Genomic DNA, 140,037 nt, shown 5'->3' with positions numbered 1-140,037 from the left:
GAAGCATCATCTAAAAAACCTCCCCCTCCTACACTCGATATATGTTGGAGTTCTTCCTCAACTTCTCTGATCTCCAAATCTTCAACTTGCCTTTTCCTAAAGGCCCAATATTTTCTGATCCACTTGATAAGTTTCTGGTTTTTTCAAATTGTTTACTATGTCAAAAGGCCCAGAGTAGGATCAAAGGCTTTCTAATGGTTTTAACTAGAGCTATAAATTATGCATCTTTTAGCCAAGAGGAGTTCAAGAGTTTGGTAGGTTTAGATTTAGCACCTTTATTCTCTAGCAAAATAAGAGAATGATTAGACTCCCCTCTAGAACCGACCCATTTCCTTAGAAAAATGAAACAAGACACTAAAGCTTATGAAATAAGAAATTGGTACAACCTCTTTGCAACCTAGTTTTCACTAGTCCAATGATTTCGATTGGTCACTTCTAACTTTGCCAGATCTATATCTACTTTTTTAGATGATTCCAATTGTTGACAAAAGTAGTCTTCCAAAGGGTCATGAATGGCTCAAGGCTCCCAAACTTCATTAGAACCCAATGAAAAATTCATATCTGCCCCAATGATGAGGGAATTTGAAGCAATCAAAGATTTGGCAAAGAATATGTCCCAAAACTCAGTATGGTTCTGATAGAGGCCATATTTATGAGTGTTATATCGGAACCCAAATCCTCTGAAAATATATCTAAACTCAGTGTTGAGTCTGTGTTGTAAGAGTTTAGGGATTGTATAGTTATAGAATTGTATCTGAAAGAAAGACCTCAAAATGCCCATAGACATCTAATCCAAAAAATTTCCATCCTCCTAACATTGATTCTAGTAGATCGGAGATATATGAACCATACACCAGATTTTCTTGTAAAAATAAAAATATCAGTTTTTTCAAGGTCAATCAACCTTCTGGGAGTGTTCCTTTTGGAGGGGTACACTAGCCTTCTATAGTTAAAGGAAAGCACTTTCATTGTATAAACATTCCTAGGGTTGACATCGCTCTAAGTGCCCCATTAATTGATCTTTGTTTTCTAGCTGCCATCTCTTCACATGCCTTTTCTTTGGCTTTTGAAAAATTGGATTTACGACCACATATTTTATTGGATTACGAGGAGAGAGATAGTTTCTGCAAACCACCTACTAAACCATCAGAGACAAGGAAATTTTTTTTGGACCAGTGTATAATATATTACCCTCTTCCATGTCTTCAGAAGGATCTTTAGAAATAAAAACCATTAGGGAAGTGTTGAAGCCTCAGATTTCTACTACTTCAACATGGGGGATAACCACCCGGTTCGGACCTTAAGACAACTCCTTTTCAGTTTAAAGTTGTGGCTTCGACTGGGGATGATGGGACCAGTTTCCCAATGTGGGTTTTAAAATGAGAATGGGTGGTTTTATTGCAATAGAATAATGATAACTAAATGACGTATTCTATCATGCAAATCTATAGCTAACTTAATATAATATAAACTCAGGTATTTATGTGTGATATGCAATCTAAAAATATATATGTTTTACATGTGGTAATAAAGATAAATCACACATAAAACAAAGGTGATAACATATAAATATAATTTCGTTGACTAAATAGTTAGTCAAAGAAATGTATAAACTATATCGCATGTATCTGATGATTTATATATGAAAATAAACAATTTCAGCTACGCATCATACAGTAGTGCAACTAACGCTTAACAGAAAAAACATATCTCATATACAATTCATGAAAATAAAGTGTTATCACCAATTAAACATAAACATAACTAATCATACAAGATAGAAGTACCATATATGTGAATTTCTGCTCATTTAACTAATGACATAGATCAACTCCTTTTTTCAGATCAAATTATCTTCCAAGTATACAATAGTGCATCAACAAAGGAAAGTAGTCTGATATTTAAAAGAAACGATCATGTTGCATAATTTCACCAAAGCATTCAAAAACTTACAAAAGTGCATTCTTTGCAAATGTCTTTGATAAAATTCTGGACCCTTCTCTAAATGCATGAGAAGGGTATAAATACTATTCTAACTAATGTTCAAAGATAGATTATACAAAAATTTGAGGAGGTTTCAAACAACCTTCCTTCTGACTAGTTAACTAACTCTAAAAATAAAAGTGACTTTATGAGCAGAGGCTATGACAATCATTTGATGTTTGTCAACTTGTCTTTTAAATCATGTATATCAACCATCAGTTTGACTTGAGGAGGTGCCACAAACTGTGTTCTGACCTGTGCTACAAAAATAGCATATGTGAAAGGTGGCAGCATCCACTGAGTTGAATGGAGTGAGCAATTACGGATCATGATTTGGCTGTGTCGCTTGACAAGGTATTGCCAATACACCTCCCAGTCAGTCTTTTCTATCTTTGTGATTGCTTCCCTTTGGATTTCTACTCTTTCCTTCTAGCTTTTATGCAAGTCATTTAAATCGGGCAATTCTTTCGGGTTGCCTTCCTTCACCAGGTTGGTGGCATAAAAAGTGTGGTTTACTGTCTTTACTATGTTCTTCGACACCTTGACTGCTCTTACCATTGCTAATTCAGCTTGTTTGATCCTCGCATCCCAATCCGTGAATAGGATGTCCTTATGTGTCTCTTCAATCTCAGGCAGATTAGCTCTTCTTCTGTCTTTTGTTTCTTGCCACTCGATGAATTCTGAGATTCTTGTGTTTAGATCAATAAATTCAGTTCTTTGGTCAATCACCTTATAGCTGGTTAGTGGCGATCAGATAAGGAGTGATATGTGACACCTTTTGGTAAACTTGTTCTTGTTGTTTTAATTGGAGAGAATTTAGCTCTAACGCCTCTTTGATGAATTCCTCAACCGTAGGAATATCCTTATATTTTTCCATGGCTTGTTGCAAGTCTTGGAGTTGCATGTTTTTGGTTGATATGTCTACTTCATGGCTTATCTTCAGCACCTCCATGTTCTGTTGCAATTGGGCTAGCCGCTCAGTGGCCTACCTGTTCACACTTTCCCTCTCTGTTTTGAGATGTTTCTCGAGCTGTGCAATCTTCTCTTCCTTTTCCTTCAACAAAATAGATATCCCAGTAGCTTTATCCATGGTGGCAGTTGCATATGCCCATGTAAACTGTGACAGTCTGGTCAAGTTTTCGACTGGATTAGAAGGAATTTCCTTCCAGACTATGTCCATCGGTTCATTCCTAAGTGGGATTTCGGGTGTCTCTACCCTCCTTCTTTTCCTCTGTCTTCTTACTATAGCCTTGTGAAACAGGCTGTATAACACATCTAAAGGAGGGATTTCAGTCACCTTTAAGACAATTTCCAATGTGGGCAAAGTGGGAATGACTTCAGTCTGTTGAGACGTTGTCGCTTGCCCATCCATCGGTTCAGACTCTGTATAATTCTGAATATGCAGAGGAGTTTGATACTCCATGGTTTCCTTGGTATCTGTCGTCTTGGGAGTGTTTTGTAGTTTTTTATTGAATTGATCCCACTCATGTTCCAAACTGCTGCTTTTGATTTCAGGACCGATATCTCTAGGTGGGTTGTTCATACCCTACTTTTCGGCTAACCTCCTGCTGGATTCAGTTGTATTCTCGGTGTCTTGGACCCTCCCTGTATCAAGTGTTTTCTCTGTATCCACTTGAGACTCTATGTGAGAATTAGGTCCCTCGTTGTTGACAGTCACACTTGGTGTAGGCTTGTCCTCGATTTTTAGCAAATGCAATGGAATTATTTCGAGCCTTTTGTTTTTGAACTCTTGAAAGATTTCAAAATATTCAGGACTCAGATTTGCCCTTGCCCACTCGAACGCTTGTTCGAAGGATTCAACTAACTGCAAAAGGTCTTCAGAATTATTAGCCTCATGATTATAAGGCTTGATCTTTACTGTAGTATTAATGTTATGTGATATTTTTTCTGGATCAAATTTCCTTTTTAAAAAAGTATAGAGCCTGAGGCTTTCTAGGCTTACTAACCCTTTGGTTGCATGGTTAAAATTTGCTAATGAAAAGGAACCGCACCGAATAGGAAAAGATGGCCATAATGACTTCTTGCTTTCTTTTAGGACTTTGGTCAAGCCTTTTCCCACATTGTGGTGGGTTATTTCTCTTGCTAATTATTTATTAGAGACATACAAAGGGAGGACATGCAGGTCCGCTGTACTGCCAAAAACCCTGATGTATGTAAACCATTCTTCAACAAAATACTTGCCCACTAGTAGAAGTTTTGTAGCAACTTCTTTGGAAAACCTGGGGGTTTTCTTATTAAAATTAATTGATGCAATGGCAAAATAACGACATGGCATATTTTATAGAAATGAGGTATGTAATGGGATTCCCAAATCTATTTATGGCTTAGATGGATAGGGTGGGGGTCCTACAAGGTCCATTTCCAACCCATGATTTCCATTTCCAACCCATGTAGGAGTCCCATCTGGTACGATGGCCTGGTTGCCATTATCTTAGAGATTTTCCTTAGCTCTTGTTGTTCAACACAAGAGAATTTTATTCTTGTAACTTCAAAAAGCGAGGTGAGTATGCCTGGTGAGTGTGTAATGTAACTTGTGTCTAGGTTCTCTTACTGTAAAAGGAGAGAGTAAAGTGAGCCTCTAGATGAGAAATAGTAGTACCACCCAGAAAGAGTCACACGCGAACCAACAAGGGTTTGTCCAGCATCCAGTGGAGTAGTCCACAACAGATGCAGCAGTCGTTAAAAATGAGGTGAAGGGGACAACATGTACACCACCCAATGGAGTAGTCCACATGGATGTGACGGTCGTTATAACCAGAAAACAAAGATGGTTTGTCGAGTATCCCGCAGAGTAGTCCACAAGGATGTGACAACAGTGATAGCCAATACACAAAGGTGGTCTGTCTAGTATCCCACAGAGTAGTCCACAGGGATGAGACAACGGTGATAAAAAATACAACACATCTTCAACAATGTAAGTATTAAAATAACAAAAGTAGTTCAAATATCTTAGTACAGGTTAAGAAAACATGCATTACAAATGTTTAAAGAGTAGTCTTACAAACATCTACAAAGCATGTGTGAAAATGAGTTGGCCTTTACAGGCTTCTGAATCAAGAAAATGTCCCAAGACACATATGTACACCATACATCACTAGTCCCAGTAGTGGGATGTTGGAGCCATTGCTCACTCCTCAAAGAATATACTATAGACTCTCAAGGCTATGTGGGAGGAGCCAAGGTGAAAAATCCCTGCTCATACAATGAGGGGTGTATATATAGCCAAGGGTGATGCTTGACCCTTATGGCTCTTGGACTACCCCCATGATCATTCAAGTTCTTATGACTTTTCAACTGACATGACTCTTCAACTTCTTGTGTGCGTCCATTGGACTCTCACTTTACATTACATTCAATTACAACATATATGGCCGATAGTGGTGATGTGGCCAAGACAACTCATGACACAACTCAACATGATACCGCTAACATGTACTGGTTGACGGTGGTGTCCATGTCAAGTTACTACATTGCTAAGTGATGGATGTACTCTTGGTGTGTTGTGTCTTCTCCTCTGCATGACATAGTGCTACAGGGTCTTCGATGGTCTTGGTCTTGCATGATGGTTATATGCATGTGTTTCTCTAGCTTGTTTCTTGATGTGCTTGGTATGTCCGTCCTGCTGTAGGCAAGTCTTTGAGCATGAGCACTCCTTCTTCATCATGTTCATCGTCTCACCATGATCTATCAATGTACCTGTTCCTACAATTCACTCATGACGGGATGAAATCAAATCCAAAAACTCCTAGTAAATCATGATGCATTTTTCTAGTGTTTCATGAGATAAGGAGGGAGGAAAAATCACTGAGGCAATGCAAGACGCAACTCAAGTTGGAATGAGGAACTCCATGAGGATAGCCTTCACTGTTAGGAAAAACTGCATAGTGACCACTCAGAGGAAGAATTGCGTAGTGAAGGACACCAATGGAAACTGCAAGGTGGGACCCTGAGGGGCATTTCTGCACAGTTCCTAGAGGGAAGGCAAGACAGGGTTGTAGGGGACTTGTTGGGCAATTCTACATAGTTTTCTGGAGCAAGGTATGACAGGACTGCAAGGGACCTGTTGAGAATGACTGCAAAGTTTTCGAGAACAGTGCAGGACTAGCAGCAAAGGGCCTACTAGACAGGTCTACACAATTTTTGGAGGGAAGGAAAGACAAGGTTGCAGGGGACCTGTTGGGTAGGTCTACACAATTTTGGAGAACATTGCAGGACAGGCAGTAGAGGGATCAACTAAGCATGTCTACACAATTTTGGAGAGCAGTGCATACCTAGGTCTCGGTGCAGTGCAGGGTTCCGACAGACCAAAAGGGGGCTTGATGACTGTGCTTGAGAAATGCACAGTTTAGTTTGGACATGAAGGAAATTTTTGCGTAGTTCTAAGAGGCAAACAGGTTGCTCACCTCCGGGATTATGCAATACAACTTACCTGCAGGGCAATGTCAAGCACTGCACAGTGCAACTCAGTTGGGGTCTGGTGGAAGAGGGTTGTCCGGTCAGACAGATTTTCAGGAAAATGGCTAAGTGTTGAAAGCAAGTGAACTTATGCAAACTTGACATTGTGATCATACACTTAGCATACTTCACTAGTACAACAAGACAAAACATGCCCTCGGTGAGACTGTCTTAGAGCTGAAAGTGACAAGCACAACATTTGAGATAAATCTTCAGGCGACTGTGATGACACTTGTGTGACAATGCTTACAACTTTGGGTGTGAGTATGACGGATGTTTACATAGCCAAGACAACCCAAACACACAAAGACAAACCTTCAAACTCACCAGAACAAGATCACAAGAACGACAAAGCAATAAATATGCCAAAAGACGATTGTTGGTCAAACAAGCAAAAGGATGAAAAGACTTCACAAGATCTCATGGGGTGAGCTCGAGCGTTTGCAACCTTCAAAGGAGAAACTAAGGAAGGCTCTGAAATTTGGATGCAAGCTAGAATTTTGGAGGGCGTTGCATCCACTATAACACTTGGCGACACACTTATTGAATACCAACTTCTATGTTTTGGTTCGGTTACAGTGCAGGGCCTTGTCCTTTCGGGAAGTACTGATTCGTTGTGCGGATCATTTCGGCTTCCCCACTTACCCCATGGACAAACACGGTTCACCTTGTACCGGCTTAGTTGAACATAACACAAAATTCAACTAGATCACAATGTTTCAAATTGCGAAGGTTATTTGGCTCGTGAGCTTAAAATTTTCAAAGTATAGATTTTCATCTCTGGTGTTGCTCCACTACCAGCAAGCCTTGATAGTACTCCAACAGAGTCACGAAAGAACATAGGCATTGCTCCACTACCAATGAGCCTGGACAGTACCCCGGTGGATTTTCCCACTTCACCTCTCTGCGCAGGAAGCCTTTCTCTTCTTTTGCCTTTGTTATTTTTTTTTAAAGAGAATTTTGCATAGGCACTTATTTATTTTTGGGGCAGGAGAGGTTGTTCCTTTAGAGAAGCATATAAATACCTCTGATTCAGGTTTTCTTGTTTAGATTTTCCCCTTCTCCATTTCTACTAGTTAGATAAGCTTGAACTCACCAGAGCAGACAACCGAGTATAGGCATGAGGTTTCCCAGATTGGACACGAGTTCATGGTTTGACCAATACTTTCCTTATAGATGACTCATATTTTCCATCAATACTTCATCTACCAGAAGTTACAACCAAACAAAAACAAGACGGACACAAGACTGACCAAATGTTGCAATGTCACAAGACTCTTTGAACTTCAGCCACATACCCATTCAGAAACCAGAACACAGTACATGCACAACACTTATTCACATAGTGAAAACAAATGGAAAAATCAACATGAAAGGAAAAAAAAGATGAGAGGAAAGGCGTACACAACAAGGAAACAAAACCATAAGATAAGAAATAAAAATGACTAAAGCAAATAGGATGTAACACCAGAATAAGAAAATTGTGATGGAGTACAGTGCAAGATCAGTGCAAGCAAGGGAAAACTAAGATGAAGCTAATCCTACTACTATCCTAACAGCTAAATGGTTGGGGTTACGTGAAATGAAATTTCCATTGAATCCACCGTAGTCACTCCCAACTTGCATTCACAAATATACAAATGATTAAAACAGATAAACAATAGTGTGCAACAAAAAATCCAAAAACTTGAACAAGCTTCACATGGAAAGAAAGGTATTTCCTGTGGGCAGAAGGATGTGTCACAATGGCCCAATACACATGCTTACCTCTATGATGGATACCATTTCTAAACAAACTTTGAAGCTTCTTGTGAGTGTGTCCTTATATGCACTGAACTTCGTAGCAAGCGCAAGGAAGGATTGAACCTTATTACCTACAACATGGCTTTCCAAGTAAGATTGTTCCAGCCATTCAACAATTGGGTCGTGAAATTCATAATGATTGTTTGAACAGCCTTGTGATCTATGAAAGGGTGGATTTTTGATTTGACAAACGGGATCATGACGGGAATCTTGTATGGAAAAATAAATATGATCATCCTAAAAATTCATACCAAGACAATGAGGACCTGCCATAACAATCAGTGCAGGCTGAAGTGCCTCATCTACTTGATGGGCATCTAAAGGGAGAGATGTTAAGCAATGAAGATCAAAAGGTGTGAAGCAAATGTCATCGGATGTGCTGATGGGAAATTGATAAGTCGAATGACAGTCACGCAAGATAGAGAAATGATCAGATGAGCTAGTTGAGACGTCAAATTCCCAGTTTGCAATCAATAAAGACAAATTCATTTGAAAAATATTGCGAATGCTTTGAACAATGGAACCATGTTTGTTGTGAGCTAGACATGATGGGCCACCTTCCTACAAGTGGTGAAAATTTGCGCAGGCACCATGATCATCACAGGAATGGAAAAAGGATTCTAGCACTGTGAATGTGTGAAACCATTTAGGGCATGGTGAATGAAGAGGAACTTGATTCGTGTGATAGCTTGTGCATCCATCATCACCCAAAGATATTTCTGGTGTGATGAGCGGACAAATTTGCAATACAACGATTGCAAGAAGACCAAGAAGATGATCATGAGAGGGAAAATTTGATAGGTATGATTTTGGGCAAAGACAGGCTTTGAGATAATCAACTTCACAATTCCATGATTGCATGTGAGACGAACACTTCCAACCCGAGTTTGATGTAAGATATTTGCATTCGGTCATGAGTGAAAATTTGAAAGATCACACTTGGAATACCAAACATTTGTTACACAGGGATCCACACCGAATGAAACCATGCAGACAGACAAATTGTGCATGAGAAACTAGATCTGATTGGGTTCAGGGGGCTTACCAGAGTCGCGAGGTCCTGGCATAACCATCAACAAATGTTGAAGTGCCTCGACTCCCTGGCACTTCCTGGAACTTTCCAAAATTATAGAATCACATTTTGAAGCATGAATCAGATGATGCATGGCTTGAGGGTGGTTGTTGTTGTTGATTTCAAAACTGCTCTCAGGATGGCAGCTATCTCTGTCACAGGTTGCATCAAACTTTTCAGCTTCAGCAAGCTGTTTTGAAGAGTTGTCCTCATGCAACATAAAAGATGATGACGGGTGGGAAGGGTCCTGTGCGATTAGATTATTTTCATCATGGACAACCTCATTGCCTTGTGTCAATCGAGGAGATAACTCATCAGATAAAGAAACAAGAGAACATAGAGTATCGTCACCACATGTATATGCATTTCGAATGGTAGGACACACGAGAAAGTGAGGTGAAGAGGAAGTTTCTATATGGACGTCTGCTTTGACTAGTGCACATTATAGATCTGAGTTAGATTCTACATGAGAAAATGGAAGATCACATGATGTGCTTGGGTCTTTTGTCGCGACATATGGAAATGTGGGAGTGATGACTTCCCAAGACTAGGGGTTTATCAAAAGAATTAATTGTATAGGATGTTCCACCGAGATTAGCATATTGAGGATCGTTTAAGAATGGAAGCTCATTGTTTTGATGTGAACAATTTTGAAATAGAGAGGAATAATTGAGAGTGTCCTCACCTTTCTGCTCCTCTGCCTATGTAATGTGACTACCTTGCACTTGATCGCAATTTGAGCTAGCAACTTGAGAATCAAGGGAATGCCCACAACTGGTTGATGGAGCAGATTAATCAAGCGAGTCATGGTACAAGGAGTCATGGCTTGTAGATGATGGAGGTTGGCAGAGGCACAAATCAGGTTCAAGACTTGAGTTATGAACGGTGATGTCCTCTTGTGGAATGGAGGGGTGGGTCTACGTTGTAGGCTTTCTGAGCCATTCTGGAATGTCATCCATTGAAGCGGGAGACGACTAAGAATATGGGCTAGGGAAATGTTGCGAAGATTTTTCAGCTTTGCAATCACCGTAAGGGGGCACCCACATCGGGACTAGAAAAGGAGGAGGACAAGGAACAAACATGGTGTTGGGCTCCTCCTTTGCAATATGAGGTGCCTCATGATCCGCAAGAGTTGGGGAGAAAGGGAAATCAAGAGGTTCACCGTATTGAAAAAAATGAACTAAGTGTTTAAACTCTTCTCTCAAGAAGTCAAATTTCACAAGTTGTTCACGAATTTCGTAACAGAGGTGAAGGAAGCAATTAGAAAAGTCCTCAACTGATTCATCAGGCCCCATACTTAAATGACATATTTTTTCACGAAAATCTTGGTGGTTATATTCATCGAACATTTTAGTCATCATTTCGGCAAGCTGACCAAATGAATCGATAGAGGCAAAGTGTAATGTGTGACACGACCGTTGAGCATGACCTTCTAATGTGAGGGTGAGTAATACATTCCATACATCTTCGTACTCTATTTTATGGCGTAGGAAAAAAATTATAACTTAGCGCACATGCGCATGAAAAGATGGTTCACCCTCACCACTGAACTTTAACTTGGACAGGTCATGGATAATTTTCGTGGGGATGGTACATTCAAACTTTGTAGAAAGACATCCAGGGATTATGATGTCAAGAAGAACCATTTTTAAAATAAGTGATTCAAACTAGACTTTACGGGCACATCCTGTCGTCTGGCCCTCCTTCTACCGCCATTTTGTTGATGGTGTTGGATGCGCCAAGAAAGGGGATCTCCCTGGTATGAAGTCCCAACTAGAGCTCACACCGTTTGGTGTAGGAGTCCCATCTGGTACGATGGCTCGATTTCCATTATCTTAGATATTTTCCTTAGCTCTTGTTGTTCAGCATGGGAGAGTGTTATGGTTGTAACTTCAAAAAGCAAGGTGAGTATGCTTGGTGAGTGTGTAATGTAACTTGTGTCTGGGTTCTCTTACTCTAAAGGGAGAGAGTAAAGTGAGCCTCTAGATGAGAGGTAGTAGTACCACCCAGGGAGAGACACATGCGAACCAACAAGGGTCTGTCCAACATCCAGTGGAGTAGTCCATAGCGAATGTGACAGTCGTTAAAACTGAGGTGAAGGGGACAACACATACACCACCCAACGGAGTAGTCGACATAGATGTGACAATCATTATAACCAGAAAACAAAGATGGTTTGTCAAGTATACTGCGGAGTATTCCACAAGGATATGACAATGGTGATAGCCAATACATAAAGGTGGTTTGTCTAGTATCCCGTGGAGTAGTCCATAGGGATGAGACTGCAGTGATAAACAATACAACACATCTTCAATAATATAGGTACTAAAATAACCAAAGTAGTTAAACTATTTTAGTACAGGTTAAGCAAACATGCATTACAAATGTTTAAAGAGTAGTCTTACAAACATCTACAAAACATGAGTAAAAACGTGATGGCCTTAACAAGCTTCTGAATTAAGCAAAATTTCCAAGACACATTTGTACACCATACATCACCAATCCCAGTAGTGGGACGTTGGAGCCACTGCTTGCTCCTCAAAGAACAGACTACAAACTCTCAAGGCTGTGTGGGAGGAGCCAAAGTGAAAAGTCCTTACTTATAAAATGGGGGGTGTAAATATAGCCAAGGGTGATGTTTGACCCTTGTGACTCTTGGACTACCCTCATGACTGTTCAACTTCCTATGACTTTTCAATTGACATGACTCGACATGACACTGTTGACATGTACTGGTTCACTGTGGTGTCCATGTAAAGTTGTTGTTATATTGAGTGATATATTTACTCTTGGTGTGTTGTTTCTTCTCCTCTGCATGACATAGTGTTGTGGGGTCTTTGATAGTCTTGGTCTTGCATGATGGTTCTATGCATGCGTTTCTCTCGCTTGTTGCTTGATGTGCTTGGTACGTCTATCTAACTGCAAGAAAGTCTTCGAGCATGAGCACTCCTTCTTCATCCCGTTCGTCGTCTCGCCATGATCTATCAGTGTACCTATTCCTATAATTCGCTCATGACAAGACGACATCAAATCCAAAACCTCTTGGTTTAGCATGATGCATTGTTCTCCTGTTCTGAGTGACAGGAGGGGAGGACAACTCACTGAGACAGCGCAGGGCGCAGCTCAAGCTGGAATGAGGAACTCTAGGAGGACAGCTTGCACTGTCAGGAAAAACTGCGCAGTGACCACTAGGCGGCAGAATTGCACAATGAAGGACACCAGTGGCAGCTGTAAGGTGGGACCCTGAGAGGAATTTCTACGCAATTCCTAGAGGGAAGACAAGACAGGGTTGCAAGGGACCTGCTGGGCAGTTCTGTGTAGTTTTCAAGAGAAAGGCATTACAGGGCTGCAAGGGACTTGCTGAGCCTGATTGCGCAATTTTGGAGAATAATGCAGGACAAGCAACAAAGGGCTTGCTAGACATGCCTGCGCAGTTTCTAGAGGGAAGGAAAGACAGGGTTGTAAGGGACTTGTTGGACAGGTCTATGCAGTTTTGGAGAACAGTGCAGGACAAGCAGCAGAGGGATCAGCTAGGCATGTCTACGTAGTTTTGGATAGCAGTACAGACCTAGTTCTCGGTGCAATCCAAGGTTCTGGTAGACCATAGGGGGGTTTAATGATTGTGCTTGAGAAATTCGCAATTCAATTTGGACATGAAGGCAATTTCTGCACAGTTCTGGGAGGAAAACAGGTTGCTCACCTCTGGGATTGTGTAGTGCAACTAACCTGGAGGAAAGCCTCAAGCACTGCGTAGTTCCAGGCAGCAGAGAAAGGTCACTGAGCGCTGAGACTGCGCAGTGCAACTCAATCGGGGTTTGGTGGAAGAGGGTTGTTTGGTCAAACAGATTTTCAGGTAAATGGCTAAGTGTTGAAAGCAAGTTAACTATGCAGACTTGACATTGTGATCATACACTTAGCATACTTCGACAAAGAGACAACACAAGCCACCAATACAACATGACAAAACATGCCCTCGGTGTGACTGTCTTAGAGCTAAAAGCGACAAGCGCAACACTTGAGATAGACCTTGGGATGATCGTGATGACACTTGCGCGAAAGTGCTTACAACTTTGTGTGTGAGTACGAAGGATGTTTACAGAGCGAAAACAACACAAACACACAAAGACAAGCCTTCAAACTCACCAGAACAAGATCGCAAGAACAATAAAGCAATAAATATGCCAAAAGACTACCAGTGGTCAAACAAGAAAAAGGGTGAAAAGACTACACAAGAGCTCATGGGATGAGCTCAAGTGTTTGCAACCATCAAAGGAGAAACCAAGGAAGGCTCCGAAATTTGGACGCAAGCCAAAATTTTGGAGGGTGTTGTAGCCGTTACAACAACTTATTAATATGGAGATGAATAATGTGGAGATGAATAATATGAAGTAGCAATGAGCCTCTAATGTACTAATAAGTTACCATACCATGTTTTGTCAGTCACATAGAGGGAATTAGTGCTACATATGGATACATGACATAATCAAACTAAGACACAACAATTCCAATGAACATGCTTCAGAGTATCACCACTTTATGCATCACTAAATTGATAAATTGGGAAAATAAAAAACTTTGTGAAAATGATGAATTGTGTGATTGAATTCATGTCATGTATGTGGCTGGAGAATGAGGCAAGTACCCTCTTTATCTAGCTGAGATATTTTGGCCAAAGAAAATGTCCCCACATCATATATGCATTTAATAAAGAGGGTCTAACTGTGACTGAGAAAGATCGATCTTCATCTAACTGTCCCGAACTTAAAGTTGGAAGCATTTCTTTTCATAGATGGTGAGAGTCGCATAGCCATTAGTCAAGCTAGAATTCAATATTGTTGTCAAATAAAAGAATAATTTAGAAACTAATATTCCTCATATAGGTACGGTGTGGCTATCTCAACTTTCTAAACCTTGTCGATGAAAATCACTTGGTGTAATTTCTTGGAGATGTTGAAATCGATTATTTTTTTTTTCAAATTTACCTTAAGCCCATAATATTACAAAAATATAGGTGGAACAGGTTTGCTGGAGGCATCTATTAGGTGCAATCCCATTACGATTGTCTGCCCCAATGCATCAAAATACATATCTTGGGATTCTTTCCATCCCACAGAACATGCTTACAATATCGTCGCCAGAGTAAAGACACGATCACAGGGACGGAAAGATGGATCCCTCAAGGAGCGATGGTGGAACCCTAGCTAGGGTTTTCTGCAGTTTTTCGAGCCATGGCGGTTAGCAGGCAGGGATCCCGGATTCTGTGTAACGGCAGTCATAGACGCGGCACCACTCACGTTTTTCTCGGGTCTTGGTTTCCTACTCGCGGTCCCCCCTGTGCATTCTCTGGCGCTCTGACCTATCCTACTTTCCAGCGAACGGTCCCCGTTTCGAACCCCGTCTCCGCGGCGCTACCGACAGTTTGGGATGGAGGACGAGGAGCTTGTCGATTATGAAGCGGACCCCATGCCGCATCAAGCCATCTGGGCACACTCAAGGTCGCCTCATATGCTGCCGCGAAGCGTTGCACTTGGTCTATCGACGGGTGCACAGACTCAGCTTCCACATCTGTCCGCTTCTGGAAAAGAAAAGGCGCCGGCTCTTCCCCTTGTGGATTCCTCGCCCCTCGACTACCCTCCCCTCTCCCCTGCGACGGCTCACCTCTTGGGCACCTGCTTCCTCAACTCCCCTATCCCTGATGTCCCTCCGCAATATCTCGCTCGACCTGTTACTGCTCCGCCCCCTCCGCTTTCGCTCCCTCCGCCCCCTCCCCCATCGAGCTCCCACTCTCCTTCCGTATCTTTTATGCCGCTGGCGCAGCATCATTCCACCTTTCCCCCCGCATTGCACATCCCTGGTACCAGCCACACCTCTCCACGCACTCCGATTCTCTCCGGGGCTTTCAACACCCCGTCTCTGCCGGTACGATCCGCAGCATCCGCCCAGCACAGCACCTCGGATCCGTGCCGAAATTCTCTAAGGGGATTTCCTTTTGGCAGACGCTCAGAGAAAATTCCACAGGGTCGCTGTCACCGTTCTATCGACCCGGATTATATCATCAACATCGGGCCGGAAGCTCCTCTTCCGGACGTTATGGACGCCGCCAACAAAGTCCTAGTTGGTAGAGTTCGTGGCCGAACATACTCTGCAGCGCGACTTAAACTTTGGGTGGAAGAAATTTGGGGACCCTACTTCAAAGAACTCCCAGAGGTAATGGTGCTCACTAGAGGCTGGTTCGCCCTCCATTTTCAAAAGCCGGCATACACTCAGTGGGTTCTATCCCAATTTTGGCACATTGAGCTCGCCCCGGTCTTACTCAAGCGATGGGATCCCCTATTCGATCCTGAACGTGAAAAATTGGGGGAAGGACCCATTTGGGTGCGTTTGCCGGGACTACCATGGCAATTCTGGAACCTGTACACCTTCAAACTTATTGGGGACACTCTGGGTACCTACCTAGAGCACGACAGGTCATATGAGAAGACTGGAAATAGGACTATGGCTAGAATTCTAGTCCATATGGATATCAGGCCCGGCTTGGTGGAAAAAATTACACTGCATCACAATCACGTCTCACGCAAGCAGCCTCTAGATTACGAAGGTGTTCCTTACCGCTGTCGTAGGTGCCACAAAGTTGGCCACCTCTACAAGGATTGCCCTTTGATCTCGAAGGTTAATACTGAGGAAGCTAAAGGAATTCGCCAGCCGGCCACTGATATACAACATGAGGGAAACAACATCCCTATGGAGCAAGCGCAGAACCATCAGGCGAACCCCTCCTTGAAGAAAGGGGACAGCGTATCAAAAGCGGCACGCAAGAAGGACCTGGCTGCTTCAGGACCGCCGAGGACACGCTCAAAGACTGCTGTCAATGCTTCTCAACCTGCGGCGACTGCACTCTCTCGACCGGGTAATGACTCCATTCCTACTTTCACACAGTCTTTTTCTATGAACATGCTTTCTCTCGTTCATTCTTCTGTTCATGATCCTCTTTCGGCAATTGCGTCTATTCCTTCCATACTGTGTACCATTGCCCCTCCGCCACCCACCTTCTCCACCACCCCTCCTTCTCATAATCCTATATTGGGTGGCATGGACACCCCATCCTCTCCGGGTGCATCCGGCTCACACCACTATCATCTTAGACCTCGCGCCCGCCCCTGCACCTTGGGTCTGGAATCTTCCCCTGGACGCCACTTTAAACTAAAGCGTGGTCGACCCTCTCATTTATCTTCGGCAAAGCTACACGCTGTTGCTGATGTCGCCAAGGGGCGCCAGGTTACTATTGAACGGGCACTTAGAGCTATCGAGCCCTTGACCTGTGGTGATCCATGATCTGGCTCTCCTTCACCTGCAGGGGATTAGCCAACCCCAAAAAGCGCGTGGCTCTGAAGAGACTTCTTCTAGTCTCTCGATGTGACATCATTTTCCTCCAAGAAACTCTTTGCTCGGCTGAGACGGCGGTGCGTTACTTGCAATCCTTGCTCCCTGGTTGGACCCTGCATGGACTCGATGCGTGTGGGAGATCTGGTGGACTTCTCATAGGTATCAACTCTCGGAACGTTAGACCCCTTTCGGCCTGGGGGGGCAGAGGTTTTCTTGGCATGGACATTATCCTAGGTGAACTGGGTTTACCAATCAGGATCATCAATATTTATGGGCCAAATCAGAATCGTCTTCCTTTCTGGCAAGATTTTCTCAATGGAGGCCACATTACACAGCATACTATATTGGGAGGGGACTTCAATTTTTCTCTGGGTGCTGGTGAGTCCTGGGGACATAATGCCCAGTGTGATCCCATTGTGGATCAAATGCAATTGCTCCTCGACTCACACCATATTGTGGACATCCCCATGAACAAGAAGCTACCTACTTGGCACAATCAGCGTACTGGTGTGGCTGCTCTGGGGCGGCGGCTGGACAGATTTATGATGCATCAGGAACTCATACAGATTTGCCCTCTATACAGACAATGGGTGGGATCTGGGGGGCTATCCGACCACCATCCGATATTCCTACAGATCAGTCAGCATAACTCGAAGCCTCGGTCTCCATTTAAATTCTTTGCCGGGCACCTAAAAGAACCGGATTATATCAAGATGGTCTCGGACTTCTGGTCAACTCAGCCCCCTTTACGAGAACGGAGAAAAGCCTCTGATTTTTGTGAGAGACTCAGAAAACTCACAGGCTTAACTGAGCACTGGGCGAAATCAAAGAGGCACAGGGATGATCAGACTCTGCTAGATACCGAAGCACAGATTGCCTCATTGACTGATGAGAAGGGGGAGGGATATCTCTCGGATGCCACAAAAACCTCCCTACAACAATTGCTTGAGGTCAAAGCAAAAATTCTACAAGAAAAGGAGGAGCAGTGGAGACTTAAAAGCAGAGCCATCTGGCTCAAAGAAGGGGACTGTAATACTAAATTCTTTCATAACATGGCTAATGGCAGAAAGGCTACAAATACCATCTGGAGACTTCCATTGGAAACAGGAGGTTGGGCCAACACACACCAACAACTGGCAGGTATAGGGGTCTCACATTTCAAGAGGCTCTTTACGGCTCCAAATGATATAATCCTTCCAGACATCATTAGAGTTGCAGAAAAATTCCCTCGGTTCGTTGAACAGGATGACATTGGAGACCTTACAAATCCTGTCTCTGCACAAGAACTGGAAGGTACCCTTAAATGGTTCAAGCGAGACAAGAGCCCGGGACTGGATGGCTGGCCTGTTGAATTCTACCTGGCATTCTATGATCTGCTGGGAGAGGATCTTTTAGCAGTTGTTGAGGAAAGCCGGATCTCGGGACACATACACCCTCCTATGAACCAGACCTTCATAGCCTTGATCCCCAAATCCGATGATCCAACATCCTTCAATGATTTTCGGCCTATATCCCTCTGTAATTGCCTCTATAAAATTATTGCCAAGATTATTGCAAATCGTATCAAGCCGATCCTCTCCTCCCATATATCTGCTGAACAATTCGCTTTTCTTCAAAACCGCCATATTCATGAGGCTATTGGTGCTGCCCAGGAAACATTACACTCTATCAAGTTGAAGAACCTTAAAGGAGTTTCCTTAAAAATTGACCTTTCAAAGGCATTTGATAAGGTCAGCTGGCTATATCTGAAAATGATACTCACCCATCTTGGCTTTCCTCATATGTTTATCAATTGGATCATGGGATGTGTATCCTCTGTCTCTTTCGCTATTCTAATAAATGGCGCTGCCTCTGATCGATTCTTCATCAACAGAGGTATCCGACAAGGATGTCCCCTATCTCCACTACTCTTTCTAATAGTTATGGAGGGACTGAGTAGGCTCATTGTGGATGCAAAGCGGAATGGGGAGCTGTGCGGTATCAAGATTACTGATCAATACACCATAACACACTTATTATTTGTAGACGACATTCTTATCTTCCTCAATGGCAGCATCAGAGATAGTATTGCCCTATATAATATTCTCCTTCTTTTCTGTAAAGCCACGGGCATGGAGATAAATAGGGACAAGTCCACCAGATCAGTGACGAGATGTACACAACAGGAATCCTTATTGGCTGAACAATTCTTCCCATATCTGGAAAATAACCTTTTAGAAGGCATTAAATATCTTGGCTTCAGACTAAGACCGGATGGATACAAAATGGAACACTGGGCTTGGCTAGTCAACAAAATTGAAAAAAGGATCACAGGCTGGCACCATCGTTTTCTATCCAAAGCAGGCAGACTACAGTTGATCAAGTCAGTTCTGGAGGCCACTCCGGTGTATTGGATGTCCCTCACTTGGATTCCAAAGGGCATCTTACAAAAAATTCAACAACTCTGCTACAGATTCCTATGGAATGGAAATAAAAAAGGTAGGGTTTTTGCTTGGACAAGTTGGTCTATTGTATCCATGCCAAAGAAATGGGGTGGATGGGGACTTAAATCCCTCACTGATTTTGCTCTTGCCTTAACAGCAAAACAGGGATGGTCTCTTCTTAAGATGGATAGTTTATGGGCTGAAGTCATTCACTATAAATACATCTGGCCATCCAACATCATTGATTGGTTCCGCAGACCCTCATGGAACCAGCAGAGTGTTTCAGCTATTTGGAGAGCTACCCTCAAAGCTCTGCCTCTCATTAAGGATAATCTGTTATGGAAAATTGGGAATGGTTCTCAAGTTCGAATTGGGCGTGATCCATGGACTGGGTCTGGGAACGCACACCTTTTGCCGGACGACCTTATCCGTCACCTCAATGATCGGGGCATCAAATATCTGGCTCAAGTTGGGGATCCACACAGATCCACCATTTTCTCTCAGGCATGGGTCACGGACCCACTGTGGCAGCTGACCGATGATTGGTCTGATAATTGGCAAAGATATACTCAGGCACTCACAGAATCTCATATCAAGTTACATGAGATGGATGATGAGCTTATATGGGCACCGGCCAAATCTGGCTCTTACGCTCCTAAGCTTGGATACATTAAGCTCATTGAAGACAGACAGCCTGAAACCCTCAATAGCTGGTGGTCGGATATCTGGAAGCTACATGCTCAGCCTAGGACCAGACTATTATTGTGGAATATTTTGGCAAATAAAATACCTACTGGGGAGAACCTGAAAAAAAGAGCATTCGCGGGTCCGAACTGGTGTGTTCTGTGCAGAAAGGCGGAGGAATCTACAATACATCTCTTTATGACTTGCGAGACCACTGGTATGATCTGGCAGCAGGTTACTCAGTCCCTCAATATCCCCACTGTCTGGCAGGCAAATGACTTACTAGCTGCCTGGAAACACTGGTGGTCTGTTGTGCCCTCGGAAAAGGCTAGGAACCTACCTCTTGTTGTGTCTTGGTATATTTGGATAAATCGCAACAATATTATATTCGAGCAGGGCAGGGTAAACTGGCAGCTCCTCTCGCCCACCATTTGCGCTGCCTACTCTGAAATCCCTTTTGAGTCAAAACCAAATCCTCCCCGGCATATTGTGCCCGAAATCATCAACAGAGAGATACCTTGGGCTTATTTCGATGGGGCCGCATCGGAACGAGGTTGTGGCGGGGGTATTCTTTTTCATGTTACAGACTCACATTTTTTCCACCTGAGATTGGGACTCGGGAGGGGCACCAATAATCATGCAGAGCTTATCACTCTGAGACATCTACTATACTTTGCACTATCTAAACATTATCGACAAATTCAAATTTTTGGAGACTCAAAGATAGAGATTGATTGGGCCAATAATATTTCTGTCTGTCATACTTATTCTTTGAAACATATCTTGGAAGAAATTGTTTTTCTCAAAACATTTTTTGACCGGATCACTGTTTCTCATATCTACAGGGAAAGAAATTCAACTGCTGACCGGCTCTCGAAAGAAGCGGCGGATCGGCCTTTAGGTGATTGGATGATTGAAGAATACAGTCCAGATGGGATGCACAGGTTTTATCATCGTCCGTATATTGATGGTCTCCAACTTGGGGGAGGCTTCCCCATCTAAAATTTTTTTTGGATATACAGAACATTTTGTACACATCGGCTTTACATGACAGTCACTGTTATTTTTGTTTCAGTACATGACCGGAGGTCATACCTCACTCTTTGCTTCTCTACTGAACTCTAAGTTATATATCTGTTTATATTGTATGGATACAGTCCTTTCGTATCCAAGAGACACCTACTGAATGTATTTTTTGTAACATTTCAGAACTGTGGTCAATACCACACATATGCATATGCCTTGGCATCTACAACATGTAATCTCTATTACTTCTTCATAATAGAAATTACGAACTCTATTTTCCCCGGAAAAAATTACAAAAATATATAGCTTCCTTTGAATAACCCTAACTAAGATATCAATATAATGTAATCCACAAATAAAAGAATGACAATATAAATACCAAAGATAAAGTATTCATTAGTGGCACCCAAGGTACCTAACATGATCTTTTCTATCTTGCCAGTATAAAGTCCAAAATGTGTAGAAGTGAGTGAGAAACCTTGCTTAACTACTATGATACTCTAAATTCCCTTACACACCCCCAACGCTCATACTTACCTTACCTATGATGAGCTCACAAAGCATCATTACATGTAATTCCATGAAGATTAAAAAACCCAACGTCTTAATCTTGTCAATTATAAAATATCAAAGAACTATTTTACATGCCCTAGTAAAGCCCACAAGACAACATTATATTTTTTCCTTGTTCTCTTATCCTCTTCTATGATAGAAAGTCAAAATGAAGATATGATTTTTTTCTTGTTTCCTTATCCTCTTCTATAATAGAAAGCCAAAATAAAGATATGATCACTCGTCCAGAATTTCTTAAATGTTATTTTGCCCTCGATCTATTACTCTTCACCCATTTGCAAAGATATATATTGAAAGTTTTGGCAATAATCTTATTCAAGATATGCACTAAATAAACTAAAATCATAAACCAACTTAATAAAAAAATCCATTAAATAAACTAAAATCATAAAAAAATGACACATTAAAAAAAAAACTAACATTAATTAATTAAAAAAAAAAAAATCTATAAAACATGAGAGCTACGCAGTAATTAAGAAGCTATTGTCTCTTTCTCTTCTTATGCATGTTTGTGTATTTTTAAAATTTATTTTAATTTCATGTTTGTGTATTTTAAAATTTATTTTAATTTTAAAGAGCTGTGTATTTTATTATGTTAGGAATGTTTTATTATTTGTATAAATATATATTTTACAAATACTTTCAAATTTTATTTTATATCAAACATCGTAGGATAATGTCCGGCCATGATAGGGTCAGAGGTATGAATGCAGTGGGGAAATGGCGAAATGGCGTCGGTGAGGTAAATGGAAAGAAATAAAGAAATAAATTATTTTAACGTCCACGAGGCTAAAGATAGCTTATAGGACATATTGCTTCTTCATCTGCTTGATGTATTCGGCCCTTTTTCTATGAAGCTTCAAAATAAATGCTCCCAGCTTCTCGACAAACCCCTCATCAAATAGAGTATCCCAAGAGCTAGATGCCAACATATCTACATAACTTTCCCTGTCGTCTTTGAAAGCCTCACATTCTAAAATGAAATGTTTTTTTGTTTTCACTTTTCCAGAAGAATAAAAAATGCATACTCTTTCCTCCCACACTTCCTTTGGCCTTTTCCAACGCCCTGTTTCACAACGGAGTTGATGAGAATTAGTCTTTAACTGAGCAATGAGAATTTTGGCTCTCCAAGAGATATTGGCCTTTATGTATGCTTTTGGTTGATGAATATGAGAGAGATTAAACACTTCAATATAGTAATTTTTCTTTCTTCCTAGCTCCTTATCCCAAGTACGCTTGTGGAAATTTTCCATAACAAAAGCTTTTATCTCTTTGTTGTTTATGGGACACACGTTCAAGCAAATACCCCATGTACTAAACCATTTGTTATTTTGTTGCATCCAATTTTTGTTCTTGCACAATTTATCATTAAAGACAACCTTAGACCATCTACGTTCTTCCATTTGCTCAATTTTTTTAAATACCTTCTGATTCGCACCATAGCAATTGCTTCAATAGGAGCAATCCCTGTTTCACTTAACAAAATATCATAAGGAACTTTAATCTTAATTTTGTTTGTAATCAAACGCTTCTGAATTTTCTCAATTTGTCTCCATTGCATGTCGGATGTACTGCGGGCCCATAGTTCACAACCATAGAGAATCACCGAAATCACTAGAAGCCCAAAAAGAGTTTGAGTGGTTTTCCAGTCTTATAACTCTGTCTCTCTACACCTATTTTGAAAAGCATAAAATGATTTCCAACCCCCCAAAGTTCTTTTCTTTCTACAACCATTCCAGCTTAGATTTTTGTTGAAGTCAATTCCGAGGTATTTGTAATCTACAACTTCTTCCAAAATATTGCTTTCAAAGTAGAACTTATGTTGGTTATGTTTTATTTTCTTAGAGAAGACCACTACTTTCGTTTTGCTGATATTGACTTGTATCCCCACACTTCTACAAAAATGCTCTAGGGATAGTAAGTGCTCTTGCAAACCAAGAGCCGATTTAGCAATCAGAATAAGGTCATCTGCATACCAAAGGAGCCTTATAACAAACTTTCCCAAATAGATACCATCACCCCCTTGCGAATTTAACTCCTCAAGCTTGTCGATATATAAACCAAAAAGGGTAGGAGACAGTGGGCAACCTTGTTTGACCCCGATATCGCTTCTAAAACTTTCAGAAATGCCTCCTGAAGTTCTAATTTTGACTTTCACCTTTTCATACAACCTATGCACCGTTGCTCTCAAATGTTTAGGAACCCCAAGTTCCTCTATTCTGTGCCAAAGCTTATCCCTAGGAACCGAGTCAAACGCTTTTCTGAAATCAACAAAGCAACAAAAGAATTCTTCCTTTTTCTCCCAAACGCTTTCAATGATGTGCCTTAAAGTTATACAATGATCAACTGTGGAATGTTTAGGTCTAAAATCTGCTTGCCCTTTAGAACGCTTATCTCTTTCTTCTGCCCACTTGCTAGTTTTGTTTTCTAGCATGCTTCCAAATAGCTTTGCAAACAAATGGTTTATCATGATGGTCCTATAATTGGATGGATTATTGACGTCACCGCTCTTGAAAATAGGTATTGCCAGACTGGTTGTCCAATCTGTGGGGAGCTCTTATCGTATGATGTTGTTGAAGATTTTTGTAATGTAAGGTGCAAGAACCTTTGAGCTACACTTTAGATATTCTGCTTGGAGTTGAACTAAGTCATTTGCTTTTCCAACACCCAACTTCTTGATACCCATCTCTACCTCTTGTACCGTGAAGAGTTCAGTATCAGTGTTGACCAAGGGGGAGGGTTAACCTTGGGAACTTGCTCATAGAGTTGACTGGCATAGTCAAACCATTTAGAAGCTGTAATGTTATTTCCAATTTGTATCTTTTTCAGTTGGAGCTCCTTCCAAAATAATTTGGGATTATTTTTCCCAAGGAAGATTAGTTTTTCTTGCTTAATAACTGCTTGTAAGCTTTGAGCTTTATGTTATCTTTGTTTGACTCTTTCCACATTTTCCTTACCTTTTTTCATTCCTCGTCAAACCAAGCATTAACTGGAAAGAATTTTGTTTTAGACTTCTTAATTTTTGCTCTTTTACACTTTGCAAGTGTGCATTGAATTAAATGTGTTAATTCATGACTATGAAGTTTGTGAATTGTAATTTTCTCCTTCTTGAAGAGCCTTTCTAGCGTCATTTTGAAGGTATTACAATTTTCTAGGGTGAAAAGAATTCTGTCGTGTGGGAAATTTTGTTGGACATGCTAAATTTTTTACTCTAATTGTTTATTTCCATCCAAGAGAAACATAAATAAATTGGCTTGTGATCTGATTTCAAGTCCCACAGCTGATCTCCAATCAAAACTTCCTCCATTTTCTCACACAAACCATGCGAGCAAATTACATAATCTACCACACTTGCTCCATTGTAAATATTGCAAGTGAAATTACCGAACTTTGCCCATCTAGTCAAGCCATTACAAATGACTAAATCAAAGGCCTCACATAGAGTAAGTAATTGTTCACCAAAGAGATTGCTGCCCTTGTCCTCTGAAATTCTTTCTCACTAATGATTACTTTCTTCTGTAAGCCAAATAGGGTCATAATCATCTTTACAACAAAGAATGCTAGCTTGCTCACTTGCAGTCCTAGCATTGAAATCACCCACTATAAGGACTTCACGTAGCTGCGAATATGATGCAATATCCGCTTTTAAGGCTGCAAATGGATCTTTGCGGTCAAGCCCTCTACCTTTGTATATTTTTTAAACCTGCGACGCAAAATAGCATGCTACAATTCTGATGTGGTTTCCATTTTTTGATATTTTAAACCAAATGAATTGCTTATTTGAGTCTTCTTTTTCTAATTGAATGAGATGACCTTTCTCCCTTACTAAAACCAGGATACCCCCATGCCCTTTGCCATTCCCTGCTGCCTTGTTCCACACTGTGATCTTCTAGTATCCTTCAAACAGAGGTGTCTTGCACCCTTCATGCTCATGTGTTTCTATGAGGTAAATTATGTATCTATCTTCCGCAATAGACCCTAACCCAGGTCCTCGTCTCCATGGGTAACCTTTGCAATTCCAACAAACTAATCTTAAGGAAACCTGGGCATGACTTGATTGCTATTTATTTTGACATGCAAGACTCACATTTGAGTCTTTGTCCATGCTTTCCCATACTGACCTTACTTTCTGATTTTTTGTTGAAGAATTTGTTGCCTCTTCTTTATTACTATCTTATTGCTTTGTTTTGGAAGAAGGTCCAAATCGCGCTATCAGAGCTTTGCCTTTATAAATCCATGCTCTCTTGCCTTCATCTCTCGCTGCCCTAACCTTTAAAATTTCCTCTCTTCTCTCTTCCTGTTGTTTTACAGTTAAATCTTCTTTTAGGAAAAAACGAAAACCCCTCAAAAGATGTTTCTTGTTTAGAATGATATATTTATCACGCAAACTAGGCATAACCGATGATGAAACGATTTATTTACTTTTATATTTAAATTACGTGGTAAAAAATTTATTAGATATATCTATTTATTCTTTATTTTCAAAATTATCAACGAAAAAGCATTAAAAATTTAAAATCACATATATCATATTATATATATTTTACACGATAAAAACACATTTTATGGAAAAGATATTTGAAAACATTTGTTAAAATAATTTAAGCGTCTCATGAGTGTATTGACATTACAATATTGCACTTTAGAAGCTTTCTACTCAATGACAATCTTGCAGTTTGGAAGCTTTCTAGGAAGGTTGTCAGTGACTAACATTGGATCACAAAGCCACAGCTCGAGATGCTTCAGATTTTTAAGTTCTCCCATTTGAGAAGGCACCGATTTTAACTTTTGACAGTGCCAAAGATGCAAAAACTGAAGATGTGAAAGATTCCCTATATCTTCGCATATCTCGTCAATCTCCTCCGGATACAACCGGAGCCACTCAAGTTGTGTCAACTGCCACAGTGATGTTGGCAATGATTTCATTGGTGTGCCAACAAGGTCCAATACCCTCAAAGAGGGACGTTGAGGAAAAATGCTTCCGGAATTTCTTTCAATGCGTACTTTCTGTCTAAGAATACAGAAACCAATTTCGGGTATTTTAACTCCTTTGCCGACAAAGACGTCAAATTATTTTCGGAAACTGATATTCTTTTGCAATTATGAGGGTCCTTGACGTCGGGGAAATGTTGAAGACTTTGACCTGCCCTCACTACACAATTCTCCTCATTCTCTCCAATATAGATTGCCATGTCGCGGACAACGTCATGGACACTCATAACACCGTTTCCCACATGGAATAAGCAACGATTTTCAAGTAACTTTACATAGCTCTCCGCCGTCTTCAATACATAGTCATACTCCGCATCTTCATTGGTCTTCACCACACCTTCTGCGATCCACAGCTGCAACATTCTCTCCACCGGAATGCGATCATCTTCCTGGAACATTGCACAGTAAAGAAAGCAGCTTTTCAAATGAGGATGGGGCAAACTATCGTAACTCCATCTCAATCGCTGATATAAATCTCGATCAATTCGAGGGTGAGTAAGTGGAAAATTCAAATCTACTTTCTGCATCTGCTTCAAAGCAAGCTCCCACTCCTCTACAGCTGTGTTGCCAATCATTGCTGCGGCAATTACCTTTATCGCCAACGGTAACCCTTTGCACTCCTCGGCCACTTGTCGCGCCGTATGCTCTAAATCCTCAGGAACAGAACCATCTTCGAAAGCTACTTTCCAAAACAACTCCCAAGCCTCCTCTCTTGGTAGGGGTTGTATTTGCATGGACTCTTTTGCCTTCATTTCTCGAATCAGATTTCTATTTCGAGTTGTGAATACAAGTTTGCTGCCTTTGTTTTCGCCAAATTCCACGCCCAATTCTTTCAGATCGACTGCGCTCCACATGTCGTCTAAAACCAAAAGGAATTTCCTGGGCTTCAGATACGCGGACAACTTCATCTTCCGCATATCAGCCGAACAGTTTGCTACATCTAAATGTATGGTAGAGGCAATATCATTTTGGATCTGCAGAATAGAAAACTGAGCAACTGTAACCCATATTACATCATCAAAATCGTTACTGATGAGCAACTGTAACCTTGAAGATGTTGTATACTCTTTTGAGCAGTGTTGTTTTTCCCACACTACCCATACCGTATATTCCGATTATGCGAACATGGGGAGCTTCTAAAACCCATCTCTGTATCTGTGTCTCGGCAGCTTTTATGTCCACCCCGACGAATCCGGTGTCGGGTTCATCCTGAAGTAGTGCGTCTGCCTGTTGTGGTGCCGTGGACGCAATCTGTTGAGCACTGCAAAACAAGGAGAAGTTGCTTCTAAGCTGATCGTGGAGACCAGGAATAGCTTTGTTCCACTCTTGGATTTGCTTAAAGACATTTGCCTTGCAAAGGAGGTAGTCAATACACTGCTGTAGCCAGGGGCGTTGTGAGCGATGGATCAAGTCTCTGGCCTCTCCAACTTTGCGTTGCATCCTTAGCAAGCAATTCTCTAAACAAGCCGGTGTCTCCCTCTGCTGATCTTGAAACTGAGAATTGATGTCAAGCAAGAGGCTCTTCATATGCCTCGACTGCTCTTCAAGAAGCTCACGGTTGTCTTCCAAGTGAATTACATCGTCTATATGTTGGATGAGTTGAACAAGAATAGCGCTGCTAATGGCGTTGCCTGCGGTTCCGGTTGCAACATCCACGAGTGCTTGCGCCATCAGTGAGGTTGCAACATCCACGAGTGCTTGCGCCATCAGTGAGATCCTCAATGAAATTAGAGCAGAATAGAAGAGAGTATGAATATAAAGAAACCAGAAGGTTAGAGTATTTATGTAACAGTAGGCAGCAAACAATAACGGGGAGAGATGACTATGCAGTATGCTCACTGAAACTGAAAGACAAGGGTAATTGAAGGAGAGGGGCTGTGAAATAGATATAGGCTCAGCTAAGTTTCAATTATCGTAGCGAAAAGTTTATTCCATCAGGAACAGCTTTTCGCCTAGCCACGCGTCCGTAGATCAATGGTCAGCTTCATTAGCTTTGATTTTCCATCATTCCGCGCCAGAGTTTATTCCAAATAGATTACTATACCACCAAGCTTTAGCGATTCCGCTCGCCAAGAGTAAAGTGACCACCATAATATCATATTGTACCAAACAGTTAACCGATTCTTCTCTGAAACCAGCTTTCCCGCTTTATTATGTCACATTATGATACCAAAAAAATTGTTTAGTCTCTAAGGGTCAAAAAAAAGTAAAAGACGAGCATTGTGTTATTATGTCACATTATGATACCAAAAAAATTGTTTAGTCTCTGAAGGTCAAAAAAGTAAAAGACGAGCATTGTGTTATTATGTCACATTATGATACAAAAAATTGTTTAGTCTCTAAAGGTAAAAAGGTAAAAGACGACCATTTCCACACTGTTGGCATTTTTACTTTCATTGGATACACTTTGCATGAGACCAAATTCTATATTCATCATCTAATCTCATCCATAGACTTTAATAAAGTTGAATCTACTATTAAAGTTCAAGATGATGATGTTGAAAACTTTGGAAGTATTATGTGATTTACCATATGAATGTATCAATAACCCTAATCCATGGTTTTGGTTAATTATCCATAGTTCTAGTTAATTATATTATCACCTGTATCAAATTACATTAGGAATGGACTTGATTTCCAGGGTTTTAGTTAATTACATCATCAGCAGTACCAAATCATATCGGAGATGGAACTGATTTCATCACATTCCTGAGTTTATTACATTATTGTAGCAACTATTTTAATGGATTATGTCAATGCTATATGTTTACATTTTTGTTATTTTATCAATGATGTTGTTATTATTATTATCCAATTTTAAAATCATGGCCTAGCTAGACACCACATTGGTGTATGAGCGCTCCTTGTTTGTGGGAGTCCAAGGGACCCATCTCTGCGCAGTGATTTAACTTCTAAGTCTTCGAAGGCATACATACTCTACCCGCGCTTTGGTTTTGAATCTGTGACCTCTTAGGAGGAAACACGTGCACTTAACCATTAGGCCCACTCAAGCTCTTAACCATTATTTTTTTATAATGTTATTGAATATCTTTCTTTTTATTATCTACTAAACAATAAAGAACACATGTGCTAAATATTGAGATGAAGTGATAAAAGCGGCTTGATTTTTTAACTTTCAAGAAAGGATAAGAATTTTTTTAAGGCATTTTACTTATTGGAATTGAAAGTGGATTGATAGGATAAAATTCCTTTCGCCTAGTGACTCAAGAAAAACTTAATTGATATAACTTGATTTTAATTGTAAAATTTAGGTATTAGTAATGAATTTACATGTCTATTAAGCATTTAAAGTAAAGATTATCTCATGGAAGTTTCCTTTCTTTTGCAAATTTAAGGAAAAAATACTACCAATAAATTAAGGAGAACACCAATTTTTTATCGTCAGGATCTTACTAGAAGTTGATAAAAGCACTAAGGAAGATACCAAATTGGCACTTGGTATTTATTGGAACAAAATTATGATAGGAGGGTATATGGGGTGTCAATTGTTCCCCACACTTTCAAAGCATAAGTTGGTTCAACCACTAATACGAGAGATTACCCCTTAGACCATAGTACATGGGGCAATGATGGCATTAAAAAAGAGTATGAAAGAATTATGGCCCATAGTTACCTATATTAATTAAAGACTATCAAATATTCAACTTAACCTGTGAGGAGTAATTAACTCTAGAGTCCAAGACTTATAATTTACACATAAATCATATCATGGTCCATGACCTTCATCATGTAATTGAGAATTTCTTCATATCTCAAGCCCTACTGTATAGATTTTGTACATAAGAATGAGTAAGAAGAATTGTATATAGAAATATTGATGTGGAGGTGGAAGAAAGAAGCACATATAAATGCTTGCATCACCACTTCTAGTAGATCCAGGGTCATCAATCGTGCCCTTAATGCACCATATTCCTTATAACCACTAAATAGTTGGAGAAAAAAATGAAAAAATGGAATAGTGTGAGGGGAAACTGAGCCAACTAACATTCATATTCTTGAATAATCTAGACACTTAATCTGAAAGGAGTGTTCAAGGGAGAATAAAATGATTCATAGTGATATTTTCCAATTATTTGATGGAAGAACACAACTAAGGGAAACATTAGTAAAAAAATGGATAAGAGCTCCAAAATAGAAGCAACAGGCAATGCAATGTGGTCGACATAGTGGTTCATTAAGTGATTAATGAACTCTCAACTAGATAAAGTAGTTGAATATAATTTGACACCTTTGATTTACAATTCATGCACAAAGATTCCATAAGGGTGTCATTTAAGAAGAATGAGAATGGAAAACAAAATATGGGTGTCCAAGTAGTTGAAGAATATATCTCAAACATGGAAAATGCATATCCTCTAGCCATAAGGGCATTAGGAGTCACCTTTGCATAATTTTCTGAGGTTAAATTACAAAAAATGCACTCCACCATCTTATCCATGAACACATGGCCTCCACTTAAGAAACTCATTTCATGGTAGCTACGTTCATGGGATATTAAAGAGTATATCTAATCTCACTAGATATTGATAAAAAAAAACCTCCCAAAATAATTTTTTTGAACCCTTGTCTAAGACATATTTTTAACAAAAATAACATCTATTTTTAATTGATATGTTATATTTTCACTGAATACCCTTTTTTATACACCCCACTGGATATAAACCCCCTATCCTAATATCTACTATATATTGAACCTATTTTTCACAATTTTAAAACGCCATTTATGAATGGATGTGGTAAGATATTGTTCAACAAGGTGAATACTCCATGGCCATGAGTAAAGGAATATGAAGTTGAAATAAGTCAAGAACCAAAGAGCTCAGATGGAAGGTAAATCAACAATTATAAGGAAAGTTGTGATGTTGTAAAATAGTCTTATTCCATTTGTAATTGAGTAATTCACCAAGCCCAATGGTATACACTACTTTTGGGACTTCTTATTATTTAGCCATCAAGTTTGTAAGATGCAGATTGAGGTCCACTAGTGAAAATATTACTTAGTACAATGTAATCAATGACAAGATTAATATGATTTAATGCCAACTTATATTCATGTACTACTTTCATCATATGTTTCCAAACTATGAGAATATATCATGGATTATGAGGATCAAAACACATAAGTTGAGTAAAGTGAAGCACTCAACCTCCTTAATCAAATGCTTATGTTTTAACAAACACTCAAGTCATAAGGAGTTTACTCTAGAATATTTGAGTTTAAGAGGTATTAAGAGTGTTCTTCTCTAGAACTATTAAATACAACAATTTTCCAAAATAAATTACAGAATTCAAATTCAACTATCTAAAATAAACCACATATAAATACCTAAATACATTATAAAGTTGGAAATACTTGGTACCTAAAGAAAAAATTCATAAAAGTAGTTCACTCCCAAAAACCAATAACAACTTTCCACCTCATTGATCCTTTATATTACATGATCTTCATATGGGTTGATGCAAGTGCATTGACCTCCATTTCATTAATTTTATACTTAGTATACTTTATGGCAATCTTGATTATAATCTCAATATAGAATTTGTAATTAGTTTGATAAAATATTTAGTTATTAGTTTATACCAATGAAGGACTCTAGCAATTGATTTGCGTATTGACCACTATTAGATTAACATTCATCAATCCAACTTATGATGTTTAACTTTGAAAAATAAGTATTTATTTTTCAATATTATTAAAAAAAAAGAATTTCAAACTATTGATTGGACCATAAATTGAAGGTCAGATTTTAGCCTTTGCACAATATAATGCCATGTGGATAATTGTCTCACATATTTTATGTCATAATTTATGAATATGGTTGCAATATTCATGCATGATTTTTAGATATTTATATAGTTATTTTTTATTCTTAAACTTCACAGGAAAAACATCAAAAAATAAAATCCTTGAAAATAGCTCATATTGCGATAAATAACATATTTACCATTAGTTACTTTTAACCATAATTTAAGCAAATATTTACATAAATATGAATAAGAATAAGGTGTAAATAAATATACTTACTAAGAGGTACTTCCCACGATTTTTTATGATTTTTTCAGCAGTTATCAAGGAGTACAATTGTAAATGTGCATACTTACTAATGGTTACTACCCAACAAAATTTATGCAAGTGCAAGCATTTAATTTATCCACTTTACATCTCAATTTATTAGTTCTTGCCAAATAAAGACTATCTAATTCGATTTCCTATTGTCCACTATTAATTTAACATTTACCAATGTAAGTTATAATATTTTATGCAACACTTGGTACTGCATGGGTACACTACTTGTTGATGTGATTACAACTCTAATATTCCACCTTCATGCCATACCTTATAGGTTCACAAATATGCCACCAATTTTTTCACGAGGATGTCAATAATATAACTCTCCTTGGATTGCCTATTGTCATATCTACTTGAGAAATCATCATTTTATTCCTTGCTCATTTCCTCCGACGATGGTGGTAAGAGATTCCTTTAATGTAGGACATGTATTTCTCCATTTTGTTCATGGGATTGGGAAGTAGGTTATTGATCCTAGATCTTTTTCCATAATCCCTTGTGTTGGACACCTAATCCCCTAAGGGTTTTGGGTGTGGAATGTGAATAGCCATTGGAGTCCAAGATACCACTGGGTATATGAAGACCAAGGGTCACAAACATTGTATAAATGTATATCCTTGTGAATATTAAATGCATTCAACACTTATCTTTCTTATCTATTGTCTATTATTTTATGTTATTTAACATGGTATCAGAGCTCAGAATCATCTGGGGCCCATCTATTTCATAGAATAGTAACATCCTAGCCCCTCTTTCATTTCTTCCTTCCATCTTGTGACCAACTTTGTCATCCCCGACCTACCCTTGCTCTATTCCACAACTAGAGAGCACATATGAATGCTCAGCCTATAGTGCCCTTAATCCACTCATTGTAATACTCGGCGTGTTCAACATGCATTGAAGAATATTCCACTCTGAACCTTTGAGATATCCCGAGCATTTAACTTACCCATGTTAATGCAGAAAAATGAGTTGAAGAGAATGATCAGTTCTCTAAATGGAAGTAACTGTCAATCTACCTCTTTCCATATCATTTGATATTGTTTTATGCCCACCTTAGGAATATTCTACTTGACTATAGATGTCTAGCAGCTTGGCCTATCATAATACCTCTATTTATTCCTATCCTTTTAAAAAATATGTCATTACACGTCTATCATACCAGGTTCCCTCGTTACTCCCTGACACATTGCACAATTTTGGCATTACCGCTATTTGTAGTCCATTCTTAGTGTTGTGCAAGGAGATTGATGGTTGTGAATTCTAAACAGGAAACTCTCTCCTCAATAATAGAAAGTGATCTCCAAACATTTTCTATGTTCTTCCTCCTTTTCCAGAGAGCCTTGGAGATTGTAATACTATGGACAAATTCATAGTACAAAGGAGCGAACTGCAAGGTGTTCGGAGGTGTTTAGAATGACCACGTTGGATGCTAAAGAGAATTTAAGTAAGGTTGAACCCCTAAGAATCGATCACATTACCATGAGAACCATCGACCCTGCGACTATCACCCTACAATCATTATGAGGCATTGCTCTGTGTATTACCTCAATGAACATTGCATGAACATTGAATGTTGCCTAAGGTGCTTGGCTAATTTAGAAGAAGAGATGAAATGGTGACATAAGGCTTTCAGCCTCCCATTCCAACACTAAAAAAAAGAGAGTTTAATTAATTGTTTGATGTGGATGTCCCATCCTTGCTAATTTGTACATGCATTAGTTGACTTGCATGCTTGATAAACTACAACATTTTCAATTTCAACAACATAATCTATCACCTCTTTCCCTTTTTAATAGGTTGAGTTTTAAATTTGCCCATTTTTTTATGAGCATGAAAGCCATCACCATTGAACCTGTTATTGAAATCTACAATTGTATTGAATTTTGAGCCTGATTTTGGAGGTTATTATATAGTTGGTTTATATTGAATGTTTGTGCATTAAATGAGCACATTGAGATGGGAATCATGTTGGTTATATGCATTTGATTTGTAATACGAATTATATTCATATATGTTGGTTCAATATATATGTGTTGGACTACAGTTGTGTATTTATTTGCATTGAATGCTTTATGTAAGGTGGTTGGGTGCTCTTGTGTTGTTATGCGGGACTACGACGAAGAAATTGTAAGCTTGAATGTTATTAAAGAATATGTAAAGACATACAAGAGGTCTCAGTTTTGTGGGTGCTTAAGTCTATGTTTTGGTTTCTTAATTTAAAATGTGTAGCTTGGAAGATTCAAAACACACCAAGTTCCGTGAAATAAAACAAGAACTTGTGTGCTTTGCATATCAAGGGATATTTGAAATTTTTGAATTTTCCCACAACTCATGGAATTCAGGCTTCCATTCACTTGGAATATTTTGTGAGCATTTATATGAGAAAAAGATAGTCATATTTTTGAAAAATACATAGTGGTTTATGTGCGTGTTGAGATCCTAGTTCACTCTAGGATTAATGGATATAAAATACTAGTATTGCAACATTTCCTCTTTCCCTACTTAGAACAAGGATACAAGTCTCTGGTTGTCCATTCATGATGATCATACTTGATGATGCATTAGAGATGTTGAATACCTTAATTCATTCCATTGTTGATGGAATGGTAAAAATAAGCAAGGGCACTCTCTTTGACATTCAAACCTATCTGCGAAATGCAGAAGACAAAATTGAGTTTTTGCAACTTGAGTCACAATTATAACAAGATGAGCTATAATAGCATAGTCATCATTATGAACTTTTTGTTGTTCAAAACAATCATCTCTTTGAGATTGAGATAGACTCCCATAAACTGCCAGAAACTAATCAAATCAGTGTAAGAGAAATTTTTCATACAAAAGCAAAAATTTAACCTGCACTTCCCAAGCCCATCATTAGACCTTGGGAAGAGCTTGTCAACAACAAGTACAAAACTGGTCTTGGATATGATAAGGAGGTGTCCTTTAATATTCCATACTACTCCAAGCCCATTAAGTTTTAGAGTGTTATATTTTTTTTCAAGATGGTACATATTCACTTATTCCAGATCATGTTCTTCATTCACATTCACGACAATAAAAAATTGTCAAATGCCAACATTGTAATCAAGTTGGCCATGTGAAAGATCATTGTTTTGATATTCACCATTGTTATCATTGTGGTAAGAATAGTCATAATTCAAACAGATTCTTTAGAAATAAGCCTCCTGCAAGAATTAAGACACCTTGGAGGGATCACTTCTTGGTAATGGGCTTCAACAACCAAGAAGTTATTTCACTCATACCACAAAATTTGTTCATGAGTATTGAAAAGTATTGCAGTTGATTTTTCTTCATATTCTCACATTGTATCTGACAAGGGGGGAATATATGGTCATCTACATGCTTGAAAGCCACATTAAGCAAGCTTGAGCCACAAATTGAACCTGCTACCCAAGCCTAGAGCTAGAGTCAGCCATACCCAGACTTAGAGTTATAATGAAAGAATCTCATGAGAATGCACTTTGGTTGGTGGCCTTCATTAAACCACTCCAAGTTGATACCTCAATGGTCTCCATTTTTAGAACACTTCCTCTAGCAGAAGACTTCAAATTCTAGCCAAATTTGGAAACGTTGTAGGTTGAGACCTCAATGGTATTCCTTTTCAAGAACATTAGGGAGAACTTCCTCTAGTAGAAGCCTTTAACTTCTAACCAGATTTGGAACTATTCCAACAACTTCACTAAGTGTTTCAATGTTTGTGTTCATCCTTAAAATACCACCAAATTGAGACCTCCAATTCTTCGACCTATACCATCATTTCAGAGAGCACAGTTAACAAATTGTTGCCATCCATTTTTGCATTTTTGTATTACAACTCCTCTATTTATTTGTGAAAATTTTAGTAGTGAGTTTATAATTATTTTCCAAATTAATTTCTAAATACAAATAAGGTACACAAATTAGAAGATAAAATTCCAGCTGCAACAATTAAGGGAATTTCACACACACCCATTGTCTCGCATGACACCTCTTTCTCACATGCATTAAAAAGACACTTCATTTAATATTGGATATTAAGCTTTTGCTTAAGGTTAAAATAATTTCATGTCTGTAAAAAAAAAATTCCCTCTGAACCCTTATTCTCCTGCACATGCACCTTCTTTTACACATTCTTCATTTTGCACACATCCCCGTCTCCATACATCTGTTCTTCTACATTGCTAAATATGTAAAAGTTTAAAATGAGGTAAATGCACTAGGAGTTCCTATATTAGTGTCAGTTTTAGAGCATTCAACGACATAATGCCCTCTCCCCTCCTTCCCCCCCACCTTCTCTTACGTAAACCACTTGTGTAGAGCACTATCTTAATGTTAGTGTCAAAGCACTCACCAATGGAATGGGCATTTACAAAATTAGTCCACTTTTTATTTTAAAACGATTTGTTAGGCACTGAAAAATACCGAAATTAAATCACCCTCCACTAGGGGAGTTATGTCACATCAAGGATCCCTCAACCAATGGAAAATTAGATATAAGATTTTTAAAAATTAGGAAAATATTTTTTATTTATGAGAAAATAAAAATATTCATCATTTTCTAAAAAAATTGGTTGAAGTCACTAAAAAATCATAGAAAATCGACAAACTAATCCAAAATTAATGGATTTAAAGTATGAAGCAATTTCTATAGTGATCCTGGAGGATTTAGAAATGGAAAAAAATTCAAAGTCTTCGGATTCGAGTGAGACCAGTGGAAAACTGAATCCAACACATCTTGAACAAGTGAAAATGGATTTGTATGAAAAATATATCTTAGTTCGAAGTTAAATAGGAACAAATTAAAATTCAAACGCTGACATCCAACAACACCAAGGAGTGTCACGTGGTACTATGGTGTTGACAGGTGGAACAATGAAAGGTTGACACTTGGTGCTAGTATTTGATATGGCATTGTGTTGGCAGTCGATTAGGGAGATTCGTGGAAACTGGTGAATAGCTTAGGTGGCATGACATGGCCCAATTGAATCTTGACACGTGGCCAAATAAGGGCTAGATACATGGCACCCTATTGACACTTGGTAAATAAGGGCTAGACACATGGCACCCTATTGACACTGGAAACTGGTGAATAGCTTAGGTGGCATGACATGGCCCAATTGAATCTTGACACGTGGCCAAATAAGGGCTAGATACATGGCACCCTATTGACACTTGGTAAATAAGGGCTAGACACATGGCACCCTATTGACACTTGGTGCTAGTATTTGATATGGCATTGTGTTGGCAATTGATTAGGGAGATTCGTGGAAACTGGTGAATAGCTTAGGTGGCATGACATGGCCCAATTGAATCTTGACACGTAGCCAAATAAGGGCTAGACACATGGCACCCTATTAGAGGAGCATGTGTCAGAAGATTGTTTGGGCACACCCAACGAGATTTGAAGCCATAATATCCAAGGTAACAATGGAAATATTTACCATTAGACCATGCCATTTGGTTGTGAAGTTAATGGCAAGAACGTATATTTAAATACGTTTTGTTTTAGTTTGGCAGAAAAGTGGGGACGAAGCATGCCATATATGGTGGCTCTGCCAAACATAGTCATGACTCCGCAAAATGAAGCTCATGCATTGGACCGTTGCACCATATAGTATAACAACTATGTTATGGGTGAATTATATTGCCATGGGCTTAATATATAGTGTGTCATTTGTTATATCGTTCAAAACTATATCATATCCACGTGCCTATGGATTTTATGGTTAGCCATGGATCATGTGTTTGTTATATAGTTTCTTGGGTTGTAGACATGACATAATTTTGACATATATGGAGTAAGTTTGTAATTCAATCGATGGTCAATTGTTGTAACAAGACATTGGAACACGGTTATATTTGTTCCAATGAGTTGCCACCCTTGACGGGTTTGACCACGGGTTGGTCAACCACCAAATTTTTTATATTACAAATATACCAGTGTGCTAGTACATTAAATGTTTATAATTAATACATCCAAGAACAATTTATGCAAAGTCAAAGTCTGTAACCAGCGAAATAGTGAAACTTTGGAGGCCATTATTGGAGGCTAGACTTCGTTTTTTTAAGTGTTGATTTTTACAATGGATTCCCGGGGTCGAGAATAATACATTGGAACCAACAAGCTAATTTTTTAAGTATTTTTTATGTATTTTAAATACTTGGACGATTAATAAAAGAGATCTCTCCACTAGAGACCAAAGTTCCTAGAGACATTAGAGAAATTTTGAGGTAAAAAATGAGTCTCAAAACAAAAATGTACAATCAAAAATCAACTTTATAAGAACCAGTATGATTCAAGATGACGATTTCAACCATGGGGATGATTCACCATTTTTGAAGTAAAAAAGTAAAAATGTTTAAAAATTAGGAAAATAAAAAAACTACTTTCTCAACTCGTGTTTTCAACTTATCTCCCCATGATTTTACTCAAATTTTGAGTGGGAGCACTCGTTGGATGCAGAATTTAATTCCCCATCCAAGGAGTATTGATGTTGCATACTTTCTATGTACCCTTCTACATGAAAAGCGAGAAATATATGAAAAACATGATTGCAATAAATAATAGAAATAACAAAGAAAGTGATGAAATTATTAAAACGATTGAACATTAAATAATAGAAACAATTTTTTTTTATAAAATGATTAACTCTTCATGATACACATGCAAAGGTCACCTCTCCCATATAGAGAATACATGCCAGATTTTGTAAATTTCTCAAATTTTCAGCAAATAATCTTGCAATTTAAAAAAAAATTAATGTTAATGGATATTAAGTTGAATATGTCATTAATATCGAGATACCTGAGATTTCTAATATTTCTCTTCCAAAAATTCCAAAAATTAAGGATCTTAAATATACACAATTAGAAAGAGACAAATTTTGAAGGTGGCCTAGATCACCTATTCCTTGAGAAATATTCTCAGTCTTAGTCTCACCCAAGTCCAGAAACTCAAGGTGTACCAAATGCCACAATGATGTTAACTATAGTCTGGGAAGGTCTAGTACCCTTGAGGATGTGAAGTTGAGGAAAAAATATTCCAGAATTCATGGCAATCACCTATTTCCTCCTAATAATAGAGAAACTAATTTTGGACATCTAAATTCCTTTGTGGGCGGAGTCATCATACTATTGTTGCGATTTGATATTTGCTTGTAATTAGCCAAGGCCTCCATGTCGGGGAAATGTCGAAGCCTATGACTTGCCCTAAATACATAATTTTCCTCCTTCTCTCCAATATAAATTCCCATTAAATGGATAACATCATGAACATACATATTCTTGAGGCCTCCAATCAACATGCAACGATCTAGAAGCAACCTCAAATACTTGTGCCTAGTGTCACTACTACACGAAGGGCACTTTTAAGACATTTTTTCAAGACAAAAGAAATATTTTGTCTTAAAAATGACTTTTTATTTTAGTTATTTTACATTAAAATTTAATATCAATTGAATTGTCTTGAATATAAAATTTAAGACAAAAACTAGTTTGAGGCAAAAATATCTTAAGACAAAAATTTATATTTACGACAAAAACAGTTTGAGACAAAAAATATTCTTAGACAAAACTTTATATTTAAGGCAAAATTATTTTAAGACAACCTTATATTTAAGAAAAAACAGTTTGAGACAAAAATATTTTAAGACAAAACTTTATATTTAAGACGATGGCAATAAGACAAAACTCATTTAAGACAATTAACAATTAAGACAAAACCATATCAATTTAAGTCAATATTATCTAATACTTGCAAAATTAACTCTAATAGTGTGTCCTAAGTCTGCTAGTTTGCAGCCTACAATCGTCTCGCGCATATACTGAGGCTGCTATTTCACTTACCATTCACATTATCTTATATAAAGACAACGATTTGTTGGGCTCTTTGTTTTGTGGGGGTAGCCGACTCTGAAGAACGCAACAACTTTTCCTCGCTAGATTCCCTGGATATCAATTTCTCTACTATTCCTTCGATCTCTACTAATACAATTAGAGACAACTTGTCTATCATTGCATCCATGAAGTTTGCACAGAAATTCCAAGAGTGGATATGGGATAATTATTTTTTTAATTTTTTGAAAATAGATATTCAAACCACATGAAATATAATTGTATCAATTTCTTTCTTTTACATTATATTTTCTTTTTTCATTAATCATTTTTAATTAAATATAAAATTAGAATATGCTAATTATATTAATTTTTAATTAATTATAAAATTAAAATATAATATTTTGAAAAGTTAGAATATTTGTAGCTAATTTTTAAGCATTTAATTTAATGTATTAAAAATTAAGTAATAAATTAAAGATCATTTGATTTCAAAACAATTACAATATACATACCAAATTTTATATATATATATATATATATATATATATATATATATATATATTATTTTTTGGTTGGCCTAACTCACGGGGATTTGAGCTTTGAATCTCATGCTTTACACAATACTTCATAACAAAGTGATTGTCAATTTAGTTACACCGTGTGTGTGTGTGTGTGTTAATTTCAAAACTATACATAAAGAAATCCAAAAAAAATAAGATACAAATTTATCAATATATGCATTTTAAACCTTCATTTCTTCTTTCTAAATGAAAAGTAAGAAATTTGATTATTGCACGTCTTATATCTTATACTCACACCTCAATTTTCTTTTCGCAATTGAACAAATATATCAAAGAGATAAATACAAATAATTTAATTATTTCTTAGGTAATATTTTATATTTAATTTTTTCTTATTGTAAAAAAACTTTCTACTAATATTGTAAAAATAAACAGATATAAAATGCAGTTTAGTATTTTGGATATTAATTTATTGTTAGGTATTAAGATTTTGGCAAACATTTTCATCTAGTAATTAGAAATTAAAGAGTATTAAAATACCCAAGGATCAGATTGGAAATATAAACAATCCTCCTACCAAGAGATCACAAGATGAAGAACGGAGAGAAACACACTTCATTGCTTAAGAGAATGAGCTATACATGAGCCTAATGTTGTGTTAATGTAAATAGAAATCCTCCATTATATAGCAATGGAGGAGACCTAGTGTCAGTTAAGGATAACTACAATAACTATATAGATGCAAGTCCCTATGTGAGAATACAACTCACCATACTTAACTCATAGGGAAATGAAGTGTTGGAAAAACCAACTCTAACACCCCCCTTAGGCCAAACATAGGGAGTAACTAAAGAAAAAGGAAATCAAATAATGGGTCTCGACAATGAGGCTTGTTTAGGTACCCATGTGCAAACTCTCATAATCGAAGAAAGAGAGAAAAACTCGTAGGAAAAAAACTCCCCCCAAAAGAGAGAAATATGTTAGTGCTCAAATTATCATGGAGCTAAAATTGTAAATCCCATAATGATCCACTGAATGGAAAGAACATATGTCTGCTCTAATCAAGAAGTACAGAATGTTGAAGTACTAAAATTATGAAGATGAGAGTTTTGATACCTCAATGAGTTTAGTCTATCTCTGAAGTAGGATTATTGCAGAGGCACAAATGTGGCAAACATTGTCATCTTCTCCCAAAAAAGCTGCAAAGAAAATAGCTGCCGTAAAAAAAACTAGGAAAAAGGCTCCAAATATAAGCAACACCATCAAGCAACAAATAAAAATGAAGCCTCTAACTATGGCAAATGTCGTATAAAAACACTCATAAAATTGTTTTAACACCATCACCATCACTCTGATCAAACAAAGAAGATGACAATTGTCAACAAAGAAATGAAAACAATATATGTCACCATCTAACTGCCCCCCCCCTAAAACACAAATGCGGAGGGAGTGAGAATCAATAGTGTCCATTGTCAACAAATTTCCCCCTTGAAGCACAACTGAGGGAACAATGGAAATCAATGATGAACAACTGATGCAACATGACAATATGAAGTCTTTAAGCATTGGTTCAATTGATGTCGTGACCATCCATCGATCCATCCACAGTCGATCCTAGTGGTTGGCCCTATTCCACAATTCATTCTTTGATGTCTCTTCTATAACGATCTAAATGTTAGACTACTAGTTGACCAATAATACTGATGCTTGGGTAATTTATTGTGATGAGGATGTGTAGATAGCTCAATTTTTGTCTCTACAGAGTCACTTGAGTGCAACAATACTATCATTTGAAATGGCATCAACAACCATGTCTTTGATTTATTTATCATAATCAATGGGAGAATTTTCTTCAAGATCCTCACAATTATATGTAGGTGATGAAGCAGTAAGAAGATTGTATCCAAGACCTTATTTTGATGTCTGCACTACAAGGTTAACAGGAGCAACAATTCCTTTCCCATTCTTCCCAAGTCATCCTTCGGTATATCCCATTTTTCTCAGCAATCAGGATCCAATACCAGTAGTATGTTTTCAAAACTGGGTGTGACAAAGTCATGTGATGCGTCATGATCATCTGCATCAACCATCTGAAAATCAATACCATCAAGTATGGAAGAAGGTGAGCTTGGAAGCTCAACATCAATTGTCTCCATCTTAGATTTTTGAAGACGACTAACCTCCAATTCAAGTTGTTGCTTAGACTCTTGCAACTTTTGAATGACTTCATCCTTCTCAATAAACTGTTTGTGACAAAATTTGATGTTGCTCCAACATTGTTTCTTTTAAACAATCAATCTCCATAATGTGTTCATTATTTTTCTCTTCTTGTTGCTTCTTCAAATTCGATAAAAAGACTTAACTTTCTCCTGCAAGTCATCAAGTAGATCAATCTTCTCTTGAAATTCATATGCAAGCATTTGGAAGAATTTTCCCATGGTTGATTCCAAATGTTCAACCTTGTCAGTTTTTTCAGTGATTGAAGTTTGCAACCTATTTTTAAGAGTTGCATTCTCTTCTTGCAATAAAGCTACAATTGACTGCAATTGAAGAAGCTCTTTATGAACTTCATCTGCTGCCTTCTTGTCTCAAAGCTCTTGCAATCCTTTAACCATATTGAAAAGATTTTTTTATGGCACAACAAGTTGGAAAATGTGTTTATAGAGGAAAGACTTTAGGCTAAAAAAATGTCAATAATATTTGTCGAAACTTTCCCTTTTTAATGCAGAAGAATTTTTTTGCCCAATTCTCCTCGTAAAAAATTTCAAAAGCTTTTTCCCAAAAAAATCCAAAGAAGAGGGAAAAATGAAATGGGAAAATTAAACCCTTTCATTTTAACACATGCTTTTCTCTCTTTTTTTGTGGCCAAAAAACTTTTTATAAAGTTCCTTCTCCCTTTTTATTTTTGGGCAAATTATAAAATGGGAAAATTAAAAAGGAAAAACTTCATACCAATGATGATGCTTCTCGATCATGCCAGTAAATTCTTTGTGTTGAAAGCAACAATAAGAAAGTAGATAAGAAGGCAAAAGTTTGTGAATCCACTGTAGATGAAGAAAAAAACAAGATTGATATCACAAAGGCTCTTTATTCCCACGAATATGAGAGGTTGAAGATCAAGTCTATGATTTGTTGCCACATTCCACGACACGTTCCATCGATATTCTACGATGGATCAATTTTCCTCTGAATTTTATGGGGCTCTACTCTTCAACTGCTCCAATATTTAAAACACAGTGGAGAAATTACAGCTAGTAGTACGATTTCTCAGGTGTTGAGGGAGAGCAGGGTATGTTGGAAATTATTCAGATGATGAGTGATGGATATGGGCCTCACAACAAGTGGGAACATGGTTATGAAGTGTTGTTCCAGAAAGGGTCGACCTAGTCAAGCTCTCTTACACATTCATGTTAGAGTTTTGGTGTTGTGTCAATCTTCAACGAACAAGCGATTTCGCAATTGACACATTGCGAAACAATCCAATACCATGAAATGAAACAGATAGGAAGTATATTTCTCGTCGAGGATCAATGAATTATGTTGTTGTGAATGCCTTGAAAAATTTGATCAAACTACGATAGTCAACCCATGACGCTGTAGAAATTCTCACTGTAGATCAATCTGATTATGCAATGTACTAAAGCAAAATACTTAATCTACTTCTACAATCAAATTTACGGAAGCTTAATCGATTTGAGCCAGATCAAACAGAGCACATATAATAGAGAAGAAGAATCAATCACACATGAAACATAGAAGAATACTTTGGGGAAAGCCTCAGCTAAAAACCCCGCTATTTGTATTATCATACAAGTGGAAATATCTCAGGATTACTTAAAGCTTTAGCTCTCACAGCTATCCAACTCTCAATACAATCCCTCTCTGCTGCTCATAGACAGAATAGACAACACATATGCCTTCTCCTCTATCCTCCAAGCCTCATATTTCCTTCGGCAGTTTCTCCTGGGTCCTCCAGCTGTAACCTATGTGATTCTCACCTCACACACTGCTCTGACCTCTATAGTAACTGCACAATCCTCAAGGAATGAATTCCTTCTGCATGCAATAGATATTTAGATGGGAATATTCTAGCAACTAATAGTACACTGTCCATGCCTTTAATCTCAACTGGGTTTTTGTCTAAACTGACATGCATGAGTTATTTATGAGATAATATTCAGTTATCTGGAAAACACTAGTTGCATGCATGCATGCATTAACTGACTGGACTCACAATTAGTTCCTCCAACTGTTTGAAACTAATTTAACTAGACTTAACTCAATTAACTGAGCTAACTAATTACAACTCATCCTTATCTCCTTAATTAAGGGATAACTTCCTCAATCAAAGGGATAATTGTTGCATGTCTTCGCAAAGACTTCATGTTTGAATTTCTCCAACTAATTAACTCAAGATGAATAAATTAATTATTTTTCAAACAACTAGTGAGACTAAATTCGAATTTTAATTCAAGGACAAATTAAAATTGGAATATATCTTGAAATGCTATCTATAGCAATGCTATTTTTAGCATTTCTTGTTGCTATTTTCAACAGATGCTTCGACTCGTTGGTCAAGATATGCCCTGATTTCTCAAACAACAAAAAACCCAACCCACACAACGTTGTTGGATATTTTCAGCTAATGATTTGGGGGTTTATTATACAATTTGGAGTGAAAAAACATGTCATATGAACATGGAGATAAAATTATAATCTTCGATATTTCGTTGTGGCTGGTCTCAGTAGATTAATTCTCCCAGCAAATACCCAACCACTTTAATAGTGCCTACTACAGATGAAATTTGGTGGCTTCACACTAAATGCTCTGATCCATACTAGCACTGGAAGGATCTTTTATACTATGCGTATATTGATAATGCAATGTTCCTCAAACTAGGAATGCTCATGCCTTGATTTATTCGCTTCAAGTGACTCAGATCTAAAAAATTAAACTCATCCCTCCGTCAGTTGCAGCCACTATGATACTCCTGCGATTGAAGACAATATTCTAGCAATTGCATTTCTTTTTGGAACTTACAGAATCACTGGAAAAATACTCTGAAACCCTTGATCTAGACCCTCAAATTAATCATGAAAGGTCGAAACCATTATTTCTCAAATAGATTTGGAATACAAAATTTGGATCATAAAAGAATAAAAAACTTAAAAAATTAATTCGATAGCGCAAGCATCACCCACTTTGATACCATTAAATAGTATTAAAATAACCAAGGATCGGACTGCAAAGCTAAAAAATCCTTCTACCAATAGATCACAAGATGAAGAATGAAGAGAAACACACTTCATTTATTGAGAAAATGAGCTATACATGATCCTAATGTTGTGTTAATGTAAATAGAAAGCCTCCATTATATAGCAATGGAGGAGACCCACTGTCGGTTAAGGATAACTACGACAATTAGACTTATGCAAGTCCCTATGTGAGTTTACAACTTATGATACTGTTGAGGGCCAAAAATGTCGACCTCAACATTAGGGGATAACCACCCGGTCTGGATCTTAAAGTAGCTCCTTTTCTGTTTGGGGTAGTGGCTCCGATTGATTTAACTAGGTCCAGTTACCTTCTCCCTATCGCTATTGGTTTATGATGTATCTTTAACTACCAATAGACAGGAATATCAGATCACTGAACTTCTTTCTGATTGGGCAAGAGAATGACCCTTAGGCTAATTTGGGTTCAGCTAAGCCATAACTAAAATTTTGGCTCTTTTGAGAAGATGACTTAAAAGAATGTAGAACTTAATCTAAATGCAAACTTATTCTATGATGCAAGTAGAAAAAACTGATCTTAATCCTATCTCAATTAGGTAGATATAGATCTAACCCAACTAAGAGCAACATAATTAAATGATAAGGATTTAAATATGTCTGGCTTTTAGTTAATGTCAAGCTAACGAAGTAGTTCAATTAACTGACATTTGTGAATACCGAAACACATCTTATTGAGACCTTTTAACTGAAATAATAAACCAACAGCACTCAGGAAATAATTCACAAAAATGATATTGATTGTCAAATTAGTAAATCCAATAATTAAACAATAATATGCAGAAATAGTTCGCAACACATCACTATTTAATAAATCAGTTTTATAAGACAAATTTCTGAGTAAATAGTTACTTAGAAATCAGAATTTAATCCATAAGATCAGAGATACATAATAACAACATTGAGACAAATTACCCATATTGACAAAAGTGCACAAACATGAACAAAATGACGCATTCCTGTTATCATAAAAATGAAACTAGTATTTGAAACAATAGTATTAAAAATACCAATTTATTGAATCCATTTCTCTGACCCTGGTCTCCAACAGTCCTTTACATTGCTTGAACTTTTGCTTTCAAAACTAGAGCCACAATAGTGAAAACTCTGCCCCTCATACATAATTCAAGATATAAAGGAAAAATCCTCACTAATCTTCAGATCTAAGATTTTCTCTTCTCCCTCGTACAACTCTAAATTCCTATTGCAGAGTGCTTTTAGAAGTCTAAAATTGCAGAGGAGAGTAGCCCCTTATTACATTCTGCAATCTATTATTTATAATATTTGCAAAGGAATTCTTGAGAGGAAAGTTTGTTGAAGAAAAAATCTGCCCAATCTAATTTTATTTGCTCAAAATTCCAATCTTTAATTGCTGGAACCTTCTCATTGATTGCGATCTTTTTCTCCATATCTCTTTTACTGTTTTCCTGCAAAAAAGAAATCAAAATAAATTAAGATACAAAAAATCAAAATATTATTTTTGGTATTAAAACAAATCCAATCAAATTCAATTTAAATAAATAATTAAAAATAAAATATAAGCTCTCTATTGATGTCTGGGATGGTTTAATTGGCCAAGGGTATCACCGACGAATGGATTTGCATTTAGAAGAGGCTCGGACAAATGAAAATGCAGAAAATAAAACTCAGAAAATTGATTTTGTTGAAAAAATCAGAGTTTGATCTTTTGTCTAATTTTCGACCCAATAAATGACCAAATATGTTAGTGAAACCTCCTTGGAAATGTTCTCCTTGATTTTATCTTTCCAATGAGCCATCCTGGGCCTCATTTGGCCAAGTAAAACTCAATCTATGAGCCTCCAAAGTTGATGAGTCAAATCTGGCATAGTTCTAGAATTTTTGTTGTTGGGCTAAAAAATCAAAATTCTAATTAAAAATCTAATCCTAAATTAAACTCTAATTATTTAATAATTAATTCTAATTTAATTGTTAATTATGAACTAAACTAATTATTTAATAAACTATTATTAATTAATATTAATCTAACTAACTAATATAATTAACTATGTATAAGTAATTAATATTAATCTAAATAATAATTAAATTTTAATTTAATTAAATTAATTAAATTTTATATATTAATTAATTAAATTAATTTAAAATTTATTATTTAAATATTTAAACTAATATTAAATTACCTCTACCTTATTTCACTCATTCGTATGAGTGAGTTTTGAAACTCAAACAAATGGATTTTTAAACTTTGGTTAATGCCTTTTGACTTTTATATTAGGAGATCGGCGTTGGGAGAATGAAGGTGCTGAGGTCTTTTAACATGTTGCGATTAAAAACTTCCGATTCAATCGATATATATATATATATATATATATATATATATATATATATATATATATATATTATTTTATATTGTTTTATTTTAATGAGGTTTATTTAAGTTATGAAATTTTTTAAACTACAGTCACTTTGAAAATAAGTAAAAAAACGTAAATAAACTATAGTCATTTAAACGTTTTGATTTTTCGAGATTAGTAATTTATTTGAAATATTGGAGTAAATTACTAAAATCCCATTGCTTCATGATTTGGTTGTATAAGTAAAAAAATTAGAAATGTTAGTAATAACTAACTAGGGGTTAATATTTAAAACTAGCAATTGTCCCAAAAGGTACAAAGAGAGGCCGATAGGATTATTAAATTGGAATTTTTGAATTCTTCTAGAAGAGTTAATTGGTTTGTGGAAAACTTTGTTTTCTTGCACTGGATCATTGTGCAATTACTTTTATTTAGATGTTTTACAATGAAACTCTCTTCAACTAAAATTGATATGTTGTCCATCAAATTTCTACAATCTACAAACAAGTGAACCTTTCACAAAATTTTGCAGTTGCATTCACAAGTACACCCTCTAGTTATCCACAGAAATTTCCTAGCTCCTGAGCTCTGGGTAGTTACTATATTCATGGATAATATTTAGCTTCAGAATAAGTGGCAGGACATACCTGAGTTTAATCTGGGCTCAATCATTTGGGATATCTAATTTCTTTTCTAGTTTATAACAAGGGAAACCTCAACACTTGCCATACGAGACAAGTAGTAGCCAAAAACAGTAGTCAGAGTTGCTAGAATGCCTTAGTGTTCCATTTAAAGAATTAAAGGCTCAGTGAAGGCATTTGAGGTCGTTGGTCTATGTGGGTTGGTCGATGTATGTATACAAATTAATCCCAATTCAACAAGTCCATTTTAACAAGTCGGGGTGCTATGCAAAAACACTGAAACCCAATAAAGAAATCCACAGAAGACCAAGCTAAATCACCACAATGAAATGTTAAAACTTCAAGCCTAGAAAAATACCAGAGTACTTTATTCAAATTCATAGCACCAGCATGCCTGATTCTATATATAAACCTAGCCCAGATGAACAGAGTCGTCCATAGTCTCAAGTAGTAGAAGAAAGTGCAAATTTTCCAAACCTAGAATCTCCCTACAAAACTCTTATTCCTAAACAAAAAACCAGACTTAACCAAAATCTACGCAAAAAATGTTAACCAAACACAATCAAATGTGTGAGCATGTAAAGTCAACACAACAACTAAGGTGAAAATTTTGCAAAACAGCCAAATCAAAACGTTGATAGTCATCATACACCCATACGGTAACGAATACAAGTGAATAACAACTCATTCCAGAAATCTTCAATCTAGAGCAACCCAACAAGTAAATTTTTGTTTCCATCACAACCCAATACATGAATAAGCATAATTTTGTGATTTTTTTCTTTCACGTTTTACTGAAATAAGTTCAAATCAATGTTTGCGATGAACAAGAAAGCTCAAGCCAGACTTGGAGTGCAAGCCAAGGAAGAGGCAAGGGAAGAGGAATGATGTGGCGTGGGACAATGTCAAAGGGTAGTCGGGGAATGGCAGGATCAAAGGCTTTGGGCTTTCATCCAGGTATGGTTTCTGGTGATACTTATGGCTTTGACAGGATTGGAATGGGCCCTGTGGATGGGTTTGCAATGCCAGATATGTTTACTGCTCCAGTGAGTCAAGGCAGAGGATTTCCTCCTTATGGCCAACCAGGCCCTAGATTTGGCCCAGCTTCAGGGATCAATAAGAATTATCAATTCCCTAAACCCTTGGAAAGCAAAGTGACGTACAAAAGCTCGTTCCATGTATCAAGGACGCCTGGTAAACACCAATGGATACAATCTGCAAACTGCTCAGGATGCTGCTTCTCATCACTAGTAACGGTACTATTGTAAATTGAAGCGTGACCATCTTTGCGAAATTGGGATAGTCATGTTATATCCAGTAGAGTAACAGGAAAAATCATAGTCCCTATAACTTCCTTCACTATGGGCACATGAGGAATCACTGGAGGCGAGTATCCTTCAAATTGCACTGGTTCAGTCTGACCATAGCATTTCTGCCCGTTCTTTTGATTCCAATAAATTGGGCTGCACATTTACATCAATTTTATGAGGAAAACCAGTTCGTATACCTAAAATAAGAGCCATAGCTACTTGAATAGATTTCATGGATATCTTGGAATTTGATCTATCATAAGAACAGTTATATTTTTTTAAAGCTTAAACTTCCAATTCCAAAATATTCATGAAAACTGCAATCCACATAAAAAATGCCCTATAACATATACAATGTGTGTTTGTATAAAGATTTACCTGTAATGTGTAGGGGACGAGGTGCTAAAGAAGACAAGTGATTTTTAGGGATCGATACTTGCAGGTATCCAGTTTGCCCACGTCGTCAATGCCCTCTTGTAAGCCACAAGTGGATCCATGTTTGTGTAAAGCTGATTGTTAGACATGATTAGGTCCCATCTGTCCAACCACATTCCAAACTATTACATTTTTAATATCAATTACAACACTAAATTTGGCTGCCCCTTGTTGAAAATTTTAATCAGAAAGTTCAGAGTTTTGATACTTCCCACCTTTGATCTTGCCACTTTTCTGCGGGGTCTACTCTATTGCCTGTGTCGAGCAATGGTAGTAATTAGCCTTGGCTACTGGTGAGAAGTCCTATAGGTTGACCCAATTAACTTACTGGTTACAAGTTATTATTATTATTTTTCCTCTTGAAGAGATTCTGGCGCTTCCTTCCATAATTTGCCTCACAAAGTTTACAAAAGTTTTTGGCCTTCCTTCGACTATGTCACAGGTAAAATTATTACCTTTTCCATTTGCAGCAAACCATTAACTTACTGGTTACAAGTTCTTATTATTTTTTTTCCTCTGGAAGAGATTCTGACGCTTCCTTCCATAATTTGCCTCACAGAGTTTACGAAATTTTTTGGCCTTGCTTCAGCTATTTCATAGGTAAAATTATTACCTTTTCTTTATTATGCATTGCTAAAAATGGATCTTACCCTTTTATCTACTATTGACTAACCCTATTTCCTCTGACATTTGCAAGTTCGCTGCAAATGAATTTTTCAACTCTCTTTTGTGAGTTTTCCAAGTTCTCTTGCTAACCCATCCCCTTTTGTCACAGGTCCTATTGGCCATCAAACCATTAATTGGGGATTTCAACCAATTCAGCCACGTTATACAACACTTTCTTTTGTCTGTAATGGGAGTATGAGGGTTAGAGACTAAACCATTTTGGCTTATTTATTTTTCACGAAATTCCTAATCTCAGAGTTCGGCATTTAAACAGTGACTTCTATATAAGTATCAACATTCTTTGATCACGGCGCTACAAACTTATAGGCAATTTATTTAATATTTTGTCACCCAACCATTAAACAATGAATATAACAGCTGGGGTCAAAACCCTCTTCAACTGAATGGATTTAAAAGTTCTCATTCGGTTCCTGGATTCAAGAATTATATCAATATCGTTTTCATTATTTATTCTGCACTTATATGGTTGGAAATGTACGCAACAACCACCAAGTCATTTACTTTCGGTTCTCTAGAGGGTTTTCACATATTTCTGCATCTGTAAATATTAACACCTGCTTATGCTAGTTTTTTGATTCAGTAGTTTTCTTTGTATAATGCAATTAGTAGACACCGACCATACACATATTTTATTGTCTGATCATTAACATTACAAATAGAAATTTTGTTTTAATGTTGTTACTCTCGTAAAGAACTATCCTGGTTTCCCTTTGATTTATAATTGGAAACCATTCTTAATTAAATTAGTGCAATTTGGTACAGGCTATTAATTCCTGCATACAAATTTCTTCTGTTTCCAGGTATTCTTGTTCTTAGAATAATGGATCTTTCCTTGCCACGTGAACTAATATTCACGTGGAGGTTATGGAATCTTCATTAAGGATAGATATTATTTCTGGTTTCATGATTTGTATTATGCAATTACAGAGTGTTAACACTGTTAATTGATTTAAAATTGGAAAGAATATAGTCCAGAGCCTAACTTCTTTTAATTAAATAATTAAATAAGATAAGGGCTGTCTCAGGCTCGCTGGCTTAAGTCGGCTCCGACCTGGGACTAAATCTCTGATATAGATTCATATGCATACACCAAAGACTGTATACCTCGATTTAATATTGAACTTGCTATAAGGTATTAACATTAATACAAGGATTCCTTCCTAGATCAATCAAACCTCTATAATCAGGCCTCTATCTGACTACTGGAACTAACCTTTCCTTCATTGTCTCAAACACATTCCAGATTACCAGGAAAGATATGAAGAGATACAGGGCAGACTCACAAATCTGTATAACCCTACTAACCTCAGCAAAGACTGCTGAGGCGAATTGATCAACTATGCTTAATACACCCATTATGGCGAATTGAGAACACTCTCATCTGGGTATATTTTATGAATATCATTTACCTTACAGTGTGATAACACGCTTTGTATGAGCTGATGCACGTCTTTTGCTGATGGGGGCAATGCAGCCATAATTTGACTCATCAGCAAAAGAAGTGCATCTTTATACTTGCCACCAAATCCTTTTATTCTCATATACAATATCACCCTGTTTTTTATCCATTTATTTTCATATGCAATATCACCCTGTTTTTTTGCATTTCATTTCCTTTTAGCATAAATGCAATGCAAAAGAGAACATACTTCTAGGGAGGCTAATTTGTTTGCATTTTTATTTGTGGGGTTTATTTTGATTTCTGAAATATTTTGGAATAGAAATGATTGAGGTAAAAAACTGATATTTTTTATTTTGGAATGGGATAAATAAGAGGAGATGAGAAATTGATGTCATAATATGTCACAAGGTTCGTCCAACTTTAACTTTTAGGTTCGAATTTTGGGGAACCTTAAAAAACTTTTGAGGTTCGGCGAACCTCATTGAACCTCATAGCCATTGACCAAGTCCGTAGATCAAAATTCATAACTTCATGTCACACCTCAAGATTGTAATTGATTCTTGCATTTTTTATGTTTATTGATGTTGATTTCTTACTATTTTATCTTATAATTCAATATATATAGATATATCTATATATATATATATATATATATATATATATATATATATATATATGGCCAACCTCATACAAACCTCATCAAAAATTCAAACTCAAACCAAACCTAATCATTGTTGAACCCGAACTCGAACCCGAACCATGTGACATACTCATTTTTGTTGATTTTATTCCAAAATTAATGTCATTCTCGTCCATCTTATTCCAAAATATTCTTGAAAGCCTAAAAATTGAAAAGAAAAGTCTTGTACATCTTATTCTAAAATATTTCTTGAAATTAAGAGTGAAATGAAAATTTTATCTCACTCCTATCCATATTATTCCAAAAAATTCTTGGAAATAGACTATCAAAATAAGGATGGCTATTTTTACCTCGGAATTGAACACCCGCTGGGCTGCCATCTCCATTTCTCATAATCGGAATCCGGTCTTCCATTACCCTTGCAGTTATATCTGTCATCATCATAAGGGCACTGGCCAGCCTGAAAAAGAGGATAGGAGTCATCTCAAACCCATGTCCCTATGAACAGATCACATGTCGTTGCACTTGTTTCGAGATTGAGGGGACACTGTCAATCATCTCTGCAGCTATTTCTCCATGTGGAGTATCTTCAACGCTTGACACAGTTTCCATAACGTTTCCTCTTATGTCCTCATCATTAACATTGGTATTAGGCATATCCATATTTTCGTCTAAAGTAGAGTAGGCATATCCATATTTTCGTCTAAAGTAGAGTAGGCATATCCATTTTTTACTACAAGTAGGAGGCCTGCAATACTGCTGAATATAAGTATGAATATGAAAGAAGAGGCCATGACCCAAATGGTCTCTTAAATCCACAACGGCAGGCAAAAACTACACCTTTTTTGTTCATGCCAAAATTGCCAACAACTACTTTTCTACTTGAATAATGCCCAAATTTAGTCTAACCACCTTTGCCATGTCAATGATGTTCATGGAAGAATTGACAAACAAGCATTAAAAACAACCAGAAAACATACCGAAATTCATGTTGATCTTCGCATCAACGCCACAATCGTGCATATCAGTAACAGCTATAGGGATGTCCTTATTGTAGGCAGCACAGAGATTACATTGAAAACATAAATTCTATTGTTGTAAAAAATGCTCCAAAACAATAGAAGAGAAACAGAAGACGCGTGAGAGTCTACAAAAATAACTGAAACTCGTTACCATCGCTAATAAAACCTCTGTCATCAGTAACCCTCTTCAAAGCAGAAAAATCGAAGTCTACCCTCTTCCGGGACCTTAGAGGTTTGCTTTTGCTTTTCACAGATATATATAGTTGTTCATGGAAACAAGATCAAAAGGAAGTCTTAAACGACAAAGTAAGAGGGACTTTGTAAACCCTCCTTATAACATTAAGAGATTTCTGTAAGCTCTCCAACATATCGAGCATAAAAAATCTGCAACAAAATGTCTAGGGCTTCATCAATGATCAATGCTTCAAAGTTATAAACGACTCTATGTAGAAGAATTATAAAAGAGCTAAATTACAGATGCAGGGTTTTTAGAACTCTCAAAGATGAAGGTGCAAATATTGTTAAATCCACTGGTAAGAATTCCTCAACCTGCAAAGAACACAACAATGATGAGAAAATGAAATTGCAAAAATAAATTGAGAGTAATTATCAAATGCCAAAGAAGAGGGGAATGGAGCAAATCAAAGGTCTGATTCCCTCAAAGAAAAACACTGCAACCCCATTTGCAAATGGTAAGGCCTTCGGACATTTCAATGCGCAAAAAACTGAACCCTTCTTTTTCCAGCTCATAATTCAGAAAAATACTCAACTTCCATTTTAATACACAAAATCTTCCATTTTAATACACAAAATCAAGACATATAACAGATGAACACGATATAGCCCTAACCTGTTGATTCGAAATCCACGAGTCTTCCAGATCGATGGTAGTCTTCCACTGAAATTATAAGTTCAAATCAATGTTTGAGGCATTAAATCTTCTACATAAACTCACAAACAAACCACACAAAAAGTTGAAATGTGAAGGATCTAAGATTTTTACCTTTCAGAGGACATTTTCACTTCAGGAACCTCTGATTAAACTTGAATTTATGCAAAATAGAACAGCTTGTAAAACCTTAACCGATACCAAATTTGACAATCAAACAAGCATTAAAAACAACCAGAAAACATACCAAAATTCATGTTGATCTTCGCATCAACGCCACAATCGTGCATATCAGTAAGAGCTATAGGGATGTCCTTATTGTAGGCAGCACAGAGATTACATTGAAAACACAAATTCTATCGTTGTAAAAAATGCTCCAAAACCATAAAAGAGAAACAGAAGCCGCGTGAGAGTCTACAAAAATAACTGGAAGTCGTTACCATCGCTAATAAAACCGCTGTCATCAGTAACCCTCTTCAAAGCAGAAAAATCGAAGTCTACCCTCTTCCGGGACCTTAGAGGTTTGCTTTTGCTTTTCACAGATATATATGGTTGTTCATGGAAACAAGATCAAAAGGAAGTCTTAAACGACAAAGTAAGAGGGACTTTGGAAACCCTCCTTATAACATTAAGAGATTTTTGTAAGCTCTCCAACATATCGAGCATAAAAAATCTGCAACAAAAGGTCTAGGGCTTCATCAATGATCAATGCTTCAAAGTTATAAACGACTCTATGTAGAAGAATTATAAAAGAGCTAAATTACATATGCAGGGTTTTTGGAACTCTCAAAGATGAAGATGCAAATATTGTTAAAGCCACTGGTAAGAATTCCTCAACCTGCAAAGAACACAACAATGATGAGAAAATGAAATTGCAAAAATAAATTAAGAGTAATTATCAAATGCCAAAGAAGAGGGAAATGGAGCAAATCAAAGGTCTGATTCCCTCAAAGAAAAACGTTGCAACCCCATTTGCAAATGGTAAGGCCTTCGGACATTTCAATGCGCAAAAAACCGAACCCTTCTTTTTCCAGCTCATAATTCAGAAAAATACTCAACTTCTTCCATTTTAATACACAAAATCTTTTAACACACAAAATCAAGCACGATATAGCCATAACCTGTTGATTCGAAATCCATGAGTCTTCCAGATCGATAGTAGTCTTCCACTGAAATTATTGTTCGATAAATCCACCCATGCAACTTGGTTATTTCCCAATAGATCCTCCGCCATGCCATGTATTGCAACCCTGCAAATAGGTTAGATTGGCGATACACTGTAGGATACCATACCACGGCGGTATACATCCATGTATTGCAGGTGTTATTTCGAACAATAATTTCAGTGGTAGAATACCATCCGGAAGAGGAGCAACCAAAAAGGAAAGACATTATTCGCTCACAGAACATACAAACATCAAGCAACCATTACTTTCTTTTACAAGTTCAGTGTCCTTCAAACCAAGTCCAGTGTCCTTCAAACCCTAAGTTGTGTTCCTCGCTATAGGGTTTGTGTTCCTCGCTACCTAGATATCTGCCAATAAAATATAAACAAGAATCCTAATTCGAATAGTCCACCATTAACTATCAAGAAAAAGCTATGAACTCTTAAGTGGGCTTCAGATCGTCAAACACCATGACCAAATCCCGCCACTATTAACAGGCGAAACTCGATCATTATGCTGAGGACTTTCAATCTCAAGGGACTTTTCTTCTTCTTGGCATCCCCGCGCCCAAAAACCACCGCCTCCCCATTCTTGAGAGCCAGAGTAGGCGGTAACCCGCCCAAGCGCCTACAGCGACGATTTCCTCTGCAAAATACCTTCGAAGCTGAGACATACAGAGTTGTCTCCGACGGCAGTGGTAGGCGGAGAAAATCGCGAACAAATCTCCGAACGCAGAACAGGCAGGCGGAGAAAACCGCGAACAAATCTCCGAACGCAAAACAGGCAGAGCAGAAAACGGACAGCATGACAAGTAATTGAAGAAGACGCTGAATTCGCTGAACGGCATAGATGCCAGGTGTCAACATCAGAAAGAAAAGGACGACGAAAGTCCCTTTCAAAGGAAGGCCTATCGGCCTAGTAAATACATTATTGAACTAATTTATTTACAAAAATGGAATATTGTACATTTTATACATTTTTAACCCAGGCGACATCAATGATTAGACTTCAAATGAGTGCCATTTACAAACCAGTTGACCAAATGAGGTGAAACAAGTATCAATGGGAAGCTTGCCAAAAATCGATTTCAACAAAGCAATCAAAACAAGAATCCAAAGAAAATGAAAAATTAACAAAAGCGTAGGATAATCAACTAAATAAAAATTCTAAAAGGTGTTTAGCCAAAAATTTTATAGAAAGGGTCCCCATTATTTGAAGTGAACAAGTCAAAAATGGGGGGGAGGGGGGTTGTATTTTACCACAACACATACTTAGCTCATAGGGAAATGAAGTGTTGGAAAAACCAACTCTAACAAGGAAACAATGAATGTATTATTAATAAACCAAGTAATATTAGTAATTGATATGATTTCAAACTAGGGAATAATGACTATGTGATTTATCTTCCTCACTTAATAGATATATATATAAATAAATTATTAAGGAAGTTGAAATAGTACCTCTGCATAAACTTTAATTTAATCTAAAAAGCCATTGTCATGTCCCTATAGTCACCGACATCAAAGGTTGACTTAGCACACCCAAATGGCCCATCACTATAGGTTTGTGGTGCATCGTGACTCATTTCATCTCATCAATTTTATCAATCTGAAACCACATGATTCCATACTACACACTTTTATATTTCATGATTATTAAAATTCATAATTTTAACACTTGTTGAAGTATGTACATAATCAATCCATACAATTTTGCCTTAACATAACCAATATGCAAATGATATGAATGAAAATAATCTTATAGAATCAACAACTCAACTGGCCTAATAGTTTTCAAATATTCAAATGTGTTGCAACCAAGTGAACTTTAGTCTCGTATAGAAATTTAAAAATTATAAGAGCACATAATTCATACAAACCTATCCCCAAATTTCATGTTTGATTTATTGCCATCGATCACAACTTTTTCATAGATCAAAATTATTTCACTTGATAGAAATAGTAAGTAATCTCGTGTGCATGCAATGTATGAAGAGTTAATTTAAGTGAAGGAAAGAAAGCTAAGTACAATATTAGAAGTCAAGTGAGTTAGAGTTAAAAAGTTAATGCCTTGTCAAAAAAAGCTAAGTTAAGGAAAAGAAAAATGTCGATTTATGTTAAAGTGAAGTTAGAAAAGTTTAGTTAAAGCGTCAAGTCATAGTTTTGATGAAGAAAAGAAAGTTAGAGTTTGCATGATTCCATATTTATACAGTTTAGTGCTTATATACTCATGGTTGGGTCATTGTAATGTGAAGTGAGAAGAGAGAATAAAAACAACTCGAAGGATGTATATGAGAGAATAATTAATGAATATAACTTATTTATTCAAGTAGAAGCTTGTGTACTTATTTGTCTTGTGTTTGCATGTTTATATCTACCTCTAAATAACAAGTGTTATCAAAGAAAGATTTAGCAAGGTTTCAAAAAACCAAAGGAGTTAAGAAGGTCATGAGATACTTCCATTAAGAGCCTTGTCTATTGTGAGTAGCTCGCAAATTGAAGTTTGCTCCATTGGTCCATAAGTAGAAACTAGAGCTCGTTGAGAGTTTGCAAACCCAACTAATAAATGATTAGGGTGAGTATCCTACGGAGCCACCACCATATCAAGAGGAAAGAGCCACCACCACTAACCAAAGAAGGAGTCTCCACCATAAGTTGTAGCCATGAGCCTCCATAAGAATCTGCGTAGAAGAGCTTAGCAAAGTTGCTAGTAGTTGTTGGGAGACATCATTAAAGTGAAGGTTAAAATGTTTAGTTTTAAAGATAATCAAGTGTATGCGACATTCATTTCTAGAAGGCTGACACAATAAGGAAAGAAGATAGAAGACAAAAGAAAGACAACGGCCATGGGTCACAAAGAAAGACTGAAGCAAACCGAGAAAATAAATCGAAAGGAAGAGCCAAATTATTTCAAATATCTCATAGAGGTTCTTGCCAAAGTCGGGGCATCTAAAAGACAAATAGATGAAGTAGAACAATTCTAGGATGAATGGATCATGATCGATTTGGTAACCCTTCCAAAATTTACTAGTAAAATTTTTATTTTTTGGGAACTATCAAAATGAAAAAATTTCTTTGATGTAAATAGTTGATTGAGTATCGGTATAATAACCCATATGATGAAGTATGTGATGCCTTAATATTGGATTTTATAAAACATGCATTGGATGAGAAGTCCTTGTGAAAGGTAGAAAAAGCTACATCTTCCTAGGAAGCATGGAAGACCCTGGAAGTAGAATTTGGTATAAAGGAAAGTGACATAAAGTAACAAATTTTGTTACAGTCTGTTGAAGAATCAATAGAAAGTCAACTACATGTCTGAGAGTAAATGAGCAAGACTCTAGGAGGAAAACAAAGCTTGGAGAATACCACTCAAATGTGGATGATGGTCATAAAGACTATAAAAGTGAAACTCATCATGCAGACATGTATATTGATGAAGAAGAAACAAAAAATATTGCAGAGTGAGAAGTTGAAGGCTCTACATGTGAAGTAGAGCAAGAGCATATAGATTCTCGAGAACCCCACTATAACATGGATGGTGAAGATGGTGGTGAATCCCACTACAATGAGATACACGTGGATGGTGAGTGCAAAGTGAGTTTTGAATTAGTGAATCCAACAATATACTTGTTGATCGTGGTGAATATTTCAATAAATAAGTGAATAACATGTGTGATTTAGTTGGTACGATTGTAGCTGATGATGACCTCTTTGCATCAGAGTTTGAGGCATTTAAGTTTTAGAATAACAAAGACAATTTTTCCATATGATGTAATGGTTTGTAGAGCTGAAAGTGTATCTCTCATGAATCCAACAACAAATGATGAATTTGGTGAAGTTGAAATTGTTAATGAGCACATGCATGCTCAGATATCCACTACAACAAAAAAAAAAACAATTTGTACTAGATTTAGCACCAGATTTTAGTGCATTTTTTTTCCAATTAGGATGAGCAGCCTAGTGCTAAACCTGGCTCTATTGTACATTTTTTAAAGCGTCCTTTTTTGTGCCAGATTTTTCATCCTTTTCTACACCATTTTTTGCATCCCTTTTTACATCAAATTTTGCATCAGGATTTGCATATGGTTCTATGACAAGTTTTTTTTTCTAGTTTTGCACCTTTTTTTGCATCTGTTTTTTCATCTTATTTGTGTCATTCTTTGCTTCCAATTTTATGGAATCATTTGCATCAAGTTTTACGCCATATTTTGCATGCAATTTTTTTCATCTAGTTTGTGCCATTTTTGCATCTAATCTTACACCAATTTTTGCTTCTAATTTTGTACCTATTTTTGCATTTGGTTTTGCTCCAATTTTTGTGCCTATTTTTGCATCATTTTTGGAATCCAAGTTTGCATCCTATTTGGTGTCTAATTTTTCATCCTTTTTAGCATCCAAATTTTCATCCTTTTTCCTTCAATTTTTTTATAATTTTATTAAAAATATAAATATTGAAAAAAAATTAATTACAATTTCTTAGGAGTGCATATATATTTTTATATTGAACATATAATATCAATGATCTAATCATTACAAAAAAGTGAATACAAAATCAATAATTAGATTATAATTTAATATATGAAAAATAATAATAATAACAATCTGAGGAAATGACTATTGAAAAAAAAGATAACCATCCTTCATTGAAAAAAATAAATTTGGCCATTGTGATAGACATATACATCACCATCTATCTTTTGTTCAATCATACAACACTTTATGTGTGACCATGGCCATGTTATGATAACATCCCATTCTTGTCTCCTTTATGATGGCTCTAGTGGAAAAAACCTCTATATGGCAACATTCTCTTTATTTTTAAATATCGATGGTCCTCCTCTGAATATTGTCTTGCCTGCCAAGGGTCTACAATGGAAGTCATCTGTCACAAGCTTTTAACATTTCACCCTCCTCCCATAAAAATAGATATGCATATTCGCTTCCATATCATGTGCGGTAAATACTTTGCATATGAACTCAGTGTTTTTGTGGAGCTGTCACAAACCTCCAGGTTCATTTGAAAATAAATATTGTTGAATCAGTGTTTTCAACCCTACTATGGAGGAAAAATCCCCCTGGGAACATCTCCATTGAGTAGCAGATGAAGATCTCATAAAAAAGTCATCGCAATTTAGGGGAATCTGAAAGCGAAAATGGGGGAGATGGGTAGCCGAAATTCGGACACCGAGATCTCGAGAGAATTTATGGCTCGGGTCATACACAATAACGTACCATGCTCCTAGATCCATCTTAACTCCAAATATATCAAGCTACGAGAGGGATCAAATTTCTCGAGGTGCAAACCTTTGCGCTCAAAAAATAGGTTTTCACCTTGAGAGATTTGATCTGTCTCAGCTCTTGATAGATCCAGAGTTAGGATGGATATAGGTTGGTCTCTATGCTTGGTAGATTCATAGGATAGATCTAGGTTGGTCTCTATGCTTGGTATTCATAGTAAAGACTAGCTTAGATCCATAGATCTGTCTTAACTCCAAATGTCGAGAGGGATCAGATCTCTCAAGGTACAACCCACTTTTCTGAGTGCAAAGGTTTGCACCTCGAGAAATTTGATCCCTCTCGGAGCTTGATAGATTTGGAGTAAAGATGGATCTAGGCTAGTTTAATTATTAATTTTATTTTTTAAACTTAATTTTTTTTTTATATATAATTTCATTAAATCAAAATGTTTTAATTAATAATTTTATTTTATTTTTATTTTTATGTAATTTGACGTGGTTAAACTATTTAGATAACATAATATCACTGGATATTATAACAACTCTTCCGGACTCTTGGCCCAAATATGTAATAAAATAAATTTAAATATATATATATATATATAATATTTTGATTGTGAAATGAGAGATGGATTTTGGATATGTGTTATTTATGAACCATGGTATTGGCCCATGGTATGGTATGGTTAATAATATCCATGGTAAAGTGGGGTGAGTATCCATGGTTAAAATTCTTGTTAATTGTAAGTATTATTTTGATTGTGAAATGAGGGATGGTTTTTGGGCATGTGGTATTGATGAGCCATCGTATTGGCCCATGGTATGGTATGGTTAATAATATCCATGGTAAAGTGGTGGTGAATATCCATGGTTAAAAATCTTGTTATATTGTAAGTATTAAGTGTTTTTTGTGCTTATTAATGAAATTTAAATATGGTTACAAAATTATTATTTTAATTTATATGGTGAAATAGATTTTAATCTATAGCTATTATTTATATCATATATATTTTCATGTGATAGAAGTATAGATATATCTCAAAAGTAATTATAATATTTTTTCTTTGAAGTTTAATAAAAAAATGTTATAAAATTAAATTCAAATAAAATATTTTCGCTCACTTTAAATACTATGGCTCGTCAATATAACATGCCCAAAAACCATCTCTTACTTCACAATCAAAATATTCTATATTAATAATATCCATAGTAAAGTGGAGTGAGTATCCATGGTTAAAAGTCTTGTTAATTGTAAGTATTATTTTGATTGTGAAATGAGGGATGGTTTTTGGGCATGTAGTGTTGATGAGTTATCGTATTGGTTAATAATATCCGAGGATATTATTAAAATATTTTGATCTAAGTTAGTTTAATTTCCCATTTATAAAATATTTTGAGTGTGAATGAGAGATGGTTTTTGGGAATGTTGTATTGATGATCCATGGTATTCGCAGATGGTATTGTAAGAAAGCCTTATAAGTTAGTAATATTTATGGCAAAGTGAACGTGAATATCCATGGTTAAACATATTGTTATATATTGTAAGTTTATGTGCTTATTAATTAAATTTAAATATAGTTACATAATCATTATTCTATTTTATAAGGTAAAATGGATCTTAACTTATTGTTGTTACTTATATATTTTAATGTAATATGTATATTATGATTTTTTTTAATCTAATTTTTTTTTCTTAATTTTATTGATAAAAACAAAATTACCATGTTACAAATTTGAATTCTATTATTTTTATTTCTTTTAACTTTTTACGAACACTACAACATGTCCCTTGGACTCTATATTAATTTTAACCAACATGTAAATGTTTACTAATGTAAATTGGACATGTTAATATAAATTCAACATATTAAATCGACATGTAAAAATGTTTACAAACTTTATTACATTACATCTACACATTACCCCTATACAAATATTTTCACCTTGAGAGATTTGATCCCTCTCGAAACTTGATAGATTTGAGAGATTTGATCCCTCTAGAAACTTGATAGATTTGGAATTAAGATAGATCTTTCTTGGCTTTATCAAATGCCGAGAAGAATCAAATCTTTCTTGGACATATCCTTGTTCTTTATAATACTATTTATATTATATATAAATTTCACATCTCTATCTATAAAATTTCTTATTATTGTTTTTATTATAATCCTCATAATACATATAACTACGTATATGTAAATGGAATTTGTTTAGACATGTTTTGTTATTGTTTAGTAATCTTCGGCAAAATCACATAATCAATCTTTTGTCGACGCGTTTCGAACCAACCAGTGTGGTTCATCATCAGGACAAGTTGAAGAACTAATCTGGCTTAGGTTGATTAAATAGAGTGTGCAGAGACTCCAACAGCTATATAGCAACGGCTAATTTTGACCTGATGATCAAAGTCAAACTAATAATTTTATTATTAATAGATACATATTATTAATAGTTAATTGAATAATACAATAAATTTATTGTTTTAAATATAATGGTCATTAAATCTACATATTTATTAAAAAACTATATTTATTATTATTTCTAAATTATTTAATTACAAATAAATAGTATTAAATTACTATCTGTGTATTTATTTAATAATAATTGTTTATATCTAGGGATCCAATGGTAAACTAGATATAATGGTCATTAATAAATTATGGTAAATTAATAATGGTAAACTAAATATAATGGTCATTAATCAATTATATCTTCATAAAACCTATATTTATTATTATTCCCAAATTATTTAAATACAATTAAATAGTATTAAATTACTATTGTTCTTAGAATTTAGTTATAATAGGTAATAGTTTAAATCCAATAAATCATTTTAATTTAATATTTAAATGTAAAGGCCCATTCGAAATTAAAATAATAAGTTCTATACAATAATCTATATTTTCTTAATAATTTATAGTTCTAATATTATTAAAAAACAATAAATAGTATTCTAGTTAAATCATTAATATTCCTAGAATATAGTTACATTAGGTAAATACCATAATTAAAGTACATGTTTATTAATAATAGTATATCCATTATCTCAATGTTATTGGTATATCATATATTTCTAATAATTCTTGTTTATCATTTAAACCTAAGGGTCATTTGGTAAAACTAGATTAATTTAATAATTTATATTCATTAATTAATCAATAATTATTTACTAAATTTTATTTATTAAAATTAACTATGTTATTAGTTAATTATCTTATTACTTATAAGGTTTAAAAAGGGGGGTCTTTATTAATTCGATATAAGGAAATCAGTTAAAGGTAAAATCAATGTAAAAAATCTAATCTAATTCTAAAATACCCCCTGGAATAAGGTTAATACAATAATTAGCCCGAAATTACTTAATAACATATTAATACCCTATGCACTCCATAATAATAAGACAAACCCGCCAAAACCAGAACTTGAGGAGAGGGAAGACAGAAACCCTAAGACTTAACAAAGGGGAAGGAGGAGGCTAGGAAGACAAGGCTGGGACCCAGCAACTGCTAATCTTCCAGCCATCATCCCTATTAAGATTGTTCGGCCTTTTCTCAATCTCCAGGGCCTCTCTAAATTTGCGATGGTGAAACTGCGCAACTTTGGCAATGACTTGAGCATCTTCTATACAAACATGATGCATAGTCTTCCCCGCATGCTCAGCCAGGGCTGAGGACTTGGTCCTACCATGTCTTAAGTCAGCCGAATGCTCGCTAATCCGTTGATTGATAGAGCGACCAGTCTCACCAATATAAGGGGTCCCACAGGAACAGGGAATGACATAGACGCCCTTCATGTCCTTAGGGTCAATAGGGTCTTTCACAGACCTGAGGGAGCTACGGATAGTGTGGAGAGGTCTAAAAGAAGCGGGCACATCGTACTTCCTCAGAACCCTCGCAATCCTATCTGTGGTCCCTTGGATGTAAGGAAGGTTCACACCCAAGATATGGTCTTTAGGAACCTTTCGGATTGAAGGCTCCTTCTTGGCCCTGAGGAAGGCTTTTTGACCTAGGTGCCTATTATAACCATTCTTCTCAAAGACATCAAGGAGATGAGCCTTCTCTGCTTCCAGGCTCTCCTCATCCGAAATTCTTACAGCACGTGTGGCAAGCGTGCTAAGGACCCCTAACTTCTGAGCGGGGAAATGATGCGAAGACGCATGCAAGTATTGTTCAGTATGCGTCTTCTTTCTAAACACCTGATGAGAAAAGGAACCATCCACCTTCTTAGAGATGAGAACATCTAAGAACGGAAGACAACCATTATCTTCTTTTTCCATCGTGAATTTAATGGCGGCGGACTGGTTATTGAGGTGACTGAAGAAACGATCCAGCTCGACAGGACCATGAGACCAGACAACACCAGTGTCATCAACGAATCTTTTCCAAAGCTTCGGTAAGAGACGAGAGGATGCCAAAGCCTTAGACTCAAACTCCTCCATGAAGAGATTAGCGACGACAGGGGACAAGGGGGAGCCCATGGCAACTCCGCAAGTCTACTCATAGAATTCTCCCTCGAAGCTGAAAAAGGTGGAGGTAAGGCAAAGTTCAACTAACTTAGCCGTATCTGGGTCAGTTAGCTTATTAATTACCTTCATGGCCTCATTGATAGGAATACAAGTATAAAGAGAGACCACGTCGAAACTTACCAGAATGTCCTCGGGCTCAAGTTTAATTTTCTTAAGATCCTCAATAAAAGAAGCTGAGTCTTTGACAAAGGACTCAGTCTGCCCAACCAAGGGTCTCAACTTAGCAGCGAGGAACTTGGCCAGGAGGTAAGTCGGACCACCAATGGTATTGACAATGGGTCTCAGGGGGACCCCATCCTTATGGATTTTAGGAAGACCATAAATCCTAGGAGTGATGGGGTTACCCTCAATAAGTTTCTGGGCAAGAGGAATCGTGGAATTGCACGACTTGATCGCAAGAGCGACCGCTCTGGAAACCTTTTTGAGGGGATTTTTCGAGAGATTCTTATAACTCCCACTATTACAGAGATGGTCAAGCATCTTAGTTCTGTAATCCTTTCTATCCAGGATAACGGCAGCCCCACCTTTATCCGCTTTTAAGACCACAACGTCCCGATTTTCGTTCAAGGTCTTCAGAGCCTCAAACTCAGCCTTGCTAATATTGCTACGGGGAGGCTTAGCCCTCCTCAGGGCAACGGCGCAATCCTGTCTAATCGTGTCTTTAATCTTATCAGGAAGGTTCTTAATGCCATATTCTACATCACAAATGATGTCTTCAACCGGGATTTTTCTGGGAGCTAAGGCAAAATTAAGACCCTTCCTTAAGAGACTAAAAACCGCGGGCGGAAAGGAAAAACTCGACAGATTCACCACCTTATTGTCCTGAGGGAAGGAACCTGACCTACCCACCGACATACCCTTAATATCAACTTTACGATTAAGGCTATCAATCCCATCTAACACTTTATTGTAACGACCACTATTATTATTGTATGCTTTATCACCACTCGGATTCTCGACTTTTTTATTTCTATTATTCCATTTATACATTGCAGTATTATTATCGTAATCGCCAATGTTAATAATATCATAATGCTTATTATTGATACTTAAATTAACGCTAACACCCAAATCATTCAACGGATTGGGGTCTCCATTGTTTATCGGGTTATTATTAATACTATTACATTTATATATTGCAGCTTCTCTATCGAAATCGCCATGCTTATTTTCGATAATCAAATGACCGCTAACACCAACATCATTAACGCTAACACCCATATCGTTAACCGGATTGGGGTCTCCATTACTTATCGGGTTATTATTAATATTATTACATTTATACATTGCAGCTTCTTTATCGTGATCGCCAAGCTTATTTTCGATATTTAATTGCTTATTTTCGATATTTAATTGCACGCTAACACCAAAATCATTATCACTGATCAGGTTACTATCAGAATCATTATTCACCGAATCGTTAAAGGACATACCTTTAATTCTCGAATCCAGCCCAAACACGGCCGAGCAACATCCATCAGAGTCTGCGCGCAAATTCGTATCCGCTGACCCAACAGCTGCAATGTCACGGGAGCAAACTAACTCATCAGAGCTTACTCGCGGTTCTTTAATCCCTGACGAGTCAGCCAGAGGACCGGCCACTGACCGCTGCGAATCGACCAGAGAGCGATCACCATAACCTGCAGCTTGGCTGACCAGACTTACCAGCCCACGGTCACCGAATACTGAATCACTGTTCGCTACCTTGTCGATGCTCAAACCGCCGCTTCCTTTCATCAAACCAGAGCCAGAGGGTGGCGTATCAACGGAAGAAGATCCGCTTAAAACCCAAGCCCTCAGGGAGGAGATCTGGTTAGAGGAGACCCGACTGACTGAACCCCGATCATAGACTAGACCAGACTCCAGATTCGAAAAGCCCGATAGTTTATTATACTTCGCGGACTGTCTGATCTTAAGGGCCTCTTCCAATCTCAGGGACTTCAACGCCGAACAGGCATCAATCCTGGACCAGATAGAAGCAGGGAAAAAATTCGCCAGCTCCAAATGAGCCGCCAGAAGAAGTCTGGAGCGATGATCCAGATCTCTCCTTATTCTGCCAATCTCAGATCTGACCAACCCTAAGCTAGCCTTCAGAAAAACGCCATGATTTTTTGGAACATTGAGGTTATGCTTAATCCGAGCAAAGTTAGGAATAACCGAGGAATCTCTGCAACGTTTAAGAAATACCAGATCAGATTTCAACTTAGTAACCTGCATGCGTGACCGCTCGAATTGATGAACCTTTATAGCAGCGGCTTCTCCGTGCAGGGAAATTATTAAGGAATTTAGACTTCTGTGATCCATAATATGTTGTTAAGGAATTTTGGGCTAATTATTGTATTAACCTTATTCCAGGGGGTATTTTAGAATTAGATTAGATTTTTTTTTTTACATTGATTTTACCTTTAATTGATTTCCTTATATCAAATTAATAAAGACCCCCCTTTTTAAACCTTATAAGTAATAAGATAATTAACTAATAACATAGTTAATTTTAATAAATAAAATTTAGTAAATAATTATTGATTAATTAATGAATATAAATTATTAAATTAATCTAGTTTTACCAAATGACCCTTAGGTTTAAATGTAAACAAGAATTATTAGAAATATATGATATACCAATAACATTGAGATAATGGATATACTATTATTAATAAACATGTACTTTAATTATGGTATTTACCTAATGTAACTATATTCTAGGAATATTAATGATTTAACTAGAATACTATTTATTGTTTTTTAATAATATTAGAACTATAAATTATTAAGAAAATATAGATTATTGTATAGAACTTATTATTTTAATTTCGAATGGGCCTTTACATTTAAATATTAAATTAAAATGATTTATTGGATTTAAACTATTACCTATTATAACTAAATTCTAAGAACAATAGTAATTTAATACTATTTAATTGTATTTAAATAATTTGGGAATAATAATAAATATAGGTTTTATGAAGATATAATTGATTAATGACCATTATATCCAGTTTACCATTGGATCCCTAGATATAAACAATTATTATTAAATAAATACACAGATAGTAATTTAATACTATTTGTAATTAAATAATTTAGGAATAATAATAAATATAGGTTTTTAATAAATATGTAGATTTAATGACCATTATATTTAAAACAATAAATTTATTGTATTATTCAATTAACTATTAATAATATGTCTCTATTAATAATAAAATTATTAGTTTGACTTTGATCATCAGGTCAAAATTAGCCGTTGCTATATAGCCGTTGGAGTCTCTGCACACTCTATTTAATCAAGCTAAGCCAGATTAGTTCTTCAACTTGTCCTGACGATGAACCACACTGGTTGGTTCGAAACGCGTCGACAAAAGATTGATTATGTGATTTTGCCGAAGATTACTAAACAATGTTATGGATCATAGAAGTCTAAATTCCTTAATGTTTTGTTATTATTTTTATTTTATTTTTTTTAATGTAATATGCATAGCATAGAGTATATATACAGAGAGAGTGTGCACATGCTTAGAAAAATAGTTTATTTTAAGTATTAGGTTATTATATGTTTATTTTTTTTTCTCGTTAAGACTATGCTATTCTATTATATACATAAACAGGAAAACAGTTACAGTCATGAGGTCATATTGCCAGAGGTCGAGAATGGCACTCTGGACTTACAGTGATAAAAAAAACGCCCACGCAGGGGCCACACCACCAAGACAAATCACCCGCGCAGGGGCCCTACCACAGAGACAAGTCACCCGCGCAGGGGCGTCACCACTGAGACAAATCACCCACGCAGGGGCACCACCACTGAGACAGATCACCCACTCAGGGGCATCACCACTGAGACAAATCACCCACGCAGGGGCACCACCACTGAGACAGATCACCCACGCAGGGGCGTTAAACCATTGAGGTGCAGTAAGAGCAAAAATTGACATCCCACGCAGGGGCACAGAAAAGAAAAAGATGACCTTCATAAGGATCCCTTGCAGGGGCATTGACAAACATTGAACAGTATATTTCTCGAACCAAACAGAAACAACCAAAACATACAGTAAGCCATTGTAGCAAACGTAGCAAGTCATAGGAAAACCTGAGCAGCGTCTGAAGGGGGGAAGCTGAGCGAACGGACAGCTATTCGTCCGGCTCCTCCTCGATGATCCAGCACATACCTTCCGGGAGAGAGTCCCAAGCGGCCTTGTCCTTCTCTGAAGAAGGTGCTGCCTGAGTCGAAGGTGGAACGACAGCCGGCTCTGGGCTACCCTCTGGCAAACCCTCAGCATCCCTGGAGCTTCCAGCCTGGTGCAACTTTGTGCTGGGTTGTTCCTCGTCCTCCTCCTTCGGTTCTTCAAGAAAAAGGACCGAGACATGGGCGTTGATACGGGAATTGCCCTGGGAACTGCTGAAGGAGAAGACCGCAGTTCCAAACGCAGGTAGCGGAGCCGAGCCCGAATCTGGATTGCTGGAGTCCATGAACTGGCTCGACTGGATGGGATGAGCCTCTGCAACTTGGTGGCATAGACATCGACAGCAGCGGGAGGGGGGAGTTGCGACTGAGGGGCGTGAGGACCCGCCTCTACTAGAGCCTCGACGGCTGAGAAGGCGCTGTCGAGGCCTGACCATGATTCCCCTGATAGCAGGAAAACGAAACAGAGCAGGATAAGAGGAGATGGAGAGATTGAAACACCCTTCACCCTCCCTTGCAGACCTGAAACCACCGCCAATTGCCAAAGGGGCAACGTGAGCATTAGCTCTGTGAGCCGTCGACCATAAACCCAATTCCGAGTTCTGAGCTCGACCCAACACATTACATTCCATTCCCTCACCATTCTTATGCTCCTCTGCTCTTCCTCGGACTTCGCATGCCATAACTGCACTCTGAATTCGCAGCTGAAACCCGGACAAGGCAATGAATTGCCGTCCCTTATCGCACCTGCACCCACGCTTAAGATCCATGGCGGCGGATCGCAGTAAATGCGAGTCTTATGCTTGGGGCCGCCCATGGTAACCATGTGGCACTTCATTCTCAGCTATCGTGTCACCCGCATCCGGGGAGGTTATTATATGTTTATTAACTAAATTTAAATATAATGTTTTGAAATGTCATACTTACAAATATGAATCTTCCCTCGATGGAATGACTAAGACATGTCAGGTGGGAGATTGCATGTCAAGTATCCCATCAAGCACTCAGATGAGGATTTGGACAGACACCCTTCCCATTGTCATTAAAAATCCATCATGAATTTGCATGGAGGATCGTTTTACATCACTCCAATTTGGTGTCAGATCGCTCTAGAGCTCGTATTGCTTTAATGGTTGCAATTGAGTTGAAATTAATGGTAGTTATAATATTGGGGTATGTATTTCTAGAGCCACCATTGGTTTCATTATTAACATACATGCCTATGTTGAACACTCATAATTTGTAGGTGTGGCTATGTGCTCCAAGAATCAATCATAATTTGCATAAGGCATATGTTAAGCCAGTATACGGGGCCTTTTAATGTGGTCATTTATTAGCATTCGTGGGCTATTTTTCTTCAAATATAATAATGCCATAGGAGGTTTCCTCTAGGGATACTACTTTAACTTTGTATAGCGGATAATTTGCTACCCTTTGTTGTTTCCTTTATTTTTGGTGTTCTCTCCCAATGCATCCCTTGGGAATTGGTTACATTGTTTTCTATTTTCTTTTTTGTTGTGTCAACTTTCAACCCCTCACTTAGACTATTATATTCGGGTTTGGATGGGTTTATCCTTCACTTTGGATATATTTTTCAAGTCAGGAACAATATTTCTCCTTTAAGTTCTTCTCTGAATCCATCCTTGAGAAAATCCCTCATCTCCCAAGTTCCTCTCCTCCTTGGCTTCCACTACCCTTCACTTCCATCTCTTGAGAAAATGTTCATATTTTAGGAAGTTTGTGTTATCATTGATTCAAGTTTACAATGCATTGTCGATGCACTCAAAGTTGATGAGGAGTGGCCCACTACATAAAACAAGGAGGATTTTGAGCCCAATAGAAAGCTTAAACTTCAACACCTTTGTATTGCATCCACACTCACTAAATATTCATGACAAAATAATGGCAGTGAAACATGACATTGTAGGAAAGCACATATGTTTGATAGATATCAAATTTGTTTGAGAGGTAGCATATTAGGTGCTTAACACAACACACACTAGAGGAAGATACAACTAATACATGTATATTGTTGATATCTACTAGCATTTGAAAATTCTATTGGGTAGTGTATTGTTGGATCACAATGAGGCCAAGGAGGAAGTCTTCCTCATGTTGGATGAGTTACAACTTTCCATGAAGAACCTAGAGAAACACTTGAATCAAATTGAACATCGTTTGGGCCTTCCTCCATATCCAAGCTACGCGTTGGGCACTAGTAAAGAGTTAATCATAGTGGAAGCACCAAACTATTCTAACTTAGAATAATGAGTTATTATATTTAATTGGCTGGGAGGTTAAACTAGTTAGTTATTTCTCATATTCCTGCATTGGCTGCACTTACAGCCAAGACCACTAAATTTTTTTCCCAAACTACCACCCATTAATTTGGTTAAGTCCATATGACTAGGTAGAAGATAACAACCAAGTGGTAAAAAGAAGAGGAATAAGAAAACTACTTGAAATGAGCGCAATAGTCGACACAATAATTGATGCAAAAGAGGATGCAAATGTGGGATGCAAAATAAGATGCAACATAAGTAGATTCAAAACTAGACACAAGCCTTGGCGCAAAAATTGGTGCAAAAGGGGATGCAAAAAATGATGCAAAAGAGGATGCAAAAGACGATGAAAAAAATGATGGAAAAGTTGATGCACTTGTAGGCACAAAAAAGTGGATGCAATAGGGGATACAAAAGTAGGTGAAACAAAAATTAGGTGCCAAACTTGACGCAAAACCTGGCACAAAACCTGGTGCAAAGGGTGGTGCAAGAATTGGTGCAAAACTTGGTGCAAAACCTCATGTAAAACTTGGTGCAATACCTGGTGCTAAAGTTGGTGCAAGACTTGGTGCAAAATCCAGTGTAATTTTGCATCAAAATTTGCACCATATTTGATAAATGGATGCAAATAGCACTGAAAATGGGCTCTAGATGCAAAAAGGGAAGCAAAAAGGGATGTTAATCACAGGGTTATTGTAGTGATCTTAGCACAAAGTGGATGAAAATTATGTTGATGAAATTTGTGGTGTCTTTTTTGAAACAAGGAGTGATTGTGGAAATATGGAAATTTTCCATGTTTGATGAAGAATTGAAGGTTGAAGCTACCATTGTAGCAACAATTTATGAAGTAATAGTTAGAATTTCTCATGAAGTAGTGCACGATCTAGTAACAATTGATGATTAAGAAGAGGATAAAGTGATTCATGAGTTTTTGATGAGAATATCCACTAACAACATAACAATGGAAGATAACCTCAATGTAGTTGAAGAGGAAGAGAAGAAAGAAGAAGCAGAGAAAGCTCTCATTGCAAAGCATAATGAAGATGTTTTTAACATTGATTTTGAGTGTGCAAGTAGATAGGACAACAGTCCAGTTACAGTTATAGCTTAAGAAGAAGATGAAGCAAAATATGTAGGAAAGGGAATGGAAGTGTCTGAAGAGGAAGAAGAAAGCATTGAAACAACCTTTCAATAATGGAGTGAAGAAGAGATAAAATTATACTATTAAGGAATAGGGCAGAAAGAAGATCAAGAATATGATTCATGAAAGAAGCACGACAAAGTTCATAGTTTGAATATCAAGAGTTATGGTAGTAGCCCATGAGTGAACAAATCTTTCAAGAGGAAGCTATAGAAGATAAGTTTTGAAAGCCTAAATTATTTTTTAGAAAAAATATAAGAGAAGTCAAGGAAAAATTACAATAGCAGTGAGTGAAGAAATATGGAGCTTACTTCAAGAAATCACAACTAAAAATGAAGCAATTTCAAGGGTTTAGAATATGGAATAAATAAAAAAGAAAAAATTGCATTGTAAAAAGTTTTTTGAGTCAATTTTTTATTGCAAGTGTAGCATGCATAGTTGAGTCATAATTACGTTAAGGTTGAGTCATATGATCGTAATTAATGGGGAGTTTTAGACATATTAATTACTCCCATATGCATGAAGAGTAGAGTTAAGTTAAGGAAAGCAATTCCAATCTAATATTAGAAGTCAAGTGAGCCAAAGTTAGAAGGTTAATTCTTTGTCTATAAAAGTTTAGTCAAGAAAAATAAAAATGTTGAGTTAAGATAAAGGAAAGAAAATTTTAGTTAAAGCGTGAAGTCTTTGTTTGCATGAGGAAAGGAAAGTTAGAGTTTGCATGATTCCATATTTAAAAAGTTTGGTGTTTATATACATGTGATTGGACCATTTTATTGATAATCAAGAAGAGAGAATAGTCGTAGCTCACTGGATGTATAAGAGAAAATAATTAATGAATATAAATTATTTATTCAAACAAAAGCTTGTGTATTTATTTGTCTTGTGTTTTCTTGCATATCTTTGCCTCTAACTAACAAGAAATTATCTCCCTTCACTTTGTCATGTAAGAAAATTGTGTCATGACTAATGCAAGGACCCACGCAATCATGCTAGACATTGGGTGATTAGATGTCTTCACCTCTACATACCACATGCCACTTCAAAATATTTTGGTACAATGCTTTGCTTGCTCATAGAGCCACTATATCTTCAAAGAAATTCCCTCATGAAACCATTGTAAATAATATACTAAATCTTAGGAATTGAACACTATCCTCAGCAATAATGCCAATTTATTACCTACCAAACTAAGACTTCAAATATTACAAAGTCCTTTAACCAAGTGCAACCCTATTAGAACTTAGAAAGGTTTCCCATCATAACGACAATGCTTCCTCACTTTAGACCAATTTTTTTTCAACACAAGGGAGGAAACTCTACCAACATTTAGTTTTATGGTATTATTCAAAATAAAAGAATGGTGGAATTTACAAATACCAATGCCTATCCAATTGGGTGATGGAGTCAAAATCAAAGAGAAAAGGATTTGAATATGACAAAGAAGACATAATTAAGCCATTCACTAATGTGGCATAATTAGTACAAAACAAAATTTGGAAAAACATAAGAGTAAAAGGGGAGATTTGATTGGGGCTATTGAGGTACTAGTGATGTCGTTATTGCTTCTTAAGAGTTGGAAGATGGGAGCATGACAACATGAAAAAAACAAGAATAACTAGGAACCCTTAAAGAAGATGCACCATCACAACCATGAAATTACCACCAAGTGACAACAAACAGCCATGAACAACAAAGGAATAACCAAAACAAGAACTATTAAATGGAGTAGAGAAACTAGTACACCGTTCTTATTAAACAAACAACCAACAACACACCATTTTTCGAATTTGATTTTGTAAGAAGGTCAAGATGAACAAACAAGTCTCACCTAAACTCATGGAAATTGTAAAAACCATAATAATCCATGGAAATATTAGAAAGAGGGAAAAAGCTTGCATAACCCCTCTTCCAATCCTCCCAAAGATATTCATATAATCTTGGATAGAACTCCCAATCTTCTAGCCATGAATTTGGAAAAAGTAACCTCTCCTCTATTTATATCTTCCAAATCAAACCCTAATTCATAAAATAATATTTTTTTTTGAAGGCCCTAATCCTCCTCAAGTGAAGCACTTCCTTTTGTCTTTTGAATAAATTAAAATGGGTCCATATTGCCACTTTCCACTTTTTATTTCATGAAATCCCTTTAAAGAATGAATTTAATATTCATCTGAGGATTTGACAACGTCAACAACCACATGGTGTCTCCTCATGCAAAATGTCTTCCAGATATGAAGAAAAGGTCTCGAACAATATGTACATTGAGAAATGTACTACAAGAAGGAACATGTACATGTTTCAGAAAAGCATAAATAAGACAAGATATAGAGGTATTATTCACATTGAACAACTAAGAGAAAGCAATGCACAATAAGGATGAACATACATGTTTTCAATAGGTTGAAAGGAAATTTTACAAAGAATCAATACAATCATATGGATCTGTATGGCCATATGGAGCAATACAACAATTGTAAAACTTCTGGATTTATTTACAAAGAATCAATACAATCATATGGATATGTATGGCCATATGGAGCAATACAACAGTTGTACAACTTCTGGCTTTCTTTTTTGTGCATATCGTATACCTCATTTTGAGATGATTCTGATGACCATGCAATTGTTATTTGAGTAGCTTGTAGAGGTTTCCTTGAGGTATGCAAAGCTGATTTTGAAGAAGAAATTACTTATGTATTTGCAAAACTCTTTTATTCTTCCACTACTTAAATTTTCAATTATTGTGTGATTGATGCTATTAGCTAAAAATAATTTCTACATTATATTAAATAGAGATTTATATATTTAACTAGGATCATATGGATAATCGTCAGTGAGGGTTGAATTTTTGTAATGTACTTAACCCCAAATACCTCAAAAGGTGAAATATGCCTATGTGAAAATGTGTCCTTACCCCCAAAAATTTCTACTTGAGGGGGAAACACACCTTCAAATAGATGGAAACTCTTCCATTAGAGTTATTTCTCACCCCTTCTTACTTGCAACATCCCCCAACCACCTCCTTGAAGAGGGTGTCCAACCTCAAGACTCAAGTGGGCCTTTGACCAAACCCATGTGTAACTTAGTGCTACATGGCATGATCTCAAGTTGGGTGTTCATCTTGTAAAGCTCCCTTTTTTCTCAGATCCTTCATCCACATGGTCTTAGGCCCTAGTTTTAACCTAGGAACAAGGATCTCCATCAATGACATAACAAAATAGAATGTAATCCATGTAACAATTCCTCCAATTACATGTAAAACATGCCCGAATGGATCCTCATAGTGAAATGCATCTCTGGAAGAACCTTCATCAAGCCAACCATACAACTTCTATATTCTTGTTCTTCCCTTCGATGATGAAGGGTTCTCAGGCTAGATAGAACAAGGTGCATGACCTCTAAGTCTCTCCCTACAAATTCTAACTGCCACTGAGCTATGGAGTGGAACTGAAACGAAGTGCCCTGAAATTGTTACCGTTGAGGATTTTTCCATTAAAAAGAGAGTTAGTTTGGAAGTGGGGCTTATCCAATAGGAATCCGTTCAGATTGTTGGAACAAATTTCAAATAGGGGAAAAATATGGCTGGTTGTCATACCGTTGGAAAGGTCTGGAGGGTCATGCCCTTATTTCATTCATATAGAACAAGGTTTCCATGGGATCCTTTGGGACTTTCCCCGTCAAAACTACTTTAAAGGAGGAATTTGTCAGTTACATTATGATAAGCACATATTCCACAGATTGAAAGAGTGTTCAAAGGACATTCATGTTTCTCATGCTTCTTGTTACATCTAGGGAAGAAAATGGCTAAGGATCTTTCAACTTCCTTTCCTGATTGGTTGAGTAGATGTTCTTCCTCTCTTTTCTTTTTTCATTGCATTGTGTCCATTTACATTGTAAGCAAATGAAGAATATTGATCTTCATATCCTCCAACACAATACCCAACTCAGATCTGGAGATTGATGGCATGGAAAGCTTGACTAGTTGAGGATTAGGGCTCCTTAGGTCATACCCTTCTTGCATGCAACTCAATACATGTAGCATACACTAATATCGAAGGAAGGATAGTTATGGAGCCTGAGCATATTTTTTCTCGGTCAGATTGGAGATAGAGAACCCACACCATTACAAGATGCCTACAACCATTGCACATAAATATCACCAATTCATGGGGGATTCTTATTGTAGCTAGCTACGTGATGACCCAAACCTTCATATGGCACGTAATGTCGAGAAGTTACTTTTCCTCCTGATGAATTTGTTAGCCTAGATGGTTCAGGGTTATGGTTACAACGCTGCATTAGAAGAGTTGAAACGTAAGTATCAAAGGTTTGCCTCCTATTTATCTTGCCTCAATTATGAATTTCCAATGATTTTTAGCTTTTTCAAAGAAGGGTTCGGTGTTATTAATGCATGAAGGGGGTGTTTAAAACTTTATTTAAGATGAAATTATTATTTTATTTTAAAAATATCATTTTGTCTTACAATTTTGCCTTAATTATTTCCGTTATATTAAATTATTTTAAAAGGTAGCTTGACTTCCTTGGAACACATGTGCATGGCTACAGCTGATCCAAAATGGATCCAAAACACCCACTAAGTCTTCAAACATTCAAAACTATCGCATGAGAAGAACTTTTGGAAAAGTCGGATAACACTATCGGGAGGCAAAAACATAGAGAAAACATTGAAAAACAGAGTATCGACAGGTTAAAACTATTTTGCATGAGAGTCGTTGGATCTGACCGATCAACGGTCCAGATTCGATCGGCATATCGCAATCGGCAGAGGCTACCGGAGGCTACCACAGACTTATTGCGACAGCAATCAGCGCAGTCAATGAGGACCGTCGATCAAGCGCGCAGATCAACGGCCCAAGTTGAATCATGATATCGCGTCGGCAAAACACAGAGGAGCGATTACAAACGGCCCGGGTTCTATGCGATTGCGATCAATCACATCGCAATATCGCGTCGAAGCATTTCAACGGAGCGAGGCCGATATAAATATGATTCGCAATAGCTGGACCCGATGGAAATATAGATGATATTATATATATTTTGAGATTTAGAAAACAGGGTTTTCCTTTGTAAATCACATTTTTGTTAAATAAACGAAAAACAAAAGGAAATGCATTGATGTGATGAAACCAGAACCGAAAGGGTTTGTTAATGCAAATATATATTATTTCAAGTCCGATATGAGCAGGATTTGCATGCTTTAATGTATTTTTAAATATAAAAGGAAACCACGAAATAAGTGGGATTTCGGGAGGACCGAAGGCAGTAAGAGGTTTTGGTCGGGCTCCGCCCGAGCCCATACATTGGCTGCCACGTGTCCAGGCCCTGGAGAGAGAAAACCACTCTTTTCGGGCGTTTAACCCCCGTACGAATGAGCCGCCCGAAATGAACCTCAGCTGTTGGATCAAGATCTCCTAAACCTCCTAGATCAACAGTGGAGATGTAATAAGCGACCTAAAGGAGGACCTAATAGGAGTTATAAGGCGGAATCTATAGTATTTCAAATCTGATAAACAACAGATTAGCGAATTTTCACAATATTATGTGTATTTCTCTGTGTAAACAGAGAACGACCATTTTTGGGATTTAAAAGGCATCGATGGTCCATTCTGTTATAAAACAGGTGGCCACCATCCCTGAAGGCGTTTAGCAATGATTGCTAACGCTCAGAAGGGGATTTGAGCGGACAGAGGCCGGGATCCAGAGAGCCCAAGAAGGGGAATGAACAGACAATGTCGATTGGCTTTAAAGCCACAGAAGACATAAGACAGAGACAAGCAGTGTTGAGACAGAGAGCAAACAGAGATAGAGAGTCAGTGAGGAGAGTCTGTGTACTCAGAAAGACTTGGGGGATCCAAGTGAAGCCTTTTTGTTTTGTATTTGTTGTGTGAGACTCAAATTAAACTCACTTTTGTAAAAACTCTGCTTTTGAAGACATAATAGAGAGGTCACCACTGAAGGCTGGACCAGGAGACGTAGCCCAGGAGTGTTGGGTGAACTACTTATTAAACTTGCTGTGTTTATGTGTGTTTGTCTATTATGTTTTTTAACTGCTTCATTGTCTATGTATTTCACAATCTTATCAATCCATTGCACAAAGTAACTTAGGCAAATCCATGCACATGAGTCTGTAATACCTTAATAATTGTCTAAGATCTCATTATCAGATCAAGTGGTATCAGATCTTTAGGTTTGCTAAGGTTAGACAAGCTTATGCTGGATTGTTGAATGCTAACCAGGTCAAAGCTCAAATTAGGAGAAGGAGGATTGGTTGAGGCTACCTAGAAATTGGAAGAGTCTATCCTAGGAGGAAAATGGCAGAAGAAATTCCCTTGGAATCAGACCCTCAGTTCATGGACAATTTCATGACCATGAGAGCCATGGTAGAAGAGATGTATCGAGAATTTAAGAAAGGCCAAGGTGAAAGTACTTCAACCTCCAAACAAGACAAAGGAACAAAGGAACCTCTTCTAGATGGCCATTCAGAAGGCAAAGGGAAAAGGGAAGAGCCTCCTCCATCAACACCTCCTTCTAGCGCTGAAAATAAAAAGAAGAAAACATCTTTGACAAAATTAGATGTAAAATTTGATTTGCCAATATATGATGGAGAATTAAATGCAGAAAAGCTACTAGATTAGACAGATTGATGTATATTGCAGGGTGCAGAACATCGATTCAGAAAGGAGAAAGATTCAGCTGGCCAACCTTCGCCTTGGAGGAACTGCCCTAGTGTGGTGGGAAGGCAGGTCACAAGCTGATTTGAAGAAGCATGGTAAAATTCTTTCTAGCTGGAGTGAATTTGTTTCTGCGATTAAAAAACAATTCTATCCACTAGCTTATATGCAGCAAGCGATGATGAGTTGGAAAACTCTTCGCCAACTAAAGGGGCAAAGGGTACAAAGCTATACCCGGGAATTTAGAAAAAGATCTTTAATTCTAGGCATTTCTCTAGACTCACTTGAAACTTTGTTGAAGTATATAGGTGGTCTACATAGCTATTTAAGGCACACCATTCTCATGTTTAACCCTACTAGCATAGATGAGGTATTAGTTCAGGGTCCACATCTAGAGGCTAGAGGCAAGAATGTGAATCCAAAGATTGGGGGATCATCAAAACCCACTGCAAGCAAGAACAAGGAAAAGAAGAAGCAAAAATGGAAGGAGAGAAAGACAAACATTGTACAGAAAGACAAACCTTCATGAACTCATTGCAAGAAGGATGGACATGATGATGCACATTGTTGGTCTTTGCATCCAGAGCTGAAACCCAAGAAGTTCGATGGAAAGAAGAAGAAGACTGCTGCTGCTATCCAGAAAGATTTAGGGTCAGACTCAGGTGATGAAACAACAGCCACAGCCACATGTATAAAAGGTAAAATTCTGAAGCATCTACTAGTAATTTTGCTCAATCTATTGATAATGAAGATAATGAGAGGAAAAGACATGAGATTTTTCATATTAGAGTTATTTCCAAGCATCAAAAGATTGATACTTTATTTGATAGTGGATCACAAGGAAACTTGATTTCTGAAGCAATTGTAAAGAAATTGGGACTACTAACCACACCTCACAAGAAGCCATATCCATTAGGTTGGGTATGTGATAAAGCAAAGCTACAAGTGACTAGACAATGTAAACTTAGGTTTTCTTTTGGGTCAACTTTTGTAGATGAGGTTGAGTTAGATATAGTTCCCTTGGATATATGTGGTATTGTTTTAGGAAGTCCTTACTTGTATGATAGAAAAGCCATTTTCTATAGAACTAAAAATAAGTATCAACTCACAAAAGATGGAATAGAATATATTGTAAGAGCTCATTAGCTCAAAAATAAGTACACTCTCATAAACTCAGGGTGGATGAAAAGAATTGTAAATTCATGCAAGCAATTTTTACTAATGGTTGTAAAGGAAAAGACCCCTGATAAAACCAATGCATTTGAAGGCTGTGATGCTAAACAAAAAGCTGATTTAGAAAAAGTTGTTTCAGAATATGATATCCTATTTCAAGAACCTAAAGGTCTGCCACCCAAAAGGGAAATAGTACATGATATTCATTTGCAGCAAGAAGCTCTATTGCCTAACATCAGAATGTACAAGTTATCCGCTTTAGAGAATGCAGAGATCCAGAAGCAGGTACATGAGCTGCTCGATAAAGGGTTCATAAGGCCAAGCACATCACCATGTGGATCTTCAATTGTGTTGGTGAGAAAGAAAGATGGTTCGTGGAGGATGTGCATTGATTACAAAGCACTAAATAAAATAAGAATCAAGAATCGTTATCCTCTTCCTCGCATAGATGATCTATTAGATCAGTTGAAAGAAGCTATTTACTTTTCCAAGTTCGATTTTCGAAGTGGCTATCATCAGGTCAGAGTAGCAGAACAAGATGCATGTAAGACTGCTTTCAAAACAAAGCAAGGGCTGTATGAATGGCTAGTTATGCCTTTTGACTTAACTAATGCTCCTCCCACTTTCATGAGAGCTATGAATGATGTACTCAGGCCTTTTATTGATGATTTTGTAATTGTATATTTAGATGACATTCTTGTTTTCAATAAAACATGGGAAGAACATTTGAAGCATGTAAATCAGACTCTAGATGTTTTGAAAAGAGAAAATCTCTATGTTAAATTATCAAAATGTGAATTTGGAAAAACATCTTTAAATTATTTGGGTCATATAGTAGGGGGTGGTGAATTGAAGATAGATCCCTCTAAGGTTGAAGTCATTGTGAACTAGCCTAAACCCAAATCTGCTACAGAAGTTAGGAGCTTCTTAAGAGCAACACAATATTGGGGAAAGTTCATTGCTAACTTTTCCTTGATTGCAGCTCCCTTACATGCTTTAATAGGATTGAACAAGGTGTTTCAGTGGGGAGGCAAACAACAGAAAGACTTCGACACCTTGAAAGAGAAAATTAGTACAGTACCAGTACTAGCATTGCCAGATCTTCAAAGACCATTCAAGATTGAAACAGATGCTAGTGACTATGCCATGGGAGCAGTGTTGATGCAACATGGTAAACCCATATGTTATCACTCTGAGACATTTAATTATGCAGTAGTTAATTATCTCACATATGATAAAGAATTGTATGCATTAGTACAGAGTGTGAAAAAGTGGAAACATTATCTAATGGGCAAAGAAACAGTTATACATATTGATCATCAACCCCTTCAGTATTTACACTCACAAACTAAATTGTAGCAATCAAGACACTATAGGTGGATGGGTTTTCTACAACAGTTTCATCTTGTCATCAGATATAAGAAAGGCATACACAATAAGGTTGCCGATATGTTATCCAGACCAATCATAAATGCATCTACTATACTTAAGCATAGTTCCGTATTGCACGAAAGCTACATTGAACAATATGCTCAAGATGTAGATTTTAAAGATGTATATGCAACTTTAAGTCATGGCAAATAAGTAGAAGAATTGGATTATCATGTTAAGGACCAACTCTTATATCATTTGGGAAAGTTATGCATTCCTCAAACTAAAAGAGTTAACATAATCCAAGAAGCACATACTTCTTTAATATCAGGTCATTTTGGTGTAAGTAAAACAGTGGCACAGCTGCAAAGGTTCTGTTATTGACCAAGAATGCATGAAACAGTTTCTAGATATATTAAAGGGTGTACCATGTGTGTTAAAAGCAAGCCCAACAATAGAAAACTAGGCTTGTACACTCTACTTCCAGTTCCTTCTCATCCTTGGGAAAGTGTTTCCATGGACTTCGTTGGGGATTTCCAAAGTCTAGAAAAGGTCATGATTATTTATATGTTATTGTGGATAGGTTCAGCAAAATGTGTATTTTAATACCTTGTAACAAGCATATTACAGCTGAACAAACAACAACATTGTTCTTTCAGCATGTATGGGTTCATTTTGGGTTACCTACTTCTATTGTATCTGATCGAGATTCTCGATTTGTTGGGAAGTTTTGGTCTAGTCTATGGGAGTTGATGGACACCAGATTGAAGAAGAGCATAACGTTTCATCCACAAATAGATGGCCAAACAGAGGTGGTCACCAAGCAGTGATCCAGTTGCTCAGGGGCTATTGTAGCAAGCATCCCAAGCTTTGGGATGAACATTTATGTTATGTGCAACATGCTTACAATCGTGCTAAACACTCTTCTACACAAAGATCTCCTTTTGAGACTTGTTTTGGTTTTATACCAAGGTCTCCCTTGGATTTTGTCTTTAGTAAAGACATGGTAGTTGATGGACATAGTGATGTGGACAAAGCAACCAATTTCATTGAACATATCCAAGAAATTCACTAGATAGTGCAGGAACATCTGGAAAGAAGCCAGGCTAAGTACAAGGCAAGACATGATAAGCATCGAATTGAGCATAGCTTCCAAGTTGGTGATCAAGTCTGGCTGTACACCAGCAAAGACAGAATGTGAAGTGAAGGTAAGAAGTTGAAGCCAATAAGGTATGGGCCTTTCAAGATACTTGAGAAAATTGGTGAGAACGCTTTTCGCCTTGATTTGCCAGCTTACATGCACATCTATTCAATAGTTAATGCAGAGAAATTGAGACTGTTTGAACCTTCATTGATTGAAGATCCCGAAGAGAAAAGTCAGTTGCCTTCTATTGATGATATGTTGTCTGAATATCTCAATGAGTTGCAGGAAGATATAGTTTTGGATAGGAAGGTGAGAACTACGCACAGAGGGGATGTTGAGTACCTCAGAATTGAACTCAAAGGTTTAACCAAGCAGTGCAAGATGGATAGAGATTGGACAAGTGGGGAAGTTGTATCCTCACTTGATTGAAGCTTAAAAAACCAACTTTTGGTGGTCCAAAAGCATTTTCAGTGGGAAGGCATGATCTAAAATGGATCCAAAACACCCTCTAAGTCTTCAAACATTCAAAACTATCGCATGAGAAGAACTTTTGGAAAAGTCGAATAACACTATCGGGAGGCAAAAACATAGAGAAAAAATTGAAAAACATAGTATCAACAGGTTAAAACTATTTTGCATGAGAGCCATTGGATTTGGCCGATCAACGGTCCAGATCCGATCGGCATATCGCAATCGCCAGAGGCTATTGGAGGCTACCACAGACTTATTGCGACAATGATCAGCGCGGTCAACGAGGACTGTCGATCAAGCGCGCAAATCGACAGCCCAAGTTGAATCGCGATATCGCGTCAGCAAAACACAGAGGAGCGATTACAAATGACCCAGGGTCTATGCGATATGCGATTGCGATCAATCGCATCGCAATATCGCTTCGGAGCATTTCAACGGAGCGGGGCCGATATAAATATGATTCGCGATAGCCGGAATTGATGGAAATATAGATGATATTATATATATTTTTAGATCCGGAAAACATGGTTTTCCTTTGTAAATCTCATTTTCGTTAAATAAACGAAAAACAATTGGAAATGCGCCGATGCGAAGAAACTGGATCCTAAAGGGTTTGTTAATGCAAATATATATTATTTCAAGTCCGATATGAGCGAGATTTTCATGTTTTAATGTATTTTTAAATATAAAAGGAAACCACCAAACAAGCGGGATTTCGGGAGGATTGAAGGTGGTAAGAGGTTTTGGCTGGGCTCTGCCTGAGCCCATACATTGGCTGCCACGTGTCCAAGCTCTGGAGAGAGAAAACCACTCTTTTCGAGCGGTTAACCCCCGTACGAATGAGCCGCCCGAAATGAACCTCAGCCGTTGGATCCAGATCTTCCAGATCAACGGTGGAGATGCGATAAGTGACCTAAAGGCGGGTCCAATAGGAGTTATAAGGCGGAATCTATAGTATTTCAAATCCGATAAATGACAGATTGGCGGATTTTCACAGTTTTATTTGTATTTCTTTGTGTAAATAGAGAATGACCATTTTTGGGATTTCAAAGGCATCGATGGTCCATTCCGTTATAAAACAGATGGCCACCATCCTTGAAGGCATTTAGCAATGATTGCTAATGCTCAAAAGGGAATTCGAGCGGACAGAGTCTAGGAGTCAGAGAGCCCGAGAAACGGAAACAAACAGACAGCGTCGATTGGCTTTAAAGCCACAGAAGACAGAAGATAGAGACAAGCAGTGTTGAGACAGAAGCAAACAAAGATAGAGAGTAGTGAGGAGAGTCTGTGTACTCAGAAAGACTTGGGGGATCCAAGTGAAGCCTTGTTGTTTTGTATCTGTTGTGTGAGACTCAAATTGAGCTCACTTTTGTAAAAACTCTGCTTCTGAAAAATAATAAAGAGGTCACCACTGAAGGCTGGACCAGGAGACGTAGCACAGGAGTGTTGGGTGAACTCCTTATTAAATTTGTTGTGTTTATGTGTGTTTGTCTATTATGTTCTTTAAGTGCTTCATTGTCTATGTATTTCGCAATCTTATTGATCCATTGCATAAAGTAACATAGGCAAATCTGTGCACATGAGTCTATAATACCTTAATAATTGTCTAAAATATCATTATCAGATCAACAACGCATGTCCATTGAGCTAGAGTCTGTAATACCTTAATAATTGTCTAAGATCTCATTATCAGATCAACAATGCATGTCCATTAGGCTAGAGCATGGTTTTCCAAAATAGACATAGATAAGTGGTGAGGTTTCGACTCAATCTACTCGAAGGCTTGATATTCACACTCATTCCACCTCACTGCGGGTGGTTAGAATGGGTCTTCTGGGGAGAGAGGAGCATTTATCTATTTTCTTTCCCGACTGGTTCTTGATTGAAGTGGATTGAAGTGAATCTTGTTGATTAAACACCACACCCCCAACATCACCCTTATTAGTCCCTGCCTGGGGCTATTAGCGATCGATCGATCGTTGACCGAGTAGTTTGACCGTTATATTTTTAGTTTATTGGCATTTTAACCTAAGTTTAAGCAAAGTTTTGGTGCGGAAAATAATTGGGGTCTTATTACCGGCTTCACGTTGTTCGATGCAAAGGACGGTTGATATGCCAACATTTTAAGCGCAAGTTGGTTTGTCGTAAGTCGCCATCGCCACGAATCCAAACCCTCGTCATTCAATTCGTCTGTCACCAATTTAATAGCTGGTACAGCTGGAACAGTCTTTCTCCGGATCCTTCTTGTTATCGACGGTGTAGGCTTCAGTTTGCAGATCGCATGGCTATGGCTGAAGTTTCTTCAGTGTCAGCTACTTTACTGGTTCCTTGCTTGAGGGAGGACACTCAACATTTATCTCAAGGTTGGAGTCTTAGTTCATTGGGTGCGTATAGGGTTCGAGACCGTCCTGACCAGTTTCCATATCAGACTTTCTCCTCAACAATTCATAGTTTATTGGACGGGATCCACAAGCGCAGGGGGTTTCAATTTTGATTTGGGGTTTTCAAGGAATTTTAGGCTGATTTTCTCTAGTCAAGCCAGTATTCCGGCCCCAGATATAAATCAATTTCAATTTCAAAACCCTTCTGCTTCAGGCCCTTTTCAGAATCAATTTTCTCATCCCCTGGTCTCCTAGGCGTCATTGGCACAATCCATAGGTTTTCCTACGAAACCCAGTTCCAGTTTTCGCCAGAGCAAGAACTAGAATTATATCAAAACCGACTCTAAGAAACCTCATTGTGTTCAAAGGAAATTGTGTATAGCTGGAACAGTATTTCTCCAGATCCTTCTTGTTATCAACGGTGTAGGCTTCAGTTTGCAGATCGCATGGCTATGGCTGTTGCGGGTGGCTTATCATGTACTCAGACAAAGTTTGTGGGTCATTTGCTGCCCTCTACTTTGGACCTTTGCTCTGCCTGAGGGAAAACTCTTCTGGGATTCGAACGCATGATGCTTTCGACTAGTTGCAGCAACGATTGGAGTGCTCCAGTACAAGGTCGAGGTGCGGCCTACTGTTTGTCTATTTTCTTTTCTTCGTTTTGCTGTATTTGTTACCAGATCTTCCTTAATTCACAAACTTAGCACTTCTTGCAGTTTGGTCTGGCGAGGGTGCTGCATGAACACTTTGTCTTGTCAGCTGGGCGGCGAGCTCTTTGGTCCTGTTTTCCTGTATTGTCCTACCAGATCTTCCTTAATTCACAAACTTAGCAGTTCTTGCAGTTTGGTCTGGCGAGGGTGCTACATGAACACTTTGTCTTGTCAGCTGGGCGGCGAGCTCTTTGGTCCAACCTTTATCGTTTTTCCAGGTAAGTATTTAGCCTCTCAGGTTATCTCACTGTAAGAAAAAGGGTTCTTGTGTCTTAATTAAAACATGGCTTTGTTCTTTCGTTCCAGGGATGGGACTTCACAACTAGTGTGTTGAACTTATCCAAACCCTGGTCATTCAATTCCTCTGTCACCAATTTAATAGTTGGTACAGCTGGAACAATCTTTCTCCGGATCCTTCTTGTTATTGACAATGTAGCCTTCAGTTTACAGATCTCATTGCTATGGCTGTTGCGAGTGGCTTATCATGTACTCAAACAAAGTTTGCAGGTCATTTGCTACCCTCTACTTTGGCGTTCTGCCCAACACCTTTGCTCTACCTGAGGGAAAACTCTTATGGGATTCGAACGCATGATGCTTTCAACTAGTTGCAGCAACGATTGGAGTGCTCCAGTACAAGGTTGAGGTGCGGCCTACTGTTTATCAGGTGAAGTTACAAGTTGTTCGAAGTCTATTTTCTTTTCTTCGTTTTCCTGTATTGTCCTACCAGATCTTCCTTAATTCACAAACTTAGCACTTCTTGCAGTTTGGTCTGGCGAGGGTGCTGCATGAACAGTTTGTCTTGTCAGCTGGGCGGCGAGCTCTTTGGTCCTGTTTTCCTGTATTGTCCTACCAGATCTTCCTTAATTCACAAACTTAGCACTTCTTGCAGTTTGGTCTGGCGAGGGTGCTGCATGAACACTTTGTCTTGTCAGCTGGGCGGCGAGCTCTTTGGTCCAACCTTTATCATTTTTCCAAGTAAGTATTTAGCCTCTGAGGTTATCTCACTGTAAGAAAAAGGGTTCTTGTGTCTTAATTAAAACATGGATTTGTTCTTTCGTTCCAGCGATAAATCTATTTTTCTCAGACTCTGTTCTGCATGCAAATACTTGCTGGAGCTACTAGTCGGTCTTCCTATCATCTGATGGAGGGTTTAACTTTCCTCCTATTGTAGTGGTTTATAGCTTTTACCCTTGGGTTTTTGGCCCTTCTCATGTAGACCAGAGTCTCTGTTGAAGTATTGCCGACCTCACTACGACTATGGTTTTATTTTATTAAAGTCTGTAATATTTTTGTTCGACCTTGATTCAGTTTCTTGGATTTGCTATACTGAGTTTTATGGTTCGACTTCCTCCCATGACTACAATTATACAGTTTTTTTCGTGCTGAAAAATAAATCCAGTGACAACATTTCTCTCTTTGGCATCACATAATGCATCACTGTAAACAAAACTTTCTTTCTGTGCCTAGGCTCCGTCGTTTCTGGTTCAGATCTGTGGTTGTTATGGACGGGATTTGCTGTGTGCCACGATTACAGGGGAATTATAGTTGGGCAAAATTCCAGGCTGCCAAATCTTTACAGATCATGCTGTGATTGTCTGATGCCTGTACCAATTATGCCCTCAAATTGTTTGCAGAATGACAAACAGTATTATTTTTCAGAAACTCTTTTTCATTCGGATTAGGTTTTTGCCATGAATATTAGTAATTTGTCAACATTCAGATTAGGTTTTTGAGGTTCAAGATTTTTGTTTTCAGGATATATGATTCTCAATACTGTTAATTTCTGGTATGTTTTTTCTTAATTTCACACAACAGGTTAACTCTCTGTTAATGTTAAGGTATCCGCTCATCAAGTTTATGTTATTTTGTTTCCTTTGTAATTTGAAAATTAAAGCATACGAACAGTTCCTATATTGTTCTGTTTGGTCAATCGTCAAAAATTAAAAGCAAGCATGTTAGCTAACTCACATCTCACATCTTTTCTTGAAGCTTCTCAAATTCCTGTTGTTCTATCGCTTATTTTTCAGTGCTCATAACTCATGACAATCCAAGTGATGTTATAAAGGCAATATACAACATTGGGCAACATGTTTAAGTAGTAAAATATAGATTTCAATAGACAATCTATTGTTATTTTATTTCACAAATGCAATCAACAATAATGTTAACTTTCAGAAATATTCTTAAAGTTATGGTGCATTTTTTCATTTTGTCTTTCCACTGCTTCCTTTTGTTAACTTGCAGAAATATTCTTAAAGTTATGCTGCATTTTTTCATTATGTCTTTCCACTGTTTCCATTTCCAATTTCTTTGTTATTTATAAATATGACTTGTTGCTAGAAATTTGATATTTGTTTGGCAACATAATGCAAGAGCCTATTTTTTTAATATATATATTTTGTTCGAAACAATCATCTTCACTTTTTGCTAATTTGATCAATATTTTTTGCAAAGCTGTAGAAGACAATTGCAGAAGGCAACTCTGGTAAGCAATTGCAAATGATGGAAGATATAATAGATGTTGACAGTTACAAGTTCAGATTGCAATGCATTTTGCTTGACAACATTGATATTGTATTAAAAAGAAATGGTCTTTTTAGACTAAATGCATTTTCATATACTGTAGGAGATTGTCTATTTGACTCATTCGAAATGCTTCTACATTTTCGTTATACTTCAAATGAACTGCGAAATGGGTTAATAGAACACTTTCTTTTTTGCTTAAACAACAATGATGTTGAAGCAATAGAGTCATATGAGTATGAACTAGCACCTGACTTCCTATACGAGTTACATGGTATTAATGATATTGGTACATATCTTCATAAAATGCGTTGTTCTGCATCTACAAATATAAAGGAGTCTGACCGAGGTTTATGGGGTGATACCTTTTGCATACGTTGGTTAGCTAAATGGCTAGATATATCAATTGCAGTTTGGTCATTGACAAGAAAAACAAGATATTTTCTTTTTAATCAACATGAAAATACAATTCCATATTGCATTCTCTTTCATGATGCAAAAACTGTTAGTGGTCATTATGAACCATTGGTTTACCAAAAGTTTCCAATATGCATTTGCAGCCAGTCTAATATCTACCTGTCACCTATTTGCAAAGATATTGAAAGCCATTGGATGCATATTGCAGATAATATGCTTTTAAATGAATTAACAATCACAAAGCAAATGACATCTAATTGTGGTGACAGTCTCTTTAATGCAATTTTCTATTTAGCGGCAACAGAATTCGATGCACAGTGTTTGCGACTTTACATTGTGCAATCTTTTTGCAATGCACTTATGCATAAGAATCGAGATGCATTACATTGTTTAGAACAATACCTAGTAGTTGATGTGATACACTATGCAATGAATAACAACTGGCAACAATATCTCATAAATATGACAATGCCATATGAGAAAGGACAGGTAGAAGGTGGACCATTTTGTTTGCAATGGATATCTGTGATATTCAAAGTCAATATCCAGGTATGGTCCTCTGTTGCTAATAACTTTGTGAGTTACAGTTCTGCTTATTCGACATGCAATCATATTGTTAACATCATGTCATTCAGGACAGATACATCACATATTCACTACCACGCAATGATACAAAAATATGTTCACAATTCTCAACAAGTGCACATGGAAGCAAAAGAGGATTGTAATCAATTGCATCATAAGCATATACTAGAAAAACAACAATGTATATCTCAAGTACATTTTAACAATAATATTGCATTTGAGATAGCATCTCATTTAGAACAAATGTAGCCAACTAAGCATCGTAGGCTCAATTATCACAAACTAAAGCAATTCATACGTACAAAACGCAAATGCAATGACATATGCAAAAAAGCATTTTCTAATAAGAAGTCGAGAATGACAAGAAAGAAAGATGCAGTACAGATTTATATGGAAAAAGTCGAAGACACGCCTAGGAATACATGTGCAGTTTGTACCAGATTGCATTTTGCAAAAAATATTAGATTCTTCACTATAGAGTTGCAAGAAAAGCATATGAATTTGACATTGAACAATAGGACCTTCAACAATGAAAACATATGTGTTCCTTGCAAAAAATCACTCAAGAATGGAAAGCTACCACAATTTGCAACACATGAACAAATAAGACGTAACATTCCATTGCCAACTGTAAATACACTTTCAGATCTAGAAGAAAGACTTGTGTCATTGAGAATTGCATTTGCACAAATCAGACAATGGGGATATAGGCGATCACAAATTGGCTTAACAGGATCAATTATCAATGTACCAGTTCATATGGACGTTGTGCAAAAAGCATTGCCACAATATCTAAGTGATACAATGACAATTGCAGTTGCATTAAAAAGACGATTGCAATACAAAAATGCATACCAAACAGGTAAAGTACGTCCAATTATTGTCATGAAAGCATTGAACGAACTATGTTCTAGAAGTCTTTATAAAGCTCAGAACATTTGTATAAATGAGAATTGGGCCCATGTTTTACAAGAGAATAATGAATACATTGTACAAAATTCAAACAGCGACAATGAAAGTGATACAGACAGTGATGCAAATAACGAAACACCTACTGAAACATTGGTGCATGGATTAATAGAGTCACAACGCATCTACGATTTGCAAGACAAGATTATTGAACTGGCACCTGCTGAAGGACAACGACCACTGGGGATTTTCAAGGACAAATATGCAGAAGAAATGAACTTTCCAACATTATTTTATGGCGACGCACGTGATCATGACATCACAAATAGGTTTAGTTACCAAAAAATTGTACAATGGGAATTGTTACAAGCAAGTGGTGACTTCTCATATCATACAACAATTTGTTTTTCAAGACAATGCGAATAATAATTGATAAAGTTCTTTCTTGCATATGGGTACGAATAAGAAAAGGACAACTAAAAGGCAGGAAAATATTAGCAAAAGATGTCAAGTATTGAGCAAACTTGGAAAAGTTATTGAAATATGATATTGGATACATAGATTTCAAAAACATTTGCATATCTTCTGATCATTTGGAACAAATTAAGAAAAACATATTTGCAATGATACGACAATTGGGGCCTCCAACTTTCTTTGTGACATTTACAAGTGCAGAACATTGATGGAAACCATTAGTAGATACACTCGTCACATTGTTTAGAAATAAAGCAAATAAAAATGCTATTGATATATTAGAAGATGATGACATTGACTACCTTATAAGAAAATATCCAGTCACATGTAGCCAGTACTATAGACATAGAATTAATGTTGTAAAGCGATTGATATGTCAAGATACTACATTCTTTGGAAAAATATCTGATTACTATTTCGTAACATAATTCCAAAATAGAGGAACTGAACATGAACATGGACTGTTATGGATAGAGAATGCTCCAATATATGGAAAACAAAGCAATTTAGAAATTGAGAAGTTTCTTGACAATTACATAACTTGTAATACAGATCATTTGGACCCAGATGTTGCTAAATTGCATAAACATCACCATACAAGAAGTTGTAAGAAGCGAAAAAATTCAAACTGCAGATACAACTTCCCCATGCCACCAATGAAATCAACAATGATCATCGAGCCAACCAATGCACAAAATAAAAAAATCGTAGAGAAATCAATATCACTTTTCGCATTCTTGGAGCAAACAAACTACAATGATTCAATAACCCATGACAATTTCCTCCTAGAAATAGGACTACTAGAAAGTGAGTACATAGAACTATTACAACATACAATAAAGCAACCAACAATTTTCCTAAAACGAAAACCTTCTCACATTTGGAATAACAGTTTTGCGAAGGCTATGCCTACTTTATGGAATGCAAATACAGATGCACAATTTGTGCTAAATGCATATGCCGCAGCATCATATTGTAGTTCATATATGACCAAAATTGACAAGTCTATGACAAATGCATTTAGAAGAATATGCAAAGAGCATCAGAAAAATGAAATTGATGCTATGCAAATGATTCGTAAACTTGGAAATACATTACTCAATCTACAGCAAATGTCAGCTCAACAAGCAGTGCATATAGCACTTTCATTGCCATTGAGTTGTAGTTCAAGGGAATGTATATTTGTAAACACATCTCCAGTTGATGAACGCACATTTATGCTTAAACCGCCTATTCTTTTGAAACAAGAACCTGATGATTCAGAAGACGTTATGTGCCATTCCATTATTGACTACTACATTGGACGCCCAAGTTCCATTAGCAAAATCTGCCTTGCAGAATTTGTATCAAATTACAAGAAAGATGGCACACCCATATCTAAAAGGAAAAAACCAAATGTTATACGATTTGTCAAATATAACAAACACAATGATATTGAAAACTTCTGCCGAGAGAAATTATTATTATATATGCCATTTGAAAATTGTGAAAATACATTGAAACAAGAATTGTCTACATGGCTCTCTGCATATACATTACATGAAAAAACAATTCAAGCCAATGAAGCCAAATTTACATATAACATCAATCCAACATGGGGTGATTTAGAGACTGCAACAAATGAGCAAATTAGTTCTTTGAATACTAACCAAATGAATATGCAAAACCAAGAGAACAGTTCCCATTATGAGGAATATGATTTGCAATCGGACTTGCAATTTCCAAAACAGTTTGAAATGAAGAAAAAAATCAATCTTGGATTTCAAATTACTGCCCATCCATTTTTAATGGAGAACAATGAGTATTACAAACTTAGAAGAATGTTGAACAAAGAGCAACAAGCAATTGTAAAAGACGTTGCAATTAAAAAAAAAAAACCCCAAGGAACCAATTTACCTTTTTATTACAGGCGGAGCAGGCGTAGGTAAAACACTCACAGCAAAAGCAATTTTCCAAATGCTTATACGAATTTATGATTCACAAAACACAACTGATCCTATGAAACCAAAAGGTCTAATATTAGCATACACAGGAAAAGCTGCATATAATGCAGGTGGAACAACAATCCATTCTGCATTGCTAATGCCTTTTAACAAGTCTCAACTGTTCCCACTCAGCAAAGAAGTATTGGACAACTTATCAAAGCTATATCAAGAATTGCAGCTAGCTTTCATAGATGAGATCTCGATGATTGGTAGTCGGTTCTTATATTCTATTGACAGTAGATTCAGAAACATAAAACATGTCCAAACCAAATACTTTGGCAACATTGACATCATATTTTGTGGTGATTTCTATCAAGCACAACCTATTCAAGACTCTCTTATTTTTGAACAACCAAGAATCAACAATCAAACAATAACACATGATTTCTGGAAGGATAATGTCAAGTGCTTCCAATTGCATATGACTATGCGACAAACAAATAAGAGATTCATATCAGTGTTAAATAGAATGCGAACAAATTGTCAAACATCTGATGATATAACATATATGAATACAAGTTGCATGCGCCCTATACCAAATGATCTGACATTTCCCTATTTATTTTACAAAAACAAAGATGTTGCAATGCATAACAAGAAAATGTTAATGTTGATGCCTGGCAAAGAAATTTTAATTAATGCAATTGATGAAAATGAGGAGAATAACGGCAATTTCCCAACCCATCAACATACAACTATTTTGCCTTCGCACCTTCTTATAAAGTTGAACATGTTAGTTGAAATGTATGCTTGCAATTATGATGCACCAGATGGGCTAGTGAATGGTGCAGATGGAATAGTTAAAGCATATACCCATACAGATAAGGTCGATGTTCTATGGATTAAGTTCCAAAACCCTAATATTGGTCATCGACAATCTAGAAAACTAGCTCATTTGTATACTTTAGACATAGCACATGATTGGACACCAATACTGCGAATATCAAAAGCAATGCCTATCACATCAAAGATGGTCCAATTGAAAATACGGAAACAATTTCCAATTCAACTTGCATGTGCACGCACAATACATAGATCACAAGGCTTAACCTTGGATAGGCTTGCATTCGACCCTACTGGAGTACTAGTGCATGGCCTAGTATACACAGCACTATCACGTGTCAAAAACATAGAATCATTGTATTTGCTTAATCCTCTTAAACACAATAATTTTAAGGTTAAGCAAAAAGTAAATTGTGAAATGCAACGTTTGCAAACCACTGCAAAATGGCAATTAGAATATGAATCTTCATCAATACAATCATTGCGATCCATCTTTATTCTTTCATTGAACACTCGTAATCTTCATGCACATCTTACTGACGTATGCAATGATTATGACACAATGCAATCTGATATCTTATGCTTATAAGAAACACTTATGTCATTGTGTATGGAAAATGAATATTTCAAAAATTTCAATTGCATCTCAAGTTGCATTAAGCATGGAGTAATGATATTGATAAAGAAAATATCATTATCCTTGAACATACCCATTTTGAAGAGCAATTTGTAGAAGCATTGCTCACAAAAATAAAAGTTCACGCATTACAAATTGCAATACTCAATACATATGCATCGCCACATGCAAATCTAAACAATATTTTGAATGTCATTGCAAAAGCTTTATGCCACTTAGATCTAAACAATATCATAGTTATATTAGGGGACTTCAATATTGATATGGTACATTGCAATCAAAAAACAAAGCAGCTAGAAACCTACATGGAAAACTACAATCTTCATTTCCTTATTGACAAAACTAATACCATGCATAAATCATTCATTGACCATGTTTGGGCAAATCTAGCTAATATAAAATATAGAATTTTCATATTGGATACATATTGGTCTGACCATGATACAATATCTCTTGTCCTTCAGCTATGATATACACATGAAACAGTTTACAAAACTGCAAATTTTGACATTTTTGCAATACCTCATTGTTTTTACCATTTCTATTTTACTAAAGCATATTACAATATTCTTTTTGTACTAAACCAAATGATAACACCATACATACTATGCATTCTATCGTACATTTACATATATGAGGTCGTGTATTCATCAATGCAAATTATGCCAAAGACACCCTTTTCAATTAAGCAACACAAGCATCCTATCATAAATTTGCAGATATGAACTCATCTATTTATGAATGCAGATTGTGCCAGTAAAACCTTTTTCAATTGAACAGAACGACCAAGAAAAAAGAACAACAACATGGAACATAAACAAACAGAGTATATTCTTCTTGCCTTTCCTTTCCTATGGATCTTCTGTTCTTGTTCAACTTTTACTTTTATATGTTCTTTTAATTTGCACTAAATATGTCTTACTATTCTATAACATAGCATAAATCTTGAAAGAGGAAAAGAAACAATTGAAGAAATAGAATGCATAACCCAATTAGAAAGGGCAAGCCAACCGCTTGTTTTGCAAAGGTATGTCTATCAGAACTATACAAATATGCTAATTTGTATTTAGAATATTAATGTTTACTATATATGCATTCTATTTTTACATATGTATGGTTCTATGATTTTAATGTTCTTGTTCACTTTTTACTTCTAATTTGCACTAAATATATCTTACTATTCTATAACATAGCATAAATCTTCAAAGAGGAAAAGAAACAATTGAAGAAATAGAATGCATAACCCAATTAGAAAGGGCAAGCCAACCACTTGTTTTGCAAAGGTATGTCTATGACAACTATACAAATATGCTAATTTGTATTTAGAATATTAATGTTTACTAAGGTATGTCTATGACAACTATACAAATATGCCAATTTGTATTTAGAATATTAATGTTTACTATATATGCATTCTATTTTTACATATGTATGGTTCTATGGTTTTAATGTTCTTGTTCACTTTTTACTTCTATATGCTCTTTCAAATTGAACTAAATATATGTTGTTATTCTATAACATAGCATAAATCCTGAAAAAGGAAAACAAACAATTGAAGAAATAGAGCGCATAACTCAATTAGAAAAGGCAAGCCAACCACTTGTTTTGAAAAGGTATGTGTATGACAACTATACAAATATGCTATTTTCTATTTAAAATATTAATGTTTATTATATATGCCTTCTCTTTTTACATATGTATATTTAAATGTATATAAATTAGAAAATCTTGGATGAGTGAAGAAAGCACTAGTAGTAAGTCCCCCCAGACAATGCAGCAAGAAGACATGTACAGGTTACATATCATAATTTCTTTATTGATTGCTTATCACAAAATACATGTGATAATATCCACATCATATTGAAATGTGCATTTACTTGTGTTAGTCCAAGTGAAACAATCACAACAAAACTTGATTCAACAAATGTACAAAATGATACATCAAAAAGGTATGCATATGAAACACAACACTCTAATCTATTTATACTTATTCAGTTTTTAGGAGAAACATAGCATTGTAGAAATGTTTATAGCAATTTCTAACTAAGCAATTTTAATAGGCAAAAACAGATACTGCCAATTAAAGTATCAATTGAAGATCTCAATAGTCGTAGAATTGGGCAGCTATTTGTTGGAGACATAATGGTTGTCTATACTGCATTCCTTGATAAAGCAAACAAATCACGTCAAATATTACGAGCTGATTTGACAGATGCTCAAGGAATGATGACTATAACGTTAACTGTACCTGCACATTTAGTGGAGCGACATGAACAGAAAATTTTGCAAGGCAACAACATCTCAATTACAAATTTCAGGATATTGCCTAAAACTGTTTATGATCGCGGTGACTGTGACAAAATAATTTTGCTTAATGAATCAAGTATCATAGAAACTGTACCTGAAGTTTGCAAAGAATATTGCTTCATTCCCAATACAACCATTAGGCAATTTGCAAACAAAAAAGAAATGTACCCAATTGGCACAATCGCTGCAGCCGTTACACTTGCCAAACGGGTTGGATTGCATTACATACTCCATATCAAAGATGGAGATTCTGAAAATGACAATGCAACTGTATGTATTTGCATGTTACTTATTCCTAATTTTCAGTAGATAACATGCATCACTTCAATATATAGTTATTGTAATTTGTCTATAGTTATTGTAATTTGTCTCTTGCACTTGCAATTTTTCAACACATACGAACAATGTATTTGCATATTACTTTTCGTATTTTTCAATAGATAACAATTTCTCTTTTGCAGTTGCAATTGTTTGACACGTATGAACAATTTTTCCTTTCAATGGAAAAACAATTGCAGAAAGGAGACTTCCCCCTCATCCTTTTCAAAAATTTAACAAAAAAGGTAAACACAAAAGAAACAATATTCAGGGCATCAAAGTCAACGTTCATGACTGAACTTAACACAGATGCACTGAACAATCTCAGAAAACTAACTACATCTACCTATGCTGTAAGTATAACAATAATGGTGTTTTTACTAGCTTTGCATTTGCCATGTAATAATGTAAATTAACGTTTGAATATTTTATAAACAGGTCGAAGGTATTCTGATGGCAACAAATCCATATTCAACTCCTTTCGAACCTGTTTGTGCAATTTGTAACTCCCCAGTGAATTCATCCATAGTGATAACCAATGGAACAATTTTTTGTTCACAATGCAATGATAATTGCCCTTTCATCTACAAGCATTGTATAAATGCTGTAATAGAATCCATTACAAATAACTTTGTCCAGTGCATTATCAGGCAGCCCTTATTACATGACTTACTTCCTGATTTAAAAGCAATGTCATATGAGACATATTTGCAACAGAAAGCTACCACTGTTTACATGTTACGTGACTTCAAAATTCAGAGCAAGTTCACACTCAATGAAGATAGTGAGCTATTACATGTCAACTAACAAATGGAAGGTACATCAACATATGCCTTAACATCTTTTGTCTCAAATATGTCCTCTCTTCAATTCACAATGTTATCATTTTATTATAACTAACTATTTGTTATACAGATTACAAAATCCAGGAACATGGCGGCCTTCACGTACACAGCAAATGCAAAAGTGATATGAATATGTTTCTTCATATTATGGTCTTACTGTAATAGAACTATTTAACTTGCAATTTCCACTCATTTACGAAGAAAATGTACTTTCAATATTTTAAATTCCATTGCTACTTCAAACCGAGAAGAGAAGATTTTAAATTTCTGTTGTCGGTTCAAATTTTAGTCATAATGAGCTTGTTGTAAGCCATCTTGTTTTGTTAGTTTTTGTTTCTTGGGTAATGTAGGTAACGGTTCAGGAAAGAAGGCTGGAAAGTCTTTATGCATGTGTGTTTGTACTGTTTCTGTTTCTGTCCTGTATTTCAAATGGAAGGCATTCTGCAACATGCTTGAAGCTTGACAATCAGACATTGTCTTGCCACCTTTTGTATTTATATTTTTGCTCCATCTTAAAAAGTATCGTGTTTGGTTTAAATTATATCGTTGAATACAACAAATGCAACATCAGATGAGCAATAATTTTGTATCTACGGCTACTGAATGCGAACACCAAAGGTTCCATAGATTGATTAAACATGGTGCTTATTATCCAGTGAAGTTAAATGACAAATTGTATATTGAATCGGTTACTCATTTCTGTTTCTTCCTATGTTATGCCTGAAAGCTATGAAGTTCTGGAGGTGGCATCTCTTATTTGTTTTTTTTCCCAATTTTCCCTAGTTTCAGATACATACACTGAAATGCTACATTGCAAAAATGAACTTCCATGGGCTTAACTGCCAGATTCCACCAAACTATTTAGCACTTTCAACCTAGCCTCCTCTCTCTTTGCTACTCTGCTATACACGTTGGGTTGGATTATAGGGAATTGGAACCCTGGTGAACAGTTGTAATGGTACGTTCATCTCACTACAAAATCGAAATGCATAGATGTCCCAAGTATCAATAGCTGATTTAGTAGCTAAATATATCAAAGTATCAATAGCTTAATATCTGCTTTAATAGCTAAACCTAAATAATCCATACCTAGGATAGATCTATTAAGTATTAATAATTTATTTTCCCTGTATAGATCTATTAATTATTAATAATTTATTTAATTTGCTGTACTATGGCACTTTCCTCTATTAAATTAAGTACTGCAAACTACTTAGAAGCAATATGTTACCATACCAGGTAAACTTTATAAATAGCACCAAACTATATGGACTTTAAAATGAATTTATGTTGTTTGAAGATGGAATTATGGCATAGTGCTATACAAAATCTACTGATAACTAGCTATGATAAGAGAGCTTTGCTAATCAGCGGACAGCTCCGTACATTGCCCTCAAGGCACCACAGAGGTTTGTATTGCATTTGGTATTATTTTATTTTACCTATGTTTCTGTTTATTGTTAACTGTACAATTTGCTTAAATTTTTTGCATGTTATTAAACAGATGTGATCCAAAGTCAAACGTAGAGTTATATTTTCGAAGCGAATGCTACAGGGTGACTGCTTTGGGTAAAATCTGGTAGCACTACCAAGAAAGAATTTATCCCAGACACCATCTGAATATGCCATAGATCTGAAGAGTGCTGACATGGTTTCCAATTTACAATTTGAAGAGTGCTCACATGGTTTCCAATCTACAAAGCGCGAAGGAGAGAATGGCCGATATACATTTCTAGTAACTTCCACAGAATTTGCAAACGTCCAACTGAGTAGTGATGTAGAGAATGACTGATATACATTTCTCTGGTTAACTTCAACAGATTTCTCAGATTCCTCTCACGCTGGTGCCCTACCTGCATTAACTACGTTTGCACTAAATCTGGAGTGATCTGCGTAACTGCATCAAGTACAACGACTTGTGAAAGGGGATGGGATCCATGTCCATAGATGGATAACTCTGATTTTCATTAATTCCAATTTCGATATAAAAACACCAAAGGGTGAAACGTATCACTCAGGTCAAATCTCTATTTCTAAATTAATTCGAATTTCGAATTCAAAAAACGAGAAGTTCCTGGCTTCGCTCGGCTGGCTCAAATCCCCATTTTTAGAGATTAACGTTCAAATGCATGGCCCATATTTTCTCTGTTTTTGAAAACTCTTGGCTATTTACACCACAAATATCATGTTGTTACTTTTATATGTTCTATTTTTTTTTTTCTATGGTGTTTTCTTCTCTGCAAGGGCTTTTCCTAGTCGGACCTACAATGTGTACATTCAGTTTATCAAACATGTCTGTCTGCCTGTCTTGACTCTTCAACATGCTTGCATAATATACCCCCATTGATCAATCCATGAACTAAACACATATCTTTAAACTGTGGCCATTCCTTCTGATAATTGTATTTTTTTGGCAAATTGGTCATGGTTATTCTTTTGTTTTTTCATCATTAATAATATTTGCTAGTACTGTTGCTAATTTTGTGTTTTCTGTGTTTGTTTGACAGTAAATAGTAGTCTGGCATTTGGTCTCTCCCATTGGATATCGTTCCCCTCTATTGTATTTTTAGTAGTTCACAATATTACTTCATCCTTATGGTTCCTATGCATATTATCGGAAAAGAAGATGGCTTCTTGTTCTACCGTGTCATAATATTTCTCTCTTGTAGCCAATATCAGTCAGGGCATACCCTATCCACTCTTTTTAGTTGAGGCTTTAATCATGTAAATTGTATCTTTGCAGGGAAAACCTCCTGACTGGCAGATTTTGGTGGTATTCTAACATTGCTTGTTATAAACTCTACCATAAGTTTCATAGAGGAAAACAATGTTGCTGCAGCACTGATGACTCGGCTGGCTCCAAAGAGCAAGGTCTGTTCACTATCTTTTGTATGAGTGGCAGCCCCCATATTTTCAGTTTTCTATCCTTGGTTTTGCGGGGAAGCATGCAATTGGATGTTCAGAATCCTCTTAAGATCATGGGTGCTGCAGTTTTAAATTCCTTGGTCAATGACTTAAGACTTTGAACTTAACAAGTTCTTAGAGCAATGGGGTTTATTCTGGCTCTACTTGCAAACAGTGTGAACTTGAATGTGTTGTCATTGCTACTAGGGTCCATACCTTTTTTGGTAAACCATCACATATTGTCAACAGTACAAACCAAGTTGGCCACTTCCAAAAGGTTGGTATTTATTCTGGACTTCTGATTCTTTTTTTGTCCTTTCTCTTATTTCATAAATACATAATTTTTGGTGATACTGCAGTTCTACCAAATTGGCTAGTTAGGGTCCGTGGTAATATTGGATGATCCAGTACTGTTAGTTTCCTTCAAACAAGTATCAATTACTAATTGTTGTCATGAATAGGATTTCACGAAAGGATATGACAAGGATGTTGTTGTCCTGATGGCTGCAAGAGCCTCCAGAACAGAGAATCAAGATGCCATTGATGCAGCAAGTGTTGGGATGCTTACGGATCCTAAGGAGGCAAGTATTTTTTTTATGTCATCATATTAAATTTTAGTTGATAAGCAGGCCTATGCTTATTTTACTGATTTGTATCTTTTGTTGTGGCTTTTAACATCCATGCATATAAAAGGTGCGGGCAGCCATTCAAGAGGTCCATTTTCTTCCTTTTAATCCAACTGACAAGAGGACAGCTCTCACTTATATTGACAATGAAGGGAAAATGCATCAAGTTAGTAAACGTGCTCCAGAGCAGGTATTGTTCTTTGGAAGTTTGACCTTCTTCATTAGACTTGGTAATGGGCTGTATTGTTTAGAAAGTGCTTCAAAACTTATTTGTACACATTCTATTAAAACTGAAATGACCAAATACCTTCTGCTAGATTCTTAACCTCGCACATAATAAGCCACAAATTGACCGACGAGTTCATACAGTTATTGACAACTTTGCTGAACGAGGACTTCGCTCTCTTGCAGTTGCATATCAGGTTAATAATATGGCTTCTTTTGCTTTATTCGTGGGCTGAATCTTCCCAGTAAGTTCTTCTTGTTGATTATGTATATCTTTATAGCTATCTCAAAATCTTTGCAGAAAGTTCCAAAGCGCAGGAAGGAGAGTCCAGGAGTGCCCTGGCATTTTATTGGATTCATGCCTCTTTTTTATCCCCCACGCCATGACAATGCTGAAACAATCACAAGGGCTCTTAATCTTGGTGTAAATGTCAAAATGATCACATGTATGGTGAGGTTATGCTGTCATCAGTTTCACTACTGTTTTTGTAATGCAACGAGCCAACATTTAACTATTTACTTGCAAATGTTCATCAAGAGATCAATTGGCTATTTGCCAAGGAGACAACTTGCCGACTGGACATGGGTACAAACATGTATCCATCATCCTCTTTACTAGGTCAGGACAAAGATGAATCAATTGCAGCTTCGCCAGTTGATGAACTGATAGAGAAGGCTGATGGTTTTGCTGGTGTTTTCCCTGGTGAGCAACAATTATCTTTTACTTCTGTGTTTTTTCAGATGATTTTATTTTTTCATTTCCTTAATTAGTGTTTGATTCCATATCCTTCCTAATTTGACTGGTCATTGCAGAGCATAAGTACGAGATTGTTAAACGATTACAGGCTAAAAAAGGCAGACATAGGAATTGTTGTTGCTGATGCAACTCATGCAACAAGAAGTGCTTCTGACATAGTCCAGTCAACAAACTGGCCCCATAGCTATTTTGTTACTATGTAATATTTGCATCCACTGTGAAATGATTTACGGCTGAGAGTACCTGCTTGCCTTGAGCGACTTATATGAATCACTGGTTTTAAGGTTTAAACATCGATTTATATGAATTATTGGTTTTAAGATTTAAAGATATTTTTCAGTCTAGGCAATTAATTTTTCAGTCAACATTGAACAGAATGTTTATTTGTGGTTGAGCATTATTGAAAGGGATCACTTTGTATCTCCAAACCCTGTTCCTAAATGATTTTCTGCATTTCTGTTTAGCATCTTCATTCAAATAAAGCTTCTTTAAGTTCATAATCGTTCTTGTCATACCTGGACAGATGGATGCAAATGGTCGCTGCTCTGCAGCATGTAGGCCAGTCAACAAACTGGCCCCATAGCTATTTTCTTACTATGTAATATTTGGTTCACTCCATTTATTCCTTGACCTCTGCCTCCCATCCTTTCCAGACTTGGAACAATTTCCGCCAGCCCAACTTTTCCAAGTTCTGCACTTCCCTGTAGACCGCGGCAGGGACTACCGCCACTGCAGTGGCTCCTTGTTATCAATAACTACAATTTCAACAACCGCAAGCACGAATATGAAAAAAAAAATCAAATATGAAGGACTGGAAATGGGGGTGGTCCTTTAGTTTTCTGTGATGACTACAATCTTCGAGGTTTTGTTGTTCAATATACGGATGCGAAGTTTATCAAATCTTGCAGCAAGGAGCACACCCTTACCAATATTAGATATGGAGTGTGGACAATTGCTGGTTGAAATTGATAGGTGTTGGGGTGATCATAATCAACCTGGTTTTTTTTTTTCGTTTGAATTTATATTGATAGCCAGATTTACAGCTAGAGCACGATTGTGGTGGTAGCCTAGCGTATATAAAGTTGGGTGAATCCTGCATATTGATATATATTTTTCTATGGATAACCATATTGATATCCATAACCATATGGGTATCCGTTATTAGGTCCATATCCATATGCCACTCCTTTCTCCTACCATGGGTGTGTCATCATCACCATATTGGCATTAAATCCATGCCCATATGACACTCCTTGTTGCCGTTGTGGTTGTGGTGTAATGGTGAAAATTTCTCTTTTGGGTTTCAAAGTTTCGAGCAAGGGTAGCGGCCTAACTAGGTTTAGATCTTCGATGTTCGGAAGAGAACTTGGATTGCAGCCACTTCCAGGGGTTTTTTTCGACCCCATAAGGCTCAGATTGCGACCACTTCCAAGGTTTCGATCCCATAACGCTTGGAAGGTAATTTTCATCTTCTCAGTTTTTTTTTTTAATTCTCTTTCTGGTATACAAGGTTTGATATATTGCATTCGACTTTTTGACATATTAAGGATAAGGATTTACATCTTAAATACTTTTCTGGTTTCTAATTTCAAGAATTTTTTTCTGGGTTTCAAATGATTCAAGATTTTATTTTGGGGTTTCACATGAAAGCCTTATCAGATGACGAGGTTATGTTACTTCAACACCAGGCCTGCGGTCGACACATATTTTGTTTGGCTAGGTATCTGACCGTCTTGTTCCCTATTGCTAATTTTTTTTTTAAATGTATACTATTTTTTTGGGGTCTTAAGTCTTCTGCTTTCTCCTCAACACAACACTGCCATGATCGGAATGGTACTAATTTTATTTCAAATTTGAATATATTTGTTAATGTGATGCTTTTCCTTTGCTTTGTCTGGAGAATTCAAAGTCTAAGATTCTGTTAGGATGATTTCATCGACATTTTGTTAAATAAGCAATGTTTTCGTTTCAATTTTTTTACTACTTTTCCTCACATGGTTTTATTGGGTAGTATAAATCACAGTCTGCATTCTTATGCCTGATGTAAATTGCACATTTTGAGAATATTTTGAAATATTGTGGTTACGATCAGATTTCGAAATATTCTCAAAATTTTCCATCGACATGAGTTTAGCATCACTTAATCACTGAATCTCATATCTCGGTGTACATATTTCTCATTAATTATTCAGAAACATCAGACATACCACTTCCAAATAGATGTAGAAATCCTATACAAAAAATCTCTGATAAAATTCATTTCATGGTTGCAGATTCAACCTTCAGAGTACAAGTCAATTGGGGCAAAATATATCTCCGTCAGATCATGAATGTTGCACTCAATCATGGGCTTTTATTCTTTATGGCGGATCACATTCTCACAGTTTTTGCTTTAGATGCTCTCTACACCAAGCCATATAAAACACATATCCTCTTGCTTACTGCTGGATAAACAACTGATGTATTAGTAACAATAGATAAACCCATAGGGACAATACTAAATGGCAACAACGACACACTTCTTAGCATCAAGAATTACCTTCGATAACATGACAACAACAATTGTACTTTAGTACCAAGATAGTCTAGCCAAATCATATCCAGATCCCATCATGAAATTCTTCCCTATTTTCAATGAACTTCAGACTGCAAATGATTTCTCTGCAAGTATCAAAAGCTTAGCAAATGCCAATATACCACAAAATATAGACATATATATCTTCTTCACTATATGATTGGCTCTGCAACGCTGTCCACCTATGCAATTTTGTAATGGGTTCGAAGGCCAAAGGTTTCTAGCTGCAATCAATAACATCTCCTTCATATGCCCCATCAGTGCTATACTGCAGTCATACTACGATGGAAACCATGGCACATTTACTACATATTTTCCAGGTAAACCAATAATTGAGTTTGATTATATTGGAAATGGTCTACCTATGATTTACTAGGAGGAAAATATGGGAACAAAAGGCACTGTTATCCCTATCAACTCCAATGTACAATCAGTCCTGCAGGATACTAACATTGTAGGGACTGAAAACCATCATGTTCATCTTCATGGACACAATTTTCATATTGTTGGACAGAGACATAGAAACTATAATTCAAGTCAAGATCCTGGTAAGTTTAACCTTAATATCCTCCAGAGCGCAATATTGTAGTTGTGCCAGCAAGTGGATGGGTTGCCAAATAAAACTATTTCATTTGTTTTCAGTCGAATCATAAGTTTTATAGATAGAAAACACTTAATTCCCACAGATAAGTATGGATCTAGTAACGCTTGAATTATTTTTCCAATTTCAGGAATCTGGTTCATGCAATGCCATCTATAATCTCATTTGTCTTGGGGTTTGTCAATGTCTTTCTTGGTGGAGAATGGTAAGTTTAACCTTGAACATCCTCTAGAGTGAAATATTGTAGCTATGCCAGCAGGTGGATGGGCTACCATCAGATTCAAAGCTGACAATCCTGTTAAATAAAACTATTTCAATTTATTTCAGTCAAATCATACGTTTTATAGATAGTAAACACACACTTAATTTCCATAGATAAGTCTGGATCTAGTAACTCTTAACTTATTTTTTCAATTTCAGGAGTTTGGTTCATGCACTGGCATCTATAATTTCATTTGTCTTGGGGTTTGTCAATGTATTTCTTGGTGGAGAATGGAATTGGACCATTTGAAACTCTTGAACCTCCTCCTTATGATCTGCCACAGTGCTGATAAACAAATGAATAATTTATCCCATGTATATAAAATAATTGTACTAAGTCCTTAAATTGTTAAATTAAAATAAGGGAGAGCATTCCAAGTTCATACCTGGTCCCTTTAATTGAATGAAGTTTCCTTCTTTATGTGGAAAGAAGGGGAATTGGATGTAATCCTCATATTTCCTGTGCATGAAACCTTTTGTGTGGAAGTACAAACTGCTCCTAGAATGTTCTGGCATTCGTATATTTTTTATGACTAATTTATCCATTGTGAAACAACAACACTAGTCATGTTACTTCAACGTCATGCCTGCCGTGGACACAATTTTTGTCTGGCTATGTGTCAGACTCCTTTTTTCCCTCTTGCTATTTTTTTTATGTATACTATGTTGTTGGGGTTTTAAGTCCTCTGATTTCTGGTCGAAACTTCCATGACTAGACTCGTAATGATTTTATGCCAAAGTTGAATTTATTTGTTTATTTGATGCTTTTCCTACTTTTGTTTCCTTGAGGATTGAAATTATAGGATTCTCTCAAGTTGATTTCATCCGCATTTTGTTAAGAAATGTTTTCGTTTATGCAAGACTTTTATTCTAGTCGTTATATTTTTCTTATCTTTAATGTTTTATCATGATTTATTTTTCCGTGTTTTTTCCAATTGTTTAAAGGGATTTTGGATGCCTGTGTATTTTTTCTTATGAGTTGTTACTGCATGTTGTGAATGTTTTCTTCCGTGGCCTCTTTATTACTAGTCCTAGATTCATTTTTAACAAGTTTTCGAGGATTTTGTGCTCTTAACAATTATAAAGTCACGTGTATTTTCTATTTGGGTTTAAGGTAACTTTTGGAATTCCCATGGCATGTGTGTTTTATCAGTTTGTAAAAATAATTTAGATGCATTAATTTTTATCAGTTTGGCTGGTTCCTGATGCTGCTTGTTTTGTATTTCAGAAAGGGAAAATGTTGTGATGGAGACAGAATGTGGGAAGAAGACGTTTAGTAATAACTATCACCAATATAAAACTCCCTTGTGCTACAATATGGAATACACTCGACCTGACAGTGGCATCCATAAGTTTTGCAGTGCTTCTTACTCCAACGTAAGTTCCCCTGTAGCTAATGCAAGATTAATGAATCCATTTAACTACAATCATATCTTGTTGTTACTGAAATGCAAATATGCATCCATTGATTTCAGCAACACAATGTAATGATGAAAAATACTAGGAGCTAGAAGAATGTACAATATTTGTTATGATGTTTCGTTGATTTCATTTGATGTAGAATACATTATTGTACAAAATAGGAATTGTGGTTTTGCTTTGTATTTTGTGTTGTGCATGCCTTCGAAAACCATCCTAATATTTTCTTTTGAGATCCATAGAGTAGGAATATTAGGCTTAGGAGTTAGAATTGGATTTCTAGTAGCTAGTCTGCAGCTCCACTGTACCTCTGTTGGATTAGCTCTCCATTACACTGTAGTGGAAACTTCTCCCATGACACTTTGAAAAAATACCTTGTTTAAATTATTTTCTTCTACTACTTTCTTAACCAAGAAAGTAAATTCTCACCTAGTCTGTAAGTCAAAATGGGTATGGCTTGTGAGGAAACAATTCCCCCGATGAGTGCAATTGGGTTTGAAGGATTGGAAAAATGCTAGACATTGAGTTCTTTGCATCTTCATTTTCTACTGAATCAGAAGGAAGGGGCCCAAGGGAACTCACTCGAAACCAGTTGGATGAAATGCTCAAAGCAGTTGAACGCACTATTGTTTCTGAGCTCTCTAATGAGCATTTTGATTATATGTCCTGTTATAATTGAGTCCCTTTGTTTACCCATTCAAGATCATTCTCAAAAGCTGTGGGACAACCGAGCTGCCACTTTCCATTCCTTTGATATTGAGAAATGCAAACATCCCGTCACATTTTGTTAAAAATGTTAAATCCACTTGTGGAACATTCATCTTTCTTAGAGCCCATTCATTTCCTCACTGCTGTCTTTTTGAGGAAGTCTCATAGCTGGATAAGAACATTGGAACTCTTGGATATGGTAGCATGGCTTATGTTGGTGGATGTGGGCATCTAACAAAAAAATATTATTTAGGTGGATATAGGGTATAAGACTCTGTGAATGAACAAGGTCTAGTAACAGATATAGTGATGGTGCAGTTTTTAAATCCAACATGGTATGGGTGCATGAGAGCGAAAAGAGGCCATACAACAAAAAAATCAATAAATTCTCGAAGAAAAACCACAAACAAAGTGGTCTCTGAAATGGTCTCAACATGGACATTGATCTTGGACATTGTAGGACATAATGAAAAAAGGTCCCTTCCAAGAGGAGGTAAGGATTTGTGTTTCCAAAATCTACCATTTCTAGCTCTAACTATGAATTTTTAATGGTGGAATTTCTTATTTTAAAAAATAATTACATGAAAAGTGTGATGCTTTCTTCCATGTTAGAGGACCATCTAGTTATTATTTTCTTGTATTTGTACTCTTCTGCAGTTGAGAGAGAATACAGGCCTTGTCAATAGGGTTAATGGCTCATCATTTCTTGAAGCTTAGAGAAAACAGTAACAAACTTATCTAAATAATTATGAAAAAATCCATTTATAAGGAACATGAAAACACTCGGTGCAATAGATAATCCAAATGGTACCACCATGAACTCATAATTCTCATATCGAGTTCAAAATACTATTTGATTGATGTCTTCTTCCTTAATTCTTACTTGATGATACCTTGATCTTAGATCAATTTTGGAAAACACCTTAGCTCTCTTGAGCTGATAAAACACGTCATCTATTCTTAGCAAAGGGTATTTTTTTCTTCACTGTTACTTTCTTTAGCTACCTAAAATCAATATACAACTTTAGTGTACCAACCTTCTTTTTAACAAAGAGCACTGAGGGACCCCAAGGTGACACACTTGGGTGTAAACATCCCACCTTAACCTTGGTGAAGTATTCACTTACTAACCTGATTTCCTTAGTATCATTAGAGAAATGGGGTAAAAAAAGTTTATCTTCTTTGACCCCTTTAAAACTCCACACGAATGATTTCAATGCGTTCATCTCATCGAGAATATTTCAGAGATATAAATTTCGTCCCAATCCACCCTTTGGATCAAAAGTTATGGTCATTCAAACTTAAGCACCACATCATCCTTCCCTTTGCCACATGGCATCCACATGGATCTCGCTTGGTTGCCCAGTCATCTTGTGTTGCTAGCGCCACTTGGTGATGGTACAATGGTTCTCGATCCATTCATAGCATTGGTCCTTGCAATCCTTTCTTATATTTATATTTATGCACTCAACCTATACCCTCTAGATGTGCATCATAATACATATATACATACATATATTTATTTATAAATCAATTGACAGAATGTCAATGGCTGGTAACCCCTTCATTACCTAGGCTCGTTACCCTAGTCCTTAACACCTTACACCTCCATGATTTGTTATGGGGTTAACCCTACGGGCTGATGTGCCCATGCCATTTGATGAATTTGTTCATTAACAAATATTTTCCTAGCTGCCAGGATCAACTCTCCCGTCTAAAGATCTTGGCTACCCAGCTAAAATCGTTAGTAAACTACCTAAATGAAATTCTCAGTGTGTTACTCAGCTAAAACTCCTGGTGCACTACCTAGCTGAAACTTCCGATGCCCTACCTGGATGAAACTCCTGGTGCACTTCCTAGATAAACCTCTTGATACGCTACATGGTTGAAACTCCCAGTGAGCCTTCAAACCATCTGGGATCCTCCTGCCTAGATGATGTGTACATGGCTCCACCACTAGCCTTATCACCACACCATCTTTGCCACATGACCAACTTGACACCACTGGCTTTTCCATGCTAGCCCGACCCCTTTTAGCCTGACACTCCCTTCTGTGCCACTTTTGTGAGATTTCGGGATGGAGCCTCTAGGCTTATGTGATCTCAAGTCTTACCTAGCCACTGATAAACCTAATTTAATCCTAGTGGTTCAATATATTGGCTTTGTGTCTGGTTATGTCTTGTGGTTTTATGGACTAGTGATTTGACCTTGAAGCCTACTTTTACACGAGCTAACGAATTCCATGCTTTGGCCATGGATAAGGTTAAAGGCTAAATATAGGAGGTAAGGCTCTCGACTGCTTGACACTATGCATATTTTGCGAAAGAATTCAACCATGTCTTGGTTGGTTTTTCCTGGAGCCTAGGTCATAAAGAATCGACAACTCTTGAATTTGGTGGTTTTCGACAGAGGTTCATTACATGGGTTCTCATTGCAAAGGGTTGAGGGAGTGGATTATGTTCCTTTCCAAGCTTAGGAGAGTCACCCAGTCTCCTCATTAGAAATCTAAGCTCATAGCAGTTCCATTGATAGTCATGCACACATCATGCTCATGGTGTTATCAACAAAACCAGTAAATCACCAACTCCATCAGTCCCTTGATCTTATACAAAGGCTCATTTATCCTTAGGGTAGGAAATCACTATATTCCCTACCATTATAGCATACATAGAATTGCATCATTCCTATACAATCACACAAGGGACGAAGTGTCCAAAACACACACTTATCTATCAAGTTCTCCCTGCACTCACATGTGTGCATCTATATCCGAAATTAGGGCATGAAAATCATGAAAACTCAACACTTATTCATCTATAGCTATTCATAAAAATGTGAATCCTTTGGACTTATGGAAACAAACCATCCCTCATGCAACATCAATAAAATTCAAGCTTTTTACATTTAAATTTCAATGTGGAAACACCACTACAAAACCACGGTACCAGGTACATGCTTCAAAACTTGAACATTTCAACACAAGGACAATATTGTTCTTCTTACAACAATAATTAAGATGGATAATCATGTTTAATTTATCTTCTTCGAACCACCAATGCAACTCAAAATACACAGTAACGTACATCAAATATCATTTCCTCTCCATTATATGAAACCACAAGTCAATCATGCAACTAGTACACCATTAATCTAACAGTTCAATAAGAACCTTAATAGCAAGGAATGCATTTTAATACTTATCTGGATTTAATACTAGAGTTGGGAAACTGAGTTAGGGACTACAAATATCCACCCAACCAGAGACAATTGCATCTAAGCTTACTTGCAACTGTCACCCCCGAGCTGTATTTCAGAGACTGAAATAGCTTGCTCAAGGGATTGTATGTCAACTACTACTTGAAATAGGAATTCCAATGGTCCTCCTGCCTCCACCCACCAACCAAACAAGAACTGGCTTGTATTCATGGAATTGAGAGGACTATCACCTCTACCTTCCAATTGTTCAACTACTAATGATCTCTAGGGAATCTAGAGACTTCACCCCACCCTGAGCACATCGACAGTGATTCCACCCACTAAGGGGACTCAAGAATCCATTGTGAAACTAAATGAAACAAGCAAAGGGGACTCCATAGATTCTGCTAGAACTTAAAGGGCTAAACCTATACCCTAGGTTATCAAGAGACTAGAAAAATCCCATCTCCACCCTCCAGGCCCCCAATGTATCCTGGAGTTTCCCCTCACCTAGAGAATTCCCTCTCGTACTCTATATGCACAACTAGAGTTGTAAACAACTACTTTGAGAGCCCAGGAGTTGACCACATGTGCTTCCACTATTATATCATGTTTCCAATAAGCTCTTTCTCTGCCAACAAGTACACAAGCATTCTCCCCAGTCCAAACCATGCTCTGCTTTGTCTTGTTGGTCTCTTGCTATAGTAATGCCCAAATCTTAAGAAATTCCCAATTGCTCTATGTTTTCTAGGTTTTCTCTCTTTTTTTGTTGTTTCCTCTATTTTTGAATGCCTCTTCTAGTTCCAGAGTGATAATCAACAAAAAAAAGCTATGTTCTGCGAGCATGTGCATGTGCTTTTTGCATTCTTGGCTATGGTGATTCTTCTTAGCCTCACAACAACAAATGTAGGCTCCCCCTATATTGGTTGTGTGTACTGCTTTGTATAAGCTCTCGTCCATGGTGGTTCTCCGTAAGTGCTTGTTCACCCTCATTCTTTTTGCATATTTCCCCCTTTCAAAACCGCTCCCTGTAATTCTTTTCTCGCACAATTCTCTAAGCATGTTAGCTGGCTTCCATGTGTCCTTGTTCTCTCTTCTCCTTGAGACACGTCTCCTCCTTGCAGTGTTTACCTCTCTCTGCCAATGCCCTGAGTTGCTTTGAATTTTTTCTCTTTTACTTGTCCCTTCTTCCAAACAAGCATGGGATGTGTACTCTTTCTCTAGCCTCATAAATTTGAGAAGCCTCGAACCTTTACAGTACAAAAAATAACTTTAATGGTTGTTACACTAGTTAGATTTGTCGAGTCAACAACTAAACTGCATAATACAAGAAAAATACCTCCTCAGTCTTTGGAATCCATGTCCAATAACTTAGCCCATAATTCTTTAATGAAAATATTTACATTGAAAAATGAGGTTAAGCAATTGGGGATGTCACAAGCCCCTCCCCCTTAGGAGAACACCGTCATCAGTGTTCTTTTCCAATATCCAACATAAAATACATGCTTAAAAGAAACACATACTGCTTATGGAGCTTTATATGTACAACTCTATACAATATTTTTATAATGATATTATATGCACTGTGGTTTACCATCCACTCAGTAATCATTAATTTACAAATTCCAGCCATTTTCCCATGGCCTTTTGAAGTTCTTTGATGCTCTAGAAGTGTTCAATCCAACTCGGATTGTTCTCTCCCTTTAGAGATCTACTTGCCTCCCATGATTTCCTACATCAAAACACAAAGGTTTCCATTAGATTCACTATAGGGATTGTGATGAGTGAATTATACCTCTTGTTTGGTCCATTAGTCTATCAAGGGAATCAAGAGGTGTCCCACCTCCACCCTTTTCCAAAATAAGGGAATTTAAAGGATTTCACCTCCACCCCGATTCAAAAATAAGGGGCTTATGCCTCCACCCTCAATTAGAAACAAGGTAATCCATGGGCTGACACCTCCACCCTCAAATTAGCAACAAGGGAATCTAGAGGTTGACACCTCCACTCTCAAATCAACAACAAGGGAATCCAAAGGTTGACACCTCCACCCTCAAATCAGCAGTAAGGGAATCCATAGGTTGACACCTCCAACCTCAAATCGAAAACGAGGGACTCCATAGGTTGATACCTCCACTCTCAAATTAGCAATAGGGGAATCTAGATGTTGATACCTCCACCCTCAAATCAACAATAAGGGAATCTAGAGGTTGATGCCTCCACCCTCAAATCAACAACAAAGGAATCCAAAAGATTAGTCTTCCAATTTGAGTTTCTGACAAAAACATGAAAAGGATTTTCCTATTTCCTCTCTTCATGGGAGGCGAAATACATTGCCTAGTAGATAGAGGGGAGACTTTTTAAAGAATAAAAGACAAGAGCCCCTGAGAACACACCTGTCACAATAGCTTGAAACATAAATTAACCCATAGAGGGGCTACTGCCAGTGACAACACCTCCACTGACCCAGGGCCACTAGAACTAGGCACTTGGGAAAATTCCAATCATATAAATAACAAATAGAAGAAAAACAAGGGAATGAGTATACCATCGCATTACCCATTGGAAAATCTAGCCACGACCTCGTTGTAATAGAGGAATTGACAGCGTAATGTGACGTAATGCTTTGATAACAAAGATTGATCTTGTAGCAGGGCTAGACCATGGAAACTCCCACAGAGTCAAGACCCCTTGTGTCATCTGACTCCTTTGACACATTGCGATAAAAATGCAGTCGATATGTTGCAAAGAAGGCCCAAAGGTATCCACACCCACTGCTAATAACGAAACAGAGCATAGACTCCTTGTCCCATGAGATGCCAAGAGCACCTGGAGAGTGCTCAAATTTTTCGGCGGTGCCAAGCTCCTCACTGTAAAGTGACAAAACCCTAGCATATTTTGTATGTTCCCTCTCTGAAACCTCCATGTCAAAGCCTAGAGTTAAGATTATTGGTGTATGATTAGATTTAGGCTCTTTTCACACATGTGCTTGTTTTGTATATAAAAGTTAGAGTTAAGGTTAAAGGTCTATAATAAGAGATGTCAAAGTTTATAATTTGGTTGCAAACAAGGATATTAGATATCACATAATCCAACACACTAATACCAAACCCATGAATAAAAGTAACTGGGTTGGAGTTTGTGCACTTGACTATGCCATTGCAAATTATAAGATATTGAAAACTACACAATTTGGCTAACTCAGTACCGAATGAATTCTCATTTATGTCTTCATTGAGTTTCTCTTTAATCTACTAACTAAATCACGATCCTCATGTAGCCAAAGATGATTAGAGTTTGGATCATTACTTAAAAAAATAACTTGGTTAGAAACGATTATAACATTAAAATCTCATAATAAAAGAATATTTCCTTCATTTCTTAAATTATAAATATCTTATTCTAAAATATCATAAAATAAATTCTTATCTAAAAAATAAAAGTCCATAAATATAAAATAACAAATTACAAAACACACTTACTGATCACAATATATTACTTAAATTTCAGTTATTCAATTTAACACATATAATTTATATTTTCTATTTCAAACATATATTTAAATTTTAATAATTACATTTTATTTTTACATAATAATTAAAAAATATAATAAAATAAATAATATTATATAATTAATGTTAAACATAAAAATAAATTAAAAAGTTAAACATAAATTTAAAATTTTCTATTAAAAATTTACGTGTTATTTTATAAATTTAAAACAAAATTACAACTAAATTTATTCTTAATTTAAAATTTAATAATACAAATTCCTTAAAACCCTATTAAATAAATATATATCTCTTAATCATTAAATTACAATCCTTTTTATTCCTTTGAAATATTCTTTAGTATAATTTTTAAATCTTCTTAACATATTGCAATCCTTGTGCAATAGAATATGGCAAAGGAAATTAAGATGACGAATGATGTAGAGTGATATTGAGACTTGACCGATAATGGTAAGAGGGAAGGTGGATTATTGTTATTTTTAATAATTAGATTTATTTTTAATTATATTATATAATAATATTGTTTGTGAGGTGTATGATAAATGACGATGGTTGTATTGTTAAGATATGATGTAAAGGTTATTGGATTGAAATTTTATGGGAAAAATTTATCTATGTTAAGAGTTGGCATAGCTTAGGTTGAGTGAAATTTCCAAGTGATTTTAATAATTAAATGTGTAATCATCTCAAAACTCACACTACTTATCAAACAAAAAAATATTATATAGTAAAATACACGGTCACAATATTTTATTAATTGATTAAAATTATTAAATTATTATTTTTATTAAAATATAGAAGGTTTAGAATTTATTAAAAAAACATTATTTATTTTATATATGTGATATGTAAAGTTTATAATTTATTAAGATTTTTATTATTTAGTTTATATGTAATTTAATTTATTTAAAGGTTGGTGTGGCATAGGTTGGATGCAATTTTCGGAGGATTTTGATGGCTTAGATGCCCTTGGGTCGTAGTGTCTCAAACCAAAGTTTAAATGTGCATTCATATAAAAAGAAATATTATATAATAAAATTTCATATCGTGATATTTTATTAATTGATTAAAATTATTAAATTAAATTTTTAATTAAGATATTGAAAGTTTATAATTTATTAAAAAAATATTATTTATTTTATATGTGATAAGTAAAGTTTATAATTTATTAATTTTTTGTATTATTTATTTTATATGTAATTTAAATATTTTATGTTTAAAATTTTATTGGGAAAAATCCAACTTTCACATGGTTCAGGTTGGGTGCGATCCCCTGGTGGTGGTTTTGAGAGTTTAAATGTCCTTGAATCGTGGTTTCTCAAACCAAAAATTAAACATTGAGTTATCTCAAACTTCACACCACTTAACAAATAATAATAATAATAATAATAATAATAATATATAATAAAATTTAATATTGTAATATTTATTAATTAATTAATTTTTTTTATTAATATATGGAAATTTTATAATTTACTAAAAAATGTTACTTATTTTATATACGTGATAGGTAAAGTTTATAATTTATTAAGATTTTAGTTATTTATTTTATATGTAATTTAAATATTTTATTTTTTAAAATGAGTTTTTATAATATTTATTTAAAATTTAGTTAAATATTTATAATGATAGTTGAAATTAAATATTTTAGTTGTGGAAATTTCATAATAATATCAAATGCAATTTTATTAATAATTATATAATTGAATTTTAATAATGGTGGACAAAAACATAAAAAACATAGATTATTTAGACTTGTTTTTCTTTTATTTATATAAATATACTAATAAATTTTTAATAATGTTATGTTTTGAGGTTTTTTTAATCAATCTAGATCCATTTTAACTCTAGATCTATTAAGCGGTAAGAGAGATCAAATTTCTCAAGGTGCAAACCTCTTTTTTGGGTGTAAAATTTGAAGAAAGGTTTGTGCCTCAAGAGATGTGATCCCTCTCGACGCTGGATAGATCTTAAGTTAAGATGGATCTAAGCTAGACTAAAATGTGCGTAGTCACACAAAATGTGTTGAACATCTAATTATTCTGATCATTTTCAACATGTTAAACATGTATAAGATTAATTTGGTCATTTTAATTTTAAATTTGCTCAGTTACCTCATTTTGTTGAGATGATAGAGACTTTTAATAACTTGAATGATGAAAAATGATGAAATAAATTGCAAAGTGACAATGTAACACTTTTGGATGAAGAAAATGTGAATAATAAAAACGTAGGCAATTAAAAATAGTATTTTGTGATCAATATCAAACTATTATCTTTTATTGTTCCTATTGTCACCCTTGTTAGTTTTGCCATGTTTTCATAACGATCATATGAAAAGGGCGACTGAAATCATATATCATTCAAAAACAAAGTAAACTATCAAACGAGAACTGTACTGAGTTCTCATTTTTTTGAGTTAGCAAAAAATCATCCAATTTTGAAAAGTGTTGATTTAAAATACACATTTTTTAAAGTATATTTTTGACGTTTTAAATTTTCTTATGTATTAAGTATGTGCATTTGTTTTTTAAATGTTAATGATTTTTCTGCCAATTTTGAAAAGTGTTGATGCAACATCAACCTCTTTTTTTGGGTTATTTTTGACGCTTTAAATTTTCTGATGTATTAATTATGGATATTTTTTTTGAAATATTGATGATTTTCATGTGGATTTTGAAAAATGTTGATACATCTTTTTTAAAGGGGACATATTTTTGACACTTTAAATTTTCTTATGTCCTAAGTATGAACAATTTTTTTAAAATGTTGGTTATTTGACCATTTCTTAAGTAGTCTTATTCTTCTTCTTGTTCTCATCTAAAGGTATTCAGTTTTTAAGGGTTTTTCAGGTTTGATTTATTTATTTATTTTATTATTATTATTTTTTTTAACAATGAAATTTATTTATTTATTTATTTTTCTTTCGCGAAGTTAAAAATAATAATAAATTGATATTTTGAAGTAACAGATTTTTATATATTTATATATCGTTAATTAATACTTCAATACACATAAAATAAGTGTTACTAAAAAAATTAACTTTAAACATTTGACAAAAAAATATACATACTACATATAGATATAGTTAAAAAATATGTATTTCATGATTTAAAAAAAAAATAACATGTTAAATAAAAAAATTATGAAAAAAATTGAATAAAAAAGTTAATAAAACAACAAACTTAATAATTATTTTATAAATTCTAAAAAATAAAAGGAAATTTGAAGATTTGGTCCAAAAATAATAATTCAAACAAAATTTAAATAAGAAAACAAACAAAATATAATTAATTAAAAAAAACAAACCTTTATAAGTGTGTTAAAATAAAATTTTATTAAAAGGGAAAAAAAACCTAAACAAATAGATTTCACACATTAAGACCTTGCCACCAATTTAAAAATAAATACATAAACTAAATTCCAAAAATAAAAACAAAACCAATTTCAATTTCAATTTAAAAAAAACAACAACAACACACCAAAACTTAGTAAAAAAAATAACAATAATTAAAACAGATATTAATAAAAAAAATTAAAAACTAATTAAAAAAAACATTCAACCAAACCAAAATTTAACATTAAAACAAATTAAAAAATGCATTTAAAAAACATTTACATTATTAAATATTAAAATAAAAATATATTAAGAATTCAATTAAAAAAATATTTTAAAAATAAAAATTAATTTAAATATGTATTTTTTTAGGAGTTTTTTGTTTTTTTCTTGAATTTTTAATTTTTTTTCTTCTAAAATTTGTTTATTATTATTATTATTTTTAATTTTATGTATATTTTTTCTAAATTTTTATTTTTTAAAAATATTTATGCTTTATTTTTTTGGTATTATTATTATTGTTTTTAACTCTTGTTATGTTCTAATTTTATTTATTTAAGTTATTTATCTATTATTTGAAAAATTTTAATATATATATTTTATTTACTAGTTATTATTATTTTTATTTATTTTTATTTTTTTTCGTTTTCGTTTTAATTTTTTTTTTTTAATGTTTTACTTTTTGTTTGTTTTCTATTTTCTATTTTTATTTATTTATATATTTATTTATTATTTTGTTTTTGTTTTTTTGTTTTTTTTTTATAAGGTTTATGTCGATTCTTGACTAGCAATCTCACCCCATTATGTGTTAATTTGATAGTTGATTTTAAAGTTTTCATTACAATGGATCAAGTTCGCCCTCATAATGTGTCAATTTTTATGGTTGATTGTTGAATTTAGGTTTTTGTGATCCATATCAAGTTTTTGAGACATGTTTTCAGTGACAATCACATAAAAATTAATTTGTCGACGCGTTTCGAACCAACCAGTGTGGTTCATCGTCAAGACAAGATGAAGAACCAGATCATGGCAAAAAGCTAAATAGAGAGACAAATCACTCCAGCGGCTAAAAAAATGGCTAATTTTGACCAAAAGAAACAACTACTTTTGACTAGAACAAAAATGAGGGGTAAAATATTTACTTTAAATTTAAATAAATAATTAAAATATATATTAATATAAATTTTTATTGGAAAAATGAAAAAGTCATTTTCTTTTTAATTTAAAAATGTAACTAAATAAAATGCCTTATACATATTCTAATATTATTATTATTGGAATTATAATGAGATTAAGTCATTTTTTTTTTAATTTAAAAATGTAACTAAATAAAATACCTGTATACATACACTAATATTATTATTGGAATTATAATGAGATTAATTACCTAATTCATAGTGAGAGATTTAGGATAATTTATTAGGATCAAATATAAAAATATTAAAAATAAAGTTGAAAAATCATATTAATTACAAAGTTGAAGTAATAAGAACCCTCGAAATGGTGTTTTTGAGGGTTGAGGAGACGGGATGACAGGGGACTGGGGTTAGGGCATCGAACCCGGTGAACGACATAGATTACAAGGAAGAGGAACTAACCAGGCAGACGACCTTGTTTCAGATCCTCCGCGGCTACCTCATCGTATCTACTAGCAGTTTGCGGCTTTTCTTTCCGGTTAGTTTGATTTCCCCTAGAAAGTTATCGGTCCTCCATCGACATTCCTGCAGGCAGCTGTCAGCTCGGGGTTTTGACAGTTATGGAGGACAAAGATGTTTATTCCGCGGTTCCTATGGAGAACCTGCCGATATGGTCTCAGCCCGGGACCATAGTGGATGATTTTCTCTCGTTTGACCATGAATTCTTTGCAGAAGTCAAAGCCCTCCCTACTCTCTTAAGGCCACGCATACCCTCCATCTCGCTTCCCATAGAAGCCTCGACTATTCGGGATTACACAGGCCCTCCTCTCTTACCAGGTTCCTTGGCGAATGCTGAGCACTGGCGAGATCCAGGTGTTCAAACCCTAGGGCCAGATTTGGGTTCGTTACAAACACGGGAAGGGCCGGATAAACCCTTGGAGGGGTATCTTCCAGTGCAAGATAGACAGGTGTCGGTTCAATTAGCTCCCCTGGACACGGGGAATCCCCTCCTAGGAAACTTCACGGGCATCAGAATAATATCAGGGCATTTTGACAATATTAGGGCTACGACAATGAAAGATTCAACCACAAATGCGGCAGTACAGACGGACAGGTCGATGGTAGGCACGAGCAACAAACACAAAGGGGCTTCCAAAAGGAAAAAATGCCTCCCACAGTGCAGCAGTGAAATCTTCCTCAAACTAACCGAGGACACACCGTTCCATGAAGCTATGGATTTGGCAGAAAAAGTTATGGCGAGATGAGTCAGGGGCAGACACTACAGTGTGGAGAGGCTCCAAATATGGACAATGGAAGTCTGGGGTCATCATTTGACAGAACCCCCTAGGGTTCAAACCTTTGTCAAGGGTTGGTTTGCCCTGTAGTTCAAATGTCTCACTCACACAAACTGGGTCCTCTCCACTATTTGGCACATTGACCAGGCACCAGTCCTCCTTCGAAGGTGGACGTCGATGTTCGATCTGGAACTGGAGAGGGTGGAGGCTGGACCGATCTGGGTACGTCTTCCGGGCCTTCCCTGTCACTTCTGGACAGAGCAGATCTTCAAACAGATTGGGGATGCCATGGGTTCTTACCTTACCTATGATGACACTTTTCTATTGACTGGAAGAATGGCTTATGCCAGGATTTTAGTGCACCTTGACCTCTCGGAAGGGCTACCTGAGTACATTAACATTCAATGGAGGAATGCTACGAGGAGGCAGATGTTGGACTATGAGGGGGTACCTTTCAGATGTAGGCATTGCCACAAGGTGGGGCACCTATTCAAAGATTGCCCTTTGAACAAGTGGAATAGCAGGAAGGCGGCGAGGCATACTACACAGGATTCTCAGGAGCAGGAGGCTCAGTCGCATGAAGATCCTGCAAGGGAGGAACAACTTCGAGCTTCTGAGGACATGCATAGGATTGACACTCCTCGCTCTGGGGGAACAACTACATTTTCGAGCCCTGGCTTGAGTTCTTCGGAACCAAATCAAAACACTCCAAGGAAGCGTGGTAGGCGGCCCCATCGCCCCCCGCCTCCAGTTCCAGTTTTGGCCACGATAGCCTCAGGTGACTCCAATACTTTGAGTATGAACTCCATACACTTGCTCCCCACTCAATGCTTTTCTGATATTCATAATAATTCAATATCTGAGCAGTTAATGGGCCGGGTACTATAATCACATTGGAGGCCCCTGTACAGAGTGTATGTGACATTGCTCCCCCTCACACCTCCTTCCCCCCCACACCCCCCACTCTATATTGTACCCCTCCTCCACAGCCCTCGGCCTCCTTGACAGCGGCCTCTGAACTGAGATATAATACGCGGTCTCGAATGAGGAATTCGGTTCAGGATCATGTTGGACTTGACATCTTCCATCCCCCCCCCCCCTCCTAAGGCTTCCCGAGGCCGTCCCTCTGGTTTTAAAAGTGCTCAAGCTCAAGCTGATGTCGATATTGCTTTGGGCAAACAATCTACCATCCCTGGGGTTCTTAGAGCTAGAACAACCCCCTCCGAACCCCCTCCATGAAGATATTATCCTACAATTGCAGAGGGCTAGCTAGGCCTGATAAAAAACTAGCTCTTCGTCAATTACTCTCTGTCGACTCACTCGATATTATCTTCCTCCAGGAGACCTCAGGCCCTGCTGATGATATTGCTCGCTCCCTTGAGCACTCACTACCGGATGGAGATTTTCGGGATTGGATGCCCAAGGCCGATCTGGAGGGCTTGCTTTGGGCATAAATACTCGATCTATCAAGACTATTAACAGTTGGGGCAGACATGGTTACTTAGGGGCCGATGTACACTCAGCTGAGCTGGGGATGCTCTTCAGAATAATCAATATATATATGGGCCTTGCCAGAACTGTCCTGAATTTTGGGACCGTCTTCTGAGTTTGGATTTACTTTCGGTCGATAATCTGATAGTCAAAGGAGACCTCAACTTTTCCTTAGGACATGCTAAATCCTGGGGACTTCACGCACAAAGGGACTCCCTCTCGAACTACTTCTCGTCCATTTTTGAATTTCACCACTTGATCGATATACCCACTGCAAAACTTCAAGCCACTTGGAGGAACAATAGAGTTGGTGATAATGGCCTTGCCAGGACACTGGACAAATTTTTAGTCAAAGAACAGGTTATGGATCTGGGACTCAATATCAGGCAATGGGTTGGCACGGGTGGGCTCTCAGGCCATCTACCTATTTATATGGAAATGGAATGTGGAAGAGACAGGCCGAAGGGACCATTTAAGTTCAGTTCAACCTGGCTTAAGGAAGCATCATGCATCAGCATGGTGATCGACTTCTGGAAATCAAACCCACCAGAGGTGAGGGGTGATGTAACAACAGGGTTTATCCACAACCTTGTTGAGCTGAAAAAGATGTCCAAAATCTGTGCTCACCAAAAAAGAATACAAGATGATCAAGATTTGAGACAAATAGATCTTGAACTGGCAGTTTTTGAAAATGAGCTGGGTGGTCTATATTGCTCAGAGGAGCATAAGAATAACATCACATCCCTCTATTCATCCCGTGGACAAATCCTCAAAGAGAGGGAAGACAAATGGAGACTGAGAAGTAGGGCCATTTGGATTCAGGAGGGGGATGCAAATACAAAGTTTTATTAAAAGTTTGCTAATGGGAGGAAAGCAATAAACACCATATGGAAAATTTAGGATGATCAGGGAAGGACAACAAACACTTTCCCTCAGCTCGCCTCTCTAGCAAACTCTCATTTTAAAAATGCCTACAGTGACCCCAGGGAGACTAATTTGGCTGAAATTATCAGAGTTGCTCAGCTGTTCCCTAGGTTTGTGGAGCAAGAGGATGAAGATGAATTGATGCAAGAGGTTACTTTAGAGGAGCTGGAGGCCACTTTGAAATGGTTTAACAAGGACAAAAGCCCAGGACCTGATGGTTGGTCCATCGAATTCTATTTGGATTTTTTTGATTTGATTGGATCGGATCTACTTCGAGTAGTTGAGGAGTCTAGAGCTTCGGGTCATTTGGAAGCTGCCATAACCTCCACATTCATTGCTCTCATTCCGAAGTCAGATAATCCGACCACTTTTGATGAATTCCATCCCATTTCACTTTGTAACTGCTTGTATAAGATTATCGCCAAAGTTATAGCGAACAAATTGAAGCCAATATTATCCAAGCACATCTTGCCAGAACAATTTTCTTTCCTTCAGGACAGGCAAATCCATGAGGCGATTGGGACAGCACAGGAAGTATTACACTCGCTCCATAGCAAAAAAAGGCAAAGGTATGATCATGAAGGTAGATTTATCTAAAGCTTTTGGCAGGGTGAATTGGTTATACCTGCGAATGCTTCTAACCCATCTTGGTTTCCCTTTCATCTTTATTAAATGGATTATGGGATGCATCACTAACATTCCTTTTAGTGTCTTGGTTAATGGGAGTGCATCTCCATTCTTCACCTCGGCTCGAGGTTTGCGACAGGGGTGTCCTCTCTCACCACTCCTGTTTCTCCTGATCATGGAAGGGCTCAGTCGAATAATAAAAGAAGAACACAGGAGAGGAAGACTCAATGGTATAAAGATAACGGATGATTGCACGCTAACACACCTTCTGTTTGTGGATGACGTGCTGGTTTTTCTCAATGGAAGCGTTGGGGATCTGACATCGATCAGAGATATATTTTCTTTATTTCAGAAAGCCATATGGATTATTATAAATGATGGAAAATCTACTCTGACGGCCACTACCTACTCACAGCATGATATTCATTATGCTCTCCATCGATTCCACTTTGCACAGATTGATCTGGAAAAGGGACTGAAATATTTGGGATACAAATTAAATCCCATAGGATATAAGATAGCGGATTGGACTTGGCTCATTGCAAAGCTAGAAAAGAGGCTCAGCATATGGTACCTAATATTTTTATCTCGTGCAGGCCGATTAACACTCATCAAGAGTGTCCTGGAAGCAACCCCGGTGTTTTGGATGTCCCTAGCCTAGATTCCTCGAGGCATTTTGTTGAGGATTCAAAATCTCTGCCTCAAATTCTTATGGAGGGGTAATCAACCAGGAAGAATTTTTGCATGGGAAAAATGGGATGCACTCATCCTTCCATAAAAATGGGGAGGCTGGGGACTCAAAAAGCTTGATGATTTTTCCTCAGCCCTGGCAGCGAAGCTAGGATGGCAGTTGGTCACTTCAGAGAGTTTGTGGACAAGGGTGGCTTACTCGAAATACATTGCCCCTGCACAAGTATTGGATTGGATCAGAAGACCAGTTAGACTCTATATTGGTATTTCGATCATTTGGAAGGTTGTCCTGAAAGCTTTGGATCCCATCCGCTCTGGTATTACTTGGCGAATCCATTTGGGGAACAGAGTGCGCATTGGGATAGACCTGTGGATTAGATGTGGGAACATGCACAGATTACCTCTGAATCTTCTTATGCACCTAGGAGAGAAAAATGTTACACACCTTGCTCATATTGCAGATGAGGCAAACTCCTCTATCCTCTAACAAGCTTGGAAAACAGATCTTCAGCTTTACATTCCTCCTCTATGGCAGCAGATCTGGAAGGACTATACACAGGCTCTCTCGGAGGCTCATATCCGAATTACTGATGGTGATGACGAGATCATCTGGGCTCTGGAAAAGATGGGGAGATATACTCCAAAGGATGGTTACATTGTTCGGGCAGAGTCGCGGAAGCCCCAGATCCTTCATAATTGGTGGAAACACCTCTGGAAGCTGAAGGCGGCTCCTAGATCTAGATTATTAATGTGGTGCATTCTGAGAAATAAAATCCCTACAGGGGATAACCTGATGAAGCGATCCTTCTATGGCCCTCACTGGTATTATTTATGCAACATGGAGGGTGAAACTACTTCCCACCTATTCTTGAATTGCCATGAATCACGTAATTTATGGAATCTTGTGACAACAGTTGTACCCACAAATTGTAACTGGAAAGCGGGCTCTCTGATTGATGCCTGGAACCTTTGGTTTTCCTCTGTCATGCCCCACAAATTGAGAAACCTCCCCTTGTTGTTTTGCTGGGCTGTCTGGATAGCTCGCAATTTGTTAATCTTCCAAAATACCCCCCCAGGTGGACTATCATTGCCGCCAAGATCAAAGCAGATTATGATCTCATCCCTGATGACTTGCGCCACCCCCTAGCGTAAGGAACATCACTTAGGAACAGATTGACCCCAACATGCCCTCGGCATATTTTGATGGGGCTACACAAGAAGAAGGCTGTGGTGGGGGAGCTATCCTTCACATTTCAGAGAGGCACTCATTCAACCTGATCATGGGATTAAGGAGGGGAACTAATAACTTTGCAGAACTTTCAGCAGCTTTACATATTATCCGCTTTGCTTTGGAGAAGAATTGCCATGCTTTACAACTATTTGGAGACTCTAAAATAGTTTGTGACTGGTTAAATAAAAGTTCTTATTGTTGGTCTTTCTCATTGAGACACATTCTAGATGAAGCATTAAGATTGATATCCAATTTTGACTATTTTTCATGTAATCACATCTATAGGGAGCGGAACACAGAGGCTGACCGTCTTTCCAAAGAAGGCGCAATCCAGGAGCAGGGCATCTGGCTGATCCATGAACAGAATGATGGAGTTCACTACCAGTACTATCATAGGCCTTTTATGGACATTATGGACTAATCTCTGGACTTTGATTTCATATTATTGTACATATATCTTTTTGTTGTTTCTGAACTGATATGCTGCCATTTATATGAATGGCACAATACATGGTTTTGGAAATTATCTCCATGCGTGGATTAAGATAATTTTATCCTATTTTGATCGTTTGTTTTAATTTGGATACTATTAACTCTGATTGGGCTATTACCTCCTTGCGTGGATACAGGTAGTTGGCTTTGGTGCTTTTTCGGAATGCTGTTATCTATCGATAGAAATATCGAAATATGCATATGCATCTACAAAATGTAATTTCTTTTTTATTAATGAAATTACGAATTTTTCCATGGGAAAAAAAGAACCCTTGAAATAAATTACAAAAGGTGATGGATAAATATAAATAAATTAAATTAAATAACAAAAATAAAAAGAGAAACAAAAAATAAATAAATAAAGGGAACAAAGAAGAAGCAACAAACCCCAAAGGGGAATCAGAAGAGACCAATTTCGAACATTTAATGAGTCAAGGGAGTAAAATTAAAACTAAAAAGGAGAAATCAATAAAATCAAAGAAATTAAGAAAGGAAAAAAGAGGGGCTAAGAGGAAAGGGCAGGGATTCAACAACCGTTATAAATTAGAAAATGGTTTGTCCCTCAAATTATAAATTGGGTATAAATCTTTTCATTTTTTCAAAGTTAAATATAAAAATTTCTATTTATATATATTTTTAGTTATTTATTTAAATTTAAAGTAAATATTTTTTTCTCTAATTTTTTGTCTAGTCAAAAGTAGTCGTTTCTTTTAGTCAAAATCAGCGTTTTTTTCTAGCCATTGGAGTGATATGTCTCTATATTTAACTTGTCGCCATGATTTGATTCTTCACTTGGTCTTGACGATGAACCACATTGGTTGGTTCAAAACGCGTCAACAAATGAATTTTGATGTGATTATCGTCGAAAACATGTCTCAAAAACTCTATGGTTGATTTTTAAGTTTTGATTCTATTAGGTTGAGTTTTCCTATACTATGTGTCAATTTGACGGTTCATTTTTAAATTTTTGTTGCAATGTGTCAAGTTGTCTTAGACTAAGATTTTAAAATAGCTATATATTTAGCATTTAAAAAAAATTACTCTTGGTATATTGACTCTATCATTCAGGTGTTCGTTTTAAAAGTTTTTTTAGTCGTATAATTTTTCCATAATGTCATGGTTGAAATAAGTTGAAAACTTAGCGTTTTTTGTTCTCATGATTTTCGGTTTTAATTCCATGGTTGAAAATTTGTCGAAATTTTGAGGTTTTTCTGAGTCATGATAGTTTATCTTAAATGTTATGGTTGAAAACAATTATAAGTATTTTATCTTTTTCACCATGACTGAAAATTGTTGGAATTTTAAGGCTTTTTAGAGACACGATTTTAATCTTTAATTCCATGCCTGAAAATCGTTGGAATTTTAAGTTTTTTCAAAGCATTAGATAATTTTTTAGGTAAAAAAGAGTCTCGAATAAAATGTACAACAAAAATCAAGTTTACGAGAACCAATAGTATTCAATATGATGATGTCAACCATAGGGGACGATTCACCATTTTTGGAGTAAAAAAGTAAAAAGATGAAAAAAAATAAAAAAAAAATTAAACTCGTATTTTAAACTTATCTCGCTACCATTTTACTCAAATTTTGAGTGGGAGCACTCATTGGATACATAACTTAAGTTTGCATCCAAGGAGTATCCATGTTGCATATTTTTTATAGACCATACTATACAAAAAATGTGAAATACATGAAAAACGTTATTGCAATAATGTTTTTCATGTATTTCACATTTTGCGTGTAAATATGAAAAATGTGAAATACATGAAAAATGTTATTGCAATCAAGTTTTCCCATGTATTTCACATTTTTCATGTAGTAGGGTCCATCAAAATTATGCAACATGGGTACTCCTTGGATGAAAAACTAAATTATGCATCCAACGGGTACTCCTGCTCAAAATTTGAGTAAATTCATAGGGAGATAAGTTGAAGATACGAGTTGAAAAAATAGTTTTTTTTCTCTTTTCCCTCCAAAACTTGATGAGGTAATCTAATTTTATTTTATTATTTCCACTATTATTTTATAATATTCCTTAGGAGAGCCATTTTAGGCCTCAAAATTTCTCTAATGTCATGATATTTTATTTTTACTATCATTGCTAAAAAATATTGAAAATTTTCTCTGAAAAAAAAAGGGTGATTTTGGGATCAACACTTTTCGTTTTCAGGGTGTTTTTTGCACCAAAAAAATTGTTTTTATTAGCTTTCCGTGCTGTTATAAAAAAATGATGAAAATTTACCAAAAAAAAAACGTTATTCCAATATCAACACTTTTTTTTTTCGTGTTGTTTTTTCATGCTTTTTAAGGGTTTTCTGGCTAGAGTTCTCATTTTGAGTTTAAAGTTTCCCTTTGACCGTTTACTTTGTTAAATTATTTAATTCAAGATATTGTAGTAAACACCATACCTTGTTTCTCTTGCTCTCCAATATTAATAACAATTTTCTCCAAAGTCAATCATTGTGAATTATGGAGTGTTAAACCCTAAGTAAGTTTCAATTGTAGTTGTTTTCTATTACCTCGTTTGAATGTAAAGTGACTAACAAAAATGAATGATGGAAAATGGGAATAATAAGATGTAGTCAATTACAAATAGTTTATAGTTTCAAGACATTTCATATGGGTGAACATTTTATTTAAGACGGAAATTCAAGTATGTTATTTATGGTTGAATCAAGGTAACACACAAATCAATTCATGTTGTCAATATTTTTTTTTTTGTTTACATTTAAATTAATGCACATCATACATCTAGTTAATGTACATCACACATCTAGTTATTGTACATCCATCTCCCTCCCTCTCTTGTTCTCTATCTCCCCCTCCCTCTCTCCCACATCTCTCTATCTCTCTCTTCGCTCCTCCTTCCCCCTCTCTATCTATTTCTCTTCTTCTCTCTCCCTCCCCCCACCATCTATATTTATATCCATCTTTCCTTTAACTCTTTATATCAACCCCCCTCCACCCCCCAAACACAAACACACACACACACACACACACACTCTCTCTCTCTCTCTCTCTCTCTCTCTCTCCATATCTATCTATTTATCTCTCTCTCCCTCTTTTTGTCTCTCTCTTCTTCCCTCCCTCCCCCTTCCATCTATATATATGTCTCCCTCTATCTCTCCTTATTTCTCTCTATGTCTCGCCCACTAAATATACACACTCTCTCTCCATATCTATCTATCTCTCTCTTCCTCCCTCTTCCTCTCCCTCTCTCTCTCTCCTTGTCACTACCCTATGCATCTCTCCCTTGTCACTCCCCTTCTCCCCCCCTCCAAATCCATCTATCTCTCCTTCCCGCTCTCCTTCTCTCTCTCTTCCTTCCTCTCTCTCCCTTTATCTCCCACCTCCCTCTATCTCTCTCCCCAATATCTCTCTCTCTCTTTCCACCATCCAATCCATTAATATATCCTAAGATCAATGCAATCAACAATATTCATTGAAATCAGTGCAATCAATTAATTTAATCATACTTAAAATAATTGGCATTAGTTCAAAATTAATATCACTATTTTTTTATACATTTTAATGGTATAATGCTCAGTATGAGATACATGTGTAATTCCTTCCATATTCAACATGATATTGATAGGTGGCACATTAAAAAGTAGTAGTCAATTACAAATAGTTTATAGTTTCAAGAAAAAAACATTTCAGGTGAGTGAACATCTTTTTTCAAATGAAATATCAAGTATGTTATTCATGGTTGAATTACTCTAACACAAAAATAAATGCATGTTGTCAATATTTTTTTTTTGTGTTTACATAAAATCAATGCAAATAACACATCATACATCTAGTTAATATACATCATACATCTAATTAATGTACATCTATCTCCCTCCCTTTCTCCTCCTCTCTCTGCCCCTCCCTCTCTCCCACATCTCTTCGTCTTTCTCTTTGCCCCTCCTTTCCCGTCTATCTCTTTTCTTCCCTTCCTCTCCCCCCACCATATGTATCTATATCTCCCTCTATCTCTCCTTCTTTGTCTTTCCCTATATCACCCCCCAAGCACACACATACACACACACTCTCTCTCTCCATATCTATCTATCTATCTCTCCCTCCCTCCCTCTCCCCCCCTCCATCTATATCTCTATCTCACCCCCCAAATATACTCTCTCTCCATCCATATATATCTATCTCTCCCTTCCTCCCTCTTCCTCTCTCTCTCTCTCTCTTCCATCCCACTATCCTTTCTCCCTCTCTCTCTCTCCATATCTCCCTAGTCACTCCCCCCGCTCTCTCCACCTTTCTCTTTCTATGTATTTCTTCTTCCTTCCCTCTCCCACCCCTCTAACTCCATCTCTCTCCCTCTCTCTCCCCTCATCTCTCTCTCTTCCTTCCTCCTTCTCCCTTTCTCTCCCACCACCCTCTATTTCACTTCTCTCTCTCTCTCTCTCTCTCTCTCTCTCTCTCTCTCTTCACCATATATTGAAATCAATGCAATCCAACAGTATTCACTAAAATCAATTAATTCAATTACACTTAAACTAACGCATTAGTTGAAAATTAATATCACTATTTTCTATACATTTTAATGGTATAACGTTTACTATGAGATACATGTGTCATTCCTTCCATATTCAATATGATACTGACATGTGGCACATTAAAAAGTAGTATCAAAGTATATATATATATATTTTTTTAATTCTCAAAGTTTGATTAATTTTAAAATATGATAAATTCAATGAAAATTTTACAAATTATAATACTTTCTAATTTTATTTTTTAAACTCTATGTGTTTTTCTTGTTATTAATTAATAAAAATGCAATTGAGCTGGCATATTCAATATTACTCGACATATATCTTTAAAATTATTTTAATGCAACTTTACATACAACATTTACCTCATATGTATATTCAATATTAGCCGACATATATGTTTTTAATGTAACATTACGTGACAACATCTCCCTCATATGGTGGGCTTTAGAGTGCCTCTCAGCGCAAAAATGATGTTTTCACCCTTTTAACCAACTAATTATAAAATCATAGGAACTTATTAATATATTAAAAAAAACAAAATTTTTAACTAAAAAGAGTATTAATTATATTAAATGAAAGTTGCGATCACATCATACAACAAATTAATACAACTTGAACATAGAGTCTATTTTTGATACTTCAAAAGACACAAACCATGTGAGAATGTTGTCTAAAACCCTCCATGCTTTTACAAATCTTTTCAAAAATGATCATTCTTAGTATTGTAAATTCTAACAAACAATCATAACATATACTTTCATGTCCAAAGCATAAAACATGGAGAAAATTATTTAAAAGTTTAACCATTATGGACATTCTACATATTTTCTAACTAGATTTTAACATCCACTTTTTTAGTTTCCATGGGATCCTCTGCTATGTGGACAATATACTCCTCATTACTTCATCTCTATGAGAACCAACTAAAATTTTAGGACTTTTGGCCATGTTTGGGATTTACTAAGTAACAATACTATGTTTTGAGCTTAACATTTTTATTCGAGTGTTTTAAATATCCACTCTCACCTCGAGGTCCACATTTTAACTTTTAAACCTTAAAATTAAAGATGCATGCTATAGATCTTTCGTCCGATGGGCTAATCTCCTAATAATTCTATGAAATTTTGCTCTATCACAAAAATCACAACCACAACGATGACACTATCCTTCCATTTTGAAAGCTATAACAACCAAAGCTAAATAGTAAAAACACAAAACTCCCCTATTGAACTTGAAAGCTCTTACATGATTCAAAATTTTTAATAAAAATGAATTATAGCCCAAACACCCTAAACTAAAAAATTTAAATTCAAACTAAACATCCTAATAATAAAATTCCCCCACCAATCTGCTAAAACTATAAAATAAATTAGCCAAACATCTACTCAAACCTCCACTAATAAAAATGAAAATCACCCACCAATATATATATAAAATAAATTAATCAAACATCTACTCAACCTCCGATAATAAAAAAAAATAAATCTAAAAGTCTTTATGCAACCACAATACCTCGCAACAATAATGATGCATGAAATCAATAAATTTCACTTTCATAACGTGAACACATCCCAATCTCCATTAAACGCCCCCTCCTCCCAATCACGAGGGAGGAATGGAAGGATATATAGAGGGGGGAGGCTGAAATCCCCACTACATTAAAATAAATTAATTTACCATAAAAAATGACGTGAGATCCTATGATTTTTAGGAACGCTGATAAATGAACCGAGTTTTTTAAATTATGGGAATATCAATGTTTCAATGTAATTGTTTGTAATATATTGATAAGCTTGAAAAGTGGTTAATTCACAAAAGGGTGATATCTATTTAGGCAATTGTTATAAAGATTTTTTTGTATGCAAATGAACTTATTTTGATTGTTAAATATGCTCGTAGTTTGTAAGAGCACTTACTATCCCTTGAGCATTTTTGTAGAAAGATGAAGATGCAAGTCAATATTAGAAAAACGAAAGTAGTGATTTTCTCTAAAAAAAGAAAACATAAACAACATAAGTTCTACTATGAAGGCAACATTCTTGAAGAAGTTGCAGATTACAAAAACCTCAAAATCTTCAACTAAAATCTAAGTTGGGATGGTTGTAGAAAGAAAAGGACTTTGGGGGTTGAAAAGCATTTTATGCTTTTCAAAATAGTTGTAGAAAGACAAAGTTACGGACTGGAAAACCGCTCAAACTCTTTTTGGGCTTCTAGTGGTTCTGGTGATTCTCTACGGTTGTGAACTATGGGCAACAGTACATCCGACATGTAGTTGAAACAAATTGAGAAAATTCAAAAGCGCTTGATTACAAACAAATTCAAAATTAAAAGTACAGTTCCTTATGATATCTTGTTAAGTGAAACAGGGGTTGCTCTTATTGAAGCAATTGCTATGGTGCAAGTCATAAGGTATTTAAAAAAAAATGAGCAAATGGAAGATGGCAAATGGTCTAAGGTTGTCTTTAATGATATATTGTGCAAAAAAAAAAAAACTTGGATGCAACAAAATAACAAATAGTTTAGTAAATGGATAAGTTCCACAAGTGTACTTGAGATAAAGAGCTAGGGAGAAAGAAAAAGTATTATATTGAAGTGTTTAATCCTACTCATAATCATCAACAAAAAACGTACATAGAAGCCAATATTGCGTGGAGAGCCAAAATTCTTATTGCTCAGTTAAGGACTAATTCTCATCAACTACGTTATGAAACAGGGTGCTGAAAAAGGCCAAAAGAAGTGTGGGAGGAAAGAGTATGTACTTTTTGTCTTCTGGAAAAGTGGAAACATAAAAGCATTTCATTTTAGAATGTGAGGTCTTCAAAGACAACATGAAAGTTATGTAGATATTCTAGCAGCTAGCTCTTGGGATAATCTATTTAGCAAAGGATTTATCGAGAAATTGAAAGGATTTATTTTGAGACTTTACAGAGAAATAGCAAAATACATCAACCTGAAAAAGTTTATAAAGTTTATAGTAAGACTTCACAAGAAAATAACAAAATACCTCAACAAATAAGTTTATTTTTAACCTCATAAACATTAAAAAAAATTTCTTTCTTTCTTCCCCTGAGCCCAAATCAGTTGTCGACGTCCTTCTTCGTAACTCTTGAAAGCGCAAATCAGTTGTTGATGGCATTAAGAAAATTTTAGTCAGTTATTCCTTTTTGATTACCAGATTGGTACGAGTTTACAGATTTGGTTCCTCCATTTTGCTTCTTTGTTTAAAAATTGCCGAAGTCCGCAGGGAATTGAATCCAATTTTGCAAAGTAAGCGCAGTGGAATTTTTCCGATGTTAATCTAAATCTTTAATTGAGTTGTGAGTTAGAGGCATGGCGTTGGACAGGTGGTGTTCAATGTAACCATGACAACTACCATTCAATGTCATATCTCCTATCATAAACAATTTCATGCTTATGTCCGTTTTTTTTATGATGCTGCTGCTGCTGTTGGATTTCAACCCAAATGGAAATGTCAAAGAAATAATACGACGAATCCATGGCATCCACAGGCTCCGGTCCAGTTTAACAAATATGCTTCACTATTGCAAGCGTGTATCAACATCAATTCACTCAAACAAGTCCATGCTCACATTCTCATGGTTGGGTTCCCACAAACCGTTTTTTTTGGTACCAAACTGCTAAGCATGTATTCAACTCTTGGAAGCATGGAGGATGCACGCAAAGTGTTTGAGAGCAGAACCAAACCAGATATTGTCACTTGGAACACAATGATCAAAGTCTATGCCTGCAAGGGGTTTTGCGTTGAAGCACTTAAACTTTATTACCGTATGCAACGGGAAGGAATGCAGCCAGACAATTTCACGTTTACTTCTGTCCTCAAGGCGTGTACCACCCAATTGGCTTTGCAGCAAGGTAAGGACATCCATGATCAGATCATTAAAAGTCCATTTGTGTCGGATGTTTATGTAATGAATAGCCTCATAGATATGTATGCTAAATGCAGGAGTATAGAGATTGCACGCCAACTGTTTGACAAAATGTCTGAAAGGAATGTGGTCTCATGGAGTGCGATGATTGCGGGGTGTGTGAAGAATGAGGAGTCCAGTGAAGCCTTGAAGCTTTTCAATGAAATGCTGCTGACGGACATAAAGCCGAATCGCGTCACCATTTTGAGTGTTCTCGCGGCCTGTACTGTCTTAGCGGATCTGGAGGAAGGCAAGAGTGTCCATGAATATGTCATGCAAAATGGGTTTGAGGATGATTTGTCTGTTGGAACTGCTCTCGTGGTTATGTATGCAAAATGTGGGAGTACAGAAACTGCGCGCCAATTGTTTGATAAAATGTCTAAAAGAGATGTGGTGCTGTGGAGCGCCATGATTGCAGGCTATGCACAGAATGGACATGTCAAGGAGGCCTTGTCACTCTTTCGGCAAATGCAAGAGGAACGTGTGAAATTCAACCAGGTCACGCTTGTAGGTGTTCTCCCAGCATTTGCCAACTCTGCGGATTTGCATCAGGGCAAGAGTGTGCATGGCTACATGGTTAGAAATGGATTTGAATCACATGTCTATGTGCAAAATGGCCTCATAGATATGTATGCTAAATGCGGCAGTGTCGATATAGCTTACAAAGTGTTTGACAAAATAAAAGAAAGAGATATGGTCTCATGGAGTTCGATGATTGCGGGATATGTGCAAAACGGGCATGCTGATGAAGCTTTGAAACTATTTCATCAGATGCAACTGGAAAATGTGAAACTTAACCGAGTAACTGTTTTGAGTGTTGTGCAATTGTGTGCGGACTCAGCAGCTCTGCAACAGGGTAAGAATATCCATGCCTGTGTTATAAAAAATGGGTTCGATGGTGATACTTCTGTTGGGACTGCACTTTTAGTTATGTATGCCAAGTGTGGGCGTATAGACAATGCACACCAACTATTTGTCAAAATGTATACACGGGATGTTGTTGCGTGGAGTGGAATGATCGCTGGCTATGCCCAGAATGGTTATGCCAAAGAAGCGCTAGCACTCTTTGATCAAATGCAACTATCTAAGGTTAAACCGAATCCAGTCACCATGGTGAGTGTGGTCCAGGCTTGTGCCCATTTAGGATCTCAGCAACAAGGTGAGGAGATACACCACTATATAAGTAGAAGTGGATTTGAGTCAAATGTTTTTGTTGTTACTGCACTCATTGACATGTATGCTAGATGTGGGAGTCTAGAGATTGCACGGCAACTGTTTGACAATATGCCTATAAGAGATGCGGTCACATGGACTGTAATGATTGCTGGATATGGAATGCATGGTCACGGTGAGGATTCCATCGCACTCTTTTCACAGATGCGACACACAAAGATGAAGCCAAACCGCATCACTTTCATTTCTGTTTTGTCTGCATGCAGTCATGCAGGCATGGTCGATGAAGGCTGGCAATATTTTGATTGCATGAGACAAGAGTATGGCATCACACCTGATGCACAGCATTATGCGTGCATGGTTGATCTTCTTGGCCGAGCTGGGCAATTGGATGAAGCACATGACTTTATTAAAAAGATGCCAATACAGCCAGATATTGGTGTGTGGGGTGCTTTGCTGGGTGCCTGCAGAATTCACTACAATATTGAGCTTGGAGCATATGCAGCAAAAGTTCTTTTTGAATTGGACCCGGAAAATCCTGGATATTATGTACTGCTGTCAAACATCTATGCTGCAGCTGGCAAGTGGGACGATGCAGCCACTTTAAGGACATTAATGAAAGAAAGAGGTTTGGAAAAGGCACCAGGGTGCAGCCTGATTGAGGTAAATAACACGGTCAATACATTTGTTGTAGGAGACAGGTCACACCCTCAAACAGAAAATATCTATGCAACATTGGAAACCTTGGCTGGTAAAGTGGAAGAGGCAGGGTATATCCCTAACACAGACTTTGTTCTGCACGATGTGGATGAAGAAGCAAAAGAACACATGCTAGGCACTCATAGTGAAAAGCTGGCAATTGCTTTTGGTCTTATCCACACAAGCCCTGGGACTCCTATTCGTATCATGAAGAATCTTCGTGTTTGTGGTGACTGCCACAATATGACTAAATTTATTTCCAAGATATGTAAGAGAGATATTATTATGAGAGACCTAAAACGTTTCCATCATTTCAAAGACGGAGTCTGTTCTTGTGGGGATTATTGGTGATGCCTATTATGTGAAGCTACAAACATAAGCTTGCACAATGGTACTTTATATTACGTGCCTCAACTTGTCAACCTGTCTCCGGGGTTCAGACACTATTTTTGTTTTCAAAATGTAACATTGTTCACAGATCCAATGTCTAATTCCATTCGGAGATTATTTGTAGGCAACAGATTACATTCTCAATCTAAGAAAAATTATGCGACTATGGAGACTCTGCCTATGCAAATGGAGGCTGAGTCTGACCCAACATGCATTAATTGAACGAGGTGGCAAAGGAAATTATGTTTATATGCGGTCCATTACTTTTGGGGTCTGAGCACATCAAGACAAGCGGGGGCATCCCTATTGTAAATCATTAAGTATCTTCAATTTTGCTGTGACTACCACATTGCATTGTTATTTCTGAGTTTACCAGCAGAAATTTTTTAATAGTGATCTAAAGATTGTTTTGAATTGGAGATCTTTCTTGTAAGTTGGGTACTGTGATGTAACTATACAAAAGAGTAAGCATAAGTTTTAATGACTATACTTCTAAGTTGCAGAAAACATCTAGATTGGTGATGTCCCAGTACCTGAAATGCCTGAAAGTGCCCAAACAAGTATGAAACACCACCAGCCATACTGTATGGTGTTTCCAAATCTGGAAATGCTTTATGATACATCCAGTGGCATTTCTGAGGTGTCTGCGATTTCCAGAGATGTTTCAAGTACTTTTGGAAGTTTCTGAGACCACCTAAGTGCCCAAGAGGTGTGTGGAATCCATAGGAAAATATTGCCTTGTCTGTGCTAATGACCCTTTTAAGACAAAACAGGGATAGGGGATTGAGCTTTGAGGAGTGTGCCACCTTGATAATTACTAGTAATATTAAGTTCTTAAAGTAAAAGTTGGACTTTTATTTAAATTTTTAACATTATCATTAATTGTTTCAGGATGTTCGAAAGTGGTTCCAACATCATCAGACTTCATATGCAGCAAGTAGAATTTCATATCCTATTCAGAATCCATTGGATTTAACAGTTTTCAGGATTTCAGGGTTGGCATGATTGTAACATTTCCACTGGATTCTATCATGTATGAGAATATGGGATTGGCATTAGTCAAGACCGCCAAGCTGTGGGATTGACATCATGTAATCATCAGTTAGAGTTAATTTAGACATAGGTCTCCTAACATGTCATCTATGTGTACAGTTCTTATTTTCTTAGAAGATGATGTGTTATATATATACTATTTTTATACATTGTGATTACCCCACACCCATTTTACGGGGTCACATTTCCAGGTGTTCCTGATTTGGAAACTTGTGTACACATTTCCACATTTCTTGCAACTTAGCTATACTTATGTTACTTGTCTTTCTAGTGTTAGATTTCCATAAAACCCAGCAAACTGATTTGCAGTTTCAAAGTGTAAAAACCAAGAAATATAAGCAACTGATATTCTGGAAACTTAAATCATAAACACACTGAGTTTTCTAACTTTATATGCATAGCGGAAAATAAATCAGAAGACAAACACATCAAACCATAGAACACAAGATATACCTAGGAAACCCCAACTCCGGGGAAAACCTGCAATGTTGTGTGTTTTTATTATTCTTCTACAGCAAA

At 36.5% G+C, this 140,037-nt stretch overlaps 2 protein-coding genes and 1 pseudogene across 2 annotated transcripts; 2 read left to right on the top strand and 1 right to left on the bottom strand.

The window, feature by feature from the left end:
* Positions 1–26,375: 26,375 nt before the first annotated feature.
* LOC149150156 (disease resistance protein SUMM2-like) lies at positions 26,376–28,122 on the bottom strand. The gene is made up of 2 exons (XM_089442715.1): positions 27,519–28,122; positions 26,376–27,412 (listed from the first exon to the last, which is right to left on the bottom strand). The coding sequence occupies exons 1-2, from the start codon at positions 28,120–28,122 to the stop codon at positions 26,376–26,378; spliced, it is 1,641 nt and encodes a 546-aa protein (XP_089298841.1).
* A 45,751-nt stretch (positions 28,123–73,873) lies between these two features.
* On the top strand, positions 73,874–104,411 carry LOC149150155 (plasma membrane ATPase 2-like; annotated as a pseudogene).
* Positions 104,412–105,045: 634 nt separating this feature from the next.
* LOC149150154 (pentatricopeptide repeat-containing protein At3g12770-like) lies at positions 105,046–138,879 on the top strand. The gene is made up of 4 exons (XM_089442714.1): positions 105,046–105,745; positions 105,938–106,007; positions 108,953–109,101; positions 135,787–138,879. The coding sequence occupies exons 1-4, from the start codon at positions 105,566–105,568 to the stop codon at positions 138,424–138,426; spliced, it is 3,039 nt and encodes a 1,012-aa protein (XP_089298840.1). The 5' UTR covers positions 105,046–105,565; the 3' UTR covers positions 138,427–138,879.
* The last annotated feature ends 1,158 nt before the right edge of the window (positions 138,880–140,037 follow it).

The sequence above is a fragment of the Pinus tabuliformis genome, chromosome 9, assembly GCF_031772625.1.
Source record: "Pinus tabuliformis cultivar Carrire ecotype Pingquan chromosome 9, CPIR1, whole genome shotgun sequence".
Classification (NCBI taxonomy): domain Eukaryota; kingdom Viridiplantae; phylum Streptophyta; class Pinopsida; order Pinales; family Pinaceae; genus Pinus; species Pinus tabuliformis.
The sequence above is the reverse complement of the archived record's forward strand: the minus strand, read 5'-3'. Positions and strand labels throughout refer to the sequence as shown.

Excerpts from the sequence above, each read along its gene's own strand:
- LOC149150154 (XM_089442714.1), top strand. The coding sequence starts at position 105,566 with ATGGTGAAAATTTCTCTTTTGGGTTTCAAAGTTTCGAGCAAGGGTAGC. Across the intron at positions 106,008-108,952 it reads CACATATTTTGTTTGGCTAG|AAAGGGAAAATGTTGTGATG; the intron begins GTATCTGACCGT and ends TTTGTATTTCAG. Across the intron at positions 109,102-135,786 it reads GCAGTGCTTCTTACTCCAAC|GCTCCGGTCCAGTTTAACAA; the intron begins GTAAGTTCCCCT and ends TGGCATCCACAG.
- LOC149150156 (XM_089442715.1), bottom strand. The coding sequence starts at position 28,122 with ATGGCGCAAGCACTCGTGGATGTTGCAACCTCACTGATGGCGCAAGCA. Across the intron at positions 27,413-27,518 it reads TCGCATAATCGGAATATACG|TTGCTCAGTTTTCTATTCTG; the intron begins GTATGGGTAGTG and ends TATGGGTTACAG.